The sequence below is a fragment of the Xyrauchen texanus genome, chromosome 15 (genome assembly GCF_025860055.1).
Source record: "Xyrauchen texanus isolate HMW12.3.18 chromosome 15, RBS_HiC_50CHRs, whole genome shotgun sequence".
NCBI classification, from domain to species: Eukaryota; Metazoa; Chordata; class Actinopteri; order Cypriniformes; family Catostomidae; genus Xyrauchen; species Xyrauchen texanus.
The window spans coordinates 12,416,079-12,560,257 of record NC_068290.1 but is presented as its reverse complement, the minus strand read 5'-3'; the positions used below and the strand labels follow the sequence as shown (position 1 = coordinate 12,560,257).

The window sequence follows — 144,179 nt, the reverse complement described above, 5'->3', positions numbered from 1 at the left end:
CTTTTAGCATTTCTGGGTGCCTTGCAAGCACTGGCATTTCCTTGAGATAATGCACATTTTGTTGTGTTTTGTCTGTAATTACAAATGTTTCAACCACTTTGTAAAAACTACATAACATAGAGACATGAATCTGTATTAAATATCTGCTCAGAATAGATATTTTCACAGAGAAACCCATCAAATCACAAAATCTTCATTTGTTAACGAGCCAGATCAGCAGTCAGTTGTGAGGAACCAGGCTAGCATGCATTGAATGCTATGACTTTTCCATTAGGTGATTACTAGTCCACAATGCAACAGGCTGCTGATAACACAACACTTTTGAGGTCTCTATATATAGGGGTGACATTTTTAAGGACAACAAAGAGGGCATGAGCACCTTATAAGACAGTCTGAGCTTATCACAGAGCACTGAACATCGAAATGCTAAGAGGAAGATGTTTTATACTGTAAGCTTTATGGGAAACCTTGAACTGATCAAGAATAGTAAAATAAGGTGAACTCAAGCCTTATGGGTGTTATTCCCCCCCGCAGTAGTTCAAAGCCTTATGAGAGGCCACTCTGTAAGCTGATTTCCATTGTGGTTGTGCAAGAGCTCTATTTAAACTGGGACAGTTGTGGTGCTTAATTCTTCTTCAGTGCAGGATTAGCGTGTGTCATTACAATGATGCCACTGTGTGATTACCTGGGTTTATGGAGACCAGCATTAACTTTTAAAAAAGGGTATTTAAAGATGCAAGGATTAGAAAACAATTCCGGCAAAAATGACTATGTCCATAATATTTTGTTTACTATATTTTTGCTTGTCCGTGCATTTATCAAAAGACTTCCAAACCCAACTAAACTACAAATCCCTCTCCACAGACATTCCCCGAGAATGCATCAGACGGACCCTTGCATCCCTAGATGCAGACTTGATGCTTTTTAGGATCCTAGCCAACACTCCCTCCTCCAATACCATATTTAAATAATTCTCCCATAATCTCTTGAGAGAAGCTGAAGCTCCATCCATCTGAAACAACAGGGAGTAATACACTGATGCTTCATGACCTTTCCCAAAAGCAGTAATCACCATTTTCTGAGTATCTGCCACTTTAGGGGAGTGTACACTACTCCCAAAAATAGTACAGACAAGTTGCACAACTGTAAATACCTAAAGAACTGGGATCTAGGAATCTTAAAATGTTGAACCAAATTATCAAAAGCTCTCAGTACTCCACTCTCATATAGCTCACTGAGTGTAGTTACCCCCCTCACAATCCAATCTGACCAACAGAAAGGGGACTTATTAATATGTAATTTAGGGTTCATCCATATGAAATTTTTAAATAAAAGTCCAATTTAAACATTCTGGACACTTTTAATGTGAAATAACATTCTTTTTTCCAAACCAGGTGCAGATGCGAGATAACAGGGTGCAACTTAACTTCGGTTAGTTTAATAGAAATGCCCTGCAATGATGAAACAGGGGCAAGAACTTCCTGCTCAACACAGAACCAGGGAGGGGCTCTCCCAGGTGGGAGCGACCAATGGGCCAAATGTCTGAGACCGAATGCATAAAAATAAAAACATAATCTTGGGAAGGCCTAGCCCACCTCCGTCAATTGGCCCATGCAACCCACTGAAATTCAACCTGGGACGCTCACCATGCCATCAAATTGCCTGAAACAAGAGAGGGGAACTTTTACAGGGAGAGACTGAAGCAGGCAGCTAAACCATGGAACGCAGTTAATTTTAACAACATCAACCTTCCCAATCATATACAAATCCAATGAAGCCCACCTGCCCACATCACCCGAAATCCCCCTTACCAGGGGGTCAAAATCAACTCCGACCAAATCACACAAATTTGCTGGGAATAAAATACCCAAATACCCAATGCCCTGCCTGGGCCACTGAAAGGCGCCCGGCTGGAAAGTCGCCACCGGACAGCACACAGCCAGAGCCAAAGCCTCGGATCCAGACCAACAAACTCTGTAACCTGAAAATTCAGAAAAGGAATTGACAATTCTGTGGAGGCAAGGCATAGATCCAGCAGGGTCAGAGACGAATAATAAAATATAATCTACGCAAAGCAAAAGCCCATGCACCACACCTCCCGCAACCATTCCTGGAAAATCCTCCTCCTCTCCCATCACTGCTGCCAATGTTTCCAGGACAAGACAGAAAAACAATGGGGAAAGAGGGCAACCCTGACAGTAGAATCTCATTCTACCATATCAAAAGCCTTTTCGTCATCAAGTGAGATGGCAGCAACTGGAGTCTGATCATTTGCTACTGACCACATAGTATTGATGAGATGCCTAATGTTATCAGAAGACCTGTGGCCCTGAATAAACCCCACCTGATCTATATGTATAAGAGATGTCATAACTTTACTTAATTGGTTAGACAGAATTTTTGACAAAATGTTTACATCTAGATGGATCAGAGAAATTGGACGGTAACTCTTACACTCACTTTCTTTGTCCTTTTTAAGAATCAGACTGATCCAGGCTTGAGTCATGGTTGGGGGAAGCTTTCCATTCTTTCATGATTCTGTATAAACTTCTTACAAAAGTGGAGCCAGTTCTGTAGCATAAGATCTAAAAAATTCAGTGGCAAAGCCATCTGGCCTGGGAGCCTGGCCTGTAGGTAAGGACTTAATTACCTTGTCAAGCTCCTCCAAGGTTATCTCAGAATCAAGAGAATAGTTTTGCTCAGTCGTCAATTTAGGGATGGTTCCACAAAGCTTCTAATACCTTCATAAGTAGACGGAGAAGTGGAACTATAGAGATCAATATAGAATTCTTTAAAAGGATTATTAATATCAAATGGCCAAGGTATAAATTTCACCTCCAGCAGATTTCACTGGATTTCACAGATTCCACTCTATGGTAGAAAAATACTCTCTCTGCTTTATGTATCTAGCCAAAAGCTTCCTTGCTTTGTCCCCAGACTCAAAATATGACTTTCTTGCCCTGAATAACCAAAACTCCACTTTCTGTGACAAAATAGTATTATATCTGTATTTCAATCGGGTCATCTCTCTGAGGCCTTCAGACGACACCCAGCGCCTCAGCCCTGCTTCAGTTCTTTTAATATTTCCTTCCAACTCCACGAGTTCTCGTGCTTTAGATTTTTTGATGAATGAGACATATTGTATGATCCGACCCCTAAGAACAGCCTTAAGCGCCTCCCAAGCCAAATCCACAGAGGATACTGAGGACCAGTTGGTCTCCATATAAACATTGATTTCATTCTTTAACATTTGTTGGAAATCAAGATTTAGGCAAAAGGGATACACCAAAGCACCAACTATATGATTTGTTGTTCTCTGTGTGTGGCAACATCCCTAAACACACCAGGATGTGATCTGAGACTAAGTTGTTTCAATTAAGCAGTCAACAACTGATGAAATGAGGGATTTAGATATGAAAAAATCTATTCTAGGACAAATCCCATGAACTGATGAAAAGAATGCATAGTCCCCACCAGATGGGCCCAAAAGTTGCCAAATATCTAAAAGACCAAGATTTTTACACATCCTGTGAAGTGTCAATGGTGCTCCAGGGGGCTTACATAATCAAGGACCGAGTCCATCAATAAATGTAAGTCTCCTCCCAATATTATATCATGAGGGGTGCCAGCGGCTTGTAACATCCCTTCAAGATCTATAAAAAATTCCCATTCACACTCCACGCGATGAGAGACAACCCACCCACATCAACATCTGACATATTGATATAATACAAAAAATGTATTGTGTGTCAAAAGCAAGATTATACAGACCATATTCCCCACTAATTCAACACTCAAAACCTGAACCTCCCCCAAACAAAACAAACAGAAAAAATAAAAACATGCTCACCAACCCTGCACAAGACAGCGCCAACCGTTGTCAATCTCTCCGAACTCAAGGAGTCCATGTACGCCTACGAGAGCCCCCACGACAACTTTGCCATCTGATTGCTCAAGCCCATTGCTTCTGCACAAATTTTGTGATGCAAAATTACAAAACAGAAAATACTTTGTAAAACAGACCCCAGCAAACAGGCAGAATAAACACAAAGAACATGTACATTAATTCACAGAACTGTCTTGAAGGTGTGTTCCTCCACAAAACAAATTCCAGCTGGTATAAAACCATTCAGTTTCCTCGGACAGAGTCCTCAGCTCACAGGACTATCAGAGGTTTACGCTTGAGCACGTAAATGTCTTTTAATGTCTCCAGAGTGTGATGATTTTTACTTCTTTGCCATGTTTACCTCAAAAAGAAAATATGTACTGGGCTCACACGTCTACTTCTCGCATGGCATCACGTCAATCTCCAAAAGACTTACATTTTAAAAACTGTCAAATAGAAAACAAATAACAAGATTGGACCATTTTTAATTCTGACCCAAGCCAAAGGATTGTGTGGTAAATACTAATTCAAAGGAGGGAATTCTTTACAGCAATGTAGACAAAAATGACTTTCATTTCATGGATGACAAATGACAGAATTGTGCATTCAGCCCATATTGAGGTGAATTAAATTTCTACCCAGCAATAAATAACTAGAATAGAATACCAAGTTATTGTATTGTTATATATGAGAGCTACTTCAGCCTGTTGTTTTGATAGAGCTTTGAAATGATATAATTTCTCACATAAGTGGAATTTTATTATTTATTTTTGTATCCCCTTTTCTCCCAATTTGGAATGCCCAATTCCCACTGTTTAGTTATGCATCTTATCACGTGGCTTGTTGTGCATGACATTGCAGAGGCTCCATATGTGGAGGCTCAAGCTACTCTCTGCGATCCACGCACAACTTACCATGCACCCCATTGAGAGCGAGAACCACTAATCGCTGTAGTGACTCTACCCTCCCTAGCAACCGGGCCAATTTGGTTGCTGTGGAGACCTGGCTGGAATCCCTCAGCACACCCTGGATTCAAACTCGCAATGCCAAAATAATAAATACTAATAATAATAATAATAAAAAAGGACAATACTGATAAACTACATGTACTTAATGTGAAATTATTTTGTAACTAAAGTTATTAAAATGTTTGCTTGTATTACAATTTTTACTTATGTATTCTTGTTAACAATAGTAACTTATAATAACAACAGTAATAATAATAATACTAATAATTATGTTTAACAGATTATTTTGTAATTAATGTTTTTTAATTATTTCAGTTTTACTATTGTTTATTAATGACAACTAATAATAATAGGCATATATTAATAATATGTGTATCATAGATTATTTAGTTATGACACATTGTTAAATGTATTACAAATCTTTTAACCATTTTATTATTATTAATTTATAATACTAACTTATAATAATTTGTATATAATAATAATCATAATAAAATTATAATAATAATCATAATAAAATAATAATAACGTGTAACATAGATTATTTTGTAATTACACACAAAAAAAACAAAACACTTATTCTCCCAATTTGGAACGTCCTCGTGGTGGCATAGTGACTTGCCTCAATCCGGGTGGTGGAGGACGAATCTCAGTTGCCTCCACGTCTGAAACCGTCAATCTACTTCAAAAAATTCTCCAAATGCAGCAATGCAGCTTTGCAGATACTTGGCATTCTAGCTGTCAGTTTTCCAGATACTCAGGTGACATTTCACCCCACACTTCCTGTAGCACTTACAATAGATGTGGCTGTCTTGTCGGGCACTTCTCAAGCACCACAGTCTAACTGATCCCACAAAATCTCAATGGGGTTAAGATCCATAACACTCTTTTCCAGTTATCATTTGTCTAATGACTGTGTTTCTTTGCCCACTCTAACCATTTCTTTTTGTTTTTCTGTTTCAAAAGTGTCTTTTTCTTTGCAACTCTTCCCACAAGGCCTGCACCCCGGAGTCTTCTCTTTACTATTGTACATGAAACTGGTGTTGAGCGGGTAGAATTCAATGAAGCTGTCAGCTGAGGACATGTGAGGCATCTATCTCTCAAACTAGAGACTCTGATGTACGTATCCTCTTTGTTTAGTTGTACATCTGGCCTTCCACATCTCTTTCTGTCCTTGTTAGAGCCAGTTGTCCTTTGTCTTTGAAGACTGTAGTGTACACCTTTGCATGAAATCTTCAATTTCAAGCATTGTATAGCCTTCATTCCTCAAAAAAGCTGTTTTTTTTCTTCTTTTTTTTTAACCTAATATTGACCTTAAGACATACCAGTCTATAGCATACTGTGGCAACTAAAAAACAAACACAAAGTCAACGTTAATCTTAATTTAACAAAACAAAATATCTGTGTTTGATATAATGGCAAGTCATTTTCTAGTACCAAATTAGCAATTTAACATGATTACTCAATGATAAGGTGTTGGAGTGATGGCTGCTGGAAATGGGGCCTGTCTAGATTTGATCAAAATTACTTTTCAAATAGATATGGTGCTTTTTTTTTTTTTTTTTACATCAGTAATGTCCTGATTATACTTTGTGATCAGTTTAATGCCACTTTGGTGAATAAGATTACCCATATCCTTCCGAAACCGCAAAATCTGTACATTTTTCCAAACTTTTGGCCGATTATTTTTTAATTACACATTGTTAAAATGATTAATATTGTGTATTATTTTATATAATTATTAATATTTTTTATATTGTATAATAATAATAATAAGTGTAACATAGACACTGTAATGTAAAGTGATAGCAAATTATTGGAAAGCAAGCTCTGAGCAAATTATTTTCAATAAAACCCAAGTCCTCCTCCTTTATTTTCTCAGTGACATCATAGTGGTGTCCATAGGTGGAGCTGTCGGGGACAAAGAGAGAGGACCACACGGCCGCAAGTTCCTCAAGCGCAGAGACAACTCTACGAGACACACATGACGGGAGGAGATCAACCCATACGACACGATGATGCCACCAGCACCGACTAATCTGCTGCTGTAGAAACCAGAGATTTCTCAGATCTATCTGAGATGTTTAAGGCGTGAACATAGAGAAGATCTGCCTGGAGCTGGAGGATAGTGAAGTGAATGAGAGCAAATAAATAGACAAGAGGAGGCGTAAGAAACAAAAAAACGGAGGAGTTTTTCTTTGCGTGTAATGTTTCGCGGGATTTTGGTTACATTCTAGCAAACACATTGTGCACGAAGGGATCTGGATTATCTGGGTGGTGAGGTGGAAAGCTCTAGTTTTATTGCGCCATGAAGAAGAACAGTTCAACAAAGCTGGTGAGACATCGAGCCTACTCTATTGTCACTATATTGAGGATCAGCATGAGTCTTTGTGCCGTAGTACGAAACACTGCACATGCACACTTTCAATTTACTTACCTAACAATACATTTCTTGTACAGTGCATGTATGATTATTGTTTTATTTCAGCGGTAACACTTTACAACAAGGTTTTTTTGTTAACATTATTAAATGCTGGTATCGAGAACTAACAATTAGCCATATTTTTTATCAGCATTTATTAATCTTTGTTAATGTTAATGTATGAAAATACAATTGTTCATTGTTAATTCATGTTAGTTCATAATGCATTAACTAATGTTAACATATAGGCTACATCTTTGAAATATTACATTTATTACTGTCAAATATGTTGAAATTAACATTGACCAATATTCACAAGTGCTGTAGAATATTTGTCATGTTAACTAAAACTACCTTATTGTAAAGTGTTACCATTTAAGTTATATTATAAGCTCGACATAACATTCTTCAACATGCCCTTTTCTATTTGAAGTACAACTTGACCAGACTTATAATCATTTTACTATATATGTTATGCAATATTTAATCACACCCAGTTATGGCAAAGTTGGCCATTGTTTTATTTATTTTTTATTATTAATTTTTTTTTTTTACATGTTCTTACCTGTTTGTGCACTACAAGTTCTACTTCATTAAGAGCATATACTGTAGCTTATATCTGCATTTATTGTTATATTGTGAACGTTTTTATATTTATTACCCATCTCTATACCAGACATTGTGTTTAAAGTTTGTCTTGTAAGATATTATGCTCTGCATAAAGCACCGGAAAGAAACGACGGTACTTAAAATAACTACTTTTCCTTTTCTTGACATATTCGATATTACTATGTAAGAAAAGTTACGATTGTTCTGTGTAAGAAAAGTGCTGAGAATGTGATATAATCTACACGACAAAGACAATGACAGGGTCCTTAAGAAAGTCTCCCTTCTCTAGTGATCTCAAGCTAGAGAACCTAGAAATGGTTGTGTATCAAAATCTAGTCCTAGACAGCATTTGTGGGCATCATAGGCACGTTCGGAATTCCCACTGGTGCCGAAATGCGGTGTAGGAAGGCAGCTTTTATGTTTTGAGAAACAGCCAATGAGACTCCCCCTTGGATGCCAGGGAACCTTTCAAATAATTTCATGTCTCAATGCCATGTGTATTTTCCATCTCTGTTAACACAGGGCCCTCAGGATGCCAATCAACAGCCTGCACAGCCCGACAAAACTGGCTGGATTCGCAAGTATTGTGGCAAAGGAATTTTCAGGGAAATTTGGAAAAACAGATTTGTTCTGTTGAAAGGAGACCAACTCTACATCTCTGACAAAGAGGTTTGTTTTGGATCATTTCCATCCTCCTCATGCTTTTCTCCACATCATGATGATGAGAGGTTGATTGCGTAACACTTATATTGATTTTCATAATTGGTGTGTCTAGTAAATCACTTCTGATGGGTTCAAAGCACCTAATTAATGTTCATTAAAAATAATACTTCATAGTATAACACATGTGAGAACACTTAAAGAACACTTCAACTAATGAATCAATTAATGTTCAACTTCTTTGGTGTATCGATTAGAGGTGGGAAAAAATATCGCTAAGTTAAAGTATCGTGGTATTTGTCCTTGTGATATTGTATCAATATTTGCACGCCAGATATCAATATTATTATTTACATTTTTCCACATTCATATTATGGTGATGAGATTTTTTCTCTTTGCCAAAATTGATCTAGAAATTCAAAAATAGTCCCTTAGAAGGTGCAGTTATCATGCTTTACACATAATCGTCCTCCCTTACTAAAATATATTTACGATATTACAGTAGCAACATTAACTGAGGTATTTTGACAAAAATGTTAGAATCCTATAAAATAAGCTAACTTTTAGGTGAAATCTATTATACTTTTGTGTATTGAAACTGCGTTGTAATAAATAATGTTCTTAAAGTGTTTAGGCTGCTATTGTATTCATAAACACTATCATTTATTTTTAGAAAGAGTAGCTACATTGACCTAACCACAGAAATAGGGAGCCATTATGGTATATATGCTTATGACTTTGCATTGTACATAGATATTAGGAAATAATCTGGAATTGTTTTGTTAACTGGCACTTTTATATTAATTAAACAATGCATTTGGTATCGAATCCAGGGCGTGCTGAGTGACTCCAGTCAGGCTTCCTAAGCAACCAATTGGCCCGGTTGCTAGGGTGGGTAGAGTCACATTGGGTTAACCTCCTCATGGTCGTTATAATGTGGTTCGCACTTGGTGGGGCCCGTGGTGAGTTGTACATGGATGCCACAGAGAATAGCGTGAAGCCTCCACATGCACTAGGTCTCCACGGTAACGCGCTAAACAAGCCATCGTGTCGTGTCCTAAATATCGATATTATATTGTATTGCAGGTTACATTGTGATTCCCACCCCTAGTACAGATGTAGAATATCCTCATATTACAGGTCAGCATAATAAGTCTTTGACTAATATGTTCATGTATTTGGATCTGTGTGGTTCTCCTGGATCTTTTATGATAAAATATTAGCTGATGGCACAGGTTCTTTGTGATTTAGATTTAGGTTTTCTGTAGCGTCTGGCATCCAAGTGGCCAATCTCTCTCGCCCACTCTCTCTCTATCGTGCTCTTAGATTGTATGTATGAATTATTGCAAATTAGCTAGTTCTTTTGTCTGATTACTGATACAGTAAAAGTACTCACACAGAGAGATATCAAAGCAGTCATCATTAACAGTTTGTTTCTGTAATGACTCCATGATTATCCATTTGTAAGCAACAAATGGCATGTTGAGGAAATGCATTTTGTTTTTCATAGTTTGAAAAGCAGAGCCATGCAAAACGTTTACATCTTATTAGATATTCAAATCCATCGAATTGCGCAATGTCAAAATACGTAGTTTGATCCAAGTCAAACCATCTTACCATGTAAGTACAAGCTCGTTTAACATTTGTTTAACATTGTGTGCCCACATTAAATGCTAAACTTTCTTTAAAATCCAGGACGTTCATTGCCAAAAGTTGTCAGGAGACACTTGCTCATAGTAGAATCGCATGAGTTCCTCTGGCTGTTCTTCTCAGTAACAGCACAGCATTAATATGCAAACATCTTTATTGTGGTACACAGGAGCTGCTTAAACTTTGAAGTTCCAAAAAACACATAAAGGCAGCATAAAAGAAATCCATATGACTCCAGTGGTTTCATCTTCTTGAGGAATCTAATCTAATTTGGTTGAGAACAGACCAAAATATAACTCCTAACTGGGATGGCATGAGAGTAAATGATGAGAGAATTCTAATTTTTAAGTGAACTAATTCTTTAAAAGATAACGGATAGTGCAGTCGAAAATGTTAATTTTGTTATCATTCTGTCACCCTCATGTTCCATATGACTTTCTTGCTTTTGTGGAGCACAAAAGGAGATGTTAGGCAGAATATTAGCATCAGTCACCATTAACCACTAACCACCACTAACATCTCCTTTTGTGTTCCACAGAAGAAAAAGTCTTATGAATTAGGAACATAAGGGTTAGTGAATGATAACAGAATTTTTTAATTATTGGGGAAACGATCCCTTTCCAATAATCATGAAGGAATATTTTCACAAGCTGTTTATTTTTCTGTGAGAATTACTGCAGTGTTGGAGGACGTAGGGAAGGGAAAGCAGGATTGAGGTTGAGTCATGGTCATGCTGAAGACCGTTTACTGTGCTCAGCATCAGATCAGACAATGCAGAGGCAGCATATGGGCTCTGGCTCACTGCTCACAGGGAGGATTGACCCTTTTAGTGCTTAACAGAATGAGGTTTCATCATGCTGTTGTCTAGATGTTTCCTTCCAGCTGTCTAGACACACAACAGCTTTAATGAACCAATGCTGTTGTTTTGGTGTCGTTGTTCCTTAATAGATAAACTGCAACATGATCCCATATTTATTTTCACCTTAAAGTATCTGCAGGAGGAGTTAAGCATATTTATTAATCACCACCAGGCATAAGGGGCATCTTTGCACAATATTTTAGTTTTATTTTTACACCGTTTCCTAGGTGTTAAAGACATATACATAAAAATATAACTAGATTTTGTTTTACATTATATTAAGAAGTTATAAGATATTGCATGTGTGGTTGATTACGTGTTCTAAGTGTTTTTTTTAGTGTGCTGCTGCATGGTTGCTAGGGTATTGCCAGGCTGTTGCTTACTGACCCAAGTCAAAAGAGCCCACTAAAGTCTATGATATTCTGGTTCCTAGATATGGAATTTATTTTGTAATTTCAGATTATACAGTGTAAACCAAAGGGTGGCAGTAAGATGAGAATGTGTGCTGCAAAACTCTTCTAGAACGTCTTGTAGGAGCAGATGCCATTTGAGTATCTTTCAGCCTGGACAGGGGATCAAATTCCTGGGAGGCAGATGTAGGGAGTGTGTACAGACGTGTGGGAGAGATTTTTCTCACTCACTCTGGTCCATATTCTCTTTCACACACTTACATTCCTCTCTTACTATTGCTCCAGGCTGTCAACATACAGCTAGATTTATTATCGTTAACGAAAACGAAAACTAAATCAGAAAATAATCACTAATGTAAATAAACAAAACTAAACTAAATAATTTTGTTTATTCCAAAAGTAACTAAAGTTAAATAAAAAATGAGCTCATATTAATTTAAATTTTGAACACTGATTTTATTATAACATTTACATATTTTACAACCTGCTTTCATTAAACATGAAAATGTGACTAGATAGCGAAAACAAGATGGCACAGATAAATGTAATATTGTTAACCATATTTATCTTTTAGAAATAGCTTTTTGTATTTTTAAAATAAAAACGAAATAAATACTGAAACACACTGAAAAAAAACTCAAATTCATATTAAAATATCAACGATAGAGTTAAAACCAACAAAAACTAAACAAAATTGAAATGACCATTTCAAAATAAAATAGAAATAAAAACTAAATTCAAAACTCTACCTTTACAATTCAAAATCTACCCGAGCTACAACATGAAAGAGGAAGATAAGAGAATGAGTTGTTTTTGTCCTCTGTCTCAAGCCTCAATGAGGAAGATGTGGTCTTTATCAATGTTGCAAGTAACTTATATGCCCCTTCTGCATTTTGGAGTCATACGTGTCTGTTGTAGATATGGGTGCAGTGGTTACAGCTTGTTCTTTATTTGGCACTTCCGCTTTCACATGTTCTTGTCTACTTTACTCATCTGGTTTGCTTTTCATAAATTGCATCAAGGAAACAATAGCTTTGGCATCATAGTCTGCTTAATGTTGTGCTTTCGTCTTCATTGCTGATTCACATTCACATATTCTGTCCCTCACAATCAGAGATGATCCAAAATCAATACCCACAATAAGCATGACACAGAGAAAGGAAATATAGACAGATCATGTTGGGTTTCATCTACTGTTTGTTAATATTTTAAGGGAGTCTTGACTCATGTTTGGACATCATTCATGGCCATAAAAGCATTTTTTAGCCAAAATAATGAGGAATGAGTTTTGCACTATGAGAAGATTAATATGTAAGTAATGACATTTAAAGTTTTGTTTTACAAATATGGTGTTCCTTCTGGTTTCGTTTGTGGGTATTACGCTTGTGCTAGATACTGGCCAGATCGCGAAAGCTTGTCGCTTGCCATGTATCGTGTAAAATGCCCTTAAGCATCTGGACATCTAGTTCTTTCTTGGGTAAACTGTTAAAAATGTCACATTTGAAAACTAGACATTACTCCCTCTGGTAAGCCGGTTTCATATTGAGTCTGTAGCCCTTCTCTGGATTCCTTCGTTGAGTTTTACAGCTGTAATAATGGCTGTAGTGTAAACTATGAAATATTTATCGGAAGTGGGGCATTGCGAACTATTACGGACTTAATCATGATGAATTCTATTTTACATGAGGAGGAAAATTACACAAAATTGCAACTCAAACCAAAGTTTGCTGAAAATAACCTTTCATCATCTGGATTCAATCAGAGCTATTGAACAGAAAGTTTTTGTGCATCCATCACTGAGTGTGTAACTTTAAACTCTTAAGTCCAACGGATGTTCTTTTCATTACATTATTTTACGCTTCTTCATAAAAGCCTTGTGGCAGGGTGGAGGGTGGGGCCGGGTTGTGATTATACACACCCGGTCCCTTATCAGGCTAATTAAGCCTCCGAGAGGGATAATTATTATAAAATTATTGTGTAAATAAATAGGTTTAGAGTGCATTTCAATCAGTTTTTTGCTCAGTTCAGCGTATCCGATGTGGCAACGAAGGGCTCAACTTTTCTCCTGCATTTGGACGCAGCACAGCAAATAGCATGCAGTCTACCTAGTGAACTTATCGTGCTGTGTCCGGCAGGTTTTTGAAAACTTCTTTTCAAGTGCTGTTGTATTGCTACAGTGATGTTATGGTTTGTTAGGACAACTCACCATGCACCAAGCAATCATGAGGAGGTTACCCCGTGTGACTCTACCCTCCCTAGCAACCGGGACAATTTGGTTACTTAGGAGACCTGGCAGGAGTCACTCATCATGCACTGGGTTTCGAACTTGTGAACTCCAGGGGTGGTAGGCAGCGTCTTTACCACTGAGCTTCCCAGGCCCCATCGTTGGTTACCTTTCAACTATGTAGGTTCATTAAAATATTAATGTTCATATTTATATTTAATTATTTTTCATTACCATTTTGGTCGCATATTAGCTTTATAAAAATGAACATATCCATATATTCAGTCAATAAATATTATATTGCATATAAAATTTTTTAACATTAACAATGTTTATTGTTAAATTGCATAATTTGTACTAAATAGAGGCATTTACATTGTTTTGTTTAACATGTGTTAAAAATGGCCACTGTCTCTAAGAAAACCGTCATTTCTGTAAAGAGCATCTGTAGATGAGCGCATGTTAATGAAAGAGGCTTGAATGGTTTATTCTCATCCATGCTATGCGTGATTAGAATTAAAAATAAAATGTTATCAACAACTGACTGTAGAGAACAGAAAGAGTATTAAAAGAAACATTATTCAATGACAAATTTCTCTCAACACACAGTGAAAAGATCTTGCTGCTGAATACTTCACCAATATACTATCAGGCTGGTTTTCCTGATGAGCTTCTGTATATAAAAATACCTGCAGTTTGAACGCACTTTCAAAACCTACATTTAAAACAGCATCAGGAAGAGCAAAAAAGGGAAATTTGATGGACTGATATGATCTTCCCTACAAGCCACAGACAAAACATCTCCAGTGTGTTTTTGCAAGCTTACGGCTATTGTCAACATGCCAGTTCCCCACATGAAGCAGTTGGCTCTCCCACAATCCCTCCATGCTCACCTGCCTCGTCTGCTTCTCTCGCAGACCAAACACACCTGCACACTCCTGCAGCTTTCATATCATAAAACACCATTGACCTCATAGCTGTCGAATTCACAGATTTCCACTTAAACACTTAGCCATGAATATTTAATGTCTGGGCCAAAGGGACACGTTCCTGGGGAGTATTAATTTCAGACTCCTCTTCAGGGTATTTGGCTTCTCTAATATATTCTTTCAGGTGAAATATTTTGTGACCTTGATGGACATTTATGAAAAGTTAGACAGCTTAATGGAGAATGTATAAAAAGCTAATAATAGTAAATTTTATGGTAAATTGACATAGCTAAAGTCGATTCAAACAGAAGTTGACTGATCTATTGAATGACATTGAAACATGACACGATGACTCGCTTTGGCTCTGATTGATGCACCTGCCTCATACTAAAACTAAATGTCATCGGAAAAGGAAATTCTTCACAATACTTTTTTATAGGAATTATCTGGGTTCAAAATAAGTTCTGTCAACAGCATCTTGTGGGATACTGTTGATAACCAAAAAAAATTATTCAATTTGCAAAAAAAAATCTAAAAAATAATTCACATCTAGAGAAATGCACTTACAATGGAAGTCTTTGGGCAAGGCATTCTGATGCATTTTGGAGGAATGTGAAGCTCATATTTTTGTTTGCATTTATGCCTATATATAAATATTTCCCCATACAAAAATATGTGTCATTTGAGCTGTGAAGTAAGTGGTAAAACATCTTGGTTACAGATGTAACCTCTGTTCCCTGATTGAGTGAACGAGACGTTGTGTCGATGTAGTGACACTAGGGGTTCGCTCTTGAGAGCCCCAATCAACTTTGCTTTATTCAGAAAAGGCCAATGAAAATTGGTGAATGGAATTTGCATGCCGCTCTCCGCCCTGGACATACAGGTTTAAAAGGAGATGGTGTGCACCACTCATTCAGATTTGTGCTGAGGAGCCGAGAGAGAGTCTCGGCCATGTCAGCGGTCGGTTCAGCGCCGTGACAGGAGGGACACAACATCTCGTTCCCTCCATCAAGGAACAGAGGTTACATCTGTAACCAAGACATTCCCTGTCTGTCACTCACTCGACGTTGTGTTGATGTAGTGACACTATGGGTTCCTATACAAAACGGCGCTGGTGCTGAGCCATGTCACAAAGTATAGAAGCGCGGACATGGGCAAGCTGCTGCGTGCCTCGCAGCGAGCGCTCGACCATGTCATGACCTTCCAGCAAGGTGATCCCTTTAAGGGTGGGAGGAGGCACTTACCCAAGGAGGCTACAGCCGGTGGCCTTTCCAGATTTTTGTATTAAGCAATTTCCCGCCGAGCACCTGCTAGAAAAGTGCTGGGGAAGTGCTCTTCCCTATCCAGGAGGGAGAGCACTACAGAGACCACATCCTACCGGAGGGATGTTAACATGTAGAAAATACCTCACATGGACTTACCGACGGGAAAGTTCACATATGGAATGAAGCCACTGGGAGGACCCTATCTATGGAGAGGGTACACAACAACAGTGGACGAGGCAGAGCGAAGCTCTGTCGAGGGGAAACACTGGGTTCACCTTAGGGGAAACCAAACAATGGAAACGCATCATACAGGATTACCAAGGGGAAATCACCACGTATGGAGCACTGAGCCCAAGTACGCGGACTCACCTGAAAAATGGGCATACCACGAGCACTGGGCCTGGCGGTGTCACTCCTCTGCTGAGTTCATCACCGAATAGTGCTTAAGAAATTAAAGAGGTGTCCAGTGTTCACCAGTTACGGGTAACTGTTGTGGACAAGATAGCACACATTATTACCTTGAAATGGGAAAGGAGCAAATGCATGCGATACACCTGACTGGCTGCCCGGCCTACCTGTTGTTACCCCGTTACACTCATGTCGAAACCGGTTCTATGCAGAGGTTGTAGAACAGGGGTGTCAACCTCAGTTCCTGGAGGGCCACATTCCAGAAGAGTTTAGCTCCAACCCTAATTAAACACACCTGAAGCAGCTAATCAAGATCTTCAGGAGTGCTTGAAGATTACAAGGAGGCATTTTGGAGCAGGGCTCGAACTAAACTCTGCATGGCTTCGGCCCTCCAGGAACTGAGTTTGACACCCCTGATGTAGAAACTCGCAAAAGTATTGGGTGTAGCCCAACCCTCTGCTCTGCATATGTCTGTTAGAGAGGTGCCCCTCACCAGTGCTCAGGAGGACGCAACACCTCTAGTGGAGTGCGCCCAGACTCCCAAGGGGCATGGCAGGTCTTGTGAATGGTAAGCCAAGGAAATGGCATCCACAATCCAATGAGCCAGCCTCTGCATGGAGACAGCTTTCCCCTTCTGCTGCCCACCAAAACAGACAAACAGCTGCTCCGAGCATCTAAAGCTCTGCGTGTGGTCCAGATAGATGTGCAGGGTGTGAACTGGACACAGCAATATCAAGGCTGTCAAGGTCTTCCTCCTCTGAAGGGAGCACTTGCAGGTTCACCACCTGATCCCAAAAGGGAGTGGTGTGAACTTTGGGCACGTAAACTGACCAGGGTCTCAAGAGAACTTGAGGGTGTGCTGGCCCGAACTCCAGGCATTTGCTGGAGATAGAGAGCGCCTGCAGGTCCCCAAACCTCTTGATAGAAGTGAGCGCCACCAGGAAGGCTGTCTTCAGAGACAAAGTTCTGAGATCGGCCTGCTCCAGGGGTTCAAAGGGGGCTCTCTGTAAGGCAGGTAGGACCACAGAGAGATCCCAAGAGGAAATCAGGCGTTGCCAAGGAGGATTCAATCTCCTCGCACCCTTGAGGAACCTGGTGATCAGGTTGTGCTGCCGTGAGGGTCTTCCATCCAGTGTATCGTGATACGCTGTTATAGCAGCCACATACACCTGGACACCTGGAGATTGCCATCTCTCCAGCCCCTCCTGTAGGAAGAACAATTCCGACCGCTCATCTTTGTGGATCTTCCCCCATGGGAAGAACACCAATTTGCGAAGGGACGCCACTTCAAAGCGTACAGCCACTTCATAGACGGGTATAGATGGAGGTTCCAGAGGTCCGGCCGTGGGTGTCTGAGCGTGCCCTTCCCCTGAGTGAGAAGGTCCTGCCTCAGGGGAATGCGCCAGGGAGGGGCTACTGCCAGGAGCATCAAGTCTGAGAACCAAGTCCAGTTTGGCCAGTACGGCGCAACCATCAGCTCCCCATCCTTCCTGACTTTGCACAATGTCTTTGCAACAAGGCTCCCTGGGGAAAACGCGTTCTTGTGTAGCCAACATGCGAGTGGCTCTCAGAGACTTCAGCATCTTCTGACTCTAAAGGAGGAGGTGGTGGGCGAGTTGTGACATGCGACATGAGCGTACACTGCCTAGGTGGTTTATGTACACCACAGTCACTGTGTTGTCCGTCCAGACCAACACGTGCTCGCCCTGAATAAGCAGCTGAAGCCTCCGCAGGTTAGCGATACTGCCAGCAACTGCCAGGTAGTTGATGTGCCATTGCAGGCGGGCCCTGTCCAGAGCGAATTCGAGGCATCTGTCGTGACCACGACGCGCCTCGAGACCTGCTCTAAGGGAACCTCTGCGTGTAGAAATGCCATATCTGACCAAGGGCTGAAAGTTTGGCGGCACCGTGGCGTGATAGTAACACGCTGGGTGCCGTGGTGCCATGCCCCCTCGGGACTCTAGTCTGTAGCCAGTGCTGTAGCGGTCTCAAATGCATCAACCTGAGGGGGAAGGAATGCCGCTGAGGATGCCATATGCCCCAGGAGCCTCTGAAATTGTTTCAATGGCACCGCGGCCCAAAGAACCACCACACTTACCTGTTTGCCTGATTTCTTTCGACGGAAAACAATGGAACACAAGATACTCATGTCCCGCTCATTGACCGGAAAGACTTTCAGCGCCTGGCCGTTGCGAGCGTGAGGGCCGGAAGGGCTGAGTATTGGAAAATGACAAAGGGAATGAGGAAACTGCTCTTTTACTGCCAATGTTTTTTTTTGTGTTTTACAATGCTCTTTTACTGACAATGGCAATGTTACGAGGGTACCCACCTCGTATTGACCCAGGGGCGGAAGTGGGGCATGTACGCTCACCTGGGTCAGGCCAGTCAGTTGGTTCTGCCTTCCTGTGCTGGGGGAGCTTGGCTAGAGTAAGATGGGGCACAGGACTTGGAGGCCTGTAGGCGGTTGAGTCGCGCCATGGCAGAATGTGTTTGAATTGGTTAGAACTGATGGGCGAAGTCCTCAACAGTGTCGCCAAAGAGTCCCCCTTGGGAAATGGGTGCATCAAGAAACCAAACCTTCTTGGCATCACGCATCTCCGCAAGTTTGAGCCACAGGTGCCGCTCTTGGACCACCAAGGTGGACATCGTCCGGCCCAGGGCGCACGCTGTGACTTCCGTTGCCCATAGAGCGAGGTTGTCACGATGCACAGTTCCTGCATAAGACCTGGGTCAGCCCTACCCTTGTGCAGATATTTAAGCGCCTTGGTAGACCTGCAGGATAGCCATGGCCTGCAGGGTGGAAGCAGCCTGACCCACGGCATTGTAAGCCTTCACCGCTAATGACAAAGAAAACTTGCATGCCTTGAAAGGGAGCCTAGGTTGGTTCCTCCAATAAATGCACCGCCACAGTGCGCTTTACCTGGGGAAGCTCGACATATCCCTTAGCCACACCGCCATCGAGAGTAGTTAGGGTGGAGGGTTCCACTCAAGCCTGATGTTCGCAGCCGCCCGGGCAAGCACTGATGCCATCTCAGCGTCCACCTCATCGTGAGCTCTACGCCTTAGGGCAGGAGCTCAGAAGATTCGCCGCTTCAGAAAGCAGAAGCCCACTCTCCGATGCTTCGACTGATAACTCATGCTCGTCGTGAGCCCTGAATGAGACATTAAATTCACCCTGAGGCGAACCACCTGCATTGCTTGTAAACTCGACCAGGCAGAACAAATGCTCCCATATCCGCATCCAGATCACCCGCAGTGCGAGTTTTAACCCAAGAAGGACTGGGTCGGGAAGCAGCTGTGGTGGCTCTCTGCTTCACAAAGAAGGAAGAGAGCCATGACCGCAACGTTCTCATGGGCATGTTCTCTCAGTGAGAACATGACCCCTCCACAAAGCTGCCTTGGCATGTTGGCAACCCAAGCACTCGAGACAGATTTCGTGGCCATCCAGTGGGGAGAGATAACGGCCATCCCCAGTAGCACAAAGGTGAAAGGACATCTTTAAAAAGACGGCAATCGTTTGCACAAGCTCTTATTAGAGGAAATATACTCTTTTAGAATATACACTTTTACACCTGTGGACTCAGTTGCCGAAGTGCCTTGGGGAAGCACAACACTTCAAGCAGACAGCAAGGTGAAGGGACGAACACACACATACGCTACGCTCTAAAGAACAAGTCTGAATGAGTGGTGCACGCCATCTACTTTAATACCTGTATGTCTGGGGCAGAGAGCAGCATGCAAATTCCACTCGCCAATTTTCATTGGTTTTTCTAAATAAAGCAAAGGTTATTGGGGCTCTCAAAAGTGAACCCCTAGTGTCCCTACATTGACACAACGTCGAGTGAGTGACAGACAGGGAACTACTATTTAGGCAGACGAACTTCATGTTTGGCTATGCGGTACCAATATAACTCCTTTGTGTGGAGTTTACTAAATTTAAACAGTACTTTGCAGATAGATGTTTCATGTTTCTTTCTGGTATCCTTGCGCAAATTGTGCAAAAATTACCAGGTCTATCGGATTTTGTGGTTATAACAGGAGTTTATAACTTTACGATTTGTCACATTAATACTATACTTAAAAAAGTGGGAATTTTAAAGCTGAAGTATGTAACTTATTTGGTGTTACATTACTTTTTTCTGTCCCAGCTTAATATTTAGAGACTACTATAAGTAAGCCATTCGTGGATGCATTTTCTTGAAAACTGTAAACACTGACCACATTTACATGCAGTTAAGAAAATGGTTTATTACAGAGTTTTTGCAGTAAGTGGCATTCTGAAATGCCATGTAAACATGAACGGCGATTTTAAGGGATTAAGAGAAAGTGGTTTACACACCCAGGTTTCTCCCAGTGAACACAGCTTATGTGGTCATGCAAATGCATAAGCGTTTTTTGAAGAGTATGTATGTGTGTGAACAAACTGGAGAACATATGTCATAGGATAGACCCAAACAACAAGTCAACAAAGTGGAAAGGTTTCAACATTTCTGGATGCACAGTGAGAAAAGCACATACATTATAAACTATACCCATTTATTCACACCAATGTAAAATATCGACTGTCCCTCACATTTGCGTATATACTGTACGCTCGGACATTAGAGAAATCTCGGAGTTATACGTAAAAGGGTAACCCACCTATTGCAGGGCAATTCTGCTACAGAAAGTTAAGAAAACAAACACAGCAACAACTCTGGATTATTATAAAAAATATTGAAGTGTTCCTTGGATACTATGTTTGTTTTTTACACAAGCATTGCAGGGAAATTACATTGCTGTGGAGAAAGCTGCTTACTGATGTAGCTGCATGTATATGGGAGTAAAGAGTACATCACTTATACAGTGCATGCAAACGGGAATGCTATTTTCTCACAATTAGTGGCACTATAAAAATTCCTGTACTTGTTTTGAGCGACCCGTTTAGACTCCACCCAACGAAGTTACTCAACCAATGGCATGAGATGGGGGCAGGACTATCTAACTGTTTGAACAACAGCAGACCAGGGTCGTATTTGAAAAGCTGTTTTGAAAACAATGTTTATTTTTGCAATTCCATTCAGTGGTGCTTGTGTCACAGGGATTTCATAATTCAGCTTTACCTTTTATTACAGTCCCCTTGCCCCATAGGCTTCCATTGTAAGTGCATGACTGAAAGTGCAACTTTTGTTTGTTTGTTGAGTCTAAAATGTCTGTGGTAATTGCCGGAGATGCTGTTCATAGAGCTTAAGTATTTTTTTATTTTTTTTAAATCTGGGACATTAATATCACATGTGACAATAATATTGTAAATAATAATATACAGCTCCAAACAGCTATAGTTATATAACAGAAAGTAGCAAAAAGAGAGTACAAATCAGGCAGCCTGGCAACACTGTGAAATTATTTTCACAGCAGTGTTGTTTTTGTGTTTGTTTCTCTGTTGGGAATGATATATGTAGTTTGTCAACCAATTTAAACTTTTCTTGTATTTGTTTAGGATGCTATTTTTGACTAGTCACACTGTGTGTGTCCTCTGCAAAATGATGCTTCTGTTTAAAGCTTAATGGACAGCATTTTAATTATAGATGACTCTCTTTATTTTCAATTTAAAAGGTCACCAAAGGCTAGAAGTGGTCAGTTTTTTTTTTTGTTTTAAAGAGTCAGTTCAAGAGTTGTAAATTCTCTTTTAAAATCCAAATTGAGCACAAAAGCATGGTGCTTGTGGTCTATTTTCCAGTTAGTAAACTGGGGAAAAAAAGATTTGTACAAACACTAGCACTCAAACATTCAATGTGTATATTAAAAATGGCTTTGAAATTAATAGTCTATTTGAGATTCTAGTGACTGTTATTTAATTCATTTGTCCATTCAAGTGTTTTTATTAGGATTTTCCAGGGTGATCTCAGATTACAGACTTTTACTCTGCCAGATTTGGTGTCAGACATATCAGGGTCATTTTACAGGCAATGATAGTGAAACAGAATGCCTTTAGATCTCCATCAATAAAGCTTCAATATTTGTATTACATTTTATTATTATTTTTTTTACTCTAAATCTAGTGATAAGCCTTTAAATGCTTTTCTTTCCGGCTCTCTTTTTGATGTCCTTCTTAAGCACTAAAGAGCACATTTTTAGTCTGGACAACAAACATCAGTATTATCTTCTATCTAGTTGTATTGTGAAGTCTTTAATGTCCAACATTGACTGCAAATGTACTGTGCCCAAAGTGTTTTCTCCTGGAAAAAGGATTGGATCAGATTGCCAGTTAATTGCTGTCTTTGTGCTGTTGGAACAGTAGATGTACTATTTGAACAACCATTCCCTGTCGTGAGAGCTGTAGTGCACTGCCAATACTTTTAAGTACTGCACTGTAGAGTGCTCTGTAGTACAGCACACACATCCAGCTGTGGCCTTGCGTGCATGAGGCCAGTTTTTTTTTTTTGTCTTTAGGACAGCGCTAATGGAAATTGATTGTGACCTAATGATATCGTTTGGCAGGTGATGCCAAATTAGACCATGGTGATCAGTTTTTTTGTCATGTTTGACGCAATGCTGGCCTTTATTTGTTTATAATGTTTTTGACGTTAGTTCCAGTTGCCAACAGTGTCATTGGTCATCCAGATGTCATTAACTGTTGTGACTGTTCCAACTAGACCAGTGTTACTCACTATTTTTTTAAGTGGGCCACTTTAGGTTAAGATAATCATTTAGATGGCCACACCAGTAGGGTAGTAGAGGGCACATGCCATACGCCCACCTATCTTTCTAAGGATTTTGCGTATGCCAACCTAAAATAAGGGATAATACATATGGCTGCCAGACCAAGAGTAGGCTTTTGAACAGGAACTTTTTCAAACTAATAACAAGATGCATGCTGTACTTTTTCTTAGTTACTAGACTAAGAATTAAGAGATTAAAATTTGTATAATTTGAAGATGTTGTTGAGGTGCCATTTTTTTAAAGTGCCACATATATTTTCAAGTGAATTTTAATAAAATATTTTGTAAACTAGAATTTTAACGATTTTGTATACATCTCACTTGCTATTGTTAAATTGTGTTATATACAGTATATCAGCATTATATTGGACACCTACATCAGTAAATATCAGCATCAAATATCACCACTGAAAAACCTACTGCAGCCAAACACTCGTTCTTAGACACTGCGACAAGCTGCAGGACATTTTGTCGATTGCTTGGTATGTATTTCTGTTGTGTTGTGGAGGGTAGCCGTGCCCACAATGAAATCTCACTGGTCTAAAACCTGCTCCACATGACTGTATATTGAACATCACATATGTTCTGATTGACTGTTATGTTGAATCACGCAGCATTTTTGTCAATCCAACTTATCATGTCACACTTTATTAGGACATGATAAAAATCTTATTTTACCCAATCTCTTTGGGTAGAAGTAGTAGATGTAGGTGCAATGTTAACTCATATTAATATAATAAAATCTCTACTTTTGTTGCCAGGTTAAAGATGAGAAGAAAATCCAGGAAGTGGTGGACCTCACAGACTACGAGAAATCTGAGGAACTTCGCAAGGCCAAGAGCAGGAGCAAAAAGAACCACAGCAAGTTCACACTACTGCGATCCCGGCAGCCAGGCAACACGGTTGGTCTCAACAGGAATGGGATAATGGATAATGGTTAATGGGTTTATTCGTTAGTCAACACTAGAATACGGCTGGGCTAGTTTATAAGTCAATTCGCAGCCATACTTTGAGAGAGGGATCACCTGTTACATGCCTCGTCATAAAGTCACACAATTCACACAGAATTTGGCAAAAGGAGTATGGATTACAAGTAGATTTTTAGAGCATTTTACATTCTTGTGTTGTTTGAGAGACATTGAGGCTTAGGACTGAAGCTGTGGCTTATTGGACAATACCACAACATAGTTGGTGCCATCGTTTACTGCAAAAAATGTTTTCTTATATTAAAAATAAAAATTTCCCAATAAAAATAACTAAACATCTTTAAATCAAGATAAATCAAGATAAATGTTCTATGAGAAGCAAAATAGTATAATATAAAGATAATATATTTAAATTATATATGCTTATATGTTAATATATGTATATTTTTTTAAACCCCATTTGTCCATTTTTTTCTCTCTTATAAGTATAAATCTATTAATCTAACTCAATTTAATGAGGTTCATGCTCAAAACAAGAACAAAATAATTTAACAATGGCAAATAGTTTTTAGCTTCCACAATTTTGCCTAAAGAATATTTATCCTGTTCTACAAATATTTAGATATTGGAAAACAAGACAAAAATAACTTAAATTGATTATGAAAGCGATTAAGATAATACTTTTTGTACGCACTAACCTATGTGTACTAACTATACCGACCTACGTAAGATCCTGTCTAATTGGCTTTCAGTAAGAATGACTCAACTTATCATCTTTCACTTGCACACCACACCACATATCCTTCATCCTTTAGACCAACAAAAATAGAACATCTTACCATTTGAGCTCTGCAAAGTTTGCTCTCTGACCCACAGTAAAGCTCTTTGTTTCTTAAAGGTAAAGTGTCATTTATTCTATGTTGAAAAAGTTTTTTCTCCTTGCTATTTTTATGTGCATTGACACATTCGCAGGTTGACATCACAAAAAGCCTAAACGCTGTTGCACCTTCATAAAATTGCTTTGTTTCTTTGAACGGTTCGACATGTGAACTTCTGACTCAACCAATGGCATGACTTTGAGGCAAGACTCCCGTCGAACAATGGAAGACGGGGTGGCGCAGAGTGCTTGAAAAATCTGATTATTTTTTAAACACCTTTTGGCTCCATAATGGTGCAGACATTACACATTTCTATACACAAGTCACACAACGTTATATTTTTTGGTTACATCATCGTGTCTGCACTTCCCCTTGAGTGGAGTGTATTTTTATCAGTTAAGGGAAGTTTCTTTTAAGTAGTCAGAATTTGCTACTTTAGATTGAAAGCCTTTTCTGACAGGCTAGAGACACATTTGAAAAATTTTTGATAGCTTGGAACAACATTAGTTGTTGTGTCTGACCAATCATTTAAAATCCAGCACTGAGACAAGGGGTTAATCCCCATTACAAAAAATGTGGGTTTTAGGGAAATCCAGCTGCACCAATCCTCCCAAACACACATAAACACACAACCACATGGTTAATAATTCCCCCTGCACCACACCAACAGCTGTTCCACATGGAGCTCAACAGAGGAGCCACCCTAGTGTATGACCTCATACATATTCAGCATCCGTGTTCTCTATCTTTTCTTTTCTTGTTGGATAAACTGCTGAAGAGGCCATATTATACACTTTTTTTTAGCATTAACCCCCCCAACTGAGGTAATAATAAAATGTGTTCATCTAAAATATCAGCTCTTTCCACTCAAACATAGGGCAGAGTAGATAGATTACAGCAGAAATCTTATCTACATAGCTGCAGCATCAACAAAAGGGCCGCTTGGCACTGCTTCAGCAAACTCTGTTTGGAAGTCTTGCAGTGCTGTTGCCTAATATGGTGTTTTTGTCACATGCTGTTGCTGCATCAGCTGTCCATAGACAGAGCCTTATGGCCAAACAGTACCTGCTAATGTATGTTTGGCTTTCAGCATGTTTGGGTCTCCCTAGTGCAAGAATGAAGGAATTTTCACTGCATTTGCAGACACAAAATAATAAGCCATCAGGGTTCAAGTCAACACTAGTGATACACCAAACTGTGCCATTACAGTAATCTGTACTGTTTTTATATAAATTACCTTTTTTTAGACAAGACAACATATTATCTTTAATAGATCTCTCGCCCCCAACATGTAGGTTCCAAATCTGGTGTTTTTGGCTGTCAGTCCAGAGGAAAAGGAATCATGGATCAATGCTTTAAATGGAGCAATCACCAGGGCCAAAAATCACATTTTGGATGAGGTAAGATAGACGCAACCATCTCTTGGCAAATAACATTCAGTAATGAGAAAATTTAAGGGAAGCATTAAGAGATTTGAACAAACCCCTAACCATTAGTATTAAACTTTAACGGTTTGTGCTATGGACATCAACCTACTTCCTCAAATCATGTGGCTTGTTCAGGCATGGTGTGCAGTACTTTTCTATACAATTGGATTTATACGTTTTGGATGATATAATGGATGAAAAAATGTCAAAGATGTCCAAGGACTAGAGTACAATAGGGGTATAGCAATGCCTTGACAATCACCCACAACACCCTAGCAACAGCATAGCAATGCGCAAAACAACCCCCACTCTGAATACCTTATCAGTCACATAACAATGCCTGGATGACCCCAGCAACACCCTAGCAACACAATTAGAAACCCTCAGAACACCTCATCAACTCCATAGCAATGCCTGGTCAACCACCCACAAAGCTAAATGTTCACATAATAATTTACACAAGGTTAACTATTTCTGCTGCTCAAACTTACTTCAAAACCCCACAGAGTGTAGACAACCACATCTTTTTCCTCAATAACATCATATAGACCTTTTAAACAATGTAAAAGCGCCATCTGTCTGCTTGTATGAATATAACACATTATAAGAAAGTGATTCACCACTGTTCAAAATCTCCAATGGAGAATGTTTTGACTGGTTAGATCTGACAAAATCTACGGTAATTCAGATAACCACACTGTAAAATTGTGGTGTGAAGAATAGCACCTCAGAATGCTGCCTTTATATAATAGGAAGGGGGTTGTTGTATGGGATCAACATATTTTGGGGTTTGGCGTCAAAAAGTTTGAAAACCCCTGCCTTAGAGACCCCACTTCTATTAAAAGCTGTAATCACACAGTTGTCTGCCCTCTCCTACCCTGAACTTTTCACAGTTTGTTTGCAAAGGTATTTGCTCAATTTAAAAATGGCTCTATAATCATGCTCAGCACACAGTGAGAGAAAATGAATCACTCCTCCAAAAATAGATGCCAGTCACGACTCCCAGCATTAAAGCAGCTAAATCACAGTATATCCTCACCTTTAGGATCAAATATTTAATCCAGCCTCACCATCCAGATTTTTGAATTTTGTTTTCTTGCCACAATTGCCTTTGGCTTGCTCACTGGGGGCCTAAAAACAATAATTTTTAATGCACGATTTTCTGTCACTTGTTTCATAAGTGATGTAAATGACTTGACACGGGCAGTTAGGGCAAGGTGGCAGAGGGCTGGGTATCGCCAGCTAACTCACGATACGATTCACATAGTATTCAATACATTATGTCACCATATGTAAGCATTGTACGTGTAAGCATACTTATCAATAAAGCTCATTCTGATTATGATTATGACACATACTGATGTCATAATAATAACTGTGTGAGAGTGTGAGAGAGACATGTTCACACGAGAGGGTGAATCTGTAGGATCAGTTTTAATCTGTCTCTCGCTGTTCTCTTCACATTTGTCCAGTACCGCACATTTGTCCTCAGAAGCAGGTCTGATTGCACCTGAAACTGAGAAATGCTGTTTTCAGACTTTTAGCTTTTATATTTTTTATAATTCTGTATTACTTATCAGTTAGATATAGTCCAAATAAAGATGAAAATAAATTTGTGACCATTTAGATGATAAAAAATTGCATAAATATAATGACAAACAAAATAATTTGTATAATTTTTGTTTTTTTAATAAAACTCATTCATAGTGAATACTATGTTTTTTTTTGTCTAATGGTTATTTAGTTGTTATTGTCAAAAAGCTTATATAAATCAAGAATTTAAAATTGGTTATGCAGACATAATCAGATAAATAATCAGTATCGGCCATAAAAACAACAACAACAACCAAGCAATATTTGTCAACCTGTAATCTTGATGCATTGATTTTTAATTGTATTGCCACAGCCCTAACTGTGACTCATCACACTGAGTCACAGTTCGGGTAATAGAGTTTCATTTAAATAATTCAGAGATAGAGTGTGTCTGTGTTTTCCTTTTCAAATATGATTGTGGTATGATTCATGGCCTACATCTAGCTGGTAATTCTCCAGCATGGAAGACAGGCAGTGAGATCTCCCATACCACTCAACATGAGAGGAAACAGACCGTCAGTCAATAGAGATTTTGCTATACCGTGTATATTGCGATATGTAAATATGCATGTGCGCAGCATGCTTATCTGTCAGTGGGCAGGGCTTCATGTGAGATATTTAAGAAACATTATTTTCTCTGCAGCTGCCAAAGGAAATTTAATGACATCTCGTGTTTGGTGCTTCATAAGCGATTTATATGCTTCTCATCTGGCACACGCATTTGTGTTTCACAGCAGTGTGCGCGAGTCCAGCAGGCTTCCCGATATTGACAGTGGGATCACTCGTGCTACTCAATAATTTTGAACTAAGGAAAAACCCTGAAAAAACAACCCCCTATTGACGATTCCCAAACAAGTCAAGAAAATGAAGAGGAGCTTGTTGTTAAAACAGGTGCAACATCTCTGGTGTTGCTTCACAAAAGCTGACACAGAGCAGAAAAATGTAATCTGTAAAGGGTATCTGGCAACAATAATAACTCATAATACAAGCAATTTGTTTTACCTCTTCAAATGAAGCACGCAAATGAATATAATGAAAGCCAAAAGATGCACTCTGCAGGCTGCTAAGAATGTTTCCTCATTTTATAAGTCGCTTCGTATAAAAGAATTATGAATAATGTAAATGTATTAATTCGGTCATAATTTTCTGTGCAAGACATACAGTAGATTTGAATGGGCTATTTGAATGTTTATTTTCATTGGATTCTTTAATTATTTTTTTTACTTTATTATTTTATTGTTGCATTGCTTTTGGAAGATTTTGAGTTTCTTGAGGAAAGTTTATAATAATAATACAATTCAACAACATAGACTGAAATGTGGCATAATGTGACATTTGGAATTTGTTTATTTTCTAGGACTATTGTCAAGTTCCAAATAAAGGGAAAATTATGTAAGCGGTATTGTATTTGGAAGTATTTAATTCACTGACTGGATTATACAAAAATAGGCAGTAAAATATAGTTATTTAATATATAAAACATTTCTAGTGATTTTCCAAAATAATTTACTATATTGTGATATACTGTATAATGTTATCGAGATACAAAATTACTCTTATTGTGATATAAGATTTTGGTCATATCGCCCACCTCTAGCAAACAATAACAGTATTTTTCAATAACAATATCTCTGAAAGGATCGCTCCTAACACAGTGTCCACCGCTCTCTGTGGGTTGAAAGGCATGACCAGAAAGTACACCGCAATAATGTCTCTGTTGTAGGAATGTGCAAAACAACAACATATTTTCATAATCGACTAGTCGGTTGGTTGCCTGAACGACTAGTCATCTAATCATAAGGAAGCCCATAATTGGGGGGCCTGGGTAGCTCAGCAACTAAAAACGCTGACTACCACACCTGAAGTCACATGTTCGAATCCAGAGCGTGCTGAGTGACTCCAGTCAGGTTTCTTAAGCAACCAACTGGCCCGATTGCTAGGGTGGGTAGAGTCACGTTGGGTTAACCTACTCATGGTCGATATAATGTGGTTCTCGCTCTTGGTGGGTTGCATGGTGAGTTGTGCGTGGATGCCGCAGAGAATATTGTGAGCCTCCACATGTGGTAGGTCTCTGTGGTAACAGGCTCAACAAGCCACGTGATAAGATGCACGGATTGACGGTCACAGAGGCAACTGAGATTCGTCCTCCGCCACCCGGATCGAGGCAAGTCACTATGCCACCACATGGAGCACATTGGGGATTGGGCATGCCAAATTGGGGAGAAAAGGGGTGAAAAAGGAGGCCCATAAGGGTTTTTCATACTAAATAATACTAAAGCTAAAATTAAATCTAGATAAACTCACTAGATAATCTCACTTATGCACAAGTGTTGTGTTGTTACATTTGTGCAGTATACCAGTTTAAAAATGACAGAAATGTATTGTGTCATATTGTTCTTTTGTATAGCAAAAAAGTATATAATTAAGAGGGGTTTTGTGTTGTATTTTCCTGATCTGGTTGGTTTGGTTTGGCAAATATCAGTATGTCAGTGTCTTGCTTATCCGATGCAAAGTACTGATGCATGATGCAATTCTGAAAAATGTGTAGGTAGTATTAGAGACAAGACATTGAATATATGAATTTACTAGCTACAAGTACCACCAACATTTTCAGATTTTCACAATTTTATGTTAGATTTGAAAATTTTCTAAAGAAAAAGGTTGCTAGGAGGCCCAAGTCAAAAGTGTACACCTCCAAGTCTCTATGATATTCTGCTCCCTAGATATGAATTGGGTCCATCAATGTAAGACTATGGGAATTTTTCCACTTGTTTATAATCTGCCAGGCAAAGATTATGTCTGATTGCTTAGAAAAGTAATTGTACACCTCTCCTCAATAAGCCACAGAATTGAGGTATTGTTCTTGTCTGTAGTGTAGCGTTTAATACATAGGGTTAATAACGAATCGCTAACCGTTATGATGCTTTACGTGATTTTAAGCATTCTGGAATTTCCACAAGCTAAGCTGTTGATTTAGCCACATCCACGTTTTCCAAAAACCCACAATCCAAAGATACCAAATGAGCTTTATTGAGGCCGACACCCAGCAGAATAGGTTGTCAAAAACAACAGCAGCAAAATAGTGCCCTCAACTGACAACTGTTATGAACATCATGGCATAAAAATGGCATTAAGCCTCAATAATTTGCTACAACTACAATACTATGAGAACGTGCAAAATGATTGACAGGCAGAAAGATTTAAGTATGAGCAAAAATAACAGTGATTCATGACTTATCAAACACTACTCATAATTAAATGTATGTGAAAAGGTATTTATGAATGTGAATGTAATTTATTGTGAATCCGTGTATGACATTATCCAATCAGTTTGCCAAATTCTTACAAAAATGTTTGCTGGATTTTGTAAGAAATTAATGTAATCTTCTAAGGCTCTTTAGAATATCTGGTTTCACTGGACACCACCGCTTCCTGACCAATTACAGTTAGATTAGCCATACGCTCCTGGCCAGAAAACACAAGCCATCTCAGAGTACAGAGTCTTGGATATTAGCATTTACAGCATAAGCTAAATGCTAATAACAACAGGCTTTGACAACAGTTTTTCAGATTTTAGAACACAGAGTCATTTATTCCCTTTGGATTTTTCAGCCATTTTTCCTTGTATTCTAAACAAACTGCTCTTGTGTGTCCGCATACATCACACACAAATAATAAACAGACTCATTGATTGGCTGATCAATACATCACTACTCCTCCCACTTGTGATGCCGCAGGCTGGTGTGAAACATGTAGCCTCTGATAGTTCCCATGTGACTGAACTGTCTGATCCTGTAGGTGACGGTGGAAGAGGACAGCTTGCTGGCCCATCCAACGCGTGACAGAGCTAAGATCCCCCACACTCGCCGTCTGCCCACCCGCGGACACCTCATGGCTGTGGTAAGCAGTCCGTTTGCTCTGAAGGTCACCTCATTAAAAATGAACTAGCTGTAGGGGGAAAATATGTTTGATATATTTGAAACAATACATAAATGAATAGTTCACCTATACATTTATATTCAGTCATCATTTTCTTATTCCAAACCCATATGACTTTCTTTCTACCATGGAACACAAGATATTTTAAAGAATCTCCAAGCTGCTCTTTTCTATACAATGAAAGCACACTAGGGTTTGTAAAGCTCTATAAAGGACATGAAAGAAACATAGTATTCCAAAATACAAAAATGACTGAAAAAAAGAAAACTGCATAGCTGGTCACAAGCATACATTATGTTGTATTTTATTTGCTGGTCCATAAAACTGAATGCTGGTGTGCTGTTGTTTCAACAAGTTTTTATGACTAGCTTAACGAGCAACATTTTGAAGATTTTTAGAAGACTGGAAATATAAAGCACAAGACGCATTGACTGTTTTTAAGGTGCTATTGAAATATGACAGCCCTCACAACATGCTTTCGTGTGGAAAAAAAGAGAATGTTGATTCTTCCATTAAAGAAAAGTTTGGAATAACAAAAAGGAAAGAAAATTTAGTGAATTATCATTTTTGAGTGCACTATAGAGCACAACAGTGTGGTTCAGTAAAAATCCCCCAATTTCTTCCATTGACCAATTTATTAATAATGATAACTTGTGAACTTTTAAAGACAGACCTATCAAGAGCTCTGAGATTGATCATCACTGGTATATGCTTATGATGAAGCCAATCAGTCCAACTTCCATGGCACACTTTGAATGACGCGAGTCGGTCACCCTTTACCCTTAAACTACTTATCTATTTTTACATATCAGAATGTGTTGCAGTAAACTTTTAATATATTGTTTCTATACTTATAATCAACAACCAAAAATCAATATTATTTCCACCGTTTTTAATTACATTATGCCATTTGCATATGCTTCATAGGATTGTAGAGTTTCCCTCTTGACAGTAAGTAATTTTACCTTTGTCTTTTTGTAAGAGTTTCAGATACTTTTATGTTTTAATTTATCTCAGAGCTAGTTTTAAAAAGCCTATGGAAAAATGTAATGGGGAAAAATACTTCCAGAACCCAGGCGGCTGAAAAAGTGGGCAGGCACTGTTGTTCTCTATTCCATTAAATGTAATTTAAGATTTTTCCATTTGGTGTTTATTCAAATATAAGCACTTTCCACATAAAGTTTAATTCTTATATTTAATATGTGGAACTGTGTTTATGTTGTGTCAAAAAATATCTTTACTATTTTTAGGCTTCAACCACAAACTCCGATGGCATGCTTACACTTGACCTCATTCAGGAAGAAGATGTCCACACACCAGAAGGACATTACTCTTGTGATGACAACATCGACAATGATTCAACTCAAAAGACTCCAGATTCTCAGCACTCAAACAAAGACACTTCAAACCTCTCAACCTGTAATGAGACCCCAGGAAAATCCTTAAGTCTGCCCCGCAAGAGCGAAAGCACCTCAAACTGGTCTGAGAGCCAGTCCTGGACGCCACAGCTCCGCAAAAAAGTATCCACATCCGAAAAGAACCGCTGCGCATCCATGGACGAGATACTAGCGCACTCTGAGACGAGGGCCATCCCTCACTGTTCGACCTCTGCCCCCGTACAGCCCATCAGCCAACTGCAGGAACTGATAACCCAGAAGTTAGAGAGAACTCAAGAGCTGCTGACGGAAGTGCGGGTGCAGGGCAAGGGGAAGCCATCGCCGACTGGGAAGAGCTCCAGTTCAGAGGGGCAGCGGAAGGAGGCGGAGAGGCTGCTGGAGGAGGCGGCATCCACATGGGGTCAAGCACGTGACGTGCTGGAAGAAGTTAAGGAACTCAGAGGTCTGTACAAGCAGCTTGACTCCGCCTCCTCCACCAAAGTCAGTCCATCACAGAATGGAAAATTAAAGAGCCCACAACAAGATAACCATCTGAAAAGCATGAAGTGAAGATATAGACTATCTAAATAGGAATGCACACAGAATGACTTTAAAGTCCTCCATGTTTTTCGTCAACTGCAATGAATCAAAGCTTCTTAGAGGGTCTTTTTATAAATTGCTCTCCCTGGTTATGGCTTGAATACTGCTGGATTCAACAGTAATGAATTACATGAGCTATACATGTATGTACAGTATGTATGTTTGTATTAATTTTTAAAGAGCAAATCTAGTTTCTTCCACTCCCTTATATCAGCTTCAGTTGAGTAGAAATAACACAAGCTGCGGGATCAGTTTTCACAGTGATGGTAACAGGGACAGCAACAGTGTGAAGTCACAGAGCTGTCCAGGATTTTTTGCCAGAGGTGGCAAAGGGGTGGCAAGAGCTGAGTAAGGTGTGGCATCCAGTAAGTGTGCCTGATAATTTGGGGGGGGGGGGCATGTTATGGACCATGCATGGCACGGATGGGTTAAGCCATTGCGCACCATCTCCTTGGTCCGATTTGGGGTGGAAGGTGGGGTGGCAAAGCTAATTTTTAGCTAAACCCATGCCACTTTTCTGGCCCCGCCCCTGCTTCAGGGTAAAACAGAGTGAGAAACACCAGACAATTGTGATCCTGATACTGTCATCCCTAGCCTATCACAATGTGAATGTTGTCTTGTCTCATAAAACACTGGAGGAGTTTTCAAAGTAGTCTACGAAACCCAAGTGTATTTTACTCTGTGGGTTATTTCTTATGTAATAATAATTTCCCAGCACACTTGCTCTGCTGTCCAAACCATGCTTAAAACAACCAAGTCCATCAGATGCAATCAGGCTGCAGCCAAAGGCGATCGGCGAGGACATGTTGTTAGAATGACTAAAACTTGCTGACTGTGGGTGTGTGCTGTCTGACAGTACTTTGCTTCCATCAGATAGGCTCTAACTCTGAAAAAAGCCATGTGTACTTGTATGAACATGAATACAGATGATGTCTGGTGCCAGTGTTGCTGCGAAAATTGGTGGGAGACACAGCTGCCATTAAAGATGATACTCCATGCAGTTAAGTGGCTAGAAGCATCTAGTTGCAAGGAAACCATTAATAATAATAATAATATTGATAATTACACATTTGCACTATGGAGAATGCTGTAAAACGAGAGGGCCACTGGCAAGCTATCTTTTACAAACTTAAGGGGCAAAACAGACAATCTACTGTAGGTAGGGAAATCTTTACACCTAAGTGGTATTTCCTAAAATGCCGGAATCTTTCTAAATGAAAAGCTGCCTTAGTGTACTTCCTAAAGGGCACATGCAAACTGCATTTAAGACTCTAAAAGATTAAGCTTGTGATTTTAAACTTCAAATATTTCACCTACAAGTTGCCTGGACCTCGTGAAATGTTGGCAGAGAAGTTTAAGCAGGACTTTTATTTTGCTTTGCAGGTTTTTTGTCTTTCAGGATCTATGCAAGATTGCATGGGTGAATCTCACAAAATTTGTCAAGAACATGTCCGGGTCACATTTCACATCAAAATCGAAAGAAATAAGGAATGGTATTTTGATTCATTTTCTTGACTTAGAGAAAAATTAAGCCTTTTTTATTACCGTAAACTGTAATGCAAAACAAAAAAGAGACATTATTTCAGTTGTAAAATGTTTGTTTGTCATGATAGTTGTACTGCCTTTATGATCATTGAATTCCAGTCATATTTTGCATATATTGCAGTAATGAGAATCTTATAAGAATAAAAAAACATCCTCTCCTTACACAATATGGTAATGATAATTGGGGTGGGGGGTGGGGGTTATAATTGACAAGAATGTCACAAAGAAAAACATCTCAGTGGTCCTAAAAGAGGCTTCATTTTCTGTTAACACTTTACAATAAGATTCCATTTGTTAACATTGGTTAATGCACTTTGAGCTTACATGAACTAACAATGAACAATTGCATTTTTATGAACTAACACTAAGTTTAATAAACGCTGTCAAAAGTACATGTATATTGTTCATTGTTTGTTGATACCTAATGCATTAATGAATGGAATATTATTGTAAAGTGTTACCCATGTTCTTTATGCAAAATATAATTTCTTATGTTTTGATTGTGATTTTGGGGTGAAATATGACCAGGACACATTTTTATTTTGATTTTTTGGAGATTCACCCTTATATAAGCTTGAAATAATCCACAGGGATCAGGACGTACTGGCAGTGTGTAATATGGTATTGAGTTAAACGACCAAAGGGTATGTCTTGCCAGTATACCACACCTTGTTTTACAGTTAGTAGCTTAATAATGTGTTTGCACAATTCTATGGGTACAGGTCAGCCTGTTCTGTCATGAAGACTTGATTATAAACAGTGTTATATTTTTTTGTACATTTTATTGTAAAGTGCTTTTATTTTTTCTTCTTCTTTTTTTTTGGTGGGGGACTTAAGAGGAGAGTTTTTGCTTTTAAAATGTTTGATTTAGAAACCACTTCCCTGGAAACAACCTCAACTTAACTCAACCAGACATTCCTCACTTCTGAATTCATGAAAAGTCTGTATATTTCTTTTTTCGCTTCAAAAGGTAGTAACAAAGCACAAATCCTGAGGCAGTCTTTAGCTTTTTTTAAAGAACATTATATGATAATGATTTTTTTTCCCACAGTGGTGCCACTAGAGGCACAGAAATTACACTCTTAACATTTAAAGGGCTAGTTCACTTGGCAATTAAAATTCCATTGCTACTTACACTCATGTTGTTCCAAATAGGTCTAGAACAATATCAGGGCGAGTAACATATGACATCATTTACATTTTTGGGTGAACTATCTCTTAAGTTCCATTCTTTCATATTATCGCCACACAGATGCCAAAGGTTTTCTGTTCTCATACACTCTAAAAGAGCAATGCCGTGTGCTCTTTTCAGGCTTAATTGGTTTGTCTGGTCAGCTGGCTGTGTTATGATTTTATATTTTTGGCAGTGCCAGCGGAAGGTGAATCTAATTACCTGACCATCTGTCAGGTAGTGGCTTTCATCATCTACCCTGGTTGTGATCAGCACGGGTCATATTAGATTACATCAAAACCAATCCTGACAGCAATCTCTCCGATCCCTTGACCTACAGTATAGGTCCAATAATGCAGAAACCGAGCCAAATTACTCATGTACTTTGATAGTCATATATTAGTCATTTATGACACGTTTACTCTAGTTTCTGATGACATCAGAAATCATATGACTGCTTAGGGCGGATGATTCCTTCATGCTTTTTTGAACTATTTATGTATGCCATAAAATTGTTCACCTGTTGTTGCTATTTTTCTGAACTTCTGCAGACCTTGATAATATGTGAGTGTGAATGAAGAGAAAATCTCTTATTTGATTGTTTGCTCTGCTGTATAATTGTGGTCAGACTAGTAGTTTTGCATAGTGATGTATTTTTATTGGTGGCTGTGCGTGTCAATATACTGCCACTGAAATAAAGCAGACTTATGCTATCTAAAAGAAACCATCAGTTGATCAAAACATCAAAACAATTGATTTTACCTACTTTACATAACAATTCAATGGCCAGGCCAATTCAAGGTTGTTTTATTTTTCAGAACAATGCACATAAAAGCAGAAAAACCTTGTTTTCATTTAAAAAAAGAATGTTTTTTGGTCATTATCCTCATAATGTCATTTTCCATAAACACACAATCACTCAGATGGAAAGTTAGTTCTGGCTGCTGTAAACTACGATACTCTTAATTGTTATTTCTGGTTTAGATAATCACAATTAAATGGACAATTGTAAATGTACAAACTGTTGTTTATTTTTTCAGATTTCTAAAACTAATTGTAAATAAAGGTCAGATTGCAGCGAGGAGAGCAGGGCCCTGAGTAAAGATATGAAAGTGGGTGTTTGTAAACTCTGGGCTGACTCATCTCTGATGTACTTGAGACACAACCACTTGTGCAATTAAAGTAAATAAAATTTTACAGTATGTTCCTGAATCCTGAGTGTTAATATCCTAACTGCAATAGTGACAGTTCTGGAACTAGTTAAAAGTAGTGGTACTTTAGAACCATATGAGTTTTTCAACAGGGTGGTATTTATATATATATATATATATATATATATACACACACACACACAATTATGCCTGCCTAATATGCTGTTGATCCTCCGCATGCTGCCAAAACAGCACCGACCCACCGAGGCATGGATTCTACAAGACCCCTGAAGTTGTCCTGTGGTATCTGGCACTAAGACAGAAGCAGCAGATCCTTCAAGTCCTGTAAGTTGCAAGGTGGAGCCGCCTTGGATCGGACTTGTTGGCCAAGCACATCCAACAGATGCTCAATCAAATTGGAGGCCAGGGCAACTCTTCATCATGTTCCTCAAGTCATTCCGGAACAATGTGTGCAGTGTTGAAAAGGGCATTATCCTACTGAAAGAGGCAACTGCCATCAGGGTATTACATTACATGGAGGGGTGTACCTGGTCTGCAACGATGTTAATATTGGTGGCACGTGTCAAATTGACGTCCACATGAATGGCCGAATCCAGGTTTTCCCAGCAGAACATTGCCCAGAGCATCACACTCCCTCCACCGGCTTGTCATCTTCCCACAGTGCAACCTAGTGCCCCAGGTAAACGGTACACGTCAACGGCTGTCCACGTGATGTAAACGAAAACGGGACTTATCGGAGCAGGCAACCTTCTTCCATTGCTCCGAGGTCCAGTTCCAACACTCGCGTGCCCATTGTAAGCACTTTCAACAATGGGCAGGGGTCATTATGGGCACTCTGACCAGTCTGTGGCTATGTAGCCCCATACACAACAGTGTGCGATGCACTGTTACTCCCGTAACCATCATTACAATTGTCTGTGACTTGTGCCACAGTAGATCTTCTGTCGGTTCAGACCAGATGGGATAGCCTTCATTGCCCTCACACATCGATGAGCCTTGGGCCCCCAACACCCTGTTGCTGGTTTGTGGTTTGTCCTTCCTTGGACCACTGTCAGTATGTACTCAACATTGCTGACTGGGAGCACCCCACAAGCCTTGCTGTTTCAGAGATGTTATGGCCAGATGACTGGGTTTGTGGGGTGCTCCTGGTCAATAGTGTTGAGTACTTATAGCCCTGGTCAAAGTCGCTCAGGTCTTTATTCCTTCCCATTTCTCCTGCATTTAACACTACAAGACTACGAGAAATGATTGTTTGCTTCCCATCTAATCTACCCAATGTATATAGTAATAGCCTACAATACTACAAAGTACAATGAAGGCAAATGGGACAGAAACACTGTGCAAATAAAAGCTTATTTTACGCAACATTTACTCAAAAAAACATTTAAAAACAAGCTGAGCATTATCAATTGGCAATGTTATCAGTAGATATAGGAAGGGGATAAAGGATCAGAAGTGATGGGAAATTAAGACTACTGTTAAACAGTAAATGGGCACAGTTTTTGACAAATGCCGATAATAATAATAAAAAAATTGCCAAATATCAGATATATTTGTTTATTACTACACGCATGTGATAAATTCCTTCAACATGCACGTTTAAATCTCTAGACAATTCCCTTTAGATGGATTGTTCTTATTTCCAAGAATTGTCTGACTTTATGAACCAAGAAATTATATAAATACTAGTTTGAAATATTATTATTTAAAAGTTACAAGAATGCCTAATTGCTTTAAAAAAAAAAAAAAGTTATTATTCTTTTAAAACATTGTCAAATAAGTGCCATCCACTAGAAATAGTCCTGACATGTAAACTTTGATTAATAGTTGGTCTTAATGGGTGCTGCCCAGTGATAGACATGGTAGCAATGTACACAGGTGTTCCATGCCATATCTGTTACTGAACTGTATTTTAGCTCAGCTGAAATGTTGTTGACCAATCGGCTTCCAGGACCGGAACTATGGATTTTATTGTATTCAATAAAGTCAAAATTTCTTATGTAGTTTATTTAGTGTCATTGAAAAAGGAAAGCAACAAGACAAACACAGTTGGTGGATAAACACAATAGTAAAGGAGCTGAAAGCACTCATAGAAACCCAGCAAGTGCTGCGTGTGCAAAACCACATGTGGCCTGAAACATAAGCAGACCGGTAGACAGGTGACAGCAGAAGCCACTGCTGTGAACCAAGTAGGTTGTGTTGCCATGGCAGTATGGAAACGTTTCACCTAGTTAGGAGTGTGTCAAGAGGTTTCAATGCATTCTTCACACAAAACCTAAACGCAAAGGCTTCCTAATCACTCATTGCCTAAGTTTGTCACTATACTGTTGGTTGTACCCAAACTACTATAAAGACAGATTCTCCATGTCAACTGGTTTTGCCATTCTGGTTCTGATGTCAGAGCTTTGTGCAACTGTGAGAGGTTTAAAGAATAAAGTTTAATGTTAAAAAACTCTAGTTTCAAACCTTGCATGTTACTTGGAAAAGGTACCTGCATAAAAACATACTCAACCACACAATTTTACTGTGGTGTAAAGTAATTGAGTAAAAATACTTAAGTATTATTTTTGGGTATTAGTACTTTACTCGAATGCAATTTAAATGGAATACTTGTATGTTAACTTAATTACATTTACAATGGCAATTTTATTTAAACTTGAAAAGTACTCACTACATTTTTGCAGATCATTTTCTTTTGTCTTAATGGACTGAAGCCACCCTTTTACAGCATCCAACACATGACAGATGACAGATAGATCAGAGGTCAGTCATTTCAAATGTGAGTGTCATGGCAGCTATGGGGAGTTCCGAACATCTGCAGAGGGGAATTACGGATCTGATTTGAGCTTCGGATACGTTGAAATATATTCATATTCAAAATATATATATGCCAAAAACTGAGAAAAACTGACGTCTTTTGCTCTAAACTTTATTCTAAACGTCTGCTACTTCTACAGATTGGACAGTTATGAAGTCATAATTGATCATTCATGTTGCAAATATATACTGTATATAAAAACAAAAGGCTTTCTAACTAAATGTTTACATGTCATTTATATATACACTTGCTTACATATTTAAACCATATCTTTGAATTTCTACTCCCTATTTGCTGAATTATTATTTTTGTTGTTAGGCAAATATTAATTATAACAATAACTATAAAACCAGCAATAATGATGATCATAAAAATAAAAGGATCTGAGTAAATATTAACTATTAATTTTATTGACTGAATTTATCCATCTGTTCACCAGCAAGGTTTGGTTGCAAACCTCAGAAAACAATTCACAAAACCAACAACATTACTAACTTTCTTCAAATCTGTGTATTTTTTTTATCTTTCTCTATGTATCAAGGGGCTTGGTGCTTTTTCTCATGCAACGAACATTGCGTGACTGTCACAAAGTCTTTGCAAAATAAAATTATGTGGTTCATTTCAACTCTCAGTGCAGTTCCAAAGTGAAATGTTCTCCCGAACAGATCAAGTTTTTAAGGTTAATTTATTATCAACATTTAAATGAACAAAACCAACATCCCTACCCTAAACCTTAAATCTAAACATAACTGATAATGTTATAAAAAGCAAATGTGACATGAAAAACTATTTCTGAAGCAACCACATCATTTTGTGGTGCTTCTATGACACTTTCGTCTCATGCGTCGTTTCTCGCGTGCTCTTCAGGACTCGTACCCTGGTCCTTTGTATTGAATAAGCTACACTCTATAAATTAAGCAAACACACAAATTGATCACACTTAAACAAGCTTGTAAATCTAGTTGGTTGTGTAATGCAAGCATTAAAATGAGTCATGCGACACTGATCTATATATAGATATGTGGTCATGCGCCATAGTAAGTGTTTATATGTCAAAAAATAGCATTGTGTGAGGAACAGAGCGAAAAGTATAGTAAGTGTTTCTGATAATCTGCCGATGATAATCTGCCATTTTACCCATGATTTGAGTGAAAGGGGATAAACGTAATTGTTGTTTTTATGCCTCTAGTGTTCAATCCACCTGGAAATTGCTATGTTATGTACAAAAGGCCACATAAAAATAATTTAGCAAAAATGTAGTAATTGTAACATGATTTTATGACCAGGTTGCGAATGCCACTAGGGGAGAAATATGACAGTCGTCAGAGACAGTAAAAAGGTGTCTAAAAAAAAAATTTGAATTTAACAACATCCTCTTTCACACAGTCTCCTCTCTTGATTTCATTCTAGCTAGGATTTTTTTTTTACTTTGTACTTTTTAAATACTCAAGTACAATTTAATGTCAATAATTTGTACTTTACCTCAAGTATATATTTGGCTAGATACTTGGACTTTAATTGAGTAAAATTTTCACTCAGTATCCATACTTGCACTTACAGTAAAAAAACATGCTTGTAGCTCACAAAAAGGTTTTTCATGTAGACAATTAGGAAAGGGATACTTGTGGTACAAACAGTAATTCATCTGAAGGGTCCAGTTGGGCTGAAACTCACATCTGTCGAACTTGTCCATATGCTCGCATAAGGCTTCACAGAGAGACTTCAGAGAGGCATCAACACAATGTGTCATGTGTCATAAGTACTTAAATGGTTAGTTCACCCCAAAAAATTTACATTCTATCAATTCTATCATTCCTCAATTACTCACCCTCATGTTGTTCTTAACTCATATTTATTTCTTCCATGCAACACAAAAAGGAGATGTTAGGCAGAATTAAGGACTGACCGCCTCAGTCCCCACTCACTCTCACGGTATGAAAGAACAAAAAAGAGCAGCACCAACATTCTTCACAAATTGTAGCATACAGGGTTGGAACAACATAAGGGTGAGTAAAAGGTGACAGAATTGTCATTTTTGGGTGAACTATCCCTTTAACAGGGAGCATATATAGTCAAAACCTTTTTTTAAGGTTTTGTTTCCCCAGCTGCACAAGTAGAACAAAAATGTAACCAATATATTAAAAACAATACAATTGAACAACAAAAAGAATGCGCAAGGTGTAAATGAAAGAAGCACACTTAAATTATTCAATTAATAAATACAAGATAATAAATTAAAAATTACAATGAAATTAATTTGAATAATAACCATATACAATTGAAGTCAGAAATTTACATACACCTTAGCCAAATACATTTAAACTCAGTTTTTCACAATTCCTGACATTTAATCATTTAAAACATTCCCTGTCTAAGGTCAGTTAGTATCACTACTTATTTTAAGAATGTGAAATGTCAGAATAATAGTAGAGAGAATGATTTATTTCAGCTTTTATTTCTTTCATCCCATTCCCAGTGTGTCAAAAGTTTGCATACACTGTGTTAGTATTTGGTAGCATTGCCTTTAAATTGTTTAACTTGGGTCAGAGTCAGGTTTGTAAGCCTCCTTGCTTGCACAGTTTGAGTTCGGACTGAGTTCAGGGCTTTGTGATGGCCACTCCAATACCTTGACTTTGTTGTCATTAAGCTATTTTACAAGAAATTTGGAGGTATGCTTGGGGTCATTGTCAATTTGGAAGACCCATTTGCGACCAAGCTTTAACTTCCTGGCTGATGTCTTGAAATTTTGCTGCAATATATCCACATAATTTGCCTTCCTCATGATGCCATCTATTTTGTGAAGTGCACCAGTCTATCCTACAGCAAAACACTCCCACGACATGATGCGGCCACCACATGCTTCATGGTTGGGATGTTTTCCTTCAAACATAACGATGATCATTATGGCCAAACAGTTCAGTTTTTGTTTCATCAGACCAGAGGAAATTTCTCCAAAAGGTAATATCTTTGCCCTTATATGCACTTGCAAACTGTAGTCTGGCATTGTTATGGCAGCTTTGGAGCAGTGGCTTCTTCCTTGCTGAGCAGCCTTTCAGGTTATGCCGATATAGGACTCGTTTTACTGTGGATATAGATACATGTCTACTTCTTTCCTCCAGCATCTTCACAATGTCCTTTCCTGTTGTTCTGGGATTGATTTGCACTTTTCTCTCCAAACTGTTCATCTCTAGGAGACAGAATACATCTCCTTCCTGAGCGGTATGATGACTGCGTGGTCCCATGGTATTTATACTTGCTTACTATTGTTTGTACAGATGAACATGGTACGTTCAGGCATTTGAAAATTACTCCTAATGATGGAATATGTTTTCAGGTCAGTTGTTTTGTTCTGCATTTTCAAGTGGTAATGTCTGAACTGCCATATGTACTACACATGAAAACAGATATACAGCAAATATTGATGAAAACCTATACATTCAGATTTTGTCTGAACAGTATAAACCTGCCCATCATATATATGCTCAACCAAAGACCAAAATCAGTAGGCTTCAACATATTCATCATTGTTGAATCACATTCTAATTAGATATATTTTTCATTAGTTCTTATTTTAAATGGTGTCTTTAAAAGTGTTGAAACAACTGGGGAAGCAGAGGAAACGTCATCAATGAAATACAAAGAACCAAACATCTTTAAATTAAAGTTGGGTCTCAGAGGAAGAAATCATAGTATGTAGCTCCATCTTGTGGAGAGATTCACCCTTTACAGTCATCACAGACCTGAAATTGTGTGTAAGTAATAGGTTGTTAAAACCTTCAGGGTTTGTCATATTTGCACACAAGTTCAGGATTTTGCTCATGTTTCAAATATGCCAAGCTTAAAGGAAAATTCCAGGTTCAATACAAGTTAAGCTCAATCGACAGCATTTGCAACATCATATTGATTACCACAAAAAAAAAAAAAAAAACTTATCAAAGCACTATGAAAGTACATGATTTTTCACAGACAAATAGAGAACCAGATCACTCTGTTTCATGAATGAGTCGTTTAGTCCATTGTTCAATTGTGAACTTAATATTTTTCACTGAAAAGAACCAGCTCAAAAATCAATGCTCCACAAATCAGACTGATAAGATTCTCAAGTTTCTTGCTTGAGATTCTCAACCGGTCACAGCAGTTCTCCAGTTAAAATTGAAGTGAATCATTCACTAGTGTCACCAAAAGGAATTGCAAAAATAATGGACTCTGGTTTTGTTAAACAATTACTGTTTAGTCACGAGGGAAAACTTTCTTTCAACTAATAGAACTTTCACTTGAAAAAAAAAAACAACCGACTTCTGACAACTTCCCAGATAGTAAGAATATGTGGGCCTAATCTGGCTTACTTTTGGAACTTCTGGTTTGGTTCTGGCAGTCAGTCAACCAAAAGAAACAAAGCAAAGACAGACATTCATTTGGCTGAACATTGGCTTGAGACTGGTCAATCAAAATCAGCTGAGATCTGGGCTGAGTCTGGTTTGCCAAATGAAGAAAAAGACAAGAAGACTTGCTTTGGCTTATTTCTGGCTGGCTTGAGTGTACTTACGGGACACGAATATCAGCTGATCATGTTTAACCTTTCAATGGCCTCAATTGATCTCCAGCTAAATGATGAAATTTATAACAGAGATGCCTTTCTAGAAACATTTGGTTCAACGATATACAGTATATGTACAGATGGTTCAAAAGACTCAGATTGTGGATGTACAGTGGCCACTGATATCAGTATTCACAACAGAATTGTCCTTCTTTCAGCTCTTGAATGGGTATTTTTTTTTGTTTCGCATCTGCTATTTTTATACTCTGCTTATTTCACAAACAAGCAAAAACTCAACAAAAATGACACTGTTTAAAATGTATAAACTGTGCTTCTTCTTCTGGTCTTTCACGCTTTATCTTTTATGTTAGTAAACAATATTTATCATATTCTACTTGAGAATTTACCGATCTGTATGAAGTTTTGACCATATGTTTGACAGTATGGTGGAGTAAACACTTTTGTATTTGTCAGCAGCTCTGGGATAGAGAATCAAGGGGGAGACATCTGTATAATATTCAAAAACAGGTTGGTTAGTGCTTATGGGATAGTAAAGTGTCAATTAGTTACACACTTCAGACCTTCGGCCAATGCAGTAGGTCATTCGGGTATTTTCCCACCTACTGTTTCATGAATACTGAGTTTTTTTGAAGTCCCACTAATTTGACATACTGTATAGCTTTTGGCACAATAAGGAATTAATCACATTCGGGGTAAATTTTTAAAAAGCTTCTCAAATTATTCCCCCATCTGTCATTGGTCAAACAAACAGACAGTTCCACCCTAAATAATCCGGGAAATATTCCGAAATTATTTTGACATAGTAAAAGTTACAGATTTCCGCTTTTGCAGTTTACTTCACTGGAGGTGAAGATTTTTTTTTAAGCTTGACAGACATGATCACTAATCATGTCCGTTTATGGAAAGAGCTTCATGAAAATTTTTGAATTGTAAATAATGACATAATACTCAATTTCTCTCCTAGAAATTGGCATCATATCCTGTGGGCCTACACTTTTCCATACAATCTAACCTAAGATCATAATGTGCAAGATAATTATGTAATTTGCCAACTTCCCTTGACTAACTAACAACAAGATATATGTGAAAAACTTTGGGGGGAAATGCTCCCTAAAGAGAAGACTTGGTGTTTGTTAAAAAACATGCAAAGTCAGAGACAATTATTTACACATCAGGTGATTTACTTAAGTCAAAAAGTTGTTATGAACATTTTTCATGCTTACTTTTGATTTGCAGTTTGAAATTTGTTTTTGAACTCCATACATGACTGCATCCTGTCTTGGGGGCTAACTTACTTGGGACACACCATATCAAACCTGTTCAGTCAGCATTCTGTTCTTCAATCATAGGTTTGGCTGTGTTGCGCCATAGGCATTCTGCAGCGATGGCTGGCAGGGAAAAGAGATGACTTCTTTATTTGATATTTATCAGAACTTGTCCCGTAACTTCCCGGATGACGTTGGCCAACTGATTCACCACCTGCTCGCAGCTATGAAAGGTAACTCGAAAAGTAAAAAGAATAGACACAATGGAAACTTTCACACATTTAAACTATTCGCACAATACAGCAGACATATATTTAGTAAACAAAACAGAGAAACACTTAGCCTGATCGGAATTAGCCTGATCAGAATTTATACAGTATATTGCAATTTAAATATAATTTTATTTGGAAATGCTGTTTCAAGGCACAATCATTATTTCAAGTTCGATTACACTTCCTAGTTCTTGACGCATGGGCAGAACTAGGTAGATGGCGATAGGAAGTGTAATCAAGCTTGAAATAATGATCACCAAGGAGATTGTAAATGTCAAGATTTCTAGTGAAACTTTTGTTACATTTTGGTCTGTTCTCTCCCAAATCCGATTGGATCACTTCAGAAGACATAGATTAAACCACTGGAGTCTTATGCATTACTTTTATGCTGCCTTTATGTCCTTTTCGGAGCTTAACATTTTTGGTCACCATTCACTTGCATTATAAGGACCTAAATAGCTGAGATATTCTTCCAAATATCTTTTTATTTCATCCCCTTTTTTCTCCTTTATTTGACATACACAATTCCCAATGCTCACTCGGTCCCAATGGTGGTGCAGTTGCTCACCTCAATCCGGGTGGCAGAGGACAAAGCTCTGTTGCCTCCGTTTCTGAGAAAGCCAGTCTGCACATCTTATCACATGGCTTGCTGGGCGTGTTACTGCGGAGACTTAGTGTGTGTGGAGGCTTAGGCTATTCCCCACGATCTTTGTGCACATCTTACAACTTACTTGCAACTTGCTTAGGAGGCCCAGCTGGAGTCACTCAGCACACCCTGAATTCAAAGTTGTGACTCAAAAATGATTGGTTTGTTTTTTGCAAAAGAAAGAAAGTCATACACATCTGGGATGGCATGAGGGTGGGTAAATGATGACAGTAAAAATCTTTGGGTAAAATCTTTCTTTATAAATGCAAGACACATAGTCGGAAATGCAGCAAAATGATCAAAGATGTCCATCAAGTGCAAGATTATATAGACCAATAATGTATAATTGTGCAAATGGGCACAAGATCGCATCCAGGATGCGTTTATTTTTCAAAAGCTCAAGTTATAGTTATAACTTGACACAGCATTTTTTTAAACCTTGTAAGATGCATAACAACTGCCAAAGACATCTGTCTAGTGCATGTTAATGTACAAACATAATTCAACATAGTCCAGATGGGCACGAGAATGTGTCCTGTGTAAGTCCTCTTTGGTGTGCAGGAATACTAGGCCTATCTGTCCTGCTCTCTCTCGGTTTACCATATGAGCACCAGTGGGCGGGGCCAAAGGCGTGTGATGTAAAATTAGCCGTTAATGTCATTGCTGTCAAGGCAGTCATGAATTAATGCCCCCTGAAGTGAAGTAGGAAAACCACAAAAGTAGAGAACAAGGTGTTTTTGCAGCTTGGTTTCAATAAGTGCTTTTGTTAAATTGAAGAGTAAGTTTTGAGTTCTGAAACTAACAGTATATATTTATAGTACAATGGCCTCTTATGTCATAATATGAAGGAAAATGTGATTCCCCTGACATGACTCCTTTAAAGAAATACATTTGCTAAAATGACATCTTTTAAGAGCCTCCTCATCTATCCAGAATCATTTGCTTTCATTCTGACTGGCTGAATTTAACGTTTGTGTTAAGACAATAACTGTCTGTCCACGAAAGCCCATTTAAATCAAGCCAAACGTGTCAAGATACTAATACTGATAAATGTCTAGAGCATGTTTGGATTTGTCAGTGTGTGAACATCATAGTTTAAAAATCTCTTCACAGTACAAAAGCTCTCATGATTTGAAGAGAACAATGAAGAGCGTAAAGATGAAAGTGATATTTAACATTAACACAGTAATAAAAAAATATATAAATTAATTCTTCACAGTAATACAGACAAACTTTGGACATTAAGCTTAGATTTTTTAAAAAGAGAAATGAGAATAGAAGAGAAGACCTATGAGGGGAAAATACATGGATAATTGAAATAGAGAATAGAAACCAAAAAGGTGATGAAAAGTTTATTCTTTTTCCTTGAAATATCACACCAATAAAATACTTGTGCTGTCACTCAGATAATTTTCCCGTAAATGTTTGTGGACCTCCCTAATCTGGCCTCCCACCCCTTCACTACAGCATGTGCTTATATATAGATACTGAGACACACACCGCCCAGGATTTGTACCCATTCCTCCAGTCCTCTCTCCATCTCTCCTCCAATATGTTCACATGGTTGCCATCTCTCTGGGTGACTGGGGCTTTGCTGCTGCCCCTGAGCTGGGGTAAGTACAAACACCACCCCCTTACCCGGCTGCCTGGGGAAATGCATGCATATTAGGATTGCGTTTAGTGTGTAGATGAGATGTTTGGTGTGATATGATTACTGCATATAACTCAAAGAGGGCACAGATTTCATAAAGATTCTCATAATGAGGAGTGTTTATGTCGCTCAGCTGGTAAAGCATGGTGCCAGCAACAAAGGGGTCATGGGATTAATTCCCAAGTAATATGCAAACGTATAAAAAAATACATTGAATGCACTTTAAGTTGCTTTGGATAAAAGTGCACTGCAAAATATAGTTTTCATACTGAGGATTGTTTTCCATTTTCTGGTAAAAATAGCTAAACATGCTCAATACAACAAAAAACTATATGCCAATGGGGTAAGAAAAATCTAAAAAACTAGTTTTCCAATTGAATCAAGCTTTTCTTTTATCCCACAGGAAAATATATTTTTTTTTCTCATAAGCATAAAAGGAGACATTTCTTAAAGTTTTGTTATTTAGCTTGACTTTCTTACTTTTCTTCACAGCAAATTAGGAACAAAGGTAAATGTGAAGTGATAATCATGAAGAACAGGGGGAGAGAGCAAGGTTGTCCTATATGTCAGTCATGTTGAGTAACACCTAAAAATTATGCTTTCATGTTTCTACAGGACTTGAGTCAATCTGTTCCATTTCATTCTGTGTTTGAACAAAAAAGTGCAGTTCAATAATACAACTCTGCATCTTGCCTCTGATGTAATTGGAGTTTTCAGTGTAAATATTGTTCATGTTGATGCCTGTCAGAGGGGGTATCTCAAATGATCGTGAGCCAGTGTCAAACCTTATCTGTGGTGGGGGGCATGGCTGGCATTGTTCACATAGATGACATATCCTGGTAATTTTCTCTGCAATATTGTGAAGGTTATCTTTTATAACTACAGATAAAAGCCAGGGAAGAATTTGAGATTGCTTTAAGCCTGTTCTGGTCAAAACCTGAACAATACTGCAACCAATATGCCAACAGCACAGCTGTGCCTAAGCATAACAAAAGTGATATTTAAGCTTTTATAAGGCAAAACATAGGCCAAGTGTTGCAATGGAAATGAATTCTGTGTATGAGGGCCTGTGATACAACCAATAAAGCATAAAGAAACATCTCTGCAATGGCTTCATCTTACACTGCAGTCTACAGCCTAAGGTGTTGTGGCTTAATGACAAAAGAAAGCAAAAATCAGGGATTAAAGGAAGGGTAGTTCAGAAAAAATATTTTTGTCTGTCACCAGTCAAGCTCTCCAAATTGAATCTACCCAAGGTTAGAACACATCCAGATCATGTCTAAGCTTGTTTCAAAAAAGAGAAAATGTGCTTGGCAAAATGGTGATAATGCTATGGCTCATTCGTTCCTGGTGGGACAGATCTAATGCATCTCTTTGGTAGAGTTCTCTTGTGGGTGAGGTTTGCCGTTAGGGTCAAGTGTACTGAAACTAAACATTCCTCGCTGTTTCTGCAACTTCAAGCACTTTTATGTTACAGAGGTAGATTTTACCTACATTAAAACTAAAAATAAATAAACCCATTCAGTCCCATGCAAAGCATGCTGGGAAATGGAAATTCCCTGCCCAGTTTCATCAATGCTAAAAAAAGTATTTATGTAGTCCCTACTCAAATGGTTTACATTTTACATATTGAATTGTATAGAACACAATGAATTCAAGTTGTGACAAAATATTCTGGAATTGTGTTGCTTTAGTTAACTAAATAACCTGCAAAGATCTGGTTTCTTTTTGGGACTGGTTCTCATTCTCCAAAAAATTAAAAATAATATATATATATATATATATATATATATATATATATATATATATATATATATATATATTATCAGGACACAACAGAAATATTAATCACAGCATTTTAAAGCTATTATAATCTAAACAAAGAGTATAATAAATAAATAAAAAATAAGTATTGATTGTGTGGAAACTATTTCCAGCATGCTTGACAATTTTGTCCCTAATAAAGTTTTAGCACCATAAAAATGAAATACAATTAATAATGAGATGTGATGGTAATGACACTGTTGAAAAGGCTCATTACTTTAAAAAAAAAAAGTGTGTGAAAAGTGTTTTTTAAAAGATTTAATCTTTTAAAAGGTCACAGTGAAAGAAGTTTAAGAAACACTGATCTATTCAAAGTCAACTTGGTGGTATTCGTCCTTTCAAGAGTGGTGTGATGGTTTTGAAATGAAAATCTACACAGATTGTTTGATATCATTAAAGCTATTCTCAACTTGCAATACTGTATATGAAGGAAATCAACTTTATTGAATCACAGTATTGGAACTAAATCAGAGAATGATAGAATTGGACACAGTGGGCTTGCAATGACATGCTTGCAAGTTTTTTTTTCATTTATTTTTAAAGAGAAATCTATACAAATGGAAAGGTCAGGCCATTCATTTTACATCAATAATTCAATAATTACTCAATATATCAGTAGTGGTATATTTTTCTGGGAATAAAATATGCATATATCTCATATCAGACATGAGGTGTTGAGAAGTAGAACAATATGAATGAATCCAATGCAACTTACAATGTTTTCAAGCTAAACATTTTATTCATCCTTGGGAATGACCCCATGCCCTAATGTACAAACCCTATTTACTGTTATCCTGGAAATCAGATCTTTCATTTCATGGCTCATCCCTAGTGCCTAGCTTGGCTACATGTTCTGTCTCTTAAGAAAAAGTCTGCACACTCTGCTATTGTGCTGTCTCATCTCATTGAGCCTTTCATTCTTTGAAAAATTATAAATAGCATCACTTGAACAAAAGCCTCTGGGTAGAGAAATTATAACATTTCTATTCTTGGCTGAACCTACAGATAATTTCTACAAAAAGAATTGTGTTTAGCCAATGGCTATATTTATAATTAAGAAAGTTGTAATGGCATCTCATGGCACAGCAGAATAAAATTCCTAAATTCTGTTTCAATGCTACGATGCATTCATTATTCTGCTGGGTCAATCACAGCATTCTGCAGTCAAATATTTTTGTTTAGTGACCACCAAAATTTATAATTTACCATAGTCCCAGGCAAACCATTTTTATTGGTCAATATTTAATGTTAATTTGTTTGTTTATTTGGTAAGCATTATATGTAATAAGCAGAGCAATGGACAGTCAGTGGGTCATCATTGCAAAATAAACCCAATCCAATCACTCTATCTGGGTTTATTTGGCTAAAATGACTGTACATTGTCCCTTAAATGCTTATTGTTGTTTGATTCATAAGAAACAAGGCAGTGCAAAGACAAATGGTCTTTCTATAGATATTCCCAGATGATTGTTTTTTTAATCCTCACAGGTTCTTCAAATGACAAAGAAGATTATGACTATGTGACATCAACACCTGACTATGACTACAATTTTACTTTTGAATACTATTTTTACAGTAAGTCATCATGTTACTCTGGACTGCTGGTGAGTAAATTAATCCAAAAACAGAAGCTATTATTGTGAGATGTATCATACTTGTTTCCATTTCAGATGGCACAGCCAGTGTAAATTATGATCAGCATGCAATTCTTGATGAAAACAGTGGAGAAAACAATGTCATTGGGCAAGATGCTAATAATCAAGGGAATAAGGTACAGCGGCATAATCACAACATTATTGTTATCCACAAGCATCACATTTATGAAAATGTAATTAACCAGCCTCTGCTTTCTTTGGTCAAAAAGAATAACAAGATTTACAATACTGTTCTATACAGACAATCCCTTGAACAAGCAACAGTTTGATTACTCTATTTAACCCTGAACATGTAGGCCAAATAGGAAATCAAAGTCAGAACAATTTTACTGACTCTTTATCAAAACTTTGTTGTTTTTTAGGACTCTTCGCCAGTGTATAGACACTATATAATGTTAACCGGGCTGCTGGTACTTCAAGTCTGCCAGCTGACATGAATAAGACAGTCCACAGTGGACCAAACAAAGATGAGTTGAATCGACCAGTCCTATGTCGTAGGTGCTGTTTATAGTATAGAATACACCGTAGTCTAGATGCAGAAAGATTGTGATAATTTAAGATTGTGCTACATGTCAAGTAAACAGTTTATTACATATCGTGCCTCCATTATAGATATTAAGAAGTTGATGTAAGAGGACAGGCCATAACATCTTCGGTCTGCATGAAAGGTCAATATTGATTTTCAGTGAAACAACCTTGGAAAAAACTAATCTTTGTAAGAAATGGCTGAGTTGTTTCAAGTAATTGTATCTTCTATATCTGACTTGAAACGGGCACAGATTGTACACATTTTCAACTCTATATCCAAGAATATGTACTGTAGATGTATAATCATTTCCTGAGAAACTTTTCTGAGAAATGTAATCTACACTTTCACACTTATTTTCATGTTCACACTTATTTTCAAATACAGAAACTAAATAACTGTGGTAGTGTTGTCTTACTGATTGCTCATGTCTAATTTCAGTCTGTAATTTCCAGCAATACGTGTAAACGTCTTTAATATTTAACATAAAAAAGTAAAGTAAAATGTGTCAGAGAAAGAACAATATAAAGGGTGATTTAAAAAAAACAACAAAGAGGAAAAGCAAAAGCAACTAAATAAGCACTAAATGGAGGTGTAATGGTCCAGTTCTAGTTCTGGGACTTAAAGGTGCTGAAAGTGATTTTAGCCATACCGGAATTTCCACACGCTGAGCTGTTGGATAAGCCACGCCCCCTCTTTCCAAATCCCTGCACACCAAAGATATCAAATGAGCTTTATTGAGACTGACACAGAGCAGAAGTGGTTGTCACAAACCACAGCAGTTAAATAGCACCCTCAACTGACAACTGTTATGAACAACATGGCACAATGGCATTAAGCCTCAATAATTCAACAACTACACTATGAGAACGTGCAAATATTAATGACAGCCAGAAAGTGTCAGAGGATGCAGCCCACAGACACATTTTTTTTTTTTGATTACTGACCACAGTTTATTCAGTAAAACTAAAACATTTTTCTTTGTACAACCAAGAATGTACTCAAATGTGCTGCATAAATTAGTATACAGCCATTAATAACATTCATCTCATATACTGTGAGACAGGTCCCAGAGCTCTGCTCCCAAGATCCTCATTACGCATCAGCAGTATGCTGTCCCACTATCAGTTTTCTCTCTTCTGGTCTCATAAGAGGGTCATCTTCTGGACTATCTTCAGACAATTGACTCCAGAACACTATCAGTCAAATTTAACAGATAAAATGCTTCCCATTTGTATGAAAATTGACTGCTACAAACTAGTGTTCGACAGGTTTAAATATTGGTCTATTCTACTGGACTGATTTAAAGAAACGTAGACAAAATTGTCTGTACGCAAACACAACTGATTTAAATCATCTATTCTTAGTAAATGCAACATCAATACACATGTACGTTCAGGTCACCACAGTGCCTGTTCCCAGGTCCTTTCATAAGAAATACAATTATTTTGAAGAGGAAGCATCTAAAGCAATCATTGCTGTATCTTTCAAGCCTCTTATTATCTGTAAACGGGGTGAGTATCAATCATTGTGGAAATTTTGGAAATGTATGTATTTGTCCCCTACACTGAAAAATATTTGGAGAGGGGTTTACTTAAAAAAACTATTTCCACGCAGATACAGCTAGTACATTTAACAGACCATATTTTCAATTAAAGGCAACAAACAATTCTTGGTGGCTTTAATGGAATATTCCAGGTTCAATACAAGTTTAACTCAGTCAACAGCATTTTTGGCATAATGTTGATTACCACAAAAAAAGTTTTGACTAGATATATCCCGATTGATCGACCGCCGATAAAACCGGCTGATACATTGCCTTAGATTTAGGGCTGATCTTTTTTGCAGCATGCAGGCAATCACACATACACTGCTCTAATGAATGAGTGCTTTCTCATGAAGCATGACAGTGTGGCCTATGGAAGGTGAGTTGTAGGCTATTCTAAGCATTCACAAATTTAAACTTTCAGACATGATGTAACTGAGATGAATATACTGTTTTATTTTTTTTAAATGTGTAAGAATTATATGTGTATGAATATTCACTTGCCCATTTTCTAGAGTCGTTACTGTAGTTATTCGGACTCATTGCACAGTGAACAGGAAGAGGATGTAGAGGCTGCTAACAGGTTTAAAAACAAATTAAACCAGCAAATACATGATACATGACGTGAGTTGTTACAATCAGGCGTTGTGTTGAGTGATAGAGACTGTTTGAGCAATCATGAGCGCTTTTATCTTTATTCTCTTTAACATGAGCACTCTCTGTGTCAATCAAAAATGTGCACTCTTCAGGTGCTCTCAATATCTCATCATCAGTCACTTATCCCAATTTAAATCAGATTAATGATGGTCACAATACCACTAATAATAAATATAACTGTTTAACCTTCAATAACGACACAGCGTCTTCATGCATTTACATTTACATTGACATTTATGCATTTGGCAGACGCTTTTATCCAAAGCGACTTACAGTGCACTTATTACAGGGACAATCCCCCCGGAGCAACCTGGAGTTAAGTGCCTTGCTCAAGGACACAAGGTGGCTGTGGGGATCGAACCAGCAACCGTCTGATTACCAGATTACCAGTTATGTGCTTTAGACCACCACTCCATTTGCTTAATAATTAGTGATTTGTGTTACAGCAAAATTCAAAGACAGTAAACAGACCATAGATATTAATGATTTCTCACTGGAGCAGTTTTAGAGCTTGTTATGAATGTATGTTTCTTATTTTTGAATGTATTTCTGCAGTGTGTGATGCTTTCATGGTTTTTACTGGTTGTCAATATGTCACAATGGCATTTTGATATTGACAACAGAACTATTAATAACCGTTTCATTATTGTTGAACTTGGGTCTGTTCAAGTGTAACCATTTATGTCACTTTTAAGTGGAATTGGAGTTTATTTTTTTTATAGAATTATTTTTTTGTCGTGACTATTCAAGTCAAGCTGTTTACACCATTTGTAAGTGTATGTATTCATCCATACAGAACTAAGTGGATTTGTGATTTATTTTTGTACCTGAATATTAAAGTTAAAATAAGTTTTTGCACCATTCTAAGTAGAAGTTCATTTTATATGTGAGTTTTATAAAAATGCTAGCTGCACTAATTTAAATGCAAAGTGTGCTAACTTAACTGCATATGTGTGCACACCCTTGGGTATGCAGCTATGTTCAGAATCAACCAATCATCTAGCTCATGTAAAATAGTGCACTCCTGTCTTCACCTGAAGTGACTCTGATTAATATCAAATAAATCTCAGCTGTTTTTGTAGTATTTTTCTGACATCATCTTGGTTGCATGCTACAACAGGAGTCATGGGCCACAAAGAGCTTACAAAGCATTAACGGGATCTCATTGTTGAAAGGTATCCCTCAGATGAGGGATACAATCCCCTCAAGGCATTAGATATACCATGGAACACAGTGAAGACAGTCATGAACAAGTGGAGAAAGTATGGCACAACTGTGACATTATCAAGAACAGGACGTCCCTCCAAAATTCATGAGAAGACAAAGAGAAAACTGGTCAGGGAGGCTGTCAAGAGGCCTACAGCAACATTAAAGGAGCTGCAGCACTTTCTGGCAAGTACATGTGACAACTATCTCCCTTATTATTAATCTGTGTGGGCTATGGGGCAGGGTGGCAAGACGCAAGCCTTTTCTGATGAAAAAATAAATAAATATCCAAGCTCGGCAAAAACCTTTATCCAGTCTCCCAAAACCATGTGGAAAAATGTGTTATGGTCTGATGAGATCGAGATGGAACTTTTCGTCCAAAATTGTAAAAGGTATGTTTGGTGCAAAAACAACACTGCACATCAGCAAAAGAACACCATACCCACAATGAAGCATGGTGGTGGCGGCATCATGCTTTGGGAGTGCTTTTCTTCAGCTGGTGGAGGGAATCATGAAGAGCTTCAAGTACCAGTAAATTTTGACACAGAACCATCTGGCTCTGAAAATGTTGAGCTCTTTCACCTTTCAGCATGACAATGATCCAAAGCTCACATCCAAATCAACAAAAGAATGGCTTCAGCAAAAAAAGATTAATGTTTTGACCTGAAGCCTATAGAAAATCTGTGGGGGAACCTGAAGAGGGCTGTACACAGGAGATGCCCTCACAATTTGACAGGTCTGGAATGTTTTTGTAAAGAAGAGTGGGAAAATATTCCCAAGTCAAGATGTGCCAAGCTAATAGACCCTTATCCAAACAGACAGTGCTGTAATAAAATCAATGGGTGCTTCAACTAAGTATTAGTTCAGGGATGTGTACACTTACGCAGTTAGGTTATTCTACGTTTTTTATTTTTATCTCTGAAATATGTCACTTTGGTTTTCAGTGGAATTGCACTGGTTGGCATTTTTACATTAAAGGTGCAATCGGGTTTTTTGCACCATGTTTTAACAGGACTATTATATCAAATATACATGTTCTGACGTGTTGAGCTGTGGTGCTCATGCAGGCAATGCGAGTTCAAGTCTGATTTGCAACACTTCTGGATCAGTTTCATCTCTTTACTCTTATCCATTATCCAGAAAAACAGAAAAAGAAATAAAGGAGGGTTCCCACTCTTTTTTTATCTAAGAATTACCATGAAATTTCCATTTGCCGATGATTACAGGATGAGGAATTTTAAAGGTACACTCAAAGGTAATTTGTTCCTAAATAAAAAAGTTTAACTCCTAAACGACATGAATTGTAATTTTGCAATGTATGTAAGAAATCATGACACATGACCAGCTGAATACTACTCACTTAATTTTAGTAACCGTCCTGTTTTTTGACACTTTTATTGATTAAAATAATTATGGCCGACTGTGAATACTAGATTTCTACAATGGCATCTGAAACTGAAAACTATTGAATTTAATTATGCTGCATCCAAGCCACTAGGTGTCAATGTAATTCCAAGATGACACAAAGACAAAAAATACCGAGTGCACCTTTTAACAAATGTATAGAAAATTGCACTCAAAGAGAGCAATTTCTAGCTAATAAAATATTTTTGAGCTTAGGATAGTGAAGACAAATATTAGTCACTATATTAATTTCCAAGAATTTTTTCAGGCCTGGAAACCACAATTTTCAAGTAGGAACCATAAAGCAAGAACAAGCATGAAACTTGCACACATTCTGCAATATTGAGCTGTGGTTGTGCTTACATACAGATGATGTGGGTTTGAGTTTGGCTTGCATCACTTTCCAGTTATGTTCATTTCCTATCCTCTCCCCACTGTCGATAAGAAAAAAGCTTGCGAAAAGGTCCAAAACAATCATAAAATTTCTGTAATCAAAATCCATGGATAATTTTAAGAGGAACAGATCAAAACAAAACAGAATAGTAGTAGTAGTAAAGAAAAAAAGAAAGCTACATAAACAGTTACATTTGTGTGAAGTGCAACTAGTATTTCCTGAACGGCCATCGCTCGATCAAGCAGCCCGTGACAGTCTGGACACAAATTCGCGCTCATCGACGCCCTTGCGGCGCTTTACTGCAGCACATGACACATTTCCCATTCATATGAAGCGCCTGGATATCAATGGATGAGAGAGACGCGTGATCTCATCATATATTCACCACATTTCTCCTGATACCAACGGAGACCTCACATGCAGCGGCGATAGCCTACTTAGACAACCCGCATCCATCACACATTCATTCCTTCACTTTTTTTTTTCTTCCGAACACGCAAATGGGAAATTCTCGCATTATAAGGAATGATTTTTTTCAGGAACAGTAATCAACTGCTTATTTGCTCAGATGAACGATCTAGTATATGCGACTGAATTGGGCTCGTGTGGACCACACAGCGAGTGCTTTGTGGAACTGTGATGTTTCCCTTATCTTAAGCTCCTTTATCGTCAGTTTTGAGCTGCGATTTTAAGATGCCGAGGTTGCAGTATCTAAATAGCAGTAGTATGCCAAACCACAATTATGAATGGAGCTACGAATACTACGACGACGAAGAGCCTGTGTCTTTCGAGGGACTCAAAGCACATCGATGTAAGTTTGTTTCCATTGTGTTAAGTGCATTATATTTTGATGTTTCTATGTTATATGTGTATTTTGATGTCTATCTGTCTGTCCGTCCATCCATCCATTCATTCACACACAAAACTTATAGACAAATAATACAGTTATATTTTTAGAATATCTTAATTCTGATCCAAGATATTTAGAATATCTTAATTCCTTAATTAGACACCATTATATTTATTTAATTAATTTGTATTAAACATATTAAACATTTATTAAATAGTTATTAATGATTGAATATATATATATATATATATATATATATATATATATATATATATATATATATATATATATATATATATACATACATACAGTTGAAGTCAGAATTTTACACACACCTTGGCCAAATACATTTATTTAAACTCTTTCCCTGTCTTAGGTCAGTTAGGATCACTACTTTATTTCAAGAATGTGAATGTCAGAATAATAGTTGAGAGAATTATTTATTTCAGCTTTTATTTCTTTCATCACATTTCCATTAGGTCAGAAATGTACATACACTTTGTTAGTCTTTGGTAGCATCACCATTAAATTGTTTAACTTGGGTGAAATGTTTTGGGGAGCCTTCCACAAGCTTCTCACAATAAGTTGCTGGAATTTTGGCCCATTCCTCCAGACAGAACTGATGTAACGGAGTCAGGTTTGTAGTAGTGATGCACGATTAATCATATCGCAACCGCAATGTCAGCCTGTGCGATTATATGATGGCAAGTGCTGCGATTTTATTGAATAAATAAGTGCATGTGATGTGTGGACGTGACAGCTCATTCTCTCTGAGAACTGTTTGCCCTATATCGCTAATAAAGATGATCAGTCAGTCTCAGTTTAGGGAGTGGCACGTGTGGTCATGTCATGTGAGTTTCCAGTGTTCAGCGGGGAAATCAGGTGAAGATGGATGCAGAGCAGACCGACACTGAACTGGTGGCCAGAAAAAATCACACAGAAACACAGATGACGGCTTGGCGATATGTCTTCATTTCATCAATAAATAAAGTTAATATAATACGGGAGCGTGGCATGTAAATAAGCACAAACTCCAAAACTGTCATTCTCTGTGCGGTCAGTGCTGCTTTAACCAGTCGCGGAAGAGACCAAATCTGACCGGGAGGTATTTAAAGTTCCGCCGGCTGATGCGCACTCTAACACGGAGACGCTCGTCTCTCAACCCCGTTGTCTGCAGCTCGAGTGTCTGATTGAAACACAGATCACAGCTTTGCGATATATCTTTATTTTATCCTTAATTAAAGTTCATATAATACGGGAGCGTGCCATGTAAATAAAGACAAACTCCAAAACTGTCATTCTTTGTGCGGTCAGAGCCGCTTCAACCAGTCGCGGAAGAGACCAAATCTGACCGGGAGAGATTTAAAGTTCCGCCGGCTGATGCGCACTCTAACACGGAGGCGCTCATCTCTCACCCCCGCAATATGACTTTTTTCCCAAATCGTGCAGCCCTAGTTTGTATGCCTCCTTGCTCACATATACTTTTTCAGTTCTGTCAACAAATTTTCTATCGGATTGAGGTCAGGGCTTTGTGATGGCCAATCCAATACCTTGACTTTGTTATCCTTAAGCCATTTTGCCACAACGTGAGTGGTGGTGGCGTAGTGGGCTAAAGCACACAACTGTTAATCAGAAGGTCACTGGTTCGATCCCCACAGCCACCACCATTGTGTCCTTGAGCAAGGCACTTAACTCCAGGTTGCTCCGGGGGGATTGTCCCTGTAATAAGTGCACTGTAAGTCGCTTTGGATAAAAGCGTCTGCCAAATGCATAAATGTAAATGTAACTTTGGAGGTATGCTTGTGGTCATTGTCCATTTGAAAGACCCATTTGCGACTGAGCTTTAAATTCCTGGCTGATGTCTTGAGATGTTGCTTCAATATATCCACATCATTTTCCATCCTCATGATGCCAACTATTTTGCAAAGTGCACCAGTCCCTCCTGCAGCAAAGCACCATGATGCTGCCACCCCCACACTTCAATGTTGGGATGGTGTTTTTTGGCTTGCAAACCTCACTCTTTTTCCTCTAAACATAACAATGATCATTATGGCCAAAAAGTAAAATTTTTGTTTCATCAGACCAAAGGACATTTCTCCAAAACATAAGATCTTTGTTCCCATGTGTACTTGCACACTGTAGTCTGGCTTTTTTATGGCGGTTTTGGAGCATTGACTTCTCATGTCAATATAGGACTTGTTTTACTGTGGATATAGATACTTGTCTACCCGTCTCCTCAAGCATCTTCACAAGGTCCTTTGCTGCTGTACTGGGATTGATTTGCACTTTTTACACCAAACTACATTCATATCTAGGAGACAGTGGTCCCTGCTGTTTATACTTGTTAATAATAATATTGTTTGTACAGATAAACGTGGTACCTTAAGGCATTTGGAAATTGCTCCCAAGGATGAACCAGTCTTGTGGAGGCCAACAACTTTTTTTTCTGAGTTTGAAAGCCTTAAATACATCCACAAGTACACCTCCAACTGACTACAATTAGCATATCAGAAGCTAATTACCCGAAGGCATGACATAATTTTCTGGAATTTTTGACTGATTTCAACTGCTTAATGTCACAGTTAACTTGGTGGATGTAAACTTCTGACCCACTGGAATTGTGATATTGTATATTAAATGTCAAACAATCTGTCTGTAAATAATTGTTGGAAAAATTACTTTGTCCTAAATTATTGCCAAAACTATAGTTTGCTAATATGAATTCTGTGGAGTGGTTAAAATGAGTTTAAATGACTTCAACCTAAGTGTATGTAAACGTCTGACTTCAACTGCATTTACATACACTGTAATATTAAAATTTTTACAGATCTCATTTTAGCTGTAGTGTAATTTTGACCAGATTTTTTATTTATGTTAATTCCCAACATTTGCAATTTTGGTGATGTTAGTAGAGACCATAAAAAAATAATAAATAAATAGGTTGAATGACAAATATTAGGATACATTTGCATTCCAATTTTTACTACACTAAATTGTGTTTTCTTGCAGATTCCATTGTAATCGGCTTCTGGGTGGGACTTGCAGTTTTTGTAATTTTCATGTTTTTTGTTCTGACTCTCCTGACCAAAACAGGAGCCCCACATCCAGAGTAAGTACATTTTTACAATGAACTGCTAAATACTGCAATTCTGTAGTGGCCAGGGCAAAATACTTTAGAACAAATACAAGTGAAGGTTTCTCTTTTGATACCTGAAGGGCCAAATTCTTCTCTCTGTACATCTGTTGCACAATCATGATGTACTGAACCAAGCCAGTGTTTCAGCATCCCCAGTCTGGCTGCTATTTTGCCACCTAGTTGCCTCATTATCTTGCCTTTGGTGCAGAGCGCTCTGTGTGAGTTTTTACGTGCGAGTGTGCAGACTGCCTCGCTCTCATTAGATGTCTCTGCTAGGTCAGTGTCCCTGGAATAACTCTGTGTTAGTCCAACAAAAGGTCTTTTCAGAAAACTTTGATTAAACTGACTGCGATCTGCAATCTAGGCCCAATAAGCATAAGCTCCAACAAATGTAATCTTGACAAGCTCGATCAAATAATCGCAGCGACATCCATTTTATTTGATACTGCAAATTTTTTATTTAGAATCCAGTCTGGTTCCTTGCATCTTGTGTGCTTGTATATATGCACATGCAAATTAATGTGTGCAAATGCATCCAAATGTATGTACACACTTAAACACAACACATATCTCCTTCAGCATTCTGGCAATTAAACAGAATGAAAGGCACATTAATATCCAATAACGGCCTAAATCTTTCTATATTCAAATGCATTGGACAACTAATTTTAAGGGTGTTTATTGTCTGGCATATAATTTCAGTCTTTTATAATAGTAAGGCACTAAAAGACCCATACTATGGTCTAATGAAGCAGTGGTGTATCCCAGGGACCAAGCTGGCTGTCTGTAAAACATTCTTTTAATTAAAAAAACTCTATAGATATGAGTCATCCATTTACACAGCACAGTAATGACCTCTTAGTAAAGATCACAGAAAAGAGGAAAGCAACACGTGATTTCCCATTCACATGCATGCACACACACAGGAGGAGGATAGAATATGGAACAAGGCTAAGGGTACTCCCACGCTCCAAAAGCACTGGTGCTCATTTCATTCTCTGTTGCAAAATAGCAGCAGAATATTTATCAGTCCTGTTTTGCAGTGCTAAATACGGTTACGTTCATACACAGTTTGGTTTTACATGAGTGACAATCACATTCCAAAACCAAACTGACTTTCAAGACTCGCAACCGCATGTTGAGAGTGATTTTTCATCAAAGGTGCTATGTGAATGGAAACACTGGACAATTTGTGAACAAATTGAGAGCTGCTCCCATCAGATATGTGGTTTAGGAATGACCCAAATGCTGCACTCTACACTGTTAAAAACTAAATAAGTGTTCAAAGTTACTGTTGGTAAATTGCCCTTTGAAAGATGAACTCGTACCTCAATTGTTTATCAAATAATATTAGTGCTTTTCCATCATCAGGCTGAATGGTTCTGAGCATGGCGAGTTACTGTTCCAGTAGGATTTCTACTTGAGTACGGTTCAGTATGGTAAGATTACAAGCAGTTCCTGACCTGGGTTTCTCTGCATGTTTAGCTAACCATAATAAAGGACAGAGACCCACACTAGTGAATTGCTTTTAGCCAATCCGTTGTGCTGTGGTTTATTTCCATTGTGTTTTTACCTTTATTTGCATTGCTAATTTTGTTGTGTTGTGCACTAGAGGTCCGCAGGGGCCTTAAAAGTGCTGTAAGTGATTTTGTATGGAATGCTATGCAGCTATCACTGAAATATGCATCCTGAGATATCTCACCGGTCTCTGTGAAAGCTCTAGACTCTGCAAACAGCAAACAAAAATATGTCTGACATGTTATGTCTGTCAATCATTTTGCATTCTCCCAGTGTTGTAGCTGAAGCAGATTATTGAGGCTTAATGCCATATTCATATTCAAAATAGTTGTAATTTGAGAGCGCTATTTTGCTGCTGATGTGTTTGACAACCCTGGGAACACGCACTTTTGTTGCTCTTCTGTTCAGTGTTGGTCTCAATGCAATTTTTTATGTAGAGGGTTGTGGAAAGAGGGGGCGTGGCTAATTCAATGGCTAGCCTCGTGAAAGTTTAGAATTACTAAAATTGCTTACAGCACCTTGTAAATTAAGCTTGAACCCAACCCGTAACCGAGGCAGTGTGACCCTACCCTATCCGACAGTTACCGTCAGATTTTAAGATCGAACTGGACCAAATCCCGAAAATCACTCAATCTCTTTATAATTTATTCTCCAAGCAAGTATTGTTGCAACTCTTACAAGTATTCAAACCTGGACCTGAATACTTGGAAAAACTGGGTCGGGGTGCAGATCTCTATTGTGCATCCCTGGGCCACTGTAGGATTTCGCAACTCCACAGTGGATAAAGAAACCGTAACCGCATCAATAAGTCCGGATCGATATGGAACAGCAGTTCCACAATGAGAACCATTCAGCCCAATGGTGGAATTGAAGTGCTTATTGTAATAAATCTTTCCTGTGTTTTAAAGGCCGCCATCTTTGATATTTACTTTAGTCACTGTTATCAACAGCCACCATGAGAGTAAAAAAAAAAAAAAAAAGGAATTTGACTGTGGTTATTTGTTCATGCAGACATGATTCAATCTGCTTTTGTTACCTGTTGTAAAAACAGAACAAATCGAGAATTAAACCTGCTTGTAAATATGGTTGCCAACCCCAATCACTGACTACGTGAATGTAGCCAGTGGTTACTGGTATTGCTCATGGCTAAGGCAAGAATAGAAAAGGGGCTTAACTTTGGTTATTCGTTAATATAGATATTATTCAATCCATTTTTGTAAGCAGTTGTATGAAAAGGATGTGGATTTCCAAAATGTAGGATGGCAGGGGAAGACTTGTTCGTATTTATGAGGAAAGCACTACCTGGTTGGTTAGGGTTAGCTTTAGTGTTAGAATTTAGTTCTAGTTCTCAGAAAAATTACAGTAGGTATTGCTTTCTATAATATTATAGATTCATCCAATTAGGTCGGCTATGGCTTACATCATGAATATAAATGACTTTAGAGAGCAACAGTGCCCACCCACTTTTTCAAGTATTGGGGTTCCAGAAGTAGTTTTCCATTAAATTTTTTCATAGGCTTCTCATAAGATAGTTTGGAGGCATGTTTCGCGGGCTTTGTTGGCAGTGGTTATCTGATTAGTGATGTTTTTTTCTGCTGGACCATGGGTATTGTAGTTGTTTACAAGGAATTCTGCTGTTAAACTTGATTTTTAAACAATGAAGTTGAAAAAATGTGGACTGATGGCTTCAGTGGAAGCATATATCATTGATGAACAACCACAGAGCTCATGGTAAGTTTGACTTTAAAGGTTAAAATCAATTAATCTATGGAAAGAATGAATGGTATTTTTACTTCTGGAATCAGATTGTTACACTCAATTTCCCTGCCATTCTACATTTCAGAAATTTGTGAACAGGACAATTTGTGAGTCACTACTGTTTTATTGTCAGTGTTGCTAAACACTGCCAATGTGAACATAGCATATTAGAAAGGCAATATATTGCTCCTTAATGCCGCATATGAGGTTTTGCTTCCATAGTTAAATTCTTCCTTGCTCTTGTGCTGTCTCCAACCTGCAGGGCTGCCGAGCCTTATGAGAAATGGATGCGGCTCACCAGCTGTGCGGAGGGTCTCAGGGGTCAGCGTGTGGCAGATACCCGGACGGGTCTCTCTCGCCCTTTACTGGAGGAGTCCCGGTCTTTTTTTCACTGTTACATCAATGAGGAGGAACGAGAAGGGGGCAGGGCTATAAATGATGCTAATGGTGCCATCCATAGCAGTGGTGTCTCCAGAGGGCAGGTGGAGACTGTCGGTCTAGTCCTCCAGAATATGGTCTTGGAGACTAGGGCGGAACGAGAGGTTGCACTCCTTGCCCATTTCAACATTCCCAACTTTGTGAACTCTGACCTGAGCTCAGCTCTGGGGGAAGACAACTTACTGCTGGGTGATCCACCAATCATAATGGAGGAGGCCCGTCCTCATTGTACGCGTCACATCATTGACTAAATCACACGTTTTTTACTTCTGGTGGAGGTTGAGGATGTTTGAAGATGCTTTTATTCACTCATAATGGCTGCATCATTATCTTCAACTCATTCTATGAACTCCAGAAGTCGAAATTGATAATGTTTAGCTTTAAGACATCCACACCTCACCTCCACACTAAGGTGTGTTGGAGGACTGGGCTCGGAGTGCTTTAAGGCTGAGCAATTATCTCACATTTGGGGTCTAATGATCTTGTGATTCTTTGAGTGAAATAATGGGTTAGGTCAGGCAGTCAGACTGCAAGGTCTAAAGATCCAAATGGGATTGTGGCAAAAATTATAGACAGCAGAGACACCAAATCTAGACAAAGAGAACAAAGACAGGACTTTAAAAAGAGTGGTTAGAAAGACACCCAAGAAAGAGAGATGAAGTAAGAAAAAATGGAATCATACAAGGACCCTGGGACTTGGTTTCCAGAGTTATGGCTGTTGGGAAAATGTCCAACAGAATGCAATGACTTAATGGTTCATTTAATTTCTACTATCAGCATGATAAAAAAATGAAAATAAAAAAAACATCCCTTACATGCCATCATCCTTATGTTGCCTAATTGCAGCAATTTGGTATTGCACTGCCTGGTTCTCTGGGCTTGTCATGAAAGCAAATACGTGAGTAGAAAATAGCTTAGAGCTGTCTGCACCTGTCAGCTGAAACGGTGGCTTTCTAAAGTATATCTGCAGTATACTTGCATTCTAGCTCCTCTTAAATTGTCTAAATAAGATGCCTGAGGTTCTGTAGAAAAATCCAATAATTCAATACTTTCTCTCCTGTTTTAATGAACACCTGTATGCCAATAAAGTTCATTTGAATACATCACTAATCTTCCTGTGGTGTTATCGGCTGATGTGTTGTGAATAAAGTCTGGATCCTTTGAATAAGGATCTGATGACGCTAGTAAGCAATGTCGATCCAGAAACCACTGCATAGCAATGTGCTACAAACCTAACACACGCATACTGGTCTGATAATCTTCAGAGTTTCTTGTACTGCTTCACATTTCTTTTCCACCATAAAAGCAGATCCTTGAACAGTTGATAGGCATGACTCCAACAAGAACCGAATATCAATACAGAATAATTTAATTAGAATCAAAATGTTAAAAATATTGCCACACTTGGCTTTGCTTTAAAGCACAGATGCCATGAAATCTCCTCTCAAACAACACCTATTTATAATCCATTAGCAACTGCATAGCAACGCCCTGGCAACCACCCTAGAATACATTGTAATACATTTTTCACAGGCAAGTACCACTTACATTTTCTTCACATGATTTAAAAATCTAGTTGAAAATTTACTAGTTTTGTTGTCTTAGTATTTTTATGATCAGATGCCATACATTGATTAAATCCATTATGTCCGGAGTCCATTCATGATTAACAATGAAGACAAAATAGTATGTTCAATTATTGTTTGTTTAAAATGTATTAAATTCTAAATATGGTGCTTATGTTTTGATTCTTACACCATCAACTGCACACAAATAATTAATCACTGATGAAGAGGACAGAAAAAGAGAGCTTAGAACAGATCAAATGTGCATGTCTCTTTAGTTTAGCAGGTTGCAAGTGCTGCATTTATTTTGAACTATTACCTGAGTTTTAGATTATGCAAATTTCAATATTTTTGAAAGGCAATGATTTTAGTTTAATCAAGTACATTTTCAGTTAAACATTCTTGATACTCCATGAACTTTTTTCTCCAATTAAATAATATTTTTTTGAGTACCTGTTGTTTTATAAACAATACTGCATATGCTGATCATCTCTTAACAGTCATCACACAATGCACAGCTTCATCTCCAGTCACTTATAGTTTGTTTATTAGCATGCAGAGTGTGTGCAGTAAGCTTAGCATGTAATAAATCCTGCCATCTGCATTCTTTTTCAACAAGTTGTGTAAATGTACTTTTAGGCAACCTTATGAAATCAGCCTTTGTTTCTAACTCTTATGTAGGTGGTGCATCAAAAACAGTAATTTCACTGCTGTCACAGTTTGTTTCACAGATTAACTTTTTGGATACTTATCAAGTGGATGTTATAAAACCAACAGAGCAGCAAAATATGACAAATAATTGTACAAATGAATTAATTTAAATACAAAACTTTAATAACTTACACTAATGGAATGTGGTTATGTGATACAATAAATATCCTGAATGTTCCTTGACAGTAATTAAATTAGCTTAATCTCTACAAAAGATACATACATTTTAATATAACCATAGAATGATCACTGCAGCCAAAGAAAGTCTGGTAGTCCGGAGCATCAGAGATATACAAATTTGTAGTAAAGTTTACATCCCCGTTCTGTCTAGTGCAGAGCAAAGACAGCTTATTATCGGAGGGGCAGGTATGTGTGGGTGGAAGTGTGTTCGGGGGCAGGGATAACCACACCCTGTCTCTGGAGCTCTCTGAGTACATCCAGTATGGAGTCCAGCTCCAGTCTGAAGGCCTCCAGCTCTTTCGCCCTACTTTGGGCGAGTCTCCGCCAGCGCTCCACTTCACCCTGCTGCTTCAGCTCCACCACCTGTCGTGTGTCTGCAATTACCTGCACCACAATGATGTGAATCATATTACAGTGAATGTAAAAGTTTTTGCATCTGTATGTGCTGTTTTTTTAATAGTTTTTCTATGTAAACGTGCTACATGGATGTCGTTGATAATTACGCTGCGACTCTTACGCTGGAGTACGGAGGTTTTAAAAGCTGTCAAGTTAAAAAGAACTTGTTCAAGACACCTGCGTATTGTTCTATTCATCGCGCTGCATCTTGCTTTTTTAGTGCAAAAACATGTTCGTGTAAACGGCCCTCAACGCTAACAAAAGGAGAGAAGATATGAACAAAGAAGTTGTCTCTAATATCAATATGCAGTTTTAGATTCATAGTTGTTGAAAAAATGTTTTAATGATAATTATTAAACTTTTATGACAAAAAGGCTTGAGTGACTAGCACATACTGGAAAGAGCAAGTGTGTGTGAGACGGTGAAACATACTGTGGCATTTGGTCAACAAAAAATATTTTTTTTATTTGGCCAAATTGCAAACTCAGAACAAGCCAAGAATATCAGTCTATAACTCAATTAATTTGTAACGGTTTCTGTACAGATCCTCTGTAAATCTCGATTGCAAGGGTTTTTGTGTTGGAATCAAGGCGCACTACTCCCTCACACCGTTTTTTTTTTTTTTAATCACTAATGTGCCTATGCTCTACACTACTACTCTGGCTCTATGATTAAGGGTGTGTTCGCACTTGTAGTTCGTTCTCATGGTCCGGACCAAAAATGAAATTATACATTTAGTCCTGGTTCGTTTAGCGTTCACACTGGCATTTTTAACACCGAACCTAACGATACAAAACGGCATAAGGGAAAAGTCACGACCTGACTGGACAGCTTTTATGATGTATATTTTTTGACGGAACCTACCGAACATCCAAAACAATGCTGCCGAAATGCGCTCCTTGGATGTATATATGGTGGTATTTGTTCGCACTTGTTCAAATGAACCACACTAACAGAACAATCGCACCAGAGTTCGTTTTAATCTAACCAAACCTGCCAAGTGTGAACACACCCTAAGTAAAGCTGAAGGTTTAGCACTTGTTGGTGCAAAGCACTAAAGTCCAATGGAAATTCATGAGAAACAAGCGAGTCAACGATAGCAATATATTAAACAAAGAATATTTTTGTAACATGATTCAGATCTCAATATATTGAAATCACCAGGTCCCTGCTGATTCCTACCCCTAGTATGCTGTTACCTGCTGGAGTTGTTTCTCACGTTGATTGTAGCGGAGCTCCATGGATTTAATCTTTTGCTCCAGACTAGTAAAGTGTCTTAGTTCAGGACTGTGGGCTTCTTTTGCCAGTTTCAACTCTTGTAGAAGCTTAGAAAGCTATTGACAGGCACATAAATGAGAACAATGGAGAAATATGCCATAAAACATTAATAAAATAAAAACCCAGTGTTGAAGTAGACAAGAAGCTGAATCACCAAACTTTGGTAGCACAGTTATGGAAAGACAGAAACACTGCAGAAATCTGTCTAACTACCTGATTCTGCAGGGTTTCCTCTCTGATCTTAGAAATAGCAAGAGCATCTTTGGTTCTCTGAAGCTCCTTCACTTGCCCTTGTAAATGCTGCACGGTGATCTGTATAAAGAAACTATTATTACTATTATTCATTTGGCATAATTCTATCCAAAGTAAATAATGCATTCAAGGCGTGCATTTTTATGGTTAATTTTTTTATGGTAGCGCATTCAAGGTATACATTTCATCGGTATGAGTTCGCCGGGGAAAAAAACCATGACCTTGATATTTTCAAGTGCCAGGCCAACAGCCAAGCTGGTTGTTGGAGAGTCATAAACAACAAAGAATGAATTAATTTAAATAACCAACCTCTTGTGTGTTCACTTGATTTGTAAGTTCAGCCACTTTGGAGGATGAATGCTCAAGGGCATGTCTGGCCAGGAGGCGTTCAATCTCTTTATGATGTTCAGCCTTGATCAAGGCGAGTTGCTCTGCCTTCTGCTCCTGAACCCTGTAAACATTACACCACACAAAAATAAATAATGTTACTAGTACACATTTCGATTCAGAGATGATTAAATCTAAAGGCAGATGACATTGAATGTGTTAATAAAAATTATATTAATTGAATAGTTCACCCCAATTGAGAATTTTCTTATTTTTGATCCATTTTCATGTAATTCCAAACCCACCTAATGTAATGTCAAGCTCAAAACAGAACCATACGGCTCATTCCAAGTTTCTAAATATCATGTGTTCGTGTTTAGATTCAACAATGGCATGTCCATGCGTCGCTCCTAGTTTAACATCACTGACGCCAAGTGGCATTGGTTCTTGTATGGCTTAACTGCACGTGGCACGCCAGTGAGAGCTAAGGCAGAAGGGAGAATTTTCAGAGAGTAACGACTTAAATTTCAGACCTTTTCACTCACAAAGCTTTCAAATGGCTTCAGAATACTTGGAATATAGCACACAAATCATATGAAATACTTTTATGTTGTTTATTTGGCCCCTTTTGGAGCTTAACAGCCGTGGTCACAGAAAAGGGTTGTGTGAAGATTCTTTAAAATATTCTCATTTTGTGTTTCAGGGAAAAAATAACTTTTCTGGGGTTAGGAATGACATGAGGGTTATTTAATGTCAGAAATATTCCTTTGATGCTTTATCTCCTATTGATCATAAATTCTACAATACTAATTTACAAATTCTTTTTATTATTATTTGTAATATTGTTATTTTGTATACCAACTTTTTTAAGCTAAAATCCTGTAAAAATAATCAAGCTCTGATTTAAATTATGTAACAGACATTTGAAGACACTTTAGAATGAGTTGTTTTTTTCCTCTTTTCTTTTGGAATGTCCTTGTAATGGTGATTGATTATGTTGCTACTTAAATGGCACTGCAAAGTGTTTACAAAAACTATATTGGACTACACCAAACAGCTTTACCTCTGGAGTTGACTCTGTGCCTGTGTGACTGCAGCCTGCAGGGAAACTCCCTCTTGCTCTCTCTGTTTCTCAAACTGTTCCAGTCGCGCCCGCAAACTGTCGTTCTCCAGCTGCACCTCTGAGATATGTAACCCTGCAAATGCTCCGGGATGGTAGTCTTTCTCGTCCTGGGTAGTAGGGAAAGTCTCAACAATCGTGCTTTTGGCCTCTTTGGCTGCAGCAAAGTTCCGTTTGGTTTCAATAGTAGTTCGGTCGAAGCCTGGGGTCGAAAGCATTGTCCTCCTCTCCCTCTGCAGACGATCCAGTGTGCGACTAAGCTCTTGGATAGTGCGACTCTTGGTGCTCAGCTCCTGGGTCATCCTCTCGATGCGGGTTGCTTGTGCCGCCTCCACTTGCAATTGGTGACGTGAGGGGCTTCGGGTGGGCTTTTCGGATTGTGTTAAAGCCTGGGCCTGGAGGAGCTGCTCCCGCAGAGAAGCCACCTCTGCTTGGATACCGCTCACTTGCTTCAGATGGTCCTTCTTCAATTGTTCTAGCTCTATCTTTAACCCCTCGGTATGTGGTTCCGATTTTTCTAGCAAAATGGTGCATTCGTTCTGACTTTTCTCTGCCAAACGTTGCTCCAGATCTGAGATCTGCTGTTCATACTGGAGCTGAGGAGATTCAGGAAGAGAACACATTATAAGCAAACACTTTAATTCAGCTTTTAAGCTGACTGCTCTTGACATCAGTGTTTTTTTGTAATTATAGGGCTTCATGAAATACAGTCAACGGATTGGAAAATGTCAACATCGGATAGGCATGATGCATCTCTGACAGTATTCTGCACTTAAGACTTTAAATAGAAACATTGTTTGTAGTGGCAGATCCAGCTGAGAGCACTGGTAAACAACATTTTTGGGAAATGGAAAGATTGTTTGCTTCTGAACATACTGAGAACAGAAAAACTTCGATCAGTCGGTTTAAAGCCATATTGAATAAGGTCAGGGTTACTAGAGGTGGGCGGTGGGACCAAAATCTTGCATAACAGTATAAGTAGTTTCATGTTTACAGTATATATCACATTAGAGTTATTTTTTTTTATTATCAAAATTCAACCCCAAAATGTTTAATATTTCATAATTTAATAATTATTTTTGTTTTATTTTTATAATCCACTCAAATGAACAAGTACTTTATCATCTCATTTGATTATTTTTTTATTCAGAACTTGATGCACGCAAACAAAAAGATACGATTATTTATAACCAATAAAGAAGTCTTTTATATGTGGAAATAAATCATACATATAAGATATTTTTTTCAAAGTGCCTTCAGTATGAACAGCCAGGTCAGATTTAATGCGATTTTTTTACATTAATCTATCTCAACATTTGTCACTTAAGCAATTGATTTACATTGTAATATGCCTGTTATTGTTTAAAACCTTTCATTTCAAGTCATATCCCTTCTAGTTAATGCATTAGCTCCTTTTTAGTAAAATAAACTTAATTGCAGATAACAAATATTAACTAACATATACTGTCTATAATGCCATTTTTCGTGCTGTCCTCTCACTCATAATATTACATTCTTGAGCTTCAATGGTAATTAGATTCCACCAGACTGCAAATTACTTTATTTTAAATTACTTTATCCATCTGGTCTTCCATCACTTTTGGATATTTTATTAGAGAGTCATCAAGTGGGCGGCTGTGGCTCAGATGGTAGAGCGGGTCGGCTACCAATCGCGGGGTTGGTGGTTCGAATCCCGGCCCACATGGCTCCACATGCCGAAGTGTCCTTGGGCAAGACACTGAACCCCAAGTTGCTCCCAATGGCAGGCTAGCGCCTTGCATTGGTGTGTGAATGTGAGTGTGGATGGGTGATTGGGACCCACCCACAGTGTAAAGTGCTTTGGTAACCTCTAAGGTTAATAAAAAAGCGCTAAATAAGTGCAGACCAGACCATTAAGTGTCCTATTCTGGTTAAAGAAAAACCCTGCTAATAACATTTTTAATAAGTTAATTAATTATACATATTAAAATAATAAACATGTCTGAGTTTGATATACACATGCGGATATTGACTGTTCAGACTAGCATATGATCTTGGCTACTCTTAAAATGTTGTGTGAACAACCTTTAAAAAAAAAAAATCTGATTTGAGCAGAAAATCTGAATCAAATTTTCAGGGCTTTCACACAGAATTCCCTTTGCTTCATTTTGTGCTGTACTTTGATCCTGTGGTACTGTTGCTCCATGGTTCGGAGACTCCGTTTGGCTGCTTCATCACGGCCCTCCAGCTCTGCCTCCAGTCGATGGACACGTCTCTCCAGCAGGGCTGCTGCCTGGGAGGACTGTGGGGCAATGGAGGGATGAACGTCCGACCCACCCTCTTCTCCTCTGGAAGAGGCTGCAGCAAGGATCAGGGATGGCAGTGAGTTTGGGTGCCTGTGCTTCAGGAGCTCCTCCATCTGTTTGAGCTGAGATGCATGGGAACATGAATGATTGATGGGCAAGTGCTCATTGATGCAGCCAATATTAAACTTTACAAGGGCCGAGCACATTCTAGAGGCTGAAATCGAAATCCATTGATTAATTTTTCAATTTAAATTTTCTGGTTTATTATAAGAAAAATATAATACTGAGTGACAGGAAACTATCAAGGGAGAGAGAGGGAATGGGTTTGGGAAATGTTGCAGGCCAGACTCACCAAATTGAACACCATGGCTCAATGTGTATGGAGCAAGTGTTTTAACTACTCTGCCACAGCTCCAAAATCATGTGTGATTTTAACATCACATGCTTTCTGCAACCTAACTATAAAGTACACAAAGGACACATAACATTGGTGAGGTGTTTTACCCACAGTTTGCCTCAATGCCATTAACTAAATAGATAACCAGAGGCACTTCACTCAAAGAAGAGCATTTAGAATGGAGAGGATGTGGTGGGGAAAAAGCATCTGACTGTACTAAGACAGATGGGCTATTACATGCAAAAATGGCTGGTTAATTCCAGTTTCCAGAAAACAAAGCAGAAAATAAAATAAAAGAACATGCCCTGAATAAGCAGCATCTGCAGTATGAGGATACAGGAAAGTGCAGATAGGCAGGAAGCTTGTAGCTGTGTCTGACCTGTCTCTCCAGGTCCTGTATTCTTTTAGCTTCACCCGCTCTCTCCTTCACCTTTCTCTGCTGTTCATTGGCTCTCCTGTTAATCTCTGTCTTTAGCTTTTCCACCTAAATGAAGAAATTCAGTTGAACACTTTAAGTCAAGTGTGCCATTCTCAAAACACAGTATTGTTTACAACAATAATACAATAACTTTCAGACTACACGTGATTGGCAACTTTGTTAATGCAAAAATAAACAAGCATTGCTTATTGTAGGGTCACGTTATTCAATTTCGAACATACATACAAAAATACATATAGAATTCAGCGCTGATCCTTATTTTAATGTTTTTATTTAATAAAACAGCCAAGTGTAATTTCATAGCTAACATTTTATGTATCCCAAATACAGTGAATTAAATTATATTTAAATTAATTTGGCAAAATTAATGCTAGACTAGAAAAAAATTATCGGCTCCCAATGGATACTTACCCTGAATTTTCTTTGTTTTCTTCAAACTTCGCTCACCCCATAATTACTCTATACTATACACTCTTCACTGAAAACTGTCGACATGATTAAATTCATGACAAGTTCAATAACTTTTGAAAAAATTTATTAGGGGCAAAATTATTTGGTGTGGTGGAAATATGTTTTTTTTACACAAAATAATTTATATCCTAATAATGGATATTCATAGGTTAATATTGAAAGTCTAAAACAGTAAAAACTATACATAAAAAGTCATTTGAAACATACCAGAAATAAATTATGAATGCATGGTTTAAAAAGTTTCCAATTGATATTGGATTGGTACTTTAATTCACCAAAGTGGCACTCAACTGATCAAAAAATATAGTCAGGACATTACTGATGAAAAAAAAAAAAAAACGCACCATCACTATTTGAAAAAAAGTCATTTTTGATCAAATCTAGACAAGCCCCATTTCCAGCAGCCTTTCCTCAAACATTTTATCCTTGAGTAATCATGCTAAATTGCTAATTTGCTACTAGAAAATCACTTGCCATTATATCAAACACAGTTGAAGGCTATTTGGTTAGTAAAATTAAGCTTAACATTGTCTTAGTGTTTGTTTTTGATTTGCCACATTATGCAATAGACTGGCATGTCTTGAAGAAAAAGACACTTTTGAAACAGAAAAACAAAAAGAAGAGGTTAGAGTGGGCAAAGACACACAGACATTGGACAACAGAAAATTGGAAAAGACAGTTATGTATCTTAACTCCATTGAGATTTTGTGGGATCAGCTAGACTGTAAGGTGAGTGAGAAGTGTCGGACGAGATGGCCACATGTATGGCAAATGCTACATTCAGCGTGGGGTGAAATGTCACCTGAGTATCTGGACAAACTGACAGCTAGAATGAAAAGTATCTGCAAAGCTGTCATTGCTGCACATGGAGGATTTTTTAATGAGAACTCTTTGAAGTAGTTTTTTTTTTTTATTGTAATAGTAAATTTTCATATTATTAATGCCCTGAATATGCATTGTGATCAGTTTAATGCCACTTTGGTGAATAAAAGAAACAATTTTTTCCCATAAGAGCAAAATCTTTACATTATTCCAAACTTTTGGCCGCCAGTGTGTGTGTGTGTGTGTGTGTGTGTGTGTGTGTGTGTGTGTGTGTGTGTGTGTGTATGTATGTATATTATGAAGATCACATTAAAACATAATTGGAAACTTTTTTACCATACATTCAGAATTTATTTCTAGTATGTTTCATAAGGTCCATATCTGCATGATTTTGTGGACTGCACTGCTGCCACACATTTACATTTATTCATTTGGCAGACGCTTTTATCCAAAGCGACTTACAAAAGAGGAGGAACATCAGCGAATCATCTTAGGGAGACAGTGGTACAAAAAGTGCCATATTACAAAGTTTCACTATCATCATAATAGTATACAAAACAGATTTAAGTGCAACAAGAAATGTAAATAAAAAAAAAAAAAAAAAAAAAAAATTAAGTGACCGGTTAAGTGCTTTTGGAAAACATGTGTTTTTAGCCGTTTCCCACACGATTAGCTGATTAGATAATCGCATGGATGACTGTTGGTGCAAGACAGGCTGGTTTGAGCATTTCTGTAACTGCTGATCTCCTGGGATTTTCACACACAACAGTCTCTAGAATTTATTCCAAATGGTGCAAAAACATCCAGCGAGCGGCAGTTCTGTGGATGGAAATGCCTTGTTGATGAGAGGTCAACAGAGAATGGCCAGACTGGTTCAAACCGACAGAGTCTACGGTACTCAAATAAACGCTTTGTACAATCGTGGTGAGAAGAATGCCTCTCTCTCTCACACACACACACACACACACACACACACACACACACACACACACACACACACACACACACACACACACACACACTTAAATACTCAAACCAGCCCATCTGGCACCAACAATTATGCCACTGTCGAAATCACGGAGATCACATTTTTCTCCATTCTGATGGTTGATGTGAACATTAACTGAAGCTCCTGACATGCATCTGCATGATTTTATGCATTGCACTGCTTTCACACAATTGGCTGAAAATATAATCATATGAATATATAGGTGTACAGGTGTTCCTAATGAAGTACTCAGTGAATGTACTGTATACATGATCTAAATGTTGTGCTTCTTTATAAATCATAACTCAATATAAATCAGAATTTATGTGTGAGGTTTAATGCACAAATATGTATCTGTGTGCAGCTCCACCTGTTCAGTAAGCCTATGAGTCTCAGCTGTGGCAGCTTGCAGTCTGGCTGCGTCTTTGTCCAGCAGCTCCTGGTTCTCTGCATACCACTGCACCCTCTTCTTTAGCTCTGTCACCTCCTCCCGATGTTTCTCCTGGAGCATCTTCAGCTCGAAGCCTTTATCACCTGCCAGATGCAGCCAGAGGCTTTTTGCAGTCAAACTGACAATTATACCCCTGAGAATAGATAGCCCTTTAACACCTCCACATCTGATGTTCCTACCTGATGTGTTGATAACATGAGCTTTGGCAAGGTCTCGCTCTTTCCTCATCATCTCCAGGTCTACATGCAGGGCTTGTTTCTCCTGTTTAAGTCTTCGGATCTCATCTTGCAGTCGCTCCTCGTTTCTCTGCATACAAAGATGTGATGTGATGACGTACTCAATGAACTTCACTTTAAATATTAACTATGTTCCAAAACGTAACGAGCTACCTAGTTGTCCACTGCCTTCTAACGCAACATCCTAACAAAAATGGAACCTCATAAATGACTGAAGTGGAACACTACGTTGGCAGCAACTAATCGCAACACATGCAAAATGCGCTCCTCATTAGTAGCCCACAGGAGACTTGACTTGCTTTTGATTGAAATAAGAGTTAGCTATTAACATGTTGCTAAGCTAGTAATTCAATACTCTTGTTAAACATAAAAAATTAATTGCAAACTCAAATAATGTGTAAAATAGTTTGAACTACCTTTTGTAAAGTCTTTTCAATAGAACAAAGGTTATGGTGCTTTAAAATGCTGTAGAATTAAGCAGCTTGTTAGGTTTGAGAACAGAGCTACTGTGCTGATATTGTGTGCTCTACTTACTTGTGCAACTTCCACCTGACTTGTCAGTTCTGCAATGCTGAAGCTTTGATCAGCAAAGCTTTTTGCAGTTCTCTGAATCCTGTTCGTATTTAATCGGTCCCTGAGAGTGAAATTAATATTCACTGCTTTTATATCAGCTGCAGCAAAGCCAAGTGTGAATACTGAAAGCATGCTGTGCTATGCATTATAACACTCTATAGACACACTCAGAGTACTGACCTGGTGAGGACCAGCTCAGTCTGAAGCCTTTGGTTCTCCATAAACAAAGTCTCCTCATTTTGTTTGCTTTGAGCCTGGAGTGCTTTCATTTGCAGATAAAGTTTCTCATTCTCCTACATTGCCAAAACCATCAAAACATTAATTAATTTGTAGCACATGAATACTAATGACCAAATGTAAATATATTCAGCACATGTATAGTTCCAGATAAGAAATAGTTGGATGTGGTTTGTGAAAAAGCCATGACTTCTTTTGTCATTGAAGAAGCATGAGCAGTAATTACCAACGTTATTCTAAATCGTGAGTGGTAATAATGTAATCATATCATTTAAAAGCATGTTGTTTAATTTTGAAATGAACTACAGTGATCTGAAGGCCTTAAAGTTTTTTATAATCATTATCTGACATTTAGCAAGCAGGGCCCAACAATAAGGATAATCTTTGGATTTTAAAAATGATTTGTAATAGTCTTTGAAGCAAAAGCTGAAAATTATAAACAACTGAGACACACTAAATATTAAAGATTACATCTATGTTTACACCAGCCGTAATCACCTAATGTGGGTGTTAATGTTTAAATGTAATTCATTTTCTACCTAGACAAAGTAAAGAACACATAAGACAGCTGGATAACATGTTTGGGATTTTGTCAAAATTGTGTGAATGATAAAAGATTTGGAAGCATCAGTTAGACAGATTTAAAATTCTAAATTAATCGTTATATTGGCTGGAAAAACAGTATAAATCTGAACTACTGGATCAGCAGGAAAAAATCCTTATTGTTGAGCCCTGGGATCTCACCCGCACTTTGAGGAATTGATCTAGAAGAAGGGATAAAAAATAACTAAAAACCATACATAATAAATGCATGTTCACATCAGCCATGTTGCAGCATGCCTTATAGTCATATACAGTATACACTAGAGTGGTAAGCAAGACAGACAGCCAGAGAGAGAGAGACTTACCTGATGGTATCCTTGAATTAGAGTCTCCTGCTCCTTCATCTCTTTCTCGATGAGCTTCAGTTTCTCTTCAGTCACAGGGTCTGAGGCCTCGCCAAAACTCCACCTTCGTCTTGTACTGGCCTCCTCTGCACTGTGTAGCTAAAGAATATGCAATTAAAAGCTCAGAAATTAACTTGAGTTATTTTTGCCCAGACAGCTCAATTGGTACAGCATCAGACTTTTAATTTGAGGGTTCCAGGGTTCAAGATTCTGTTTGAATGAATGCAGTTTAGTTTAATGAATGGAATATTTAAGGGGCTGTTATTTTTTTGGCTAGTGATTATTTATCATACAAATAATTGCAATTAACTCGCAATCCAAGTAAAGGGATTATTAAATAATCAGGTGATTATTATATCAATATTATATATATTAATAATCAGGTCATCGAACTGGATAATTAAAATATTGCAAAGAAGGTTGCAAATACCAGACATATCCATAGATAGACAGCTAATTTTAATGAATGAACAAAATACAACAGGCATATTGTTTTACTCACAGACTAAAAGCGGTCTATTTGTGCACAGCATAGAGTAACAGATGTTATAAACAGATGTTGCTTCCTTGCTTTTCTTTCATAAAACATAAAAATAATTTGAGAAACTGTTACACACAAGTAAATTCACCCATATACAGTGCATCCGGAAAGCATTCACAGCACTTCACTTTTTCCACATTTTGCATATGCTACAGACTTATTCCAAAAATGATTAAATTCATATTTTTCCTCAAAATTATACAAACAACAGCCCATAATGACAATGTGAAAGTTTGTTTGAAATCTTTTTAAATAAAAATAAATCACATGTACACAAGTATTCACAGCCTTTGCTCAATACTTTGTTGAAGCACCTTTGGCACCAATTACAGCCTCAAGTCATTTTGAGTATGATGCTACAAGCTTGGCACACCTAGCTTGCACTTGGATGGGGAAGATGAACCTGAGCCCCAATCTGAGGACTAGAGTGCTCTGGAGCAGGTTTTCATCAAGGATGTCTCTGTACATTGCTGTATTCAGCTTTCCCTCGATCCTGACTAGTCTCCCAGTTCCTGCCGCTGAAAAACATCCCCACAGCAAGATGCTGCCACCACCATGCTTCACTGTAGGGATGGTTTTGGCCAGGTGATGAGCGGTGCCTGGTTTCCTCCAGACATGACGATTGCCATTCAAGACAAAGGGTTCAATCTTTGTTTCATCAGACCAGAGAATTTTGTTTCTCATGGTCTGAGAGTCCTTCAGGTGCCTTTTGACAAACTCCAGATGGGCTGTCATGTGCCTTTTACTGAGGAGTGGCTTCCATCTGGCCACTTTACTATACAGTCCTGATTGATGGAGTGCTGCAGAGAGGGTTGTTCTCCTGGAGGGTTCTCCTCTCTCCACAGAGAAACACTGGAGCTCTGTCAGAGTGACCATCGGGTTCTTGGTCACCTCCCTGACTAAGGCCCTTCTCCCCCAATCGCTTAGTTTGACTGGGCGGCCAGCTCTTGGAAGAGTCCTGGTGGTTCCAAGCTTCTTCCATTTACGGATGATGGAAGCCACTGTGCTCATTGGGCATCACCTTCTTCCCCAGATCTGTGCCTCGATACAATCCTGTTTGGACAATTCCTTGGACTTCATGGCTTGGTTTGTGCTCTGACATGCACGGTTTTCTGTGGGACCTTATATATACACAGGTGTGCGCCTTTCCAAATCATGTCCAATCAACTGAATTTACCACAGGTGGACTCCAATCAAGTTGTAGAAACATCTCAAGGATGATCAGTGGAAACAGGATGCACCGGAGCTCAATTTTGAGTGTCATGGCAAAGGCTGTGAATACTTATGTACATGTGATTTTTTTCATTTGTTATTTTTAACAAATTTGCAAAGATTTCAAACAAACTTCTTTCATGTTGTCATTATGGGGTACTGTTTGTAGAATTTTGAGGAAAATAATGAATTTCATCCATTTTGGAATAAGGCTGTAACATAACAAAATGTGTAAAAAGTGAAGCGCTGTGAATACTTTCCGGATGCACTGTAAAACAAGCCCAAAAACACAGTGATAACTTTTTAAATAATAAATGTATTTATTTAAATTTTTATCCCCTTTTCTCCCCATTTGGAATGCCCAATTCAATGCGCCAATCCACCCATCTTATCACTTGGCTTCTTGTACATTACACAGAGGAGACTCCACATGTGGAGGCTCATGCTACTCTCCGCGATCCACGCACAACTTACCACATGCCCCATTGAGAGCGAGAAATACTAATCGTGACCACAAGGAGCTTACCCCATGTGACTCTACCCTCCCTAGCAACTGGGCCAATTTGGTCACTTAGAAGACCTGGTTGGAGTCTCTCAGCACATCCTGGATGAACTTGTGACTCCAGGGGTGGTAGTCAGCGTCAATACTCGCTGAGCAACCCAGGCACCCAATAATACTGTTTTTTATAAATCCTAAGCGTACTCAAACAAATACATAGAAAAAACCCCAAAGCAAACCAAAATATATCACTGGGACAGGTATTATATAGCTATTTTAAAAGGGTATGGGTGAAAATGTATGTATGTGCAAGGGTGGAATATCCATAGAAATACATGTCTACAATTGAGGATGTTATGAATGTATGCTTTAACAAACCACTCACCTGAAAATACAGATGGAACATTTAAGATGTGCGTTACAAAACATACACTATGGTGTACATTCGTACTTGAGGAGCTGAAGATTTTCTATTATAATCTATTATATTAACAAGAAAAAAAGTTCATACGTGGGGTAAGGCTGAACTTGAGTGTATTTTAAGCCTTTAGCCAGCACTGATTATTAAAAGCAGAAAGCTTCTTGAGGGCTTTTACAAAGTATGAACACACAAAAATATCTGTGGGTGATATAGTGCCATGGCAACCCACTGAGGCAAGACCAAGAGTACAACATCCTCAAATTTTCCAGAAACTTCTTTTAATACATTTGAATACCCATTTAAATATGGTCTTAGTTTATATTACTTAAATTAATGTTCAGAGTTCAATGTAAGTTAAGCTAAATCAACAGCATTTTTGGCATAATGTTGATTACCACAAAAATGTATTACAACTTGTTCTTCCTTTTCTTTGAAAAATGCAAAAATCATGGTAATGATTTGTAAGTGTAAGTGAATGAGGAAATTGAAAGTGAACATGGCCAATTTTTTAAAGGTTTAAACACATTTTAAAATAATGTTTACATTCATATCCTTTATGTCTTGTGGTTATACTTTTAAAAAAGTGCATATTTAAACGTTAAGAAAATAACCACCATTCACTTAAATTGTAAGTGCCTCACTGAAACCTCGATTTTAGTTTTTTTGAAAGAAAACCAAATACATTTTTGTTGTAATCAACAATATGCCACACATGCTTAAATGTGTTAAACCCAGAACATTCCTTTACGTTTTAAAAGGAACGTCAATTAAATGATTTTCCTTTCATTTAAAATAAGTGTTTGGTGTAATACACACTCTAATGTTAAATTTAAAGGAATAGTTGAGAGTAAATAATGACTTAAATTCCATTCTGTTCACAGATTCCAATTTCAATTTCAATTCACAAGAACTTTATTCAATTCTGATTTCGATTATATTTCTGTTATAATGCCCCTTTTGCTCATTTATGAAAGAAATTCTCTCACAGCTAATTTTGTTAATTGTACAGGGGACCTTCTAACTATGTACATTATGAAAACATTTTGGTCACACTTTGCCTTTTTAAAAATGAACAAATCAATGTTTTCAATCAATAAACAAAATATTAGATTTCATATATTTTTTGTTACATGTTTTTTGTTTAATTTCATAATTTGTAGGGATGTCCCGATCCGATACCTGGATCAGTATCGGCTTTGATACTGACGTTTTTAGACTGATCGGGTATCGGTCCGACCCAAATCCAATACTGTGTTATTTATGTTAGTTACTTTCAAGCTCAAAAAATGACATAAAAGAACTGTTAAAACACCATTAAAGCAGTACATATGACTCGAGCATTTTATTCAAACCACTTGAAGACCTGCGATAACTCTGTGAATCGCAATAGGCGGTGTTTATTAAGTAAACATATAAAATGCACGCTCAGCGTTAGTGAATGGCACTTCTCTGTTCACACACACACACCTGTTTACTCTTTGCCTGTTCTCATCGATAGTATGTGAGTGAAAGCGGGGTATTTATGCAGTCTTTGATTAGCCACTAATTATATGCAGGTGCATGTAATCAGAACTCAGGGAGTGCTGTGACGGCAGTGACGAAATGTGCACGATTGAGATATATTACTATTATTATCATTCGTTTACAAATTATAATAATATTTAAGTTGAATGGGTTCCAAAAAGTGACTGTGTGAATGAAAAGTGAGCTGATATCTTACAACTAAATTGAACAAAAAAGAATCCTTTAAAGTCTAGATGCAAGTTAATACTTATGACTTATACTGGAATTCCTGTTCATTTTGCTGCTACATTATCCAGTACACTAGTTAATAATAAAGTGTTTCTTAATAAGCTATACATTTATATTGAAATTATGTGTAGTTAAAGGTTTGTGTTTCTTTACATATTAAAGAGTACACCCAATTATTTCTACACAATAATGTAAAGATATTCTAAACCGATTATGCAAAAAAACAACACTGGTATCGGATCGATATCGGCCAATACTGAGATTTCAGATATCAGAATCGGAAGTAGAAAACGTGGTATCGGGACATCCCTAATAATTTGCATAAGTATTTACACTGGTTTGTTGAACATGTGCTAAAAACTCTCTTTTAACAAAACTGGCATTTCAGTAAAGAGTGTCTGTAGATGAGCACATGATAATGAGACAGGACTCGAATGGCTTTCTATTATCTGTGCTATGCATGATTATAAATAAATGTTTATTTTTTAATCAACAACTGACTGTAGGGAACAGAAGGGGTATTAAAAGAGACATTATTCAATGACAAATGGGTCGCATGAATCTTGTCTTTGGAAAAACATACACGAAACACAGAGCAGTGAAAGGATCTTGCTGCTGAATACTCCACCATTATTCACCTTGTTTAGCCACACCCCTTTTCCGCACTCTGCTCTTCTGCATTTTGTCATCCAACTTCCTGTTTGTATTGAAACTACTGACAAGAGTTGATCAAAATAGATTATGCGTGAGAGCACAGAAAGTATTTTTCCACCAGAGGTGATGGTGAGTCTACAACACCCCTTTACTACGTGAAAATGCTCGTGAGGTATAGAGGCCCAAACCTGCATAAATAATAAACGAATAAATATAATAATAAAAAAATAAATAAAGGAATAAATGTCTTGATAAAACAAATATAATTCGTTTTTAATTAAATTTATTCCTGAATTTATTATTGTATGACTTTATTCCTTTATTATTTTCTATATTTATTTTTAACTTTATTTTTATTCTTTTTAACTTTTAATTATTTATTCATTTATTTTGCATATTTTTTTATTTATGTGTTAATTTATTTTTTATATTTATTTATTCCCACATACATTTATTTCCATATTTATATAATCCCATATATATTTATTTATTTATACATGTACTTATTTGTACTTTTCTGTGTGCAACATGGAAATGAGGGAGGCGGTCCTTGCGGAGCTCCAGTGCATCACTGGATGAGAGCTCAATAGTACTTTTCGGGAGAAGATGGACGTCCCACCTTTGCACCCTCTGACTCGCACAGATTTTGAATATGCAGGGAAACGTTTTGCAGAGAGTTTAACTATCCAGGATGTGCTACGACATTCATACCAGCATACAGCTCTCCTAAACATCAATAAGCACCTCTACTCTAAATGAAACAGTTATTTGATGCGTGGTTATCGACTTCATTCGCAAGTTGCGCAACTCTCTAGATATATGTGAAGAGTCAGCTATGGATTTTTTTATATTTATTTTTTTGTATAAAATGTTTTTTTATTGCAGATGTATACATACATAAACGATCAGGGAAATGAAGTATGTTGTATCTTTTACAATGAACAATCATAACAACAGAAAACAATATTATGGATTTGCAGACATCAAAATATGAAGTTATATACGCAGAAAAAAAAAAAAGGACATGGTTAAATCATATCATTTATGAAACTTGCTCATTTTGTGGTTTTCAGCTCCCCATTTATTTTGTGATTGTAGTATAACCAATACATCTTGGATTGACTTAAGCTCTTATGTTTTTAGCCCCACAAATAGCTATAGTTTACACGCGATATGGCTATGACCTAACGTCACATCAAAACAAGTCAAGAGTAATCGAGTAAGCCAATGGTAAGCAGGACCCACCAACATCATTATCATACAAGAGACAGAAATGTAAGAATAAATACAAAAATAAATAAATGTGGGAATATTTAAATATAGAAATAAATACATGTGGGAATAAATAAATATAAAAATAAATGAATGCATAAATAAATAATAAAAAAAACTAAAACAAATGAAAGAATTTTTTTTTTTTTTTAAAGAATAAAAATAAAAAGAGAAAATAATAAATAAAAAGAGAAAATAATAAATAAAGGAAAAAAGTCATACAAAAATAAATTCAATAACTTTAATTAAAAACTAATTATATTTGTTTTATCAAGACATTTAGTCCTTTATTTATTTTCTTATTACTACATTTATTTATTATTTTTGCATGTTTTGTCCTCCATAGTGAGGTGTTTTTTCTGTAACACGAAATGTAAATTTATTTCCCGACACCCGCAGATTTAAATTGGACATTCAGACAGCTATGACACACTGCAATTTTCATAACACAAGCGTTTCATTGTTATACGTGTAAGTCTGCTTAATTTGTAGGTTTGAACTTGTTAAGAATTTGTTAAAAGTTCATAACATTTAAGAAAATTAAAATTGTACTTTTTAAAATTAATTTGTCACCCTACTTAAAGATTAAAATGGTTGTAAATGGAATCTAAAATAAAATATACGACTTTTACATGTTTTCAGTATGTGTGGATGAGTGTGTGTATTAATACAGTTGTACCCTTCCCCCATCCTGATTTAACAATAAAAAAAAGATCTGCTTCTTATGATGTTCTTGTTTCAAAATTTCCTTGCTCTGCTTCTAGTTGTACACTTATCCCCTGTTAACTTTAAAATACTCATGATAGCTTTTGACAACTCTATAACCTGTAAATTCACTTCGCTAACTAATAACACTTTGAAATCAACACCATAGATATCTATACAGAATGCGCTAGACAGGATGTTGCAAGACAACATTTTCAAGATGGCTACGCGCTAGTTTCTCTGATGCATTAGGTGAATACTACACAATTACTGGTGAGTAAAATCTATACATTTAACAGGCAGTTGCTAAATGTATATATTTTAGTCACATAAGGTGAAATTTGTTTGCTAATGCTAGTGATTTCCTCTTTTTGTAGTGCCAAGTAAAAGATTGATTTTGGGATTTAAAAATCAATATCGAGATTGTTCAAATGAAGATCGCGATGCATCAGAAACTGTTACCCACCCTACTTGGAATCTATTGCAGAAGTTGTATTGATTACTTAATGTGATTTTATTGATGTTTTTTTGCCTTTTTTCAAGCTTGACAGAGCAGACAGAGCTATTCACTTTTATTATATGTCAAATAAACTTTTTGAAGATTCACTTTTTGTGTTCTATGGAAGAAAGAATGTCATACATGTTTATAGCAACATTAAGGCTGTAAATATTGACAATTTTCAATTTGGGGTGAACGGTTTCTTTACTGTTTGTAAACTTTGTTTGTGAGTTTCTGCACAGTCAATGCACAGTGAGAGAACCTCAAAAGTGAGTCAGGTTTTCCCATCACACACCAAAAATTAACCATGATCTGATAAAACATGATATCAAATATCCAACACTCACATATTTCAGAGTGTATGATGAAGTATATTTATATATAAAAAATAGAGCTTACCTTGCTCTCAAGCACAAATTTCTCCTGTCTGAGTGTAGCCAATTCTCTGCTATGCTCCTGTCGTAAATGCTCTTCTCTCAGGTGGAGCTCTCTCTCTTTCTGTGCAAACTGCAAACGGAAACATTCCAGTGAGGTCCGCTCCTGTTGAGATGTAGGGCTACGTTCCGTTTCCCCCCCTATGGTCTGAGGCTGACAGGCAAACAGAATGGAACAGTAGGTTAGCAAACTGAATAAACAGATCCAATCAGTCCTAGTTAATCAGTCCTAGTTAACTCACTCCTATCTCGACATGGGGTATGATCCTGTCTGCTTGGTGAGGGCTGTTATCCTGTAGACTGGTGGTTTGAACCTGATGCTGGAGGAATGTAGCAAAGGACTGAACAGAGGCCACCAGTTCACTGCTTAGCCTTAAACTTGTGTCTAAACCTGTAAGGAAATGCAAAAATACTTAAGTGAAGGAGAGCTTACCATTAATATTCACACAGCAAATATTAGGGCTAGGTTTCGCCAACCACCTTACCATACAATACAGTTATACAAAGGACCTTAAGTTTTGATTAGTGACTGATTTATGTGGGTTTTTTAATGGCCACTGCCAATACTGATATTTAGAGAGCAAGGTACAATTTAATGATAGCAAATATGATGAGAACAAAATTGCTAAATTTAAATAAACACTTAATTTACATGAAACATACTCAGATTGTTGGCCAATGCAGATAATCCCAAAATAGCCAAATACTGGCCAATTAATCGGCTTGTGCTATGTTTCCCCAAAAGCTTTGCAAGCTTAAGTTAATTGTAGAGACCACTGGTGCCAATGGTTTCTAAAATCTACTAAGTTTACGATGCTTTTGGGAAATGCAACACTGGCTGATATATACGTCTAACACTAGTACTAATGCTGTATTGTGAGAAAAGACAAATTTAGTGCACCCAAGCACGCATTGCATGCACCTTTGGCTTTTTGTGTCTGGCTGAGGATTTGAGACTTTTTAGAGGCCTGGTTCTGAGCTTTTCTCTGCATTAGAGGTGAAGGAGGTTTAGCAGCTTGACTGGTTGTGCTGGTTGCAGGTGCTCTGGGTAACAGCCTGCTTTCAGTTCTTTTGGTCCTCAGTGATAAAGCAGGAGCTTTTCTAGAGGGATCTGAAAGGTGTGCAGACACACTGGATCTGTTAGGAACCTGAAAAAGAAGTTAATATCCCCTGTTATCATAATTATTGTGATTATCACAGCCATGTGAATAAAAAAGTAGTTACTCACAAAATTATACCACATTTACTTTGCAGTCTACGCCTCTACCTTTAAATTTTTATCTATCAAAACCATATAAATTCTAGAATCTAAGGCTCATATACACAGTTGCAGGACACAGTCCCGATACTCTGCCAAATTCAACGTTTTTGTGAGGTTGTTTAAATGAACTAGTAGATGTGGCCCACATCAAACACCGGTCTGAACAGGCAATGCTTCTATAATGAAACACATTCATAAAGCACCCTACCATGGCAATTGAGGCAATTATATTGAAGATGTTGTGTAGTGGACACCTAAATCAAATTGTATGTATCCCATAATTATGAGGACAAGGAGGTGAAAAAAGCCAAAATAAAAGGGACATTTTATAGTCATAGTGGTGACCGTAAGTCGTAAGTGGGACTGCGGCATTGATGTGTTATCTTTTTCTAAAACTATAGGATGTCCAGTAATTTTGTCCTCATTAAAAAAAGTTTAACTCCTAAAAGACATGAATTGAAATTCTGCAATATATGTAGGAAATCATGACCATTCACATTAAATGAAGATTCCAGTCATATCAGTAACATTATTAAACTGATTTTATCCTACATGGAGAGGGTCCGCACATGGGGGCTGCCATGTTAGAATCACACGACTAGCTGAATACTACACGCTTAATTAATCATGGCTGACTGTGATTACAAAATTTCTACAATGACATCCAGTGTTTCCCATTAATTGACTAGACTCTGGCAGCCCCCACAGTCTAATTTTCCCCGGCACGGTCTCATAATGAACCGAAAACATTTTTACACTTCTCATCTAAAATATTTTTTGCACATCTCAGTCTCATAATAACATAAAATAAAAGGTTGTGTTTTGCGCTCTCTCTCGCACACACACTCAAAGTTATCTGCACTGGAGTATTCCCTAACCCCAATCGTCACAAGAGCAAATCTCTTCTCAAGTGCTCTGATGTGCACACCATCTACAGAGACTTGTGCCAAACTCCTGCAAAAATATAAAAGGTATAAACGTTTTCATTTTAAAACGCAAAAGCTCCAGTTTCACTTAACGTCCATGTAATGGCAAATGTCCGTGGTTACTGTGGGTTTATTCATGCAGTGTTACAGTTTAGAAGTGAGACAGGGGAGATGCCCTGCTCTATTTCTGTGGAGATGATCATATACAAGAAACAGAATCTCAAAGTCTTCCTTCATAAGAAATAAGGGCTTGTGAGTTAATCAGAGAGCCTTAAAATAAGGTGTGAAATTGAAGAATTTAAGGCAGAAATATTTTAATATTGCATAATATAATATAATAGCTATACACATTGGCTAGGTTACAAAAGAAGCAAAAGAAAACAAAACATTGAAAGTCCAATGGCTCAAAAGTAAATCAGACAAATGGGAGATATATTTTAGTTATTTAGACATTTTAATTATTTAAAATTTTACACTTTTATATTTGACTGTCACTCATATGTTTTGAAGCCTGAAAAGGAAATAATACCCTTATTTTTATTATATGACAAGCTAAATTTGTATAGATGACTTTGTTGTGTGCATGAAGCACACATAGTGAGTTTGTATGGTAATTAATCATCATATTTGTGAAACACATACAACAGACAATTAATCATAATAGAAGAAGAAAAAATATTCTATATAAACATGGTGTCTAAGTTAAATGAGGCCCTGTGAGAGATTAGTTAGCCCCACAGACTCTAGCTCTGAGTGAAAATATGTGGGTCGGGTAGTGTCAATCCAGCTAATATTAGCCAATCGCTTCTGGCGAGGCAGGCCTTGGCTCTGTTTCTGAACAGCTGTCAATTAAACCCTGGCTGGGGTGAAGAGCATCATGTATATGGGGAAGAATTGTGTGCGCTGTTTCTCACAATTCAATTTATTTCAAAGTTGCCTACTGGAGCTTTAAGAGCACAACATTGTTTACAAGAGCGCAACATTAGCCTCTCAAAGTGCACCAGATGGAAGTACTTTACTTTAAAATGGATACAATTTTCCTATGGGGGAGCATGCCCCCAGAGCCCCTCTAGAGGTCCACCCCCCCATAGTCTCTGCATCCAAGTTTCTACGTGTCAGTGTAAATCCAAGAGGACACAAAGAAAAAAGGTTACTGAGTGCAACCTTTAACTATATGTCAGCGTGTAAAATAAAGAAGAACTACATTTTGACAATGTGATGTTTACTATGAAGTTCAGCTGTCCAACTTTTCAATTGAGCTTAAAGATATACAACAGCATCTGATGAAGCATTCTTGAGATGATAATGCAATACAATAGCCGTTTAGGGTTGACTGCATTGCATTGGGTCTGTTTTCATTTTTAATGATGATCTTACTTTTCAGGCTCTCTCATAAACTTTATTATATTTTTGCATAGATTGAGTTACATATTTGGGCTTAAAATGCCTAATTTTGTTCTGAGAGATTAAATTGTCCAAAGAAATACGGTAATTACTATGATGTGACTCACTCTCATGAGGGTTAATTCATTCAGGCAAACCAGAGGCTGCACACAGACTCTCTCTTTCTGCTCTTTTTTTCTGGTCTTTATGGAGCAAATTTCACAGGCAGATTTGAGATAATATTGGTTCATAAATGCAAAAAACATTTCAAGCAGAAATTGTGTGTGTGTGTGTGTGTGTGTGTGTTGATATTTTTGTTTTTATGAGAATTATACACAGATATCAAACAGCAAAAAAATAAAAAATAAATCGGATACATATCCAGTTTATTTCTAGATATGATAATGGCTTATCAAATAACTTCACAAGTGAGGTAAAAAAATTGGGGTCAACTATGGTGTGAACATTGCCTCATTTACAGAGGAAATTCACATTCCTCATAGCTCTCTGCTTGTCTCTCACCTGGTGTTTCTTTGGTCTGGTAGGAGGAGGCTCTAAAGTGAAGCTTTCTTGATCCTCCATCAGCCGTTTGATCTCCTCAGCTATGCTCTTATGAGTGTATTGAATTGAGGCTGCATGTTCCTCTTCTGTTAGACTAGCTGTTTTACCTCCTCCACAGTCATCATTAGCGGAACTGAAATGGCTTTCATCTGAAGATATCCTTAATGGACCATGAGTCTCACTGCCTCTAGGTCCTGCCTCACTGTAAGAGAAAAACTGTTTCAGCATCTGTGCTTTCATCTAAAGCCACTGTGATATTATTGCATGCCTTATTCTGTGTAATGGTGAAAGGCATTCACATTATGGGCTGGAGCGAGAAGCCATGGGTGAATCCAGAGTCTGGTCCTATTGGGCGCATCAGCTCCTCAGCAGTGGGTAAATCTGTGGTACACAAACAAGAACCTGGTGATGCAAATCTTACAAAGTATTACAAAGGCCAATCATTCTCACCAGTCAATTTTCATTTGTAAGCTTTATTTACATTGATGTTGTAAGGCTGTATCTCTATAATGGCCAAACTTCCTGCTTAGTTAATGGCCTGGTCATTTGAAAGAACTTCACAACTTGAAATGATTACTGGTAGTCACTGTGGCATACTTTCATAAACTTGTCAGTGACCAATGCACCTCTTTTCACACTTTTCAAGAACTGACAAGCCATTGAACTGCTAGGATCTGATCCAAACAGTTTTCTTCAGCAAACATAAGACACATATTGCAAATGCTGGTTGTTATCCACAGGGATTGTGTAATGGATTGTTTTTCTAGGTTCTCCACAACTTAAATAACTAATGAAAAAAGCCAAACATAAAATCTCATCAACGAAATTACTGTGTTGATGGTTTTTTATTTTGTCAATGATAACGAGGTGAAAAAGATACATCATGACATACAAGATATATTAAAACAACATACTGTTTGAAGCAAATATGAATAAAAAGTTAAATAAAAAATTTTTACAAAAAATGTAAATTCTTATAATTAAAAAATTAACAATGGACTAACTCATTCTTAATTGGTGACCTCCAAAAGAAGAGGCCAATATTTCAGCAAAAACAGTTGGTAGGTGCGACACCCTCCAACCAAATTAGATTTGTTTTCAGTCGACTATGGCACAAACAAACCGGCTGGCAAAAATCTCACGTCCTTCAGTTTAAACCACTACTGGAAACATTTGCAGGGATAAGACTACTAATCAAAAGGCTTGAAGCACTGGCATGAACACTGTGACTGGCAACAATTAGCTAGGTGCTGAGTCTGACCTGACTCTGCGGTAGAGGCAGGTTGGAGGGAAGATGGAGAGAGGGGAGTCCTCCTGCCCCCAACTTGCCTCTCCTCGCACTCCCAAACTGTGCCACTGATCTGCCTGTACGCCTCCTGCAGTGCCTCCATTTCACTCCCTGCACTCTGCCCGTATGATTGTCCTTCAAAGAGGTGGTGAAAAGAATGTTACATCACTCACTCTATATAACCTGTCAGACATTAACTTAAACAGTACTAGCTTTAAGAATATAAACTGTCTCTCAAACCTGCAGTTTCCAGTGCTGGCGTCTCAGGTTTTTTGGGGTCAGACCATTTTTCTTGCCCAGGAGCTACACTGGCAACAGGAGGAGGTAGTGCTCCATCCGTGGAGTTTAGTGAGTCATGCAGTGATACTGTGACATAGGAAGAGTATTTTATGGATTGAGAAGAACATACACATCCCAAAGTACACTTTTAATTACTTAATTACCTTTGGCTAACATCCCGCATCTTTCAGGTTTCTGAAACATAAAGGAACATATCATGTTACAAATAAACCAACTGGTTAAAATTAAGGCTGCATGATTTCGTCAAAAAGTAATTGTAACAGTACAATGGAATGAGAAAGCGAGAGATGAAGATTCTAACTCAAGTATGTCTCTTTATATTAATACACAAAACAATAAACATGTTCGCATAAGGCGTAACAGAGAAGCTTCAATCTATCGTTGCGGGCTGGGCAATCAACACACACATACAGCGTCAGGTGTCTGCCTGATCCCCCCCCCCCCCCTTTCTGGAGAAGAAGTCTGCGACAGCCGTCTGTGGACCACCTAAAAATTAAATGGATGGAGTGCCAGATACCAACAGAAGATCTGGGCATTGGCATCCTTCCTTTAGTGGAGCCCCTGGTGTGGGACATGGTCCGAACAGAGGGTGAATGCTCGTCCCAATAAATAGTAGCGGAGAGTGAGGACCGCCCACTTGATGGGCTAGAACTCCTCTATGGTGCTGTATTTCGTCTCACTCAAAGAGAGCTTCCGACTAATGTATAGCACCAGGCGTTCCTCCCCCTCCACCACCTGGGGCAATAGAGCACCCAGCTCCCTGTCCGATGCTTCTGTCTGCAAAACAATAGGGAGAGAGAAGTCAGGGGAACGCAGAAGCGGCCCACCACAAAATGTGGCTTTTACCTGTGTGAATGCTTGTTGGCACGGCTCGGTCCACTGGACCAGGTTTGGAGCTCCCTTTATAGGGAAATCAGTCAGCAAGCTTGTGACGTTCGAATAATTAGGCACAAACCTTCAATAATAGCCAGCCAGCCCCAGCAACTGTCTAACCTCCTTTTTGGTCTTGGGTCTCCAGCAGTTCGCAATCGTGGCGGTTTTATCAATTTGGGGCTGCACCTGCATGTGACCCAAGTGGAACCCCAGATACCTTAACTCCACCCATCCAATTGCACATTTCTTCGGGTTTGCCATGAGCCCCGCTCATTGCAGCGACCACAGAATGGCCCCCAGATGCTGCATATGCCGCAGCCAATCATTACTCAAGGATAAGGTGTTGGAGTGATGACTGCTGGAAATGGGGCCGGTCTAGATTTGATATAAAATTACTTTTTTTCAAATAGTGATGGAGCTTCTTTTTTTTTTTACATCAGTAATGTCCTGACTATACTTTGTGATCAGTTGAATGCCGCTTTGGTGAATTAAAGTACCAATTTTCTTCCGAACCAAAAGAAATCTCTACATTATTCCAAACTTCATTAAAGTAATTACCAAAGTACCAAAGTCATTAAAATGTAATTTTTAACTACACACAGGTTTAATATTAGCAAACTATAGTATTGGCAAATCATTTAGGACATTTACTTTGTGCATGACACAAGTAATTTTTCCAACAATTGTTTACAGACAGATTGTTTAACTTTTAATTGACTATATCACAATTCCAGAGGTTCAAAAGTGTACATACACCAAGTTAACTTTGCAATTAGCTTCTGATACGAGGTGTTACTGTGGATGTATTTTAGGTCCTACCTTCAAACTCAGTGCCTCTTTGATCAACATCATGGGAAAATCAAACTCAGTGCCTCTTTGATTAACATCATGGGAAAATCAAAAGAAATTAGCCAAGACCTCAGGAAAAAAAAATTGTGGACCTCCACAAGTCTGGTTCATCATTGGGATTAAATTCCAAATGCCTGAAATTACCACATTCATCTGTATAGTATATATTAGTATATACACCATGGGACCATGCAGCCATCATACCGCTCAGGAAGGAGAGCGGTGTGGTGCAAAAAGTGCAAATCAATCCCAGAGCAACAGCAAATGACCTTGTGAAGATGCTGGAGGAAACAGGTAGACAATTATCTATATCCACAGTAAATCAAGTCCTATATCAACATAACCTGAAAGGCTACTCAGCAAGGAAGAAGCCACTGCTCCAAAACCACCATAAAAATGCCAGACTACAGTTTGCAAGTGCACATGGGGACAAATTTCCTCTGGTCAAATGAAACAAAATTTGAACTGTTTGGCCATATTTATGTTATGGATAACCATTGTTATTTTTGGAGGAAAAAGGGTGAGGCTTACAAGCCGAAGAACACCATACCAACCGTGAAGCATGGGGGTGGCAGCATCATGTTGTGGGGGTGCTTTGCTGCAGGAGGGACTGGTGCACTTCACAAAATAGATGGCATCATGAGGAAGGAAAATAATGTGGATATATAGAAGCAAAATCTCAAGACATCAGCAAGGAAGCTAAAGCTCGGTCTAAAACGGGTCTTCCAAATGGACAATGACCCTAAGCATACCTCCAAAGTTGTCGCAAAATGGCTTAAGGACAACAAAGTCAAGGCACTGGAGTGGCCATCACAAAGCCCTGATCTCAATCCGACAGAAAATTTGTGGACGGAACTGAAAAAGCATTTACGAGAAAGGAGGCCTACAAACCTGACCCTGTTACACCACTTCTGTCTGGAGGAATGGGCCGAAATTCCAGCAATTTATTGTGAGAAGCTTGTGGAAGGCAACCCAAAACGTTTGACCAATTTTGCAATTCCGCCTTCTGTGTGAACAGATCCTTACACTTTTATGAGCATGCTTCTTATTACATACTTGGAATAGTCAAGTAATTTTTTGTATAGCGCCTTTTCACAACACGCATCGTTTCAAAGCAGCTTTACAGAAAATCAGGCATTAACAGAAAATGAAACTGTAATATCTATAATGTCTTAGTCATCATAGTGTAGTTTTACAAAATACGATTGCTAATTGTGTTTAAAAATAAATTATTAAATAATTGTATTTAGAAACCCAGTGAGAAAGCCGAAAGCGACTGTGGCGAAAGCGATAAGAGGAATATTGTACTGAACAGAAAAAAACTGCATGCAGCCCACATTTTGAAATATGCAGTGCAGGCAGACTATATGTAATACTGACTATAAACACACCAGCTGGTGATTATTGCAAAATAAACCTTAACAGGATGATCATGTCTTGCATCATCCTGAACGGGTTTATTTTATGATAATGACCAGCTGGCTGTACATTATCCCTCTAATTGCATGACTACTTACAGAATCAAATAAATGAATAAAAGGACATGAAAAAAAGATGTGTGTTTAACTGTGAAAAGAAAGAAACTGTGGAGTGATATAAAAGGTATGACACTATCACAGCTACTGTGTGTAGGAAATTGTTTGCCTGGGACAATGCAGTTAAAATATTGCAGATTTAAGTAGCAGTTGCATATGTCTTGGCCAGTTCACGGTATAGAGGTTAGATACAAATATCTATCCAAAGCCATTTGTTTCAGTGTATACCTGCATAATTCAATCCTGACCTTTTCAGGTATGAACCCTTTCCACAGGTTGTGATGATACGTTTCCGCCTTATTTAGAAGTGTAAATCTAGTAAATGTTTATATCTTTCCAATTTTTTAATTTAGTGCAAATTTATAACATTCTACTTTGTAGTATATTAACCTGGAATTAGTTTCAAAAAACAAGTTACCACAGCTGTGATGCGGTTCCTATTCATCTGCTGAGGGAGAGACAGAAAATGTGGCCTCTTTCTCTCTCCTAACTACTGTAATCCACTACTCTCTATTTTGTTTTTCCTCTTTTGGAAAGCTGTCATAGTATAGCGTAAAAGTGGATCCAATGGGTAAGAAAAAATTATATTACCATTCACCACTATACAAGTTTACCCTGCTTTCGTTTTACTTCCGCATTACAAGCCTGGATTGGTGAAAAGGGTCCATTACTGCAGGACTTGTTTATCAGGTTTAAAGTGCCCTAAATATACTGATTCACCTTTTCTTGTGACTCTTCCTCACTTTTCTCACTGTCCGCTTCTTCAAAATCTTCACTATAGGCAGGAGATGCTGACACAAACAGAATAAACAAGTGTTTTATTGGTTTACAAATTAATAACAGCAAATCACATCTCATCGAATGTATATTTATTCTGCTGTGCTCTTACCAGCAATATCTCTATTCTTCCTCTGTTCTTCCTCATTTGTTGAATCCATCTCTTCTCCTCTGAAAGAAACACAATGAAACTACATTTAGAGAAAATAAATATGCAAATGTTTCATCACAATCAGCATTCATAGTGCAGAGAATATTTCTCATTTCCTCAGACAGCTCAAGCACCTTTGTGGGGAGGTGGGGCTGGAAATCTCTCGTTCTTGGTTCAGTCTGGAATAGTCTATGGAGGATGAGGTCTCTTTCTTTAGGTTGAATAAAAACCTGGTTTTGTCCTCCTCGTATAATGCGTCCAACTCTAGAGCCCCTGTGTTTGCTCCCGGTCCAGATGCTATAACAGAATCTATATGGAAGTAATAATAGATGGTGCTGGTCAAACAAGCAGAGCGGTTGTAGATGTTATGCTATGAAAAGTTAGGCTGGGTGATGGCGCATATATGAAGAGACTGACCCTCAGGCTCTAGACTGTCTCTGCTAAAGATGAATGGATCTCCTTTCCCTTCATCCTCCAAGAGGAGCTCTCTCGACTGCTCTTCATCCACCTCTTTAATGGAGGGAGTCTTCCTCAGGGATCTGAGGAAGGACTTTCCTGATGATGTCATCCCTACAAGTGAATGAGACCAAATATTGTTATTTTTAAGTGTCAACTGGTAAAATATTCTACACTTTCATAACATCCTTTTTTCACCTCAGGGTCCACTTTTAATTTCAGTCAGTTTTTTTGCACACCTGTGTATATCAACACAGATCATCAAACCCTTTTTTAAAATGAGCAAACAATGTTTTAATTATATGTACACTTTCACAATTGAAAAAAAAGCAACAGAATTTAGAGGGGAGGCCAAATTTGGACTGTCTTGGTTGAGAGTGCATAGCTAAAAACAACGTATAAAAACACTGACCTTCTATGTGGCATATTATCATTCTGAGCCATACACATTCAATTAACCAGAGTAATTTCAGAGAAATTACTCACTGGCACAGTACATGTTCTTCAAACAGGCACTACACCAAGGGTTTGTTTACGGCAACATTTTGTTCTGAAAAACACTGCTGCAATTACACGTAACCAAAACAACTGTATAATATAGCACTGTTCTTTTGTGGATAATTACTGAATGTATAATGGTAAAATTACAAAGAAATTATATTATTATTAATAATAATAAATTAAATCAGCACGACCGTTACTTCTCTATCTATCTATACACACATTAAACTTTAAATAACACCACATTTACTGATGCATTTCTGTGTCAGACTCTCCAAGTCTGTTTTACAACAGGAGGTTTTCAAATGCCACTGAATCTTTACCATTTCCTTTCTCGATTGAATTAATACAACTGCTCTCCACGGACAACTCAGAGTCTGTGTGAATGGGACTCTTCTGTTCTGATGTACTGTAGTTGCCAGGTGCTTGAGTTGGCACACAACGAGAGTCTTTATCTAAGACCCGTTGCTCTTCTAAACAGTAAGAGTGGTCAGGTGATGGCCTCTTTTCATCAACTGCATCATGTTCAAGATTCTCCTCACAGTTTGAGTTGTGGATGCCCTTCTTCTTTGAAAGATGAACATTGGACAATTGGCTGACCCTATCAAGGGCTTTGCTACGAGGTTTAGGGCTGGGCTTACTAGGTACTATAGTCTTGTAAAAAGGGCCAAGGGACAGAGAAAGAAGAAACAACACAATAGAAGTTAAGCAAAAAGCTGGTTGTCAGGTAGGCAACATAATGACAGTTACACTGCCAAAGAGGGCTCATAGGTGTTATAGATAGGGATGCACCGATGTATTGGCTGCCGATATTTATTTGCCAATTATTGACCAAATTAAAACCATCAGCAAACTGCACTTTGTAAAAACTCTATGAATTCAAATGCACAGTCCAGAAATAACAACAGCAACATATTTGATTTTTAACGTGAATGAAAACGAGGCTATGCGGGATAGACATAGTCTCTTTAATGGCATCCGCAGTATAAAGCTCCTCGATCACATCCCATGTTTTCTGGATTTCATGGAAAGATTTCTTTCAATATTTCCTCAGCCGAATGATCCAAAACACTTTCAATAACAGCACAACCCATTAAAGAGACTGCAAGTCTATCCCTAACAGCCTCATTGTCATTCCCATCAAAAAGTAAAGCTGGTGCTAGGGCTGGGCAATATGGCCAAAAATATTATCACAATGTTTTTTTTAAATTGTTTGATACTGATATTTATCATGATTTACATTTCATACCAGTGATGGTGGAAGAAATGCATTCCACATGTTTGTTAGGCCTAAAGAATGAATATTAACATATTAACAACTTGTAAACTGTTCACAAGTAAACTCCAGAGGGTAAGCTAACTTTAAAGTATACTCAGTTAAGGATTTAATCCTACAAGGTGTGTGTGTGTGTGACCTCTTTTGATCATCTTCAGCTGATGTTTGATTCCACTTAAAGAATTTGTGATGCTCACTCCAGGTAAGTAGATACCTGATCCTATCGTCTACATGTAGAATATAGACAAAATATACGAAATTACTCAAAAGTACATTGTCGATACTGAAAAAGTTCTCGATACATATCTATATTGTTTTATCGCCCAGCCTTATTTGGCACTACTGTGGATAGCAGTGGCAAAATCTCAGGGCCAGCAAAGCCAAATAAATAAATAAATAATTTTCATCCTTTCATTCTCAATCACCCTTTTGCATCGCTTTCCACTCTTAATTAATCTACAAACAAATAGAGAACATCTAAGTTTATCCAGTCAGAATGTATTCCTTGATGCTTACAAGCAAAGTGTGACAGCTGTTTCACAAATCGCATGCCGAAGCCAAGCTCGTTAGCTGAAGCAGCATGAGAGTCTGAGCTCCACCCCCTCAGGCCTTCAGAATTTCCACAGAATCCCTCAATAGCGCAAATGAATGGGCAACTAAAGTCAGATTGTCAGATTCATCAGCCAATCAGATTGATTTATTTGTTCTTGGAGGGTGTGATCTTTAGGATATGTCCCGGTCGAGGCCTTCTAGCTGGCCTTGAGTGACGCAATCACGCTTTAAGTGATGTACGTAATTTGAACGCGAAGAGCCCGAGATTTGTGTGACGAGTCGGCTGTCATCACTGTCATATTGCCATTGAGAAAGAGATCCTTATGGATTAAAAAAAAAAAAACAAGATGTTCTGCATGACCGTGTGATTGCTTAATTTATTAAACAGGATTTTCACTTCAAGTAAATTGGTAAGTGCTTTTTGCATTGTTATAGCAAGGAGTTTTCTAAGAGTAAATTAGGCTGCTTGAGCATTCAGTGTCAGATCAAGTTTTGAAAATTAGTGCTGCTTTCCATTCAACTCGGAAAGTCGGATTTGACAACTTACAACTAGGAAAAGTGCAATGGAATGCATCTTTAAGCCAGAATTACAACTTGTAGGCTCGTGCAGATACTCTCAACTCCGATTTCGTCGAGATGCAGGGGTATGATGTCACAAACATGTCGACACTGAGGGAGTAATACAAAGTAAGTGATAAACATTCACTTTATTAAGTAATATCTATAAATTTGTTTGTTTCCACATTACACGATTTTAAAGCTTGTTTAACAAACACCTGCAGAAACAGGTGTATAAAACATGGTCAATTATAATCTCTTTTGATAATCATACACCTGAAGCACAAATGCTAGCATTGCAGCATTGTTTATCAGTTTGGTTCCTAGGAGACATCTTTAATGAGAGTCAAACCCCTTCTAAGCTAACGGAAGCATTGCAGTTCCGAATATCGGGGAATGGAATGCATTTATTGTCGGAGATATCTAGTAGGAATATCCCACATGGCCACATCCAAATTGATTGGAATGCAGCATAACCGCATATCCTGACGAAACGAAATGTATTGCAAGCAACATTAAAATCGCAATTATTAGATAGATTTTTCCAGGTATTATAGACCTCCTTGGTAGATTCATATGAAAAATTATGATTTTTTGACGTTCATTTCACAAAACATTCATGCTGCATTCATACCACCATTGTGTCCTTGAGCAAAGCACTTAACTTCAGGTTGCTCTGGGGGGATTGTCCCTGTAATAAGGGCTCTGTAAGTCGCTTTGGATATAAGCGTCTGCCAAATACATAAATGTAAATGTAAAATGTAAATTGCTTTGAAACCAGCAGACTTTGCCTTCTGAGACATTGGTATGAGACCCATCAATGCTGCATGACTGATTAAATTAAGACCGATATCGCAATATGGCCATTACTAAACCTTAGAATGCTGCATTTTATAACAAACCTGTATCTCATCCGAGGGATTATGAAAGCCTCAAGTGTTCAGTCGTTCCACACTTCAGAATTTCGCCAGAAATAGTACTGGGTATTTCTCGCTTACTGTTTTATGAGTACTGAGGATTCTAACATTCTAGTCCATTAGCTTACTGTTTTTGGCATACTATATAATAGGAAGTATGGATATTCAGACAATAAAAACCACTTGACTTGACATAGTCTGCATTCAATGTATAAGTCAGTGCTGTGTTAGCAGTTGGCACTCTCTAGCTATCTGGACAGCATTTTCAATTATACCACTGTAATGCAGATTTTAAAAGGGGATTTTGCTTTTATTTTTGTTTCAACTTTTTATTTTTCCATGATGTGGTTACAATTTCCGTGGAATTGCCCAACATATGCATTGTATGAATCATAAAGAGAACATACATGTAAAATATGAGTTCTGTTGTTTTGAATTGTTGTTTTGTTTCTGATGTTGTTGTTTTTTTTGTTTGTTTTTACAAATAAATCATGTTATAGTTATTTAAAAAAAAAAAATTGGTTATAATTTTTATCTTCTATTTATCTTTCATTGAGGCTCTCTTTAAATGTTAGTTTTTATATGTGTTTAACAGATTCAATCCATGTTCAATGGAAATTATTTATTTCTATAACTGGAAAAAGCTTTTGTATCTCTCTGCACATTTCCAAAGTAAAACAATGATCTGTTGAAAAAATTAGACATGTTAATGCGGAAACAAAAAAATCTTAGATTTTTGATGTGAATGAAAATGAGGCTATGAAGGATAGACATACAAGTGGCAAAACATCTGTATCGGTTTAAAGGTTTTTGTTCAAATGTATATCGGCAAATATCTTTCATATCGGTCCATCCCTAGTTATAGGCTCAGAAATCATACAGTGCTAAACTAGATCCTGATGTCATGTACTGTATGAAGCTACAACAAAACAAGATGGACTCAGAATGGGTTTAAGTAAGGGACACACTTCTGACAAACATCAGAAATCTAAGAAAATAACTTAAAATGGACCGTACACCCAAAATGTAATATTGTCATGTCTTCATTTATTCGCACCCATGTTGCTCCAAAGCCATATGGCTTTTTTCTGTTGAACACAAAAGGAGATGCTAGGCAGAATATTAGCCTCAGTCAGCATTGTATGGAAAAAAGAAGATATGAAAGCGAATGGACACAAAGGAACAACATGAGCGTGAGTAAATGACTGAATTTTCCTTTTTGGGTGAACTATCCCTTTAGGGATATGAAGGGTACATCATTAAATAATTAGTCAGGTGCACCCAGAGGGGGACTTTCTCTTTTCTCTTTGGTTTCCTCCAGAGGACTCACTTCTTGGGACATTTTTATTTTAGTGAATTGACGTTTAGTGGCCTTTCCTGTAAGAGTTAAGGAAAATAGAAAGAGAGAGGAAAAGGGAATTAGAAAAGTGACAAGGACAGAGAGAAAAATAAATAAATTAAATAAATCACCAGAGCTGGGTGTCAGATTAAACATGAAATTGGACAAATTACATAAGTGCTGATGGCAGGGGAAACCTTTTCATTCATTGAAATGCTCAACAGTAATAGCAGTCAACTGGCACTTTTCCACTGCAATGTACAACTCGACTCGCCTCAACTCTACTCGCTTTACTTTTCTGAGCTTGCAATTCCATTGCAGTTTAGTGCCATCTCAATGTGGGTGGGATTATAGCCTTATCGTCATAGTTGTGCCGCTGCTACATCCATGACATCATCATTATACATGACACAAACTGACCAAAACAATAACACGACTGCTAGCTACTAGCTCATTGTGCTGCATGAAGCAGTTGTTGCATGGTGATTTTATACAAGTGTAACAGTTAAATTGGCCTGGTTGTTTTAGAAGCAAGCTTCCAGTCGCTGGTCAACTAAATAAAGTGAAGCTTTCAAGCAGAGTATAGAGTTAACATAACAAAATATACCATCCTCCTTCGTGGATCAACGCCAGTCCAGGTCACTCTCCCTCCCATTGCTCGCCGGTTTAGATAGCGTCCATTTGGTGGAACCACTTCCACTTTTCCTTGATAGTTCTGTAGTCACGTTTACGTTTTTTTTTTTACTTTTACTACACTGTTGGTAGGTCCGGTGGTAGCCGTGTGCAGCCAACAGCTGACACACTTCCTGAGAGACTTTTTCAATTCACTCATCGCTAACGAGTGGGCCATCTGCACCTCGTTTATTGACCACAGTGTGGTTTTGCACACAGCCATTTCTTTTTTCATAATTTGAAAGTTGCTTGAACAAATGATACTGTTATCGCTGTTGCTAACTTTAAAACTTGCGAGTTGATGTCGCGTGTCGGATTCTCCCGGACCAATCAGTGATCTGCAGGATTTTTACGTCACATTTAGTATCGGCTCACTTGGAACCTTGACCAAGGTACCAGGTACTATCGTATCAGGTACCAGGTACTACCCACAGTGGAAAACCCCAAAATAGCGAGCAGAGTCGAGTTGTACCGAGCAGTGGAAAAGCCCCATTAGATATCTTTGCGAGGGTACCGTGGAAAACAATCTCTATTCTAGGAAATGTAAGAAATTAACATTTACCAGACACACAATGTTCTTATATAAGTAAACAATGCACTTGTTGATCACAAAGCTAGATGGCTAGTTGACACATACATAACATGTCCATAAGTTTTCAATCAATGTCAAGATTTTAGATGAACATATGCTGTGATTGGCTTTTCATCACTTTTAGCATCAAATAGTTTTTGAAGGAATATAGTGCTCACAAGACAGGACTGCATGTTGATTTTACTACTTTTCGCAAGAATTAAAATATTGAGGAAATGTATTATATAAACCTTAGACCTTAATATGAACAGCTCTTTGATTTGAGAAAAAGATGCATCGAAAACTGTGAATTCAGCAGACCAATGAAGTTAAAGCAAAGTCTGCCATTAACCTTTTTTATCACTGTAACATGCAAGAAAACTGGAACAATTACAAAGCAATATTTCTATAGTCAGCATCAAAATATAGACTAATTTCCATGCTGATAAAATTCCAGAATTTATGAAAATTCTTTAAGAAAATTTAAGACGTCTAATCTCAGGTCTACAGAGAGATTAGCCGAAGTAATTTTTTTTATTAGATTAAAGTTGCAACATTTTGCATATCTTACAGAAAGAAAAGAAGGACCAGTTCATCCACAATGGTGTTTAAGTAGTAAAGACCTAAATGACTGCTCAAAGAGCAGAACAAACCTAGGCATAATTATTTAAAACGTTTTTCCATTATGCCATACATTTTTAAAGTCGTTAAAAGCACAATTATAATGCACATTAGACCTACCAAAATTTAGTAGGCAAAGGAAATTTACAGGCATCCAAGTGCAAAGAAATGGTGACACCAAAAATCAAACACAAAAGAAAACAAAACATTTCCTTTAAGAGCAGAATGTAATGAGAATACCACAACTTTTTATTCCAGGAGGACAAAATAAATAGTCTGCCTAGTTAACTGATGTAAGGTAAAACAGAGCAGGTTTATTCACCTCAATAATGCACCTGCATCAGTTTATCTCTTGAATAATCTATGCAAGATAGCTATCCAGCTTCATTCATGTTCTAGTTTGCAAGTCAACAATTTACAGCTATTATCTTGGACATAAACACGGATTAGACAAGCAGCGGATTTTGAGAGAATTAGAGTCAAAAGCTGCACAATCCACGGTTAATCAAATAATTTGCTGTATCACAGGAGAACCCCAATGACACATCTGGATCTTGAGCTGAAAGTAAAAAAGAGCCTCTGCTTTTTGCAGCGATGCTAAGAAAAAAAACAAAACAAAAAAAACTAGCAGGCTACAACCACAGACTCTTATCTAGGTGCCAGCAGCAACAGGTAAAACGACAAAGGATATAATGATGAACGTTTGAGAATAAGAATAAGCAATGCTAAGCAGCCTACAAACAAACACTCGTGCAGCATGCTGTCAGCAACAGGAAGTCCAGTGATGTCAACCAGAGGTCAAAATATAAGCTATAGGCCTATCTTAATGTATATCTTTATCAACCAAAACTTTTAAGAATACTGATATATAATTTTATAATTTGATTACCCACCTCTATCACTTATACCATATACCTTTACCGTGATATACAATTACTTCATATGATATTGCCCAACTCTAATTTATATGCTTGCGATGACATGCACATCAGAATGAGGAGGAATTGAAAAGGAACATTAGCTTTCTAGCCAGATTCAACAAACCCCTTAACTTCACTGGTTTGATGCAACTGGCCCCAGATCTTTAACCACTAAACAACCATCACTATGCTCTTGCTGTTTCAGGCAATAGAGTAGAACTAACCGGTTCCCTCCTCACTGTCATCATCCTCCTGCTGCCACCAGGGCACAGACACAAGGGCCTTCTTCTCTGGTCTAGTGGGTGGTTTTCCTAAGATGTCAAGAACACTGGGGTGCTTAGTACTGGAGCCCAAATCAACAGAGTCATCAGAGACAGACTGTAAAAAAAAAAAACAATACCTTTTGAATAATTCATACAATCAAAACAACATAAAAGCTCACCTAATGATCCCATTAATGCAAATATCATCATTACACATTCAAACGTGGTTAAACACCCACATTTGACAACAGTAAAGAATACAACAGTACCTCTTTCATGAACTGCTCAAACTGTTGATCCAACTCTTCTTTAGTCAGCCTATGGGCCATAATTCAACAATCCGACACTGTAAAACAAATGTGTAAGATTTACAAGTGTTATGTACAGGTGACATTACAAAAATAATGAATACACACATGTATAAAGTGAAATATTCAATATCCGAGACAAAGAGTCTTAAAAAGAAAGTAAGCCTGCCAGTGCGACATCACAAACAAGCAGTGTTAAATTCGCTATAATATGTTGTTTTGTGATTGTCGGATTCGTTATTAGCGCGTTAGCTCGTATATCATGGCAACCAAAATGAAGGAAACATTAGAAGCAAACATGACTCACCAATAAAAAAAGAAACAATCGAAGTCGATGTCCTTTACTGTTCACATTATTTAGAAATTATGCTGTTTATCACTAGACTCAAAAAGTTTCCCGCGACAACAACCGGGGGATTACTAACAGTTTATTGGTCATATTACGTCATGTGCGTCCGGAGATTTGATTGGCTATGTTCAGATCCGTTGGTCCGGGTTGCCATGTTGGAGAAATCTTCATGTTTGCACTTGTGAAAAGATGATTCAGCCTTTAATGATTTCAGCCTCCATATGCTAAAATAATTTTTATTGATACGTTCTTCTGCATATATGTTACTCAACGTACTTAAAATTATTTGTAAACCTGTTAGAAACAGAAAATACCATGTACGCTCTCATTTAAAATTTTCTACACAGCATTGGGGGTTTGTCACCTATAGGGGCAGTCTTGTTCCATCCATCCATCCATCCATCGTCAACCGCTTATCCTGTGTACAGGGTCGCGGGGGGCTGGAGCCTATCCCAGCTAACATTGGGCGAAAGGCAGGGGACACCCTGGACAGGTCGCCAGTCCATCGCAGGGCCCAGTCTTGTTCCATATTTGAATATTTTCTACACGCTCTGTAGTTCAGTGTTTTGCATACTTTTCATTTATTTTTATTTGCAATTATACATCACAAAACAGGGAACATACAACAACGTAAGACACAATAACCAGGGTGAACACACACAGAACAAACATAAAGGAACAAGGACAAGGAGCAAGATTCAAGACAGAATAGGATATTATATATATATATACATATGTATGTATGTATGTGTGTGTGTGTGTGTGTGTGTGTGTGTGTGTGTGTTTGTATGTATACATATACATCAAATACATCAAATAAAAAAACACAGAAAAAATGGATGCACTAAAACAATAAATATTTTGACATAGAAAAGCATAAAGATTGTATTTAAAAAAAAAAAAAAAAAATATATATATATATATATATATATATATATATATATATATATATATATATATATATATATATATATTAAGCTCTGGAATGATTTCACAAAATCACAGAAAAATTAATTAAAGGAGGGCTTGCATTTTTTCCATTTACGAATATGTATGAATATGAAATTTACCCAGCAATAATACCTTATACCAATGTCAGAAATGTGGGGATTCAAACTGCTTTTATAAGAACAATAGGAGGAATTTTCCCAATTTTAACTGATAACCAGTTGTATATGTCAAGCCAAAATTGTGAAGTAAATTCACATTGAAAAAAATGGTGATTAAGTGTTTCAGGGAAGAAAGAACAGAAACACAAAGATCCACCTCGAAATGAAATCTTTTCTGTACAAAATCACCTACAGGGTAAATACTAAATAGGATTTTGTAATGAGTTTCTTTAACCATTGAAGAAACAGGGTATGCCAGATAAAAGGTGACAGTGTTTTGCATTCGATCAGAGAGCTGCACCCTTGTAGAAATAAAGTTACAAAAACACTGAACAACATAAATAACAGTATACCCTATTTATATTGTTCACAATGGCTCCTCAACAGAAATTGATGTGGAAATTATAGAATCTTGAAAATGTTCATCTTAAAGGTAATTTTGTTCCTGCAGTCTAGGTGCTAGGCCTTATGTAGTAGACAGAACACCAGTTAAAATGTGATTAAGATTGAGAATTAAGCTTGTGCTGTGTAAATGGCTGAAACGTTAGTGTGTAACATCATAAAACCATATAACATTATAGATAATTGGACTGACCTTCAGTTGTATTTTAGCATCATACTCTACGCTGACACTGATCGTCCTTTACCAAATGCAATACATTACATATCACCAAGCTCTGGTTTCTGAAGATTGCCATTGCTCTAAGTTTAATTTGCCAGGCAAAAAACTTTGATTAATCCATTGTATTGATAACCAATTATTTATTTTTTGTGCTGTCCTTCTAGTAAGGTCACACTATGAACTTTGTACTTCTGACTTTCTGTACTACAAAGTCTGAAATGCTTCCAGAGAGCATTGATGTATACATATCAATGTCATATATTAATATGATATGTATATATGTATATATATATATATATATATATATATATATATATATATATATATACACACACACACACACTGTATGTATATATATTGTGCTGGGCAGATTACCTGTGAATTGTAATTTTGTAGATACAAATTACATAATTACAGAGATACAAATTACATGACAAAAATGCAATCAGTAACATAATCTCAGAGATTACATTTTGGGGTAATCTAATCTGATTACCTTTTGATTACTTTTAACCTAATTCTATTTTATTCGATGTCACATGCATTTGAGTAGGATTTTAACATAAAAGTACAAGAGGAAGAACATGTATTCCATTCTTTATAACTAACATTGCATTCAACCCAGGGCTGGACTGGGACACAATTTCAGGCCGGGAAATCCTACACCCATTCAGGCCATCCTATGCACCCAAATAAAATTTAGAAACACGGACAACCTTGTTTTTTTCCCCCTAAATTACATTTATTTCACAGTATGACCATAACATAAAAACATAAACAACCAAGTAAAGCAGTCCTAATATCAAAGAGGTCTGCACATAACGTACATACAAGCATTTACTCTAGAAGTCCAAAGCTGTTTCTACCTCTCTGCTTCTCACTCAAAAGTGTATATATAAAAAAGGAAATTTGTATTACCTTATTAAATGTATGCATCATCTTTCATGTCAAATTCTTACATGTGATCAATAAATTCAGTTATAATAATAAGACACTATAGGGCTATTACCCATCAAATAAAAAAATGTGCATTGCAATTACAACTGCAATAAATAATGTTATGAGATTGATGTTTTAAATAAATGTTTGAATATAAAAAAAATGCAATACTTAAACATTAAACTAAACCGCCAATAGGTAGCGGCAAGTGACCGTCTTAATTAGTGAGTCATTCATACAAAAGATTCGTGCAAAACGCTGAATCATTCAGTAACAAAACACCAGGCTGCTGTAGCTTTCCTTTGGAACTATTTTAGTCCGTGAAATAGAACAAAAACAGTTAATAGGTTTGTGTCTAAAATGTAAGTAACTTAATAATAAATATTAACTACGCTACTTGTTTATTGAACAATAAATTCAATGTAACATTTTCAATCGTGATAATATTCAGCAAAACAGCTCCCTTAGTTGTGTTATGTTAAACTAAATCATATGTTATAAATAAAAAAACAACAATTAGAATTTTTACCTCAGTACATTTCTTCTGTGAGTTTTCTGTGTGCACACATTTGTTTTGATTTCTCCACGAATGTAATGTTAGACGGGTGCTACCGCTTACATTTGCTAGCAGTTCAATACTAAGTTAACGACGAAAAAAGTACAGTATTTACAGATGAATCTGACCTGCACTTGAAGCCCTGAACAGGTCAGTAATTTTGCAACATTTTGCTGCTTCTTCTTGGAGTGCTTTCTTTTTTTTGTCCTTTCCCTCTCTGCTCCATCTAGCCGTTTTCTCTCCATCATCGGGTGCTGCTCGCATTTTCTGTTTAACCGTTTGTCTGAGGCATAAAGTCAAATCGAAGCCTTGCCAGTCAAGACTAACAGATTCATGTTTTTTTTTTTTTATTATTGTTATTAATATTAATAATAATTTTATTGAATGACAAATTCAAAAATGATCACTGGTAAAGGTAGTAATATAAAATAATAATAATAAAAAATAAATAAAAATAAAATAAAAAATATAATAATGCTGGCTGGCAGCAGTCCAACTTAGTCGCCAGGCCAGCGGGAATTGTCCCGGTGCTCCCGATGGCCAGTCCGGGCCTGATTCAACCTTTTAGACACGCAATTGCCCTATATAAGCGTGCGCTCAAACACCATTTCTTCAGAATATTCTGACTGAAGGACAAGAACGTATGCTCATACCTCAAAATGCCAAGTTTTGCAAAGTCTCGTTCCCTTCATCTCAGGGAACCGAGGTTACATTAGTAACTGGAGAAATTCCCTATCGATTTAGTTCAATTAACATTGCATTTCAACACTTTGAGGAACAGCGTCCCATCATGCCACACTACGTAGCGTCATACCCTAAGATGAACCAGGGTAGAAACATTTAGAAGAATATGTATATGAGTTCAAGGGCCCTTCATACGGTGACTTACTATAATGTCTTCAAGTGTATATGAAAATGAATAACCCCACATGGTGAAAATCAGATGGGAAATTAATCTTAATCTGAGGATCTATATGAGTCATATTATACACACAGAATAATTTAACCCCTTCATAACCAGTGGTAGGGAGGTTCCTTTCTTCAGAAAGAAAAGGTTGCAGCTGTAAAACCCTTTGCGGGTGTTGCAGCATGGGACAATCTCTATCGCATCTTTTGTGAGATTGTGAGTTCCCCTTCTGTCGCTCTCTCCACGTTGTGTCAGAGAAGCGACAATAGGGGTCTCTCTTGAGCGCCGATATTCACCTCTGAACTATGAAAAAAGGCCAATGAGAGTTGGCAACCAGTATTTGCATGTCCCGCCCCCGGACATACGGGTATTTAAGCGGCGCAAATACGGGAGTTAATTCAGAAAATTTCTTCGGAGCCGATGGTCGTGTTTGCAGACTGCTGCGTTTTACACACCGAGTTCCTGCTATCCTCTGCTGCATGCTGTTGAATTCTACGGCGCACAACAGCGGCTTCCTGTTTGCACGGCTGTGCACTTCCTGCCCCTGAGCGCATCGACAGTTGCAGATAAGAAAGATCTCTCACGAGTTCTTTCATTCATAAAAGAGTGATTTTATTTAAAAGAGTAATTTCCTCTAAAAGAGCAAAAACACAGCGGCGTTGAACGTCCTTTTAAGGACGCGTCTTTATAAAGATGACTTTCCGCCCCTGTGTTGTTCCTGGATGCAGTAGAGTACTCTCCGCTTCCGACGGCCACAGGCGTTGTCTCGTGTGTCTGGGCAGCGATCACACTGAGGCTGCGTTTGTGGATGGTTCATGTTCTCATTGCGAGAACATGACCATGACAACGTTGCGGTCGCGGCTTGCTTACAACCGTAAGCAGGCCACTCCAGCCGCTCCCCGCGTCGCTCCTTCTTCCCACGGGATTGAGGAAGATGCAGCTGGCGATGGAGGCGATTCGGGGATGGCAGCGGTGCAGCTCCGCCGGGTACGCCCCCTCGGACCACCCGCGCCCCGGCACGCTCGTTGACTCCCGTCCCCGCTCGAGGTGGCGGCGACTCGCCTCACAGCCAGTCTGCCTACCCTCTTGCGATGGAAGCAGATGAGTTCGCCGCGACATCGGAGGGCGTGGGCTCTGATGCTGAGGGCTCCTCTGGGCTGCCGCCTTCGGGCTTGCACGCCCAGGAGGAGGCCGACGCACAGATGTCCGATATGCTTTCCCGGGCAGCCAACAGCGTGGGTCTGGATTGGAACCCTCCATCCTCCCCACAGCCATCACGGCTGGACGATTGGTTCTTGGGCGTTGGGCGCCGCTCACAGCCTCGCCCCCCCCGGTTCCTTTCTTCCCGGAGGTGCATGATGAGCTGACGTCTTCGTGGAGAGCACCCCTCTCCACTCGTCGCACCGCCACCTGCTCATCCGCCCTCGCCACCCTCGACGGCGGAGCGCGCCACGGGTACACGGAGATCCCTGTTGTCCCTGCTGTTGCGCTCCACTTATGTCCCGGAAGCACTACCACCTGGCTGGGCCGCCCTGTACTCCCTTCCCGGTCCTGTAGACCTGTAGCAACATCGCTCACTGCGAAGGCCTACAGCGCTACCGGACGTGCCGCTTCCGCCCTGCATGCCATGGCTCTCCTGCAGGTCCACCAAGCCAAGGCACTTCGCAACATGCACGGTGGCGGCCCTGATCCCGACACGCTGCAGGAACTGCGCTCAGCGACCGGCCTCGCCCTGAGAGCGACGAAGGTCACAGCGCAGGCACTCGGGCAGGCGATGGCCACTCTGGTGGTCCAGGAACGTCAGCAATGGCTGGACTTGGTTGAGATGCGTGAAGCTGACAAGACTATCTTCCTCAACGCCCCTGTCTCCCAGTTCGTCCTCTTCGGCGACACCGTTGAGGACTTTGCCCAGCAGTTCTCCCTGGAGAAGAAGCAGACGAAGGCCATTTCGCACAACATGCTGCGCCGCAAGCTTGCCGCCACGGCCCAGGCCCCACCTGCTCGCCGAGGGCGTCCTCCCGCGGCCAGAAGACCTTCTGCTCTGCCCCAACCTGGGCCCAGCTCTCAGCCCCGGCGTCGAGCAAACCGCAGGAAGCTTACGTCCCCTGCCTCACGGACCCCTTCGAGGACCCGGAAGGCTCCCAAGCGTCCCTGAGACAGTGGACCCAGAGGACAAGAAGTTAGCTCCGGAGGTGGTAAGACCACTCCATCCCCCAGTGGAGGGCCGGGAGGAGAATCTTTTGTTTTTTCATTTACCCAAATTCTCAATAAAAGAGCTATTTCCTTTACCTCTGGGTCACATGGCCCGCAAATGCCATTCTCACGGCACTGTGCTTTCAGGCCTCAACAGTCTCGGCGCCCAAGATGCGGTGCTCCCGCCCTCAGCCCCACGACTGTTCCCCGGCCGGCCGGTTCAGACGAGTCCAGAGGACACCAGCATCAGACCTCCTCCTCAGTCACGAACCCGCCCCCTGCCGGGTGCGCGGAACAAGGTAAGTGCTTTGAGTTTATTCTCAGCACCAGAGCCTCGGGACGCCACAGCGCCTCCCGACGCCGCGTTACCTGTTCCGTACCGCTGCGAAGCCCCGCCGGGTACGTCCAAAATACTCGTCCCCTTGGTGCCCCTAGCACGGAGTTTAGAGTCATGGCTTTCACTGCCCAGCTCGTCACGGTGGCTGCACCGGACCATCCGACTCGATTACACAATTCAGTTTGCCAGGTCTCCGCCCCCCTTCGTGGGCGTTCGTTCCTCCGCAGTGCACTCCCTGCGTGAGGAAATCGCCTCCCTTCTAATCAAGGACGCGATAGAGCCTGTCCCTCTGACCGAAACGAAGAAGGGTTTCTACAGCCCTTACTTCGTTGTACCCAAGAAAGGCGGCAGCATACGACCGATCTTGGACCTGCGAGTTTTCAATCGGACCTTGTCCAAACTCCCGTTCAAAATGCTTACCCAGAAACAAATTTTATCTGGCGTCCGGCATCTAGATTGGTTCGCAGCGGTAGACCTGAAGGACGCGTACTTCCACGTCTCAATTCGCCCTCGACATCGACCCTTTCTACGGTTCACGTTCGACGGCCAGGCGTATCAGTACAAGGTCCTCCCCTTCGGCCTGTCTCTGTCCCCTCGCGTCTTCACGAAGGTCGCAGAGGCGGCTCTTGCCCCGCTACGAGGAGCGGGCATACGCATACTCAATTACCTCGACGATTGGCTCATTTTGGCCTCCTCGCAGGAATTACTATGCGCACACAGAGACCAGGTGCTCGAGCACCTCGGCCGTTTAGGGTTTCAGGTCAACTGGGAAAAGAGCAAGCTCACCCCGGTCCAGAGCATCTCTTTTCTCGGTTTGGAGACTCAGTCTCAATGACAGCACGTCTCTCCAACGAGCGTGCTCAGTCAGTGCTGGAATGCCTCGCTTCTTTCGAACCAGGCACCGTGGTCCCTTTGAAACGTTTCCAACAGCTCCTGGGGCATATGGCATCCTCCGCGGCAGCCGCGCCACTGGGGTTGATGCATATGAGACCACTTCAGCATTGGCTCCAGACTCGAGTCCTGAGACGAGCATGGCGCCACGGCACGCACGGTGTGGAAGTTACCCCTGCCTGCCTCCAAACCTTCAAACACTGGACAGACCTCTGCTTTCTACGGGCAGGAGTACCCTTGCAGCACGTGTCCTGTCGCGTTCTGGTTACAACCGACGCCTCCAAATTGGGTTGGGGCGCCATGTGCAACGGGCGCGCAGCCGCAGGCCGGTGGAACCGAGGCCCGCTGCACTGGCACATCAACTGCCTAGAGCTGCTGGGCGTTTTTCTTGCCCTGAAGAAATTTCTTCCATTGATTCGTGGCAAGCACGTCCTAGTCAGGACGGACAGCACCACGGTGGTGGCCTACATAAACCGCCAAGGCAGAGTACGCTCCCTCCACATGTCACAGCTCGCCCATCGTCTCCTCCTTTGGAGTCAGCAGCGACTGGAGTCACTGCGCGACACTCACATCCCCGGCAACCTCAATGTGATAGCGGATAGCTGTCAAGACAAAACTTGCCCGGCGGAGAGTGGAGGCTCCACCCCCAATCGGTCCAGCTGATTTGGGACAGGTTCGGCAAGGCCCAGGTAGACCTGTTTGTCTCCCAGGAAACCTCCCACTGTCCGCTCTGGTATGCCCTCACAGAGGCTCCCCTTGGGATAGATGCTCTGGTGCACAGCTGGCCCGCGGGGCTGTGCAAGTACGCTTTTCCCCCAGTGAGCCTTCTTGCACAGGTGCTATGCAAGGTCAGGGAGGACAAGGGTCAAGTCACTCTGGTGGCCCCCTACTGGCCCAACCGGACGTGGTTTTCGGATCTCACGCTCCTCATGACAGCCCCTCCCTGGCGAATTCCCCTGAGGAAGGACCTTCTTTCTCAGCGACGGGGCACGCCCTGGCATCCGCATCCAGACCTCTGGAATCTCCACGTCTGGTCCCTGGACGGGACGCGGAGGATCTAGCCGGCCTACCTTCGGCCATCATAGACACTATTAACCAAGCCAGAGCCCCTTCGACCAGGCATCTTTACGCCCTGAAGTGGCGTCTGTTCGCGGACTGGTGTTCTTCCCGAGCCAAAGACCCGCAGAAGTGCGCAGTTAGGTCAGTGCTCGTGTTTCTTCAGGAGAGGCTGGAGAGGAGGCTGTCCCCCTCCACCCTCAAGGTGTATGTTGCCCATATCGCGGCCCACCACGACACGGTAGACGGCAAGTCTCTTGGTAAGCACGACTTAATCGTCAGGTTCCTAAAAGGTGCCCGGAGGATGACTCCTTCCCGGCCTCAACTGTTTCTCTCCTGGGATCTCTCTGTCGTCCTTATGGGACTCCGGAGACCCCCCTTCGAGCCGCTTGACTCAGTTGGACTCAGGGCCCTCTCTCAAGACCGCCCTGCTGATCGCGCTCGCTTCCATCAAGAGGGTCGGGGACCTGCATGCGTTCTCTGTTAGCGACGCTTGCCTGGAGTTCGGTCCGGCGGACACTTTCGGGATCCTAAGACCGCGACCGGGCTACGTGCCCAAGGTTCCTACCACACCCTTCAGGGATCAGGTGGTGAACCTGCAAGCGCTGCCCCGGGAGGAGGCAGACCCAGCCCTTTCACTGCTGTGTCCAGTACGTGCCTTACGTATTTACCTGGACCGCACACAGAGCACCAGACGCTCTGAGCAGCTCTTCGTCTGCTTTGGGGGACAGCAGAAAGGGAATGCTGTCTCCAAGCAGAGACTCGCCCACTGGGTTGTCGATGCCATTTCCCTGGCTTATCACACCCAGGCCGTGCCCCCCCTTTGCGGGTCCGAGCCCACTCCACCAGGAGTGTTGCACTGGCTAGGGGCACTGCCCTAGCAGACATTTGTAGAGCAGCGGGCTGGGCAACACCTAACACTTTTGCGAGATTCTACAATCTCCGAGTTGAGTCAGTATCAACTATATGAGTCCTGTGTTCTCTCAGGTACCGAGCCCGTAGAACTCGGTGGCACGTCCACGATCTGACCAAGTGAATCGCTTGCACCCAGCGCCCTTCCCCCTAACCAGGGGAAACAGTGCGCCTTCTTTCCCAGGAGATCCCAGGTTTGGGACACTGGTTGACTCCTCCCTAGCCCTCGTGGGTCGCAGTTCTGCGGAGGAACTCGCCGACCCAAACCACTGCGTGGTACCGCAAGCTACCCTGTACTGGTATAGGTGCCCCACAGGTAAGGCCTCCTGTTCGGACTCCCCTGTGTGTAAAACCACGGTTCTGTCCCCTCACGAGTTGACTCCGTGTTTCCCTTAGGCAGTTACAGCTGCCTCGGTTGCCGTGCTGTATGCTTCCCCTCTGCGAGGCTGGATCTACCACCGCACTACTTTTCCGCATAAGACCTAAGTATAGGCCATGCGATGTATTTGCCACTCAAAATTTGCCTCCCCTCCCGGGTAGGTGTGGCCTCCGCAGGGTCTTCTCCGCCCTAATAAGGGCTAAGACCCCCTTCCCTCAATGCGTGTAAGGGCCCCGACCGTAGTTGCTCTATGCGAGAAACATAGAGAGAAAAGAGGCCCAGCCAGGCTGGCCCGTTCCCATGTTGGCGGCCGTCACCTTGTTCCCCCCTCCAGGGTAACGATAAGGAATCCTGTTGGCTTAAATGGGGCATTGGGGAAGGGTACGTGCAGCCTGATACAGTTGGTCTTTCTGCACATAGGAATACCTGCTCGCTCCTGTATTAGCGGATCACGTACACGGCTCAGCGCATGGCTCTTTTTAAGTGGACCCCTAGTGTCGCTTCTCTGACACAACGTGGAGAGAGCGACAGAAGGGGAACATCTAGGTTACGTATGTAACCTCCGTTCCCCGATGGAGGGAACGAGACGTTGTGTCTCCCCTGCCACGTCGCTGAGCCGAGCCCCTGTTGTGGCCGGACCATTTCCGGCTCCTCAGAAAAATCCTGAATGAACTCCCGTATTTGCGCCGCTTAAATACCCGTATGTCCGGGGGCGGGACATGCAAATACTGGTTGCCAACTCTCATTGGCCTTTTTTCATAGTTCAGAGGTGAATGTCGGCGCTCAAGAGAGACCCCTAGTGTCGCTTCTCTGATACAACGTCTCGTTCCCTCCATCGGGGAATGGAGGTTACATACGTAACCTAGACGTTTCTGCACGTAATACAGGCACGTCCCGTGACGGAACTTTTGAGGCAAAATGCTGTTGAAGCGAGGCGGTCTGCGTGCGAATTGGATCGAATACCCGTGTTCGATAATTTTTAGCAGCTAATCTGACACGCCTGTGTGCACCAGCCAGGCGTTCATGTAACGGGATCTCGGCCGCCATATATATGACAATTGTGATAGTGCGCTGCTCACCATTGGGAAGAGGTTGTGCACAGTGTGTGAAATGGGGAAGCAAGGCAAATTCTCAAGAATGGCCTGAGCCAAAGTTAATACGTACACTAAGGTATGATTTATGAGCATGCATACATAAGAGAGAGAATTGTTTGTATGAGATCATTATGAACAGACCCCAAAGTGGGTTAAATTCAAATGTCACAGATGCAGATAGACAAGGAGATTTACAACCTCAGAGCGAAGAATGGGCCTGTCCTGCACTGTAACGTGGAGGATAGAACGCTGCAAACCGGAATGTATAACTGCACAGTGGGCGCGGATAACGGGCACAGATAGTTGGCACTGATCAGATGCGAGCTTCTCACTCAGAGCACATCATTAATCCACTCACAGTGCTAAAAGTATAAAGGCTCAAGCGAGCAAACAAAATCGTCAATCACTCGCAGTCATCACGGCGAGTGAGTTTGGTTTGAGAGGAAGAAAGCTTCAGCCTTCAGCCGCTATGATGTACGCACGCTATATAAGCAATGCAAGGAAGCGTTGCAAAAAAAAAGACTCGTTCCCAGTGAGAATAGCAAAGGAGTGCCAGTCAAAACATAAGAGAAAAAGGCCGGAGCTCTAGATTCCTATAAAAGCTATACTTCCAGGGGGATTCTTCCTGCTGGGGACTGAGAGCACTATTTGCATCACAGTACAAAGAGGCTAGAATATGCCTGAGGACGGCAGCCCCTCCAATTGGGACGTGCGCAGAGTAAGGTGCACACCAGGTCTCAGTATGCTTCGTGTGAACCTCAGGGAAGAACAACACTGCTTTCTAAGCCACGTTTTTTTGACGGTGGACGGTGTGCAGGAATCGTTCTTTCAGATGAGAATTTTTCAGCTCGACAGGTGCCGACTACTCAAGGCCGAGCTCCTCGACCGCCTGCTCAATGACGTGGTGTAACTTGTATAAATGGCCAGTGTGTGGTCCTCGCACTTGCTGGGGGGAGGGGCTGCAACATCTTCAATGGATCATTCTCCGATCCTGCAAGGGACATGGCATCATTATCATCATCAGACCTGTCAAATACGACAACACCGTGCTCATTCGTAGAGGGTCGGATGTCGTCACGTGCATACTGCTCTAGCAAAGACGTAGCGTGGGAAGATCGAGGGGCTCGTGGGGCTTGTGCCAGCGCAAGATCCTCCTCGGGTTCTTCAATCTCTACCTCGCGGCCTCGCCATGCTTTCTTATGTGGTCCCTCAAGACTTAACATAGAGGAAGTGGTCAGGAGGATGCAAAAGGTGGAATCATCCCTCAGAACAAGGGTGACCCTAGAGCAGATCGTCTTGAGACTCAGGTCCTCACAGTGAGGGCAGTCTGCAGGGCCAACAGTCTCTAGAATTTACTCAGAATGGTGCCTAAAACAAAAAACATCCAGTGAGCGGAAGTTCAGTTGATTCTACTCAAGTCAAGTCATTTTTATTTGTATTCTTGTTGATGAGAATCGTCAGACTGGTTCGAACTGACAAAGTCTTCGGAAACTCAGATAACAGCTCTGTTTGTTGTGAGCAGAATAGCATCTCAGAATACACAACAAGGTGAACCTTGAGGCGGATGGGCCACAATAGCAGAAGACCACAGAAGAATATTAGGGCCATAGTGTTCCTAATAAAGTGCTCAGTAAGTGTTTAATAGGCAGCATCAGGGGCATTGCTAGACATAAAGCTCTACTGGGCACAGGCACACCCATTACTCATATCGCTTTTTCTTTTTCTTTCTTGAAAGCCTGTTGCGTACAAGAAAGTGTGCAACACATGCACTATACAAACTTCCCTTGCTTAACCCACTATTCCTACACTGCAACAAGTACTGGGAAAGGTAAACATACAGAGATATTAATATTTATGAAAATATTAATGGATCTACAACATACTGTACATAAACTTTCTCAACATGTTTTACTGCATAAAATGCATACACTGTAAATGCAAATAACAAAACCAGAGAAAACTTTCTTGTGTGTTTGCATTTTTCTATATTACACGTTACACATCAGGAAAACCTCTGTCAAGTACGTCTATGAAATTGCATTATCCAACATCAGGCAAAACGGCCTCAGACGAAACGGCTTTAGACAAAAAGTTCTCAGAATGAGCAGAGATTTGGTCACTAGGCAGAGTTAGTTGCTAGCTTGTGAAATTAGCTGAGCTATCTCTAACTTAATAAATGCAGAAGTGTCATTTAAACTGACATTTGAAACTCATTAAGTTTACTTGCAACAACAACTCAAAACAAGCCAAATTATAGTCCTTTTTAGTCACTAGGTAATTAGCACACAGCAGCCATGGGGCGTGTCAAGGGGGAGGCTGGGGGAGGCAGTGCCTCCCCTAGGATAAACGCTTCCCCTGAGAATTTGAGAAATAATCTGTCCATCTGAATTATGATAAATTACAATTTAAAAGTGGATTGTTTTGTGCATATTTTTCCATCGCTAGCAGATGAGTGAGGTCTGACACAACAAAAATCCAGTTTAAGCTCTATAGTCTAATAGGGGCCCTGTGCCGATCTCTGGGTTCCTGGCTTAGAAAAAGATATGCACTAAAACAGATTGTGTGTAGTATAACTTAATTTTGCGCCGATTTTTTCAATTGTTTATGTTGCCCCCCCAAACAAGCCAAATGCCCCCCCAAACATGATATCCTGGTAACCCCTCTGAGCCATAGCTACTGCCAACTGTTTATGTAGTGTCCTAAATTAGCGCTAATTAAATGATTAATTTCATATCCAAAAGATTGATTATTTGTTATTATACACAATCAAAGACAGTACTACAGAACACAATTTTTTTTTTCTCTGCAATTCCACAAAGGCTTGACAGAGGGTTTCCTGAGACTTTATGCTTTTTCATCTGATGTCTAAAACCTGACTCTGATGGCTGAGGATGTAATTTGTTTATCAAGTCTTATCTCCCTCAAATTAATCTCTCGATCCTTTCTGCTTTCCTGTCCCTGCTTCATCCAAATCATTTTCTGATGTCCATCTACAGGAGCCAATAATGTTTGAGTAAAAATAAGATCATTGGTATTATTTAGAAACTTACTTTAGTTTCATCATGTTTTCATAGACTACCTCAATTCTGACTTGCGTGCCGATGTAAATTCTCACGTAAGTTAGGACTTAAAGTTCACACTAAGGGCTTACTAGTTAGTTTGTAACCAAGTCAGTGCTTAATTTGCACCACCTGTTCTTAAGGCAAGACTAGTAGGTCGTAAACTTTCCATAAAGTAATGCATAGTCGCATGTGGCAGGGCGGAGGGCGGGGCCAGATCGTGATTCCACACACCCGACTCCTGTCTTTTTGTTTAAGTTTTTTATTAAAATATTATTTACATTCTCAAGCTGGTTCTCGCCTCCTCCTTTCCATTAATCACTTTACACTAGTGCTGAAATCCAGGAAGTAGGAGGGATGTGCCATAGTAGAGTCCTAGCCACTACCATCCACCCCAACGGAGCAGCCACAGCCATCCGCCGGAGGATGGAGGTATTCAAAGCGCTTTACACTGTGTCGCATTCACCCATTCACACACACATTCACACACCAATGATGGCAGAGCTGCCATGCAAGGCACTAGCCTGTCATTGGGAGCAACTTGGGGTTCAGTGTCTTTCCCAAAGACACTTTGGCATGTGGAGTCGTGTGGGCTGGGAATTAAACCACCAACCCTGCGATTAGTGGACAACCTGCTCTACCACCTGAGCCACAGCCACAGTTTTATATCGCTACGGTTGATGTTCAAACCTTGTCTACTCATGTAACTGTCAGCTGTAATGAATTATATACCCATTAAAATATGAAACGTAATAAAAGTAGTTTTAATAAATAGTATATTTGCCCTATGTAAATAACAATATATAGGAACTGTATCTAAAATAAATAAGGTGTGATAAATAAATGATAATACAACAGGCTGGAAAAATAGACATTTATTCATTTTAATATCTTATATATTTTGTATATGTTGACACCGGATGACGCACACTGAAAACTGCATCGTTTCAATGTTTTCAAGTTGAAGAGCTGCTTAAAAGTAAGATTTTTCACTCTCTTGCAAATACAAATGAGTGTAAATGATGACTATCATGCAAAATATGAGCACATTGATGTCATTAAATTAGTCTGCTTTTTTATAAAACCATTACTCCTGGTCGGAGGCTTCCGTAAATATTTAGTTCATATGCAGGGTTACGTTCTACCTAAGTTTAATGTTGCAAAGCTCAAATATTTAGTAGTGTTTAAGTTGTGACTTAGTGCTCATTTATACCACAACTAGGTTTAGTTGTAACATACATATAGCTGGTACAACCGCCTCCTGGACTTGTGTGTACGGACATTGAGTACTGCGCGCATGCATCGGATGTGTGTTTTCAGTTAAATTGCGTTGCTTTTACAAGTCTAGTGACGCCCCTGGGCAGTATGTTAGGGACAGACATCCTCAGTCACCATCATTCACTTTCATTGCATATTTCTTCCATACAATGTAAGTGAATGGTGACTGAGGCTAAAATTCTTCTTAAAATTCTACAGGTTTGGAATGACATGAGGGTGAGTAAAAGATGATAGAATTTTCATTTTTTGGTGAATCATCCCTTCAAGCATTTTCATTTCTATTTTTAAATTTTTTATTCTTTTTTTTCTGTTTCTTTTTCTAATGGCTGCCATGAGAATATGAAAATGTGCTTCAAAAGCAAAACAATCTGGCACATTTAACCTACAGTACTTTTAGAACATGTTTATTCACTCTAAACGGAATACTCAAGTCAAGTCATTTTTATTTGTATAGTGCTTTTTGCAACACATATTCTTTCAACGCAGCTTTACAGAAATTTATGCTGTAACAAGAAATTATGCTGTAATTTTTGTAATGTCTTAAAGTCCTCATTGAGGAATAAAGAAGTACAATCAACCAAAACATATAAATGTGGTTTCCTCTGTGAATGTGTCTCAGATATATTGAGAAGTGTTGAAGAAAAATGAGCCTGCACATGTGTAAAGAGATGAAGCCTGTAAGACACTTAAGGTGGCAGTCTCTCCAGACATCATCTCCTTAACTTGTGCTCTTCTCCTGGCTAATCAGTTACTGCCTCCTGAAACATTTTGGCGGGGGACACTCAAGCATGGCTTCATCATCAGCTTTCTGGGCTTGTTACCTTGGGCCCACTGTGGTCACAAGGAGAAGCAGAAGAAGCTGTTTATGTTTGTACAAGTTGGGGATTTGGTCATTGTTGTGTGTGTCTAATTTCATATGAAGTATACGTTTCAGTAAAAGCCGTCCTGTTCAGTTTTGTTAAAAAGATAGTTCACCCTAAATGAAATTCTCTCTACTTTAACATTAACCCACATGTTGTTTCAAACCGGAATGACTTTTTTTCTTGCATGGACACAAAATGAAACACTAAGCAGAATGTCAAAGCTACTCTCTCCCTGGTCACCATTCACATTCATTGTGTGGAGCAGCTTGGACATTCTGCTAAATATCTCTGGTCATTTTTGAATGAACTATCCCTTTAAACTGTCAGAAAATCAGATTATGAAAACAAAGTGTTTGGGAGATATGATTGAAGAAATGGAAAAATATGTTGGCTGCATTGGATGCTATTTCTATAAAAAGCCATGTGTGAGATCCTAACAATTTAATAAACAGAGATGGTTTGAAGTCCTGGATTTTCCACTTAGAATTGTATTTCTATAAAATATTTAATGCATTCAAAATACAAAATGTAACCATTAAATATTTACAATGCCGTAAATATTTAATTCCGGCCCTTTGCTATAGTCATATGTTCATTGGCATTCCACTGTGGATTTTAATGGGCAATTTTGTAGACGTATAGAGTGAATGAAAGGTGGACCTATGCTGCAGTTTAGCACACTATGCAGCAGGGAGTGCAAATAATCTCTCTCTCTCTCTCTCTCTCTCTCTCTCTCTCTCTCTGTCCAACTCTCTCCTGTTTTCAGCCACTCTCCACCATATCTGTTTGAGACCGATAGCATTCAGCGCCTTAGGGGGTTATTGGACAATAATCCACATGCATGCTTCAGTGGGGTCCAAAAGTCCACATTGAAAATCTGGGATTTAAATCTGGAAATCATTTTTAGGAAATGTAAAATATTACAATAATGAAACATTAAAATATAAATTGACTAGGTAGTTCTTAGGCACTAATCAAATAGGAAAATGTGTGATTTTTACTGTTAACTCCATTGTACAAAAGGCCAGATTTCCTTGTTTCCTTCAAAACACACAAAATACTCATTTGAATATTCTCAAATTATGCATGGATCATCGGGTTTTACACAAACGTCTGGAGTCAAGGCAAGCTTGAGTGCATTCAAGCAAAATGGGAACATACTAAATACTAAAAAATTCTGAAAATGTTCAATTAAACTTTTCACTCAAATTGTTAACCGTCACTAGAAAAATGCAAAAAATAAACATTTTCCTATGTGGTCTTAGTCTATTAGAATACTCTGTTATGTAACAAACAGAGAGATAAAAAAAGATATAAAAAAGGTATTTGTCCTTTTGATTTGTATTTTTTGTACATAGAAATGGTACATGGTGTGAAAAAAATATTATTGAATCCATTGGTTGTAAGAGAGAACAACATTTCCAACATCTGTCAGAAGGGGGCAAGATTGCTCTATGCCAGCATTCATAGCTATAACAACAACCCCTCACCCCGATAAACAGTCACACTTGGCTTCTGTTCATCTTTTCTGCCCTTCTCAATCTCTGGGATTTAGGCATAATCCCTTGAGGACACATACCTGCCCTCCAAACACCTAAGCCCATTGATCATCAAGCTTAACTGTCTCAAGACCACTACAAAAGTGACCGAACTCCTGTTATTAACAGTGCACTACTGAGACAATAGAATAGCAATATTCAATATTACTTATTATCTCTATAAAATCACATCATCTTCAGACTACATTGTGTCTCTCATAGGTCTTTCATCTAAAACTCTGTCTCGCAGCGAGCTTTCCACTTCATAGTGCCCTCAACGATTTTCAGATGGCACATTTTGCTTCTCCCCACTGACCGACTCTTTGCAGCTCACGTCCCATCAGAGTGCGACAGGCTGCAAGGCACAAGCTGGAGGGTGGCCCTGACTCAGGGAGATGGGAATAAAGGAGGGAGGAACTCCAGCTCTTCACAGCAAAACTCTGGAGAGGAGGGTGCAAGCGCAATGCTCTTCAGAGGAGAGAAAGAGAGGCACATTAATCATCCAAATACTGTTCTTTCTGCTGCTTTAGAATTCTGTCAAAGTGCTTCTGACTTCCACCCATAGTTGCACAGACAATTGTCTTTTCAATACAGGCAGTATATAGTGCCTCACTTTAATGTTTAAAATGGACCCAAAAGTAACATGAAAGTCCATGCAACTTGTGTGTCATGTTCATAATGAAAGCGTGCATATACACTCACTGAGCACTTTATTAGGAACACCTGTACACTTACTTATTCATGCAATTATTTATTCAGCCAATCGTGTGGCAGCAGTGCAATGCATAAACTCATCTAGATACAGATCAGGAGCTTAAGTTAATGCTCACAACAACCTTCAGAATGGGTAAAAATGTAATCTCAGGGATTTCGACCGTGGCATGATTGTTGGTGCAGATGGACTGGTTTGAGTATTTCTGTAACTGTTGATCTCCTGGAAATGTTTACTCAGAATGGTGTCAAAAAAATAAATAAATATAAGCTAACGCAAACGCCTTGTTGATGAGAGAGTTCAACTGAGAATGGCCAGATTGGTTCGAGCTGACAGAAAGGCTATGGTAACTCGGATAACCACTCTGCACAACATGTCAAACCTTGAGGTGGATGGCCTTCAAGAGCAGACGACCACGTTGAGCACTTTATTAGGAGCATAGTGTTCCTGATAAAGTACTCAGTGAGTGTAGAGACTCTATACGTCATCTACAATGACAGACTTGCAAATGAACAATATTTGTAAACAATAACGCTGGTTTTTACATTACTCAGCATTACTCATTATTGGTCATTACGGCATATTAACATACATATAAAGTACAAAGGGAAATGTTTACATTATTCAAAAATGCTGTAGGCTAACTGTTGTATTTTCATTTTGCTTTGTTACATTTTTAGGAGGGGAAAATTTCTTACATAATCATTAACGAAGAGAAACTAATGAATCAGTCATGCTTGCTACCATTTTGTTCAAGTTGTGACTCTTTTACATGCACTCAGTGGTCTGTTCAAGTATAATAATCCCTGAATTACATCAAAATCAAAGACCCTATTAATAATAAATACAAAAATATTGATTATGGCCAAAAGATTTAACCCTTAAATGCAAAGTATTCGAAGCATTTTCAAGACACTCAGAAAATAATATAAATAAATATATTTTGACATATGTTGATGCATAATTTTTCATACATAAAAAAGAAAATACAACAAATCTGAACAAATTTACAACAGGATTCATTACTTTAACACTGAAATGAGATGCAACTGCAGGATGTCTAAAACATGTTGAGCTACACATAACACATAAGATACTCATAGGCACATGATCACGCGTGAAGCAAGCATGATGTTTCTGATAGTTTCGGTACCCTAGGAGTGGTGACTGTATGCTGATTCGCTGACATTCAGCATTCTTATCAGACATATTTGCAGTGGTTTCAATGTATTCATGTTTCCACCTGGCCTGATTGGCAGCACATTGCATCAACTGCATGGGAGACTAAGGTTCAAAGCCAGACAGTAACCATGTTTGAATAATCAATTACAAGCATGATTCTGAGGTTTCTCTTTCCCTCTAACATTACTTTTTACTCCACTAATGGTTAAAGTAAGGTTTGGGTTGGGGGATATAATCTATAAATAACGTCATATAAAGCTGAAAACAAATTGCTTCATTACTAGCTTTGGCAAATTCTCCTGGACATAAATGGAGCTCACACATGCCCATAGGCCCTACAACACTTACCACTTTGGACACTGGGGGCAGTGTTTTGTCATTTCGGTTAACGTATCCTGATTTTGACGAAAGAAAAATGGGCCTACTCTTTCCTATTTCACTGTGGCAGTGGATAACCAAATCCTGACTCTTTGAGCTCCTCTTCAGAGTTTAACTGTTTTATAGAGGACAGGATGACCAAGATGGTAAGCAAAAGTCTTATTAATGCAATTTGAAGTCTGCAGGGAGAATGTGAAATCAAAATAAGTTCCAAACAATTGGGACAGATGACTACAAGCCTTAGAGGTAAAGTTCACCCCAAAAAATTACAATTTTGTCATAATTTACTTACCCTCATGTTGTTCAAAAACGGCATGACTTTCTTTCTCATGGAACACAAAAAGAGATGTTAGACAGTATTTTAGTCTCAGTCACCATTTACTTTCTTTGAATCTTTTTTTGCCCATACAATAACAGTGAATGGTGATTGAGTCATTCTGCCAAACATCTCTTTTTGTGTTCCACCGAAAGTCATACTGTTTTGGATTAACGTGAAGGTGAGTAAATGATGACAGAATGTCCATTTCTTGATTGAACTATCCCTTAAAAGTCAACATGAAATCAAAATTTACCCTAATTACCTTCTTACATGACACACATTCCTGGTCTTTTTTAAACGATTCATCTGTACTATTCACATAGATTTTAAATAACGATTACATTTTACTGCTTTATTTTCAGTTCGCATTTGTTATCATGTTGGCAGAAAAAGAACATGCAGATCATTTTCACTTTTTTTAAACATCACTTTTCCTGTAGTTTAAACATTTTTCACAATTATAATATGTTCTATATAAACATATAGACAGTAACCTTAAAGTTGCTTAACTCAAACATCAGCTTAGAACACTGCTATCATATTTCAAAGTTTTTCTGGCAGAGTAATCAGCTAGCATCTTAATTCCAGTTTTAGAAGCTATGCTAAGCTTTTTAATAAGAATACCAGCAAAAATAGCATCTGCTACTAAGCAGTATATTAAAGTTAATTTACCTGAATGAGTCAGCAGAAAGTGGGCCGAATGTCTTGGGATGTTGTGGATATTTTGGGAGGATAACTGAGTCTGTAAAGAGTCTTTTCAGAAAATGCAACCCTTGGCTTAAAGCTATCTTTTCCTCCCCTATATTTTTCACAGGAAGTGGTTAAATATGTGAATCTTATATGACACTGCGTTCTGCCCTGTTGGCCACACTCAGTTACGGATTATGAATGATCAAAATGCAATCATAATCCTGACAGCTCTGATTCAATTCAAAACATGACAACTGTGAAATTAAAAACATACAATATGCTGACTGAAAGAATAAATCTCTTCAGAAAAAGATGCATGGTTTGATATTTTTCTGAATGCATGATAATTTCTGAAAGTACTGTAATGCCCACAGATTGTCACTCCTGAGGAAATTTATATTGCTCAGGGGTTGCTCTTTCATAGCCCTGGAGATTTGATGGAGTGCTCAGTTATGTTCCATTTAAGTAGGCTATCAGTGTTGTCTTAGATATTACTTTAAAATCTATGTAGAAATTAAATAAAAAACAATGAGAGTTGTTGACATACAGACAGAGTATAAGATTTATATGTATACAATTTAGGTAGAAGAATTGGAAGAAAATCTAAATGTCAGAGTTTTGTAGTAGACATATCTGAGCAGCAAATCTGTCATGAAAGGTTGCTGAGGGGAGACAGGAGACATAGCATCTAAGTGCAGGCTTTAATAAAAATGATGACAGTCAAATCAACAAACGTGAACTCAACACAACAACAAACATGAACTGACAAGGGAATGCAAAAACTAGAGGGTATATATACAAACAAGAGCTAATGAGTGAATTCAAAACAGGTGACAACAATAAGGAACAGATGGCAGTGATGAAGGCAGTGCATAATGAGAAACATAGTCTGGGGGAAACATGAGGGAGATAGACAGTGACATAACTCCCCTTTAAGGGGCGACTCCTGGTGCCCAAAAAATGGCTGAGGAGGGCAGGAATATACTGGTGAGGAAGCGGACCCAGAAGATAACTAGTTGGCCAGAAAGGAGACCCCAGGGTAAGGATTGGGTCCGGAGGTCTGGGAGGTAGCCTCAGAGCTGGGATATAGTCGGGAGGCCTGGAAGGTGGCCACAGGGCCGGAAATGGGTCAGGAGGCCTGGGTCATAGAGCTGGGACTGGGTCAGGAGGAGTTCTGGTTGCAGGAGGTGGTGGCTGCACCTTAGAAGATGGAGCCATGAGAGGCTTGAGGATTTAAGACACGGGTCGTGGAATGGGCAGAGCCATAGGAGACACAGAGGGTGGAGCCAAGGAAGGGTCGACAGAGGCAGGTAGAGCCTGGAGAGGCACAGAGGGCAGAGCCATGTAAGACTCAGAGATCAGAGCCATGAGCAGCTCGAGGATCGAAGCCGTGGAAGGCTAGAGGGGTGAAGCCGTGGAAGGCGGAGCCGTGAGAGAATTGAAGGGCGAAGGTGTGGAAGGCGGATCCTTGGGAGGCTCGAGGCTAAGAGTCCTGGGTGACTGGGAAATGACCTCCCTGGGCATGAACACTGACAGAGACTCGGGAACAACCTCAGTGGTCGTGAACATGGGCAGAGACTTGTGAATGACCTCTGTGGTTGTGAACACTGGCAGAGACTCAGGAATGACCTCTGTGGTTGTGAACACTGGCAGAGACTCAGAAACGACCTCCATGGTCGTAAGTGCAGTCAGAGACTTGGGAACGACCTCCGTGGTCATGAACACAGACAGAGACTCATGAATGACCCATTTTTTTCCTCTGTGTTACACAGATTATTGCATCAATTTCAAAGCACCGATTATCAGGAAAAACCAACAACAACAAATTGCATGAGGGATTAACAGCAATCTCAAACCCTCACCGCTCAGGAACAACCCACAACAACAAAGAATTTGCAGTAAGTCATGGCATCCGCTCATGTTATTTCTTCCTGCATTGCTTGTCACATGTTTACAATAGCCTACTCCATCAGCAGTAAAGGATTCACAGGTGATAAGTGTAAGGAATTATTCAGGCTGACGGAGAAGGTTAATGAGTTAGAGACACGCATCCGAACACTAGTGGAGATCAGTGAAAAAGAGAAGCCGTTAGATACTGTTTCGGATAGGAGTAGTAGTACAGAGAGCAAAACACACACTTTGGTTCCGGCTGTAGAGCCCCCACAGCAGGGCATTTGGGTGACGTCTCAGCGGAATACTCGCTCAGCAACAAGACATCTCTCTCCCTTTCCTGTTAGGGTTTACAATCGATTCTCCCCACTCAGTGATGCACCCACTGTGAATCCTTTTGAAAGAGCCCTTGTTATTGGTGATTCTATTGTAAGGAACATGGAAATAGAGACTCCAGCCACTATTGTTAATTGCATTTCGGGTGCCAGAGCGTCTCACATCAAATAAAATTTACAAGTGCTGGCTAATGCTAAATGTAGATTTTCTAAAATTGTTAATGTCGGCGCTAATGATGTCTGGCTTCGCCAGTCATAGATCACAACAGATAATGTTAAAGAGGTGTGTGAATTTGCAAAAATGATGTCAGTCACTGTAATATGCTCGTCGTGGTGACAAGGTTTTAGTAGATTAGTGTCACTGAATGGCTGAATGTCTGAGTGGTGTCTGAAGAATAAAATAGGATTTATAGACAATTGGAAGAGTTTTTGGGGTAGACCTGACCTGCTAAAGAGAGACGGATTCCATCCCTCCAGGGAAGGTGCCACTCTGCACTCTAGTAATTTGGATAATAGTCTTAATAATTATAGTATTTGACTAACTGGGGCCCATGTCAGGAAGCAGACAAACTGGTTAATCCGAACATCTGCTAGCTGCCTTGAGACATCACACAGGTCACATAAACTACAACACAGAGACAGTATCACCTAGATATCTCATAGAGACTTTGTCTGTTCCCTGAACTACCAAGCACAAAACCCTCAATAAATCATTTAGAAAAAATTGATTAAGGTCAAACTTGAGCAAAACAAGCAAATTAAAAATAAACATTATATAAAAATAGGACTACTAAATATTAGATCACATTCTACCAAAGCACTAATTGTTAATGAAATGATTACAGATCATAGTTTGGATGTGCTCTGTTTGACTTAAACCTGGCATTAACCAGGTTAATATATTAGTTTAAATGAAACTACTACCCCAGGTTATTGTTATAAACATGAGCCTCATCTGAAGGGTCGAGGAGGTGGTGTTGCTACATGATTTTGTGGTAAATGGTAGGATAGTGTCTGTAGCTACAGACGGGCACTAAAAGCTGTCAGGTCAGCATGTTTTAGTAAACTTATAGAAAATAACCACAACCACAAAAAAAGGTGTTTATTCAGTACTGTGGCTAAATTGGTTAGGAATAAAGCCTCAGCAGAACCAGATATTACGTCGCAGCACAAGAGTAATGACTTCATGAATTTCTTTAAAGATAAAATTGAAATAATCAGAAATAAAATTGGAATTCTCACATGCAACTTCAATCATTCACTGTCATAGGTCGAAACATCAAAAGCCACAACATGTTTGTTAGATCCTATACCAACTAAGCTCTTAAAAGAGGTATCTCCTGTAATTTCAGAACCTGTTAATATTACTAACTCCTCGCTATCCTTAGGACATGTCCCAAGAAACTTTAAAATGGCAGTTATCAAACCGCTTATTAAGAAGCCACAACTTGACCCTGGAGAACTGGCTAATTATAGACCAATTTCAAATCTCCTGTTTATGTCGAAAATACTAGAAAAGGTAGTATCCTCCAAAATATGTAGAATTTCAGTCAGGATTTAGGCCTCATCACAGTACATGGACTGCACTTATCAGAGTTACAAATTACTTGCTCTTATCATCTGATCATGGCTGTATTTCTCTTCTAGTGCTTTTAGATCTTAGTGCTGCATTTTACATGATAGATCATGACATTCTCTTGAATAGGCTAGAACTGGTCTTATTTAGCAGACTGCTACCACTATTTAAATGAGGAATTGTAAAACCAAACAAAAGTAAATTATGGAGTGCCACAAGGATCAGTTTTAGGGCCTCTGCTTTTCTCCTTGTATATGCTTCCCCTGGGAGATATTATCAGGAATCGTGGAATAAGTTTCCACTGCTATGCTGACGATACACAACTTTATATTTCTTCAAAACCTGATGAGATTTCACAATTCTCCATATTAGCAGAGTGTATCAATGAAATAAAAGATTGGATGGCCAGAAATTTCCTTCTACTCAATTCTGACAAAACAGAGTTACTAATTATTTGTCCAAAAATATAATCTGACTCTCGATGGATGTACTGTTACATCATCTTCAACAGTGAAGAACTTAGGTGTTATATTTGATACCAATCTGTCCTTTGAAAATCAAATTACCAATGTTTGTAGAACAGCTCTTCCACCGAAGAAATATTGCTAAATTATGGCACATTCTCTCTGTTGCTGATGCTTAAAAACGAATACATGCGTACATGACCTCAAGACTAGATTATTGTAATGCATTACTGGGAGGATGTCCAGCAAGATCAATAAATAAACTTCAATTGGTTCAAAATGCAGCAGCCAGAGTGCTAATGTGTACCAAGAAATATGATAATATTAGCACCATTTTATCATCGTTACATTGGCTACCTGTTAAATTTCATATTAATTTTAAAATTCTGTTAACTAAGTACAGAGCTTTGAATGGTCTAGTACTGAAGTGACCTTCTACCACGCTATATTTTATCACGATCGCAAAATTCTGGCCTGTTAATGGTTTCAAAATATCAAAATCCACAAAAGGAGGAAGATCCTTTTCATATTTGGCTCCTAAACTATGAAATAGTCTCCCTAACACTGTTCGAGATGCAGGCACACTCCCTCAGTTTAAGTCTAGTCTAAAGACTCATCTATTTAGCCAGGCATACACCTAATTTAACCTTCAACCCACAATTAGGCTGCTTTAGTTTAGTCTGCCGGAGCCAGAAACCAGAAATATTGATCATGATCCATCACTCTGCAATAAATTGAATGGCATCTATGCTTATATTATTCTATTTGTTTCCCTGTCTCAACATCGAAACTCCTATCCTGAGGTCACAAGAACCGGCTGGATCCAGCTCCATTCCTGCTTCGTGTTGGACTCCACTGCTACATGTCACTGTGTGATGATGACTAAATGCAGCAGGTGCCAGCCATCACTTCAGTCTATTATGATGGACTTCAGAGGATGAACTTATGTCAACTCCAACCAGCAGACATGGAATACTTCATATGCAATTGTGACTGGTCTTCATTAGCTCTGCGTTGTGTGGCTAATTTAACAAGACCAGGCAACAGGAATTACTCAGGCCAGATTTTATTCTGCATGAATAAAGACGAATAAATCAAAACAAGCTCTAATCTGTGGCCTTCTCTTACATTGGAACACCAACCTCTCTTCAGTTGCGCTTACTGAAGGAGAGCAACCGGAACATGAATTTTAAAGGAGCCACGCACCATTTTTAACAACTCTGAAAATTACCATATAACCATAGAAACATGACATCTTAATTAAAAGAAATCAATATTAAAATAATCATTTCCAGAACACAAAATAATTATATAAATATAACAAATGATAATAAAAAGGAGAGAGATTTTGAGTGAAATTAATAAATAAATAAATATAACACCTGTTACACCATTATCTAAACCTTGGATTTAGGATGGACCACACCTCACCTCACCAAAATTACCGGCCAGGTTGAACTGTGATGCACCTCACTGATCTCTGCCTGCATCACCTCGGTCTTTTGATGGACTATGCTTTTGAAAAGGAATAAATAGACTATCAAAAGCCTTCATTAGCCAATTAACAAGGACAATTGCATCTATGTGAACTTCTGCAGTTAATACAGGACGGACTTCAAAGACATTAGTCATTAATCTTACAATTCATACAAAATCACTTACTGTGTTTAATAATTTTTAACCATGATTTGCACTATACACAAGTCATATTTACATTATATTCATATTTTATAATTCATACATTATGGTTTCTCCCAAGGTTATTTTCTCCCATTAACCAACATCTTATGGAGTTTTGTGTGCCTTGCCACAGTCACCTTCGGCTTGCTCACTGAGGTTATTAATACAATTATTATTTTACTTATTTTTAAACATGATTAGCAATCATATTTTATCTAATTATACAATGATGATTCATCAAAATTATAGACATTACATTTGTATCTTCTGTTAAATGCCTGATCTTCTGTAAAGCTGCTTTGAAACGATGTGTGTTGTGAACGGTGCTATACAAATAAAATTGACTTGACTTGACCTGAACGACTTCTGTGGTCATGAACATGAGCAGAGACTTGGGAACGACCAACCCAGAACCTGACTGTCAGTGGAGTAAAAATTTAATTTCAGAGTGAAAATGCAATCCCCAAATTGCAATCAACATTGTTTATGTGAACACGATTACTTCCTGGTTCCCACAGGATCAGAACCTGTTGGGTTGAAGTACACTGAAAAAACAAAAAAATATTTTTGGGGAAAGTAAATATAGCAGAAAAGATTAAGTACTGTCTACACTGAATAATTTAGTTTAAGTGGGAACTTGAAAATATTTGTACTTTAATTCAAACATGTAAAAAAATAATATTCTAGCTAATAAGTACTAAAATTCATGATTGTTTGTTCTCTTTAGATTAATAAATGATGATGCATTGTAAAGTAGAAAACCTTGTCATACTTATATTTCACAGGTAAATAAAACAAGTTACTTTTACTAAACTTTTCGAAGCTGGTCTTCCCAGCATGAACCAGGCTTGAATAATTAATGATCTTGCCTGGTTTCACTGTCTGCACATTTATGTACACCGTTTTTTATAGTTGATTTTGCTTTACATTTGGTAACTTTTTGTTTTGTGAATTATGAAGTTCATTTTCTAATCAAAATGACATATTTATAACAAAAACCTTTTGATTGTTACCATCATCATGTTTTCACGCACCAAGATGTTATCTAGGCAGAAGTGCAATGTATAAAATCATGCAGATATGGATCAGGAGCGTCAGTTAATGTTCACATCAACCATCAGAATGGAGAAAATGGAATCTCGGTGATTTCGGCCGTAGCATGATTGTTGGTGGCAGACAGGCTAGTTTGAATATTTCTGTAACAGCTGATCTTCTAGGATTTTCATGCGTAACTGTCTCTAGAGTTTACTCAGAATGGTACCAAAAACAAAATACTTCCAGTGAGTAACAGTTCTGCGGAAAGAAAGTCCTTGTTGATGAGAGAGGTTAACGGAGAATGGCCAGACTGGTTCAAGTTGACAGAAAGGCTATGGTAAATAAGATAACCACTCTGTAAAATTGTAGTGAGCTGAAAAACATCTCAGAATGAACAACACGTCAAACCTTGAGGCGGATGGGCTACAACAGCAGAAGGTTATACAGCAGACACTTCATTAGGTTCATAGTGTTCCTAATAAAGTGCTGAGTTAGTGTAGAATGTACTAAGCTTCCATGTTCAAGGCTTTTGTATGTCATGTGCTATATAATTAAACATCTGTTTATAAGAAAAGTTACAAATGTGAAATGTGCTAACAAAATGTTTATTTATATTTTACTATATGTACATCAAATTTGTAAATAAAAGTTAAATTTACTCATTCATTTTAATCAATATTATGTCATGATATTAAGTAGGCTTTACTTAATTTTAAGTAAAGGGGGGAGACAAGGGCTTAAATATACAAGGGAACAAACAAAGGAACGAGGAACACCTGTGGAAACAATCAGGGGAAAACCAATCATAAAATGAAACGACTACAAAAACAGGAACTAAACAAAATTTCAACATAAAAGCACAAAAACAAAAGATAACAGGGAATATGTGACACTTAGATACTTGATTTAATATTAAAATGCCTGATGGGTGGTGCTTGTCAGTTATTTAACTGAATAGGGTTGATATCAGGGTACATGGACATTTGCAAGCAACAAACCGATATGTGATCATGCTGGTTTATGACCATATTCTAGAGGAGATACACATACAATTCTGGCCTTATTCTCAATGGAACAAATATGAGAGACAGGACATATTTGACCTCCATTTAATCTCCTTGATGTCTGGGAGAAAGAATTGAGATCTTAAAGATATATCTTTTGCAATTTATTTCCTGGGAAAGTATGATATTATTACAGACATGTTCTTCCATATTTATAGCGTAAATAACATATTCCACTCTTTTCCTTCACTCGTACCATTAACACTACAAAGTAATAGCTTAGCATGTGCCTTGAGGTGGGGAGAGAAAGTACCAGTTACTCTCCCGTACACATTTCCTGTAATACAGGAATAAGGCTTTTCTCTCCACAGTCAGTTTCTTCCAACTCATTGTCATATCAAAGCCTCCCCACTCCAAAAAATGTTTAACTGATCCCAGCATGCCAAACAATCCCAGCTCTTAGAGCAAGGTTTGAATAAAGAGAGAAAGAGAGAGATGGCATTTGCATTTCATTTTGAAAGATTTAACACCAAATAATGTTCCATTTTGCTGCTTTTATTTATTTATTTTGCCATCTTCCAGCTTACATTGATGCACACATAAAAGCATGCTGGGCTAATCTCCCTGGTAATGTGGTAGCGCTTGCTCTCGAGTAATTGTTTTTATTTTTTTAATTCCTCTGGTGTATGTAGACACAACTTTAGGGTCACAGTGTGTTAGTTCCCCCTGCCTCTGGGTGTTATAAGCCTTCCAGAACTGCATAGAGTACAAAGATCAGTTTCTTTCATTCCATGCTGAGTGTGACCTGAAGCAGCTGAGCCTTACAGAAATGCCTCACTGAATTACAAACTCTGTTTATTAGCCTCTCTGGTTACAGGGTTAATATGTATATAATTTCTAAAATCCAGCATAAAATAAGAATGGGGTTACAAAGATAATAAGTGTGAAAATACTTTTAATTAATGTGAAAATCTGCTCCCAAATCTTATACTTTTTTTTAACAGTTTTAATAGCAAGTACTCATATGACACTTTTGGTTTTGTGCTAATGATAGGTCTTCATCAATGATAGGTCTTCATCAACAATGAAGAAATTAAGTATGTTTTATGTAATTTTGGACTGTTTAGGTAAAAGTGTGATTTCACATTTCACTGGGTCCAACTTGGTTAAATGTAAGTAAAAGCAGATCAGATGCGTATTAACCCTTAAACGCATACCTCAGGTCTTTAGAGACCCGGGACCTCATTCCACCCCCTGTACATCATCAATTTGTTTTTGGAGTTATGCCCACACCTCTTTAGTATTCCTCGATCTCTCTCTTATAAATAGTGTAACACATAAATATATATACACATATACTTATAAAGAAGAAGCCAAAATTACACAAAAATACAATTATTAAATAGATAAATATTGTATAATTATTTAAGTACCAAAAGTGTATTAGGTCATTAGAGACAATAGGTTTGTAACAGTGCCATTTTTGTCTTCCATAAATTATATTTTTATTATTATTTCATATCTATATAAGTTTACTATTACAGGATAACTATTTATTTGTCCACAATGGTGAGTTATCAGTATATCATATGTGTGTTAACACACATTTTTTACATGTTATTTCTTACTCAAGATGACACTGTTGTTTCAGTGATTGACTTGATTTACATTTGAGATTGTGACAAATTAAAAATGTGTAGCCTACTGTATGTGTATCTCAATATGTGTTTGACAGCCACTTGCATCTCGTGATCTGCGATCATATCTTCTAAAACGGTCCCAATCTGTATGCCAACTGTTGCTGGGATTTTAAGGAGTTCGAAGCGGTCTCGCACTCTGGCATTTTAGACATTGTGGGTGCATTGAAAGCCACTTCTTTTCCAAGAGATGTGATCCCTCCCAAACTGTTTATTGATGGGTAATATTGGCCTAAGTATACAATCTATCATATACTGTAGTTTAATGAATGCTGATGTATCGTTAAGCTTTAAGCATTTGGTTGTTAAGCCCCTGCTTAAAAAGCCAAATTTAGACCCCTTGGATTTAAATAAATTTCAGCCTATTTCACAGTTGCCACGTGTAGAGTGGAGGAGGGTGGGGCCAGACTGGAACAACGCGTGTCCAGTCCCCAATCAGCCTGATGGTGGCGTGCGAGGGATAAAGGCGGCCGGTGACGATGGTTCGAGAGAGAATTACAGGAGCTGCTCTGTGTGTTTATGTTTGTGTGTATTTGGCTCAGTTTTTCATTAAACTATTATTTATATTGCCTGGCCGGTTCTCGCCTCCTCCTTTCCATTGAACTGCTTTACATTAATGCTGAAACCCCGGAACGAGGAGGGATGCCCATCACGGAGTCCTCGATACTGCTGTCCACCCAGGGGAGTGCCACTGCCTTCCCCAGGGAGACTGAGTAGCCCAACCGCCCGGATGCGGAGAATGGCAGCCATCCGTGACGAGAGTGGGGACTGGACTCCCAAACTGCATGGAGCGAATGAGCCGCTGCCAGGGGTGGAGGAGTGCCCTGCTGTCCCCCAGAAACATGGAGGGGTTGAGAGGACTGCCATCCATGAGGGGAGGAGGGAAGCAACTTCGCAGGAGGGAATTCGCCAGTCATAGGGCTAGGGAGGAAGGACATCCAGGGTCCACGGACTCGTTAACTCGCATGGGAAAAGAAAGTGCACGTCTTCGCCTCACAGAGATGAAAGACACTCTACACAAGTGGTATACCTAGACAGCTGTCCTATAAACAGGTCGCCTGGGATGTGAGTGGTCTGCAGAGACCTGAGTCGCCGCAGACTTCAGAGGAGGAGACGGTGGGCGAGTTGTGGAATGCGACTCGTATGTAAGTCACCTTGGCGGTTTATATACGCCACCATCACTGTGTTGTCCATCTGGACCAACGCGTACTTGCCCTGGATCAATGGCAAAAGCCTCCACAGGGAGAGCAGTACTGCCAACACAGTCGCGGTCCAGTCCAGGAGCCAACGGCTGCATGACGCGGATGCCACTGAACTGAGGGGCGGGGGCCTGGCAAACTGAATCGTGTAGCCGACTCAGATGTTCCTGGCCAGCCATAGCGACAGGTTGGAGGGACAATCATTGCGACTAAGGGGACAATCATGTCTGACGAACAAAAGGGAACACACGATTCTCCTCCCGGCCCTCAACTAGGAGACGGAGTGGTCTGGACACCAGCTTCCGTCTCAGGAGACACTTAGGAGCCTTCCTCTGGGTCTTAGCACCGGACCGTGAGGCGTGGGGGGAATCGGATTCCTGTGGGGGGGCTCTACGCCGGGGTTGAGGACTTGGGCTTTTGCCACCCGTTTTGCAGGCACAGGTGCACAGCAACTGCCTTATTCACCTGAAGAATCTCCGTATATACCTCGGCCTCCTTGCGTGCACTTTCTTCCAGGAAGTGCACGCAAGTGCCGCGAGCCTTGGGGGCAGGTGGAGGGTTTCACTCCAGCCCAACACTAGCGGTGGGGTATGACCTGGCGGAGCACCACCCAACAACGTTGCCATGGACATGTTCTCGCAATGAGAACATGACACTGCCTCGACGTGATTACGGCCCAGGCACGTGAAGCAGCGATCGTGGCTGTCAGATGCAGAGAAATAACAACCGTAACCAGGAATTACACACAGACGGAAAGGCGTCTTTAAAAAGATGCTATCCGTCAGTGCACACTCTTTTATAGGAAATATACTCTTTAATTTGCAAGTATACTCTTTTAGCTGTCAAGGTGCTCAGGGGCGTGCTCTGCATCAATAGCGCAGAGGGAGAGAAAGCAGCTGAAATGCGCCATATTTCCAGCAGCATACGCTTCTTAGTGAGGTGAATGGACCGGCAGTGGAATTCAGCTCTCTGAGAATAAACCGCTTGGCTCCGAAGAAAAAATCTGAATGAGTGGTTGCGAGCCACCTCCTTAAATGCCCTTATGTCCAGGGGGAGTGGCATGCAAATTCCACTCACCAATTCCCATTGGCCTTTTCTCAAAGATTCCAAAATCTCCCAAGATTCACCCCTAGTGTCACTACATTGACACAACTTCGAGAGAGTGACAGATAGGGAACTACAGCATAAGGCAGGTAATAATATGTCAATTCAGTCTCTGATGGAATGTCTAGATGATGTTACATTCTAGATTAGAAGGACCTTGAAAAAGCATCTCACCTTAATGTCACGCTCATCACCAGCCAGTCTACATAAAAAAAATACATTAAGTCTATTATTATTTTGGGGAACAATCATCAATGCAAATAGCTGGTGGTAGATGGGTTTCTGGGCCTTCTGCTTCAAAGATCTAAATTCTCTATTCATCATAATCTTACAATATATCAATACTGCTTCAGCGGCAATATTCATTTTACTCGAGCATTTGGTCCACAACGATCATGTTAAGTGATTGTGCATTCCGCAGCACAGCGGCCGCATCACTCGTGTTTTACCTCAGTGTTTGCATGCCTGAGCATCCGCCTATTGGGGAAAGCAAGTTTCTAATTCATGCACATCTTTACAAACAAGTACTTTAATGCATGGTGTCTGGTTCTATTTGTAAATATCATGATTGTGTTGCGTTTGCGTTCCTATCGTTAATCAAGCATATTTTTTTTCCTCACATTCCACATTCGTGCTCATTGAAGAATCATTGTTGCTGCATCCCCCCTGACACTTAGTGGTAGGCATTGCTCTTTACATTTCTACATTTCTTTAACAGCACAATGGATCTAATCAAATCGAAACAAAGGGTACCATTCCTAATTACAGCTATGTTACTTGTTTCGTTCATTAGAAATTATTCTGGACAAGCAATTATCAAAGCAATCAAGGTATTTTTTCATATCATATTAAATATTTCATTTTATGAGTCATATGGCATCATTTCAGTGAAGAGATTCATATTACTATAGGTCTCTGAAACTATTAATTATCTTATTAGTGTTAGGACCATGAAGCTTTCATGGGGCCTTCCACACAATGGGGCTTTATCACAAGCATGTCTTTCGGGCAGTGCTTCTAAGCGCCCCACATCACAGCAAATACGGTTTGTAAAGAACACATTAATTTCCCTTCACATGGCAAAGCTTTGTTTATCTTTACAGGAGTTTTGCACAAACAATTATCACACCATCATAGGGCTCAAATGCCAAAAAAAAGTATTCTTTTGCTAAAGTATTGCATAAAAAACGTTTTGCTTATCAGGGCTCAAATTCAAACCTATTTTGTCATCCTGCAGGGGTTTTGCACAAACCATATCACCCCTATTGTGGGGCTCAAAGGCAAAAAGCGTTTGTCCTTTTGCAGGAGTATTGCACAGAATATATTGCCATTATCAAGGGCTCAAATGCAAAATGTTGTTTTGTACTTTTGCAGGTTTACTGCACAATAATGCCCACCTTTTCTAAAGGCTCAATGACAAGCAAGGACTCAATCACAAGCAATGTTTACCTCTCTGCGAAGATATTTCACAACTAGGCACACCAATTAGCAGGAGATTTACAATCTAATAAACTTGCCTTTCCTTCTCCTGGGTCTGGCACAATAGTAGCATATCACACAGTCATATACAGGCTCATGTTTGCATCATTCATTGATATTTCTTTCTTTCAGATTTGTCGCTCACCTTCTGAAGACCTGGGTGTTGTCCTGCATCTAATTATTTGGTGTCATATTTTCTTTTGGGCAGGGGTAAGCTCTGCTCCCCTGCCGTCATTGCCTCCGGCAGGATCTGACGGTTCAAGCAAGTATCTGAGTGCTGAACTGTAGGATAGGGCTTACGCAAAACATTATAAGTTTCTCTACATTCCTAATCATTCCAATCATCCAGTGTCTCTTCTAATAGAAGTAATCTACCCAACAGCTGTGTATTCATACAGTTTGTTACATACAGTACTGTATGTATACTTTTACATACACCCAAGGCCACAGTCATAATGGTTGTTTAGGAAGACAAATAGGAGACAGCAAAACTTAAAGCGATTTCTTTAAGTAATAGCTTCTTTAAGTGGATAAAAATAAAAAAGATTTACAAAAGATTATCATGAAGATAAAAAATCTTTGCAATGAAAATGACTTAGGAAGGTTATAGATATTGTGCATTCAATTGTATTTCCAGCAAGAGCACCTTCACCTATGTGTGCCTCTTCTGATGAATGGAAGAATGCCAATTGTTGTTTCACTTTTTCTAACATATATTTATATCTCTGATTAAATCACAGGAAAGTCCCAGAAAGGTACAGTAGGAACACACGCTGGTGGTTCCTTCAGTTTGTGTCTGCACTGACTGCAGGGGCCTGAGAGGCAGTAAAAACTCTCTCATAAGCATGTTTGACACTTCTAGCAACGCTACTTCAGGGTCCGCTTTATATTTGATCCCCTCACTGCTGTGTCAGCCTGCATGAGAAGGCACTTCTCTGCACTCTCGGTTTACACTGTGTTTCCCCCAATTAAAATGGGTCTCCATCAAACCCACAGAAGAAGCCACAAATAATCACTCTCACATGTAGTAGTCACATGAATGAATCTTAAGTGCATCATCACATTACATTTTTGATTTTGATTGCATGATATACTTCATGGTTGGTGGGTGGAAATAGAGAATAGAGAGAATAGAGAGACAAACTGTCAGGTGTCTGGTCAGGTGTGGGCTAGTGTTATAACTATAACTTCAGGTTTGCACCAGGTGCAAGTTTAGAATAAACAAATAATAATAATAATATTTTATCTTAAATTTACATTAACAGATCTCGATTTGAGAATCTTTGTGTGTCTGGGTCTACACATTTGGAAAGGAAATAAATACAGGATGAGATATTATAGGTTTTGGTTAGGTTTAGTCTTAAAATTTGCTATAATTTCATGTCCATGCAGACCCCCGGGGAAATGTCTTTTTTTTTTTGTTTGTTTTTTTGCTTAAATTATGCATTTATATCTTGTCCCCCATGCAAAGCTACAAATATAAAGTGGCTTGTAATTGCTTTTACAAAACACTCAGAATTAAGCAGCAAGAAAAAAACTTGTGAAGTATATATAAGTCTGAGCACTGTTTAATAGTCCTGTTCCTTTTTTTGTTTTCCTTTCTACATCCATTCCTTGAGCAGGGGCTCTGAATAGAAAAAGGATGTCACTCACAAATTGAAAAGAAAAGAAAAGAACTGAAACACAAAGACAGAATATTAACTTGAACAACTGTGGGTTTAGAGATAGTTTGATAGGTTTGAACAGTCAGATTCTTTGCCCAAAGTCAATCATCTAAGAACCATCCTTTTTTTTTTAAAGAATAATGACAGAAAACATCTTTGTCACATGGCAGATTGGAACAAAATTTTTAGGGACAATGATGCATTACAATCATTTAATTCAAATGAGGGCTGAACCAACAAGTGATTTCTATTCATCAAACAGCATTTTGCAACAGGCTAGGATCCCACTACAAAAGAATATAATTTTTTAAAAACACCAAAAATCTCACAACTTCTGTATAATTAAAGAAATACCATAATCTGTGCCAATTGGCAAATAACAAATAAAGCGCATTAAGCTGGAGAAAATGATCTTACCAGATCTTACATGAAAAAACAACAACTTGTAGTTGTATAACTGAATGGAGTCAAGTTGATTCAAATGTATGAAATAATGTTTTTGTCTTTGTTATCATGAAGCACATTTTTTAGATTACTGACTGTAATAGATTTTCTTTATTAGTATTACTAGTATTAATACATACATACATACAGTACATACAGAACATATATTGTACATACTTACATCACATAGTGGCACATAGGGCTGAACAATTTGGACAAATAATCTAATTGAAATTGTTTTTAAAAATATTGTGATTGCAGTTTAAACTGCAATATGATTTTTAACATTAAAAAACAAACAAACAAATAAACAAACCTTGTATATAAAAAAACATGCTCTACTGCCAATAGGAATGTTGTTCAAGAGAGGGAGTTCACACTTGACGCCTCTTAAAAAGAACCAGACAAAATAAATAAAAAATAGAGTGAACCATAGGGAAGTAAAAAAAAAAAGATTCACATGATATTCACATTTTTCTGTTCACTGAACTACGCACTGCCCCTTTAAGGATCCTCCACCACCACCAACTAAAATGGTTGCTCGTTAGAGTACCAGGTGTCAACACTTATGTCAGCCACAAAGGTAACCAGGAAGATGGTTGAAAAGGTTGTCGTCACAAAAAACTGAAAAAGAGAGGTTTAAGACTGGTTTGAGGTGAAGTTGTGGTGTGCCAAGCTGTGTAAGGAGAAAGTTTGTTTTTGTGTACTGGGATGTGGCCAGTCGGGAGGCAGAAGAATGTCCCGAGGCTTGGGTGTTGAGAAAAGACTCAAAGGAAGAGGTTCTAGAGAGGCGTCTTCGGAACTCGTCAGCGCTGGCCTGCCAGGGCTGAGCAGTCGCGGGTCCGGCAGCGAGAGAGCTGCGTCCGGGGAGCCGGGACTGTAGAGTTTTGGGGCCGGGTGCTTGTGTCTTGGGACACAAGTGGATCACAACCGCTCTGTCCACATGAGGGACCTCCATGTACCCGTGGGCCGCCACACCTTCC

At 38.9% G+C, this 144,179-nt stretch overlaps 3 protein-coding genes across 3 annotated transcripts; 2 read left to right on the top strand and 1 right to left on the bottom strand.

Moving 5' to 3' along the window:
• Positions 1 to 6,763: 6,763 nt before the first annotated feature.
• LOC127655933 (pleckstrin homology domain-containing family O member 1-like) lies at positions 6,764 to 37,644 on the top strand. Its single transcript, XM_052144022.1, has 6 exons — positions 6,764 to 7,189; positions 8,408 to 8,554; positions 23,753 to 23,893; positions 26,091 to 26,195; positions 31,614 to 31,715; positions 33,005 to 37,644. Exons 1-6 carry the CDS (start codon positions 7,163 to 7,165, stop codon positions 33,698 to 33,700), a joined length of 1,218 nt encoding a protein of 405 aa, XP_051999982.1. The 5' UTR covers positions 6,764 to 7,162; the 3' UTR covers positions 33,701 to 37,644.
• Positions 37,645 to 58,451: 20,807 nt separating this feature from the next.
• LOC127656432 (melanocortin-2 receptor accessory protein 2A-like) lies at positions 58,452 to 66,751 on the top strand. The gene is made up of 3 exons (XM_052144757.1): positions 58,452 to 58,851; positions 61,900 to 61,999; positions 65,565 to 66,751. The coding sequence occupies exons 1-3, from the start codon at positions 58,734 to 58,736 to the stop codon at positions 65,989 to 65,991; spliced, it is 645 nt and encodes a 214-aa protein (XP_052000717.1). The 5' UTR covers positions 58,452 to 58,733; the 3' UTR covers positions 65,992 to 66,751.
• A 999-nt stretch (positions 66,752 to 67,750) lies between these two features.
• On the bottom strand, positions 67,751 to 106,699 carry cep162 (centrosomal protein 162). Its single transcript, XM_052144294.1, has 27 exons — positions 106,570 to 106,699; positions 106,224 to 106,300; positions 105,916 to 106,069; positions 97,726 to 97,878; positions 97,443 to 97,617; positions 97,270 to 97,328; positions 97,101 to 97,171; positions 93,267 to 93,297; positions 93,064 to 93,189; positions 92,797 to 92,958; positions 91,835 to 91,916; positions 91,497 to 91,737; positions 88,327 to 88,552; positions 87,647 to 87,795; positions 87,370 to 87,558; positions 79,377 to 79,514; positions 78,412 to 78,524; positions 78,193 to 78,292; positions 77,602 to 77,728; positions 77,342 to 77,505; positions 74,631 to 74,735; positions 73,728 to 73,976; positions 71,513 to 72,165; positions 70,432 to 70,573; positions 70,084 to 70,182; positions 69,792 to 69,926; positions 67,751 to 68,580 (listed from the first exon to the last, which is right to left on the bottom strand). Exons 2-27 carry the CDS (start codon positions 106,281 to 106,283, stop codon positions 68,368 to 68,370), a joined length of 4,116 nt encoding a protein of 1,371 aa, XP_052000254.1. The 5' UTR covers positions 106,284 to 106,300; positions 106,570 to 106,699; the 3' UTR covers positions 67,751 to 68,367.
• Between the last annotated feature and the right edge of the window lie 37,480 nt (positions 106,700 to 144,179).

Bases quoted from the DNA above. Each gene is read 5' to 3' on its own strand.
- LOC127655933 (XM_052144022.1), top strand. From the start codon at position 7,163: ATGAAGAAGAACAGTTCAACAAAGCTG. The intron at 23,894-26,090 runs GTTGGTCTCAAC...CCCAACATGTAG, and splicing joins CCCGGCAGCCAGGCAACACG to GTTCCAAATCTGGTGTTTTT. The intron at 31,716-33,004 runs GTAAGCAGTCCG...TACTATTTTTAG, and splicing joins GCGGACACCTCATGGCTGTG to GCTTCAACCACAAACTCCGA.
- LOC127656432 (XM_052144757.1), top strand. From the start codon at position 58,734: ATGCCGAGGTTGCAGTATCTAAATAGCAGTAGTATGCCAAACCACAAT. The intron at 58,852-61,899 runs GTAAGTTTGTTT...GTTTTCTTGCAG, and splicing joins GGGACTCAAAGCACATCGAT to ATTCCATTGTAATCGGCTTC. The intron at 62,000-65,564 runs GTAAGTACATTT...TCCAACCTGCAG, and splicing joins ACAGGAGCCCCACATCCAGA to GGCTGCCGAGCCTTATGAGA.
- cep162 (XM_052144294.1), bottom strand. From the start codon at position 106,283: ATGGCCCATAGGCTGACTAAAGAAGAGTTGGATCAACAGTTTGAGCAG. The intron at 97,618-97,725 runs GTCAGTCTCTTC...ACTTCCATATAG, and splicing joins AGACAGTCTAGAGCCTGAGG to ATTCTGTTATAGCATCTGGA. The intron at 74,736-77,341 runs GTGGAGCTGCAC...TTCTTCATTTAG, and splicing joins CTCATAGGCTTACTGAACAG to GTGGAAAAGCTAAAGACAGA.